Genomic DNA, 144,179 nt, shown 5'->3' on the forward strand with positions numbered 1-144,179 from the left:
CTGTCACACTGGGAGTGTTGACTTCAAATGGAGTCAACCCATTCAGGTAACCCCATTTGAATTTCACACTCCCTGCATGAAAGAATAAAGTCATGTCTTTCATAGGGGGTGTATGGATTTCAACTGGAATATCCAGTGAGGTAATAGCAAGTACTGAGATGTGAATGAAATTCGTATTTTGTTACTGTGTATTATTTTCAGGGAGGTAGAGCCTGCATTTTTTTTAAACAAGGCAACTATTTTTCTAATGGAGGTGGGAGGTGGTTCTCAATATGGATTTTTTTACTGTTGCGTATTGCATGTGCAATATCTGGAAACAAAACAAGAGCATTATATAGTATAAACAGAATTATTTCTTGAAATTTATTTGGGTTTAAAAAACAAAATTATAATGGAGGAAAAATATAACAAAAAAAAGTTTTTGGTAATAGGACACATGGAAGTGAACTGATAAACTGTTGATATAATGCTTTAGCTTGTGTGACAGATATTACTGTACATACTTGTCCAGCTGCAGAACATAGAACTACTACAATGTAGTGATTTTTTTTCAAATACTGATAACAGAAATGTCACTAATAAATTTGTCCCTGTGATGGGGACAGTACATATAGAAAAAAGTGTTGTGTTGATTTTGTGATTATTTGTAGTTTTTATTTTGTGACTCATCATATTAACACAAAATTTGTACAGATTTAATTTAAATTTCCCCTAGCAGAATACATTTTGAGATCATGGCAAAGAAAGTGTTAAAATTCTTTTGTTTTATATTGTTTTCACCGATTGATAAGTCATATCTACATGGGGTTTTCAGTTTCTGAAAGCTCTAAATGTCCCTTTAGAAACGCGTAAACTCATTTTCGACCAGGGTCGACATGTGACTAATTCCCCTTGATCATATTACATATAACAAACGGTCCTCGAAGTTATAAATCTAATGATATATACTTAAAGTGTATGTAGCTGGGATGAAAAGGCGAATTTTGACCTTTCATATTGAAGATTGGTGTTTTGGGGGAAAATCCATATCTTCAATACGAAAGGTCAAAATTTCAATTAATTGTTGGCTTTTCATCCCAGCTACATACACTTTAAGTACATTAGATATAAAATATCAATTTTTAATCATTTGCCATAAAAAGTGTATTATATTGGGAATTTCACAAATTAAACATATTTGATATCAGGACATTTGTCGTATTCAGAATGCAATTCGATGTCTGATGGGAGCTCATGTCCCACAATAAGTACTGTCCAAACGCTCATATGATACCCCACCCCTTAACAATTTTTTATATTTTAATTTCACTTCAGTGCATTTCTAAATAGGTAGTAGACAAATTAAACATTATTTTTACCCCTCGAATTCTGGAAAAATTTGCAGAGCTTCCAGGAGCTTCCTCCTGTACCCAACCATGTCAGTATATAAATTACAGATTCATGTAAATACCTTGTTTTGAGTACATTAGATTACTAGACCCGATAATTTTAATAAAATGTGTTTTGTCCAAATTAAACTTGTCGCAATTCCCATTTGGTACATGTACTTCATCCAAAATCATGGACATTTTAAAATAATTATTGAGTCGACCGCCCCCACAAAATCTGTGAATGTGACTTTACAAAAAGCAGACACAATAATACTCTTAAAACACATGGACATATTCATTCAGTATTACTTTATTTCTATCATCTACCATCAACCATTTAATTGCTATACCACACTCAACATTGCACCTATTTATTATTCATAACAATAACCAGGGGCGTAGCCAGAGAAGGGATGGGTGTTGAGCACCCCCTGCTAAAAAACATCGGGAAAATCAGAACACATGAAGATGAAACTTCGCATATAATAAGCCCTTCGAAATATTTAGCCAAATGATGTTCAAAAGTCAATGTTATCCTTATGTTTTACTCAAATTCCTCTTAGGTCAATTGAGCACCATATATGCCTCATAGGGCACACTGGCTATGACAAGCAGTAACCTAAATCTTTCCCTTGTCCGCTAAATCTTTACCACGACCGAATACGGAATATATCGCAAATTTTAGGGGATTAGATCGAGATTATGGTTATTGCCGAGGACAACTGCACATAAATGAGTGCATTTGTTTTCCCACTTCAGGCTAATCTGCCTGTCTGGCTACGCACCTGAAAATAAGCATGTGGACATATTCCATTCAAACCATTCCATATAATATATAAAATCTGTATATAAGATCATGATTCATAAATGTGCATGCAAAAAATCTACAAAATGTTCATTTTGTGTAACATGATTCTATCAAAATACACCTAGCAAAAATCATAAAACATCTCATATAATATCCCATGATAAAAAATATAATGTGGAATAACCTTTACAATATGTGCTCTGCTATTTATTGCCAATTTGTGTTTAAATTCTATAATAATATATTTTATAGGCACATGCAAATTAAGAATATGATTTGCATGGCATCACTATTTTCTCAAGGAATGTTGAAATCTTTTAATGGAATGCTGGGTTATTCCAGTTGAAATCCATACAGTTGAAATCCAATGGAAAGAAAAACTTCCACACAAGGAGTGTGAATTTCAAATGGTGTTACCTGAATGAGCAACTCCATTTGAATTCTACACCCCCTGTGTGGGAGATTAAAGTCATGTCTGCCATACAGGGTGTATGGATTTCAACTGGAATAGCCTAAATGTTTATAATCACACCCACTGCAAATTGGTAAGTGTTAGTTATTTACCATGACAATGTTTTTAAACTGCAGGAATTCAAAGTTTTATTTTTAAGGTTGACCATATGTCACATGCATATACATGTCAACTTTTACAATATATAAATGGAATGCTAGATGAAATCAGACTTGCTGCGTAATAATGCAAAATTTGTGAGACTTGTGTTAACTTTTCAAATTATATAGTTTAACACACACAGATTTAAACTACTAATTGCAAGGGCACAACTGTGACTTTTGTTAATAGCTGTTAATTGCAATGTTAATGAAAAATGTTTTCTGGAATGTGTGCAATTGTATGTGAGCTGTGCCATATATAATACATATATCCTCTCTATAAATCTATTATAAATCCCTATGCACAGCTGCATCATTTTATCATAATGAAAGACATTTAAGGTCATATATCATTTTTAATTCATGATCGTATGTTATATCATATTTGATAACATAATCATTATCACTCGTAGACAGTATAAGGCACACTGTGCATAAATGTTATATATTTTTCTATCTATTTCCTACAATTCTATACAGATATGTTTAAATTGTTGACAGAATGCAAAAAAATATTGAAAGTATTATTTCATTGTCACTCACAATGTTCTGTCATTCTCTTGAGTTTCAAAAAAAAAATCAAATTTCAAGTTACACTGTATTTGACCTTAACATTGTATTCATCTACATCTAATACTGTATACATCCTGTAAAGTGTGCTGAGGCTTGTGGATCAACACCAAGGCAATGTGATTGTGCATACTGCACTATAAATCACTGCACTATTACGTTATTATAGCTAACTCCTTGAAATATTACATCTACAGGTACAGTCATTTCTTGAAAAGGCTTATCAATAGTCAATCCTCCAGAACTATCAATGTTGGCATTCATAAATTCCATACTATACTTTCCCTATTATGTATAGCATGTCATTATTACCTACTCCAATTTCTAATTCAGAGATCATTTACTTTATGCAAGGATGTTACTGTATGGAATTTAAAATGGAACAACATTTCAAGTTAACCAATAAAGCACCTAGTTTAGTTTGAATAATGACACAAGCAATAATTCTGTTGAAAAACATAAAATATAAATATTCAATTTATCAATAAATTTCTATTCTTAGAAGGTAGATCATTACTTTTGAGGCACATTTTGATATAAATTATTCAATTTATCAATAAATTTCTATTCTTAGAAGGTTTTAGATAATTAGAATTTTATAACACATTAAAGTTGATAATGAAAGACAAGAATAATAAATGTGAATTACATTTTTTAAATGTGATATACATGAAGACCTGTCATAAAGTATTCCTATAGAAATCAATAATTGGCACAATTCAAATGAAATATAGAACATAATTTTCTAGATATTTCAATACATGTACATCCAAATGAGAATATCTTCAAAATAAAATAATGGCACATTTCCAAGACTGCATTGACAACAAGTAATAATCATAATTAATAATAATGCTTCAAAATATCTTAACAGAAATGGATCTTCTTTGACGATTATATATTTGTAAATTTGACAAAAGTTATACTAGATATATTTCAAACAAAGGCCGTGTGTATGCAAGGTAAATTATTGTGATAGTTATAGTGATTTCAATAAGGCACTAAGTGTGTAGTGGTGGAATTGTGGATTTATATTAAAATAAAATTTACACCCTCATACGCACAGAAGCCCAAAAGACAAATTTGGATCCAAAATTGAAATGTGCCTTTAGAGAACAAACCAAAAGATCAACAAAGTTCTATGAACGACTAGATTTGTCAGGGAGGGTGGAGGTTAAAAATGTGGATTATGTTTCTCCTATGCTCTTACAAAACATCAATGTTATGTTGTCATACTTTAGGTTTCATTACAGACATGGAGGGAGGGGTCAATTACATTTACAGAATCTTTTGGTTTGTCCCCTTATAGTTGGAAGAATCTATTTTCACACTCAAATTGAACTATAATATATAATACACAGACAACTATATAACTAACTATACACATGTTTAAAAACAAATGCTACTCCTACATGCCATGTGCTTCAATGTTATTATATCAGTCGTCTATATTAACATAATGTGCACCAGTGGTTAATTTTTTACAACCAGAACGGCAGGATTTTTATATTTTCCTATATTTAAACAATCTCTTGTTTTATTATACCTCTCCAGGCTCTCCTTTAAAAACATGTGCCATTTTCTTTTTACACAGTAAATGGTGGTCAATGTTGATACTTAGTTTGCAAGAGATATTCTGATTTAAATGAGCTATTAATTACCATCACTTTGAAGTGGTTAAAATGGCACCATTTGAAGGGGATCTAATGTAACAATTGAGCTCAAGTAATATTGTGTTTGTACTACATGTTGATTCCTCAAGTTGAAAAATAACTGATTGTCTCATGTCAAGAATGGTTTCATGTCAATGCAGACAATGATACTGTACAACCATATACATGAATTGTGAGAATTACATGTTGTATTCAACCTGATTAGCACGTCCCCAGGCATTTAAGTAAATCATAGTAAGGGGGAACTCATTATGACTAAGTCCTTTGTGCATCTTCTACTTTAAAGACAACACAAGCCCATTTAGTTTTTAATATTTTCTACAAACTTTTATGCTACAAATACAAAATCTAAAATGAGGTTTGTAAATGGGCTATTCCTTTTAAAATCCATACCACCAGTGTAGTATTAGAAATGACTATAATCAAGTTTCATTCAAGTTTATTGTTCATCATTCACACAGGAGTGTTACTTTCAAACGGTGTTACCTGAATTGGTGACTCTATTTGACATTCACACTCCCTGTGTGGAAGATTAAGGCAATGTCCTCCACAGGGTGTATGGATTTCAACTGGAATATCTCTTCACAGGGGTTGCCAAACACAAACTATGTCTTTATGATTCTCCTCTCGATCATCCAAACACATTTCTTTTTCTACATGTACATAAACATATTGGTATTGCTAAAGAATAGTGCTACAAACAGCTTTGATTGTTATCCTGCAAGTTATTGAATATACACTAAAAGTGAAGTATGACTTTAAAAGAGACCGGCTTTCTTTTTTAAGTTTCCTTGTTTCCACGCTGGTAATTTGGAGAATTCTGCCCAGTCCATACCAAATGCTTTTTGAAATTCTTCTGGAGACAAGTAAAACTGAAAAAGAAGAAGGAATAAAACCTCAATAATTATTCTGGTTAATTCTTTGTAGACACTAGTCCAGACAGTTTATTTTTCTACTGATCATGTTCGGTAAATGTCTCATTTAAGACAGACCGTCACAATATTCTAATTAGGGTCAAGGGTTACAGGGTTAGGGGTTAGTAGGGCGTACAAGGGAGATTTATCTGGTGCCTTCATCGGAGAAAAGGATTGCAGAAAAAATAGCAATACTTGAAATGGCACCGATCCAGGAAAGAAAGTTTTTAATTACTAAAACCTAACTTTTGAGATGGTTGTTTGTTTGATGGTGAACAAACTAACCATAGGGCACACCACTTTTTCAATAGGTTCTGGGAATAATTCTGGTATACCCTGTGCACAAGCATAACCTTACCCCCCCCCCCCCCTAATCTTAACCCGAACCCTAAAATAGGTTAAACCAGAATTGTATTTAAAACACAGGGTATGCAGGGTAAACCAGAATTGTACCAGGTTCTGAAATTTTAAAACAAATTATCTCTGAATTTGATTGACAGGTAACATCATTTAATTCTAACTTTCTAATCATAATGCATCAGAACCACTGTAACACTATTTTGAGTGACTTTACCTCTTTCTTGGCAGCATTGACATCTTCAGGCAATTTATCACCACTGGCTTGCAGCTGTTCCAAGGAGTATTTGGTGAAGGAGGAAGGATCGTCATCTTTCTCTTCACGTATATCATCCTGTAAGAACAAATATAATAAATTATTATATTATTATGTAATATTCAAATCAGGTATGCAACCAGGAACAGGTCTGTAGCTGCGCATCTATGTTCAGAAATCGAATGGCCATATTTGACTGTATCCATAAACAATGGAAATTTACCTAATGGGGCTACCTAACACATTTAACAACGGTTAATTTACAAAATGTTCTGACATTCTCAACTAAGATGTTACTAATCTAATCACGCCATTTGAAACTTTAGAACTCTTTGCAAAACATTCTTCAACTGCAAACTCGGTACAACACTTCACAGACAAATTTAAACAAGTGAAGAGTTCAGATGAAAAAAAATACCCATTTATTCCAATTTGAGATATAGGCAAATATAAGTAGTCAAATATAAAGAAAATAATAAACAAATATGAGCTACTGCTGGTCATATTTTCACATATTTACTTTGGAATTTTAACCAACACTGCCCATGGTTTTTGCTATCAGAAGGTGAAGAAAGAACCAAAAAGGAGAGAAGATGAACAAAGAAGTCACTTGGTACCCCCGAGAATTGACCTTGGGATCCCTTGTGTGTCATGATATGCACAAGAGCACTAACCAGTAGCCATGGGGGTTTTGCTGGCCCAGCCAGCGATTCTGTATGTATACATGACTTGCGTCATGGTATCACGTGGGACGCATGCTTGCCAAGTAGTTTTCCTTGTAAGATTTTTTGTGGTTTGGTTAAAGTAGGGTGTCAAATCAAAACCACCATGTTGGTGGCATTCACTGAATTGTTTTTTGTTTATTGCATTTGTCTGTTTTTCCATCTGAATCCTTTAAGTGTTGTATCAAAATATGTTTGATCCCCATTATATTATGTCTAGAAAAAGTAGCACAGCTACTTACCAAATTGATTGTACAACCAGCATTCTCTTGTTCACACATCTTCTGCAGATCTTCCAAGCTTAATGATGTCTGAAATATTCAATCATACATGGTATCAATCACATTAAAAACAGGCATCACCAAATAAGTAGAATTACAAGCCACTGGTTTATCTCCTCACTATTGAAAGCAGTTGTATAGTAGATAGAGTGTATATAAATGCAAGTTTTGTATGATTGACATTTATATTTTACAATTGCTCTAAAAAACCGGGCAATATTGAGAAAAAATAGAGATATACTATTCTGAGTTTGTAGGTCACATTTCAGCATGAAAGTTCATCAGTATTGGTAATCCATATATAGAAAGAAAGATTTTAACTCTTGATCTCAATACAAAAATATTTACCTCTGTAATATTCAGCTGTTGCTACTACAGCCTCCGTCAGCGTCAGTCTATGACCCGATTATAAAGTCCCACTTCAGGTCATTCCGCTGACAAAGGCTGTAGTAACAACAGCTGAATATTATGGAGGTAAATATCTTTTTATTGAGATCAAGAGTTAAAATCTTTCGATACAACTTCACATTCCCGAAACACTATTTCTCTTGAAACTATTTTTCACTGGTTAGTCTCTTCCAGCACATATCCAACAAGGGAAATAATAAGCAGGCTCTATTTGCCCACTGGTTACCATGAAAGATTCCCAATTTAGCCTCTTGTACAGCATGACCAAGAGCTATACTTTTAAGCTGAAATGGCTTCCTGGCAGAAAGTCTCAATATCTCATATCTACATGGCAGAAAGTAGCCCCAGCTCTTTTTGCCCTTGATACCCAAGATATCCAGGACTGGATTCAGGTTTCAACAAAATGAATGACATAGTTTCAAGACTTACATGATCCCAATCCCAAGCAGGGAAGTTTCCAGCAAAGTTGAGAGGTTCATTTGCTTGTTTGATCAAGATAACTTGAACATCGTCGGGGTCACGGCCGCTGGGATCAGTCTCCAAGTATTCCTATAAACAAACAACAAGTAGGTTGACAAATTCCTTAATAAAAATGAAATTGCATTTGTTAAATGTCATAATGTACAAGGTACAAAAAACGTACAAGGTACAAAGTCAATATGTATATCAAGATGATAGACTGCTTTATATGCTGTCACATTTATAAAGTTGCAAAACTCCATGTGTATCAACAATCATGTGTTAATGATCTTGTTAGCCTAGCTGCCTTCAGCCATCGCCTCATTTGACATCATCATCATGGTCATAAGCAACACAATTGACATCATCATCATAGTCATAATCAACACAATTGTTGTAGTTGTCATCATCATCATCATCATTGTCATGCACATTATTATACAGTGTGGAGATGGTGATGTCCTTGTTCACAACTTTTACACTCTAAATATGTCATCATCATTATGTCGTCGTCGTCGTCGTCGTCGTCGTCGTCGTCGTCGTCATCATCATCATCATCATCATCATCATCATCATCATCCAAGACATTCTCTAGCTAAATTGTATATATGTTACAAATCGTGAACACCTAATTTTGTTTATATGATACATTTTAAGGCATGCGCAATAGAAAGATTAAAATGTAAATATATTACATTTTAAGAAAAATCCGACTTCTGCACATTTCACTGAAGTGATGATGATGCTTATTTTGTATATTTAGCACGGCAGTAATTAGCGCCCTCTGTGTTACATTAATGGTGCTGTTGGCCAATTTTATACATTAAGGTTACTGTTGGTCAATGTTACATTAAGGTTAGGGTTAGGGATAGTGGATTAGGGTTAGGATTAGTGGGTTAGGGTTGGGGTTAGGGTTAGGGTTAGGGGTTAGGGGTTGGGGGTTAGGGGTTAGGGTTAGGGTTAGGGTTAGGGTTAGGTGGTTAGGGTTAGTGGGTCAGGGTTAGGGTTAGGATTAGGATTAGGGTTAGGATTAGGGATAGGGTAAGGGGATTAGGATTAGGGTTAGGGTTAGGATAACCTTAAGGGTGACGGGCTGTCTCTACTAGGTGACGGGCTGTCGATAGCGAAAATGAGATTCTGTTATACTTAGAGACAGTCCGTCACCCATTTCACACTTTCTACTTATTTTACATTTTACCCGTAATTTCCCTCATTCTTCAGGCCCTGCCCTCTATCGGTGGCTAATTTACAGTTTAAGCTTGTTTGCTATTGTATTGGGAGCAACATTGTTTCTTTATAGGCCTCGTGCGCTAACCTTGAACAATATTGTCCTTGAGCTAACGCCCCGTAGCCACCCCCAGCCAGCCCCATACCTCATTTCAGTTTTTAAATTAACAACATTCTGCTTTTTACATTTTATAGTGTTACTTATTAACTCAAATATTAATTAACTCTCTTAAAAAGTACTTACTAAAGTGAATTTTGATCAACAGAGAGCGCTATTTACTGCCGTATAATTTGATGATGATGATGATGATGATCCTTGACTACTGCGCATCCATTCTTGCGCATGGTCTAATTTGTATCATATATACATTTTAACTGCTTTGACCATTTGTATCATATGTACAAAATAAGATTGAGAATGGGTTGCATCATCATCATCATCATCATCATCATCATCATCATCATCATCATCATCGTTATGCATATTATCATACAATGTGGAGATGGGGATGTCCTCATTCACAAATTTTACACTCTAAATATATCATCATCATCATCGTTGTTGTCGTCATCATCATCATCATCGTCATGCACATTATTATCCAGTGTGGAGATGGTGATGTCCTCATGCACAACTTTTACACTCTAAATATGTCATCATCATCGACATCGTTGTCATCATCATTGTCATGCACATTATTATCCAGTGTGGAGATGGTGATGTCCTTGTTCACAACTTTTACACTCTAAATATATCATCATCATCATCATCGTTGCCCTCGTCGTCATCATCATCATTATCATCATCATGCACATTATTATCCAGTGTGGAGATGGGGATGTCCTTATTCACAACTTTTACACTCTAAATATATCATCATCATCATCATCATTGTCATCATCGTCATGCACATTATTATCCAGTGTGGAGATGGGGATGTCCTTATTCACAACTTTTACACTCTAAATATATCATCATCATCATCATCATCATCATCATCATCATCATCGTCATGCACATTATTATCCAGTGTAGAGATGGGGATGTCCTCATTCACAATTTTTACACTCTAAATATATCATCATCATCAACATCATCATTGTCATCATCGTCATGCACATTATTATCCAGTGTGGAGATGGGGATGTCCTCATTCACAATTTTTACACTCTAAATATATCATCATCATCAACATCATCATCATCATCATCGTCATGCACATTATTATCCAGTGTAGAGATGGGGATGTCCTCATTCACAATTTTTACACTCTAAATATATCATCATCATCGCCATCATCGTCATGCACATTATTATCCAGTGTAGAGATGGGGATGTCCTCATTCACAACTTTTACACTCCAAATATATCATCATCATCATCATCATCGTCATCATCGTCATGCACATTTATTATCCAGTGTGGAGATGGGGATGTCCATGTTCACAACTTTTACACTCTAATTAGATACAATTTATACTGGCACTCCTGTTTACATCCATGTGAAAATAATTTGTTCCAACAAAGTAGAATATATATTGCTTTTTCAAATACTTTTCTTTAGGTTACACTTCAGTTGTTGACATACCTTAGCAGTAACTCTAGCTTGTTTTCTTTCCTCCTGGTTTGCTCCCTTACCAACCCAAATAAACAGCTGAAATAGAATACATAATGTAGTGTCAAATCTGAATCACATAAAACTTGGTTTTACTGTGTAACTGTTCATTCATAAAATCATTTATTTATCTTTCATCAAACAGCTCTCACCAGTTTGTATTGTATGTTCCTAGCAAGGCACAAACAATATTTGTATGTCCCAAGATATAACTTGTTTTCCTACACATTGAATATGATCTTTCTTATGCATGTTTATGTATAATTCTTTTTGTGTCTCATCCGGGGTCTCATCTATGGAAGTATGACGTGGCTCATCTATGGAATACCTCATAATGAAGATGATGCCACTGTGTACTGGTGGCATTGTTTAATCTTGTATGTTTCTTAATGGTTGTCTATATGTGCCGTTTCTATGGCTTGGATCTGTTAAGGTCAGTTAATCTTTGTTTGCACATTTGTTTCTGCTTCCATGCTTGATGAATAATAGTAATAATTGAAAATAACATTTTTGATCCAACACATTTATAATCTCAGCTTTGGGCTCTACTCTCAATTGAGACCTACCTCATCATAGGTATCCAGAAGCATGACATCATCTTCAACCAGATCCTCCTGACAGAAATCTGGTATCTCCTCCACACTGAAGTAACCTTTAGCATTGGAACATTGGAACAAACGTGGTGGGTGGGTTGGAATTTCCTCCTGAAAAAGGTGAACCAATATGGATAAAAAATGATGAGTAATTCGTTTCCAATTTGTTTTTGTGATTAAAAATGAGAACTTGCATCTGCAATCTGTAGGACAAGCTTATTTGATCAACACAACAATATTTTGGTTCTTTATTATTGTTCTGTGAAACAAGTTACAGGGGCATGTTCAGAAACTGGGTCTGAGTGGCTAAAATGTGCTGAAAATAGGCTGATATTTCATGTTTTTGGCATAAATTCAATGGGCTCACGCCCTAATCCCCCACCCTTACAGCCAATCCACCCTACAGCAACACACCTGAGTTACATGCTAAATTGTATACAAAAAGGTTAGACAAGGATATCTGGATCATACTTGCATGGAGGGAGGGGAAAATAGTATACCTCTGCATTATTTCGCCATGTGCCTGTCAAACTTGTGCTTAATTGCAATAACAACTTTGAAATCTAGCAAGTAGATTGTTGTTTATACTTTCTTGGTTTACCCTAGAAACTGGTACTTTTCTACACATAATAAGCTGATAAGCTTCCTGCAGATAACACATGCATATAATTGAGAGAAGAGTCCAAATTACATGCAATATTTATATATATGAAAGCAGCTAGGAATTGAAGATGGGGGTACATGAGTGGGGTACATTTCAAGGTAAATTGAGGGTTCTATGGGATTAGACAGTACAGATTCTAATTCCATGCAGACTACACTTGGGGTTCCGATTATAAATCAACATTTCAAAGCCTGAAGTGATGATGTTTTAATCTTAACTTTCATTCAAATTGTACCAATATTTTCCTTAAAGCAATAATTGTAACACTTCCATAAAAATAGTTTTATTTTTTCCCATACTGTCAGATATGTCTCCTTTAATTTTGAGCCAAACAAATGAGGTAAAACAAAGAAAATTTCATTGCAGTGTCTGTATTGCAAATCTGTCAATTGTGAATCAGTTATGAACATTCTCTGGATTCACGCATGGATGTACAAATAAGGCGTATACCGTAAGAATGAATGTCCATTTATACATCAATGATTACAAGACATTTTAGGGATAAGCAAGATTGACATAACAATTGCATGGATTAAAAAAACGTATTCCATTGTTTTATTTAAAATCTATTATTTTGTCATAAATACAACACCTAAAGCCTTGATTTTTGCAGGAACTGGAATATAGATGGATGGGTAGCCACACGAAGCATGTAGGTTTTGAGAGTGAAGCTAAATTTATAATCCAGCGCTGAGCAATGATCGAGGTAACATGATTTTCCCAATGCAACAAAAGGTACTCCACTTCATTGGCTAAACACACAGTGACGTATATTCAGCTGAAGTCTCAACTGGTGTAGATAAGAACCATCCCTTACCGAAATGAAAGCCTTCATTAGACAGTTATTAGGCAGTCTGTTAAGCAGTTAATATAGGCAGTCACTTGAAGCTGTTGATATATGAAGCTCTATATAGACCTGAAAGCACATAGGCAGTACCTAGACATGTAAAATGGGCAAAATGAAGCACTATAGGCAGTTCTTAGACCTTCACCTTCAGCTCTAATTTAGGCAGTTCACCTCAAATGAAGCTCTAATTTAGGCAGTCGTCGACCTCAAAAGAAGCACTAATTTGGGCAGTTGACTGCCTAAAATGAAGCTCTAATTTAGGCAGTCGACAGTCTCTAATGAAGCTCTAATTTAGGCAGTCAAATGAAGCTCTAAATTAGGCAGTTGACTGCCTCAGATGAAGCTCTAATCCAAGCAGTTGCAGGGACATGCCTTTTGAGGAGAGTGAGAGCAATCACTCTAGCTGCTCTCCTTAAATCCGATATAGGAGAGTGATTTTTAGCTCTCCTTAGTTTACCATTTTCTCCTTTCATTTATTGTAAATGCACTATAAAACAGTTCTCCTTGAAGGCTCCATCAGACCTAAAACGTCCTCCTGCAATTCCAAAAAGACTGTCCTTGCATTCGTCAACTGCCTCAAATAAAATGGAAGCTTGTGATTTTACAGGAAGATCGCTTGCGTCTCCCGATTTGCTGTGGAAACTTGTTTTCATGAATATCGAAGTACTTTCTTTCCATTTTGGTTATTAATTATTGGGGAATGTTTGATTGCAGCATGCCCTCAGCTGACAATCAATCATGCCATAATTTCTTTCAATGAAGCCTCAAATCTCAGCAGGCAGCCAACAATTAAAGCAATTTGCAGTCTTTTCCTGGTCAACATGACATCTTTTCACCATATTTTGACAGTGTACACTTCAATCTGTGTTACTCAAAGTAATACATGTATAAGCATATACAATCATGTATTCATTATTTCAGATAGCAAGCTACATTTATATCTGAAAACAAAGATATGTAAAAATGAGATAAAACATATGCTGTATGCTCTACACATCAATTCCAACAACATCAAAAAAAATCATTCATACACCCAGATAAGATTGGAAACAATGTTTGGCTATTGCGGGGGCCGGCCCCAGCCCCCCCCCCCCTCCGGTTCCGGAGCCACTGCCCTTAACTTTCTACCTCAACTGGCAGCCAACAATTAAGCATATGAGCATCCTGTGGCATGCCTTTAGCTCAGTCAGGAGCAACAAATTATTTTGATGATGCGTGAGATTTTACTCATTTTCCAGCGTTTTGCGTGAGATTTACTACCTAGGAGTGAGATTATACTACCCTGGCGTGAGACCGTGAGAAAGTGACCCAATGCGTGAGACTCGCGGCCAATGCGTGTGTGCACCGCGTGCGAAACCAGGAGTTGAGTGCACGTTACAAACACAGGAATTTGAGGAGGTTAGACCCAAAAAGCAGTAATTCAAGGATCTTCTAAAAGTGGAGAACCCTAGGGGTTAGGGCGTCTTTTCCGCATAATTTCCTTCAATTCGAGGAGATCCATAATTGTATTTGTGCTAAGTTCTCCTCACATTCCTGTGAAAACTCCTCGTTTTGTATCAGTATGTAAAGTGTGCACAGTTTAATACACTTCACACACTATGCTTTTCTGTCTCCTCGTTTAGACTGCGCTACGAGTATAGGTGTGAGAGTTGACAGCCCTGTTCCATATGATTAAACACTAAATGAGTCCCAAGCATAAAATGTACACCATATAATGACATGATAACACAAAGTAAAATGCAAAACTATAAAATCCAAGGCCGGACAATTTTGTTTAACAATTAAAGTTTCAGATTCCTAGCCCGATTCCTAGGTGCCAACCCGGGCCCATCAGTACACCACATGCTATACTTTGCGGCATATTGTACCACTATACCTCCGATCCCCAACCTTTTAGATGTATCAGTTATTGCCAATGATATGAATCCAATTTGCAGTTGCTAGAAAGCAAGGTTATCACAGAAAACTAATTTTCGATACATGCAAGTGCATACTGCAAAATTCAGCAGCCTGTGCACACATTATCTGTACATGCAGTTGATAAGCTTACAACATTTATACTGCTTAATTGCAATGCAACCCTGCAAACCTTTAATTTACCTGTGCATCAACAGGTGTATAGTCATCTGTAGTATAAAATTCCCCATAAAGAATGAATGATTTGTGTGAAGAGACCATTAAAACACCACCATCTAAAGAACAGCTTGTTGAATCCAACAGCAAATTTGAAATGGCAGTTGGTGATCATGTGATCGGGTCATGACTTATGCAAATTAGCTTCTGACTGTCTATTAGGTCTGACTGCCTATTAGAGCTTCATTTAGAGCTTCATTTTGATGATGAAAAAATCATATTAGAGCTTCATTTTGATTAGATAAAAAATCCAAAGTATTAGAGCTTCATATAGTGACTGCCTATTATACACCTTCATATCTGTCAAGCTCTTTGACTGCCTAAGTCACAGGCCTTCAACTGCCTAATTTTCCAGCAACTTCTTGTTGATAGTTTGATTAGGCAGTCATTTGTCTTCAACTGCCTATGAACTGCCTATTAACTGTCTATTAGGCAGTTGTGTTTGGTAAGGGATGTCAAGGGCATTACTATGTACCAATGTGTCTGACTAGCAATGTCAGCAAGTAGGCTTCTTGAGTTCCAACAGCAACAATGAAAAGGATAATTTAGGTACACAGTAGTACTCACAAACAAAACACACACACACACCCCACTCTCACAAAACATACACACATGTGCACACAGCAAAATTAACGGAAAAGCATTGGAAGTTTATTGAAATATACGATTAGCAACTAGAAATCTTAATTGTCAATTCTGAAACACTAAGGTCAAAGGATTGTTGCGATAAAGTAAAGGTCCGAGGGGTTGACAGAGCTATGGGCGTGATGCTTGGGGTACGGACACAGCTGTTGACAATAGCACACATGAGCGTATGTCTAATGTCACTTTTATCTATCAAGTCTTTACTACATCACACAGTATTTGCTAAGAAAGAACGTGAGAACATGCTAAGAAAGAACATGAGAACAAACACATCATCATCCACTCTTCATGCCATTCAGTATGGTGCAGTAAGACACACACTCCACAATATCCACCTACAAATGATGACATGAAAAACCTGATTGAGTTTTTACTAGCAATCTGTTTACACACGTTTGAGTTGATTTTGCCTAACCGTGGACCCATTTCCCAACTGACCCATTTCTGGCAAATGCGGTCAGTAACAATAACATACTGTTGTCTAGAGTCTATCTATAAACACCATCTAGGAACCATGGACATCCATGGTTGCTGGATGTCTACTGTTACACAGATTTTTCATGTCTTTGTTGCTGGTGTTTACAAAAAATACACACACTCAGTGGGGTGTACATGTGGAATAGCTGTTGAAAGCATGATAAGTGTCATGTAGGGCTGCTAGCTATCATTGCAACAAATACTGTAAAACACTCTTTTTCAATTTCCCCGAAACTAACACAATTAAAATAAATGCTTGTTCTTCAACCATAAAAATGTGCTTTCAAATTTGAACTACTACTTAATTAGGTTTCTTACAGAAAAAAATAGATTAATTGTAAAATATCTTGAAATTTTGAAATATGATATTTGCTTCACAATCGTTTTTGTAATGTTGCAACAAGTCATACGGATGTTAACCCTATGGGCACTACTGCCTCTCTCACAAATCCCCTGATTGGTTAATTGCATGATATAATTACTTAAGTAACCAATCAAAATAGAGCTTCTTGATCTCCAAGAAATGTTAAGCTTAACATTTCATGTACATATCCTTAAAACTTTTGAATCCATGCTTTCTTCAAATGTTTTCAGCTTTGCCAGCCAGTTGCCATGGCAATTGCCATGAGCATGAAAGTTAGTCTTAAAAACACAGTGGTCAATCTGTCATCCTAACCAGCTGGACTTCACTTGGGTCGCCATAGTATATGCCCTCTGGCAATTCCAGCCATGAAACTCACTCCCCTGCCCAGCTGACCTCCAGAGCACCAGGAATGTGTTGACATGCAAAAGGTCAAACATCAGCAGGTGTCGAGGTATATAAGATCAAATTATGAAATCCAATATCAGAACATGAAACCAGTGAAACAAAATTAATTACCTCGCTTTTCTCTAATCGAGGGTAATTTTGCTTAAGTTCTTTAAGGACCCGTTGACGAAATGATCTCTATCAGCCCCACTGAATATTCTTACCATATCTCTGATTGCTTACATGATAGGAGCCACTTTGAATCAAAATAGTTTTCAGAGGCCGATAACTCGGTCAGTAGTGCCCGTGGAGTTACAAGTGATTTGAAAGCAAAGCATATGTAGATGTATCTTAAATTGCAACTATTTATTCCATCATTAATGCATTGATAGCAAGTAGCACTAATTAGACTCTTAAGTTGAAATCCATACACCCCCTATGGAAGACATACCTTTAATATCCCCACACATGGGGTGTAGATTTCAAATGGAGACTTCAGGTAATCTCATTTGAAATTCACAGTGCACTCCATGTGTGGAAGATTATGGTCATGTCTTCCACAGGAGGCATATGGATTTCAACTCAAATAGTCCAACACACACATACACACACACAAAATATACTTACTAGTCGAGGCTTCAAATATAAAGTGCATGGTGAAAAGACCAAAATGTTGGTAATTAAAACATCAGGCATAAACAAAATAATAAAATCAAAAGTGCTAACAAATGAAAATTATGGTGACCTTGTTTACCCAAAAATCCCCATGAACTATATATTTCACTTTGACATGTGAGAATTTCCATGAACTCCTATTCTATGGATTTCATTGCACGTAATATATACATGTTACATGTACTACAATATGTTCAGAGGTAGTTGGCAAGTTAAAGCATGAACTGCTCAAATGTTACAGGGACATTCAGAGATCTGAAACTACACTATTCCCAACACATCATTTTTGTATACTGTTAGAATATTTACAAACATAGTATAACCCCTACAATGAATAAGCTAAACACACAGTTTTTATGTCAAGAGAGACAAATTTCAATTCATAATGCACGGCCGTAAGGAATTTCTTTCAAATTCACAAAGGAATGCAATCTTAAAGACAGATGAAACCTTTCTGTTTTCTTCAAATTGTGCTGATATTATGAAAAGGAAAATACTTTCCCAATTTATCTACCATTTTTTAAAGTTATTTCACTCAATTTGTTGATACATATGTGAACATCCCTGTTAGTCTTTTATGCATTTTTTGATTGGGAACATTTGTCTTTTTTTCTATAATTTTACAATATTAGGAGATCCATGCATAAACAAGTCACACAACTTAAACTGAAATAACCATGCTCTTTTGACACAAAATGTCAAGTGAATAACAAAATAATAAAACAAAATTAACCTAACCCAACAATGGTTAACATGGAAAAAAATATGCATATATGTGAATATTGAAATGTTTTGCATGAAGACACAAAAACTACTTATGTTGTTTGGTTTCATTGCTCTTTGCTAGAGCTCTTCTCTTGTGCCATGAGTGCTTTGTTTCAGATTTGTGCGCATTAAAAATGTTCATTATCATTATTTATGGTAAAATAAAAACTACTGATGAAATGTTAAAAAAAAACATATTAGTAACACTACTTCTAAATATCTGTGAGTTTTTGATATGATACCTGATTGGATCAACTGAATGCCGAGTTATGTAATATCATGCAGTATGACGTCCGTTTGGCTTCTACTAAAAGGAGTTAAGGCATGTTCGGTTTTTTTCTTTTGACCATGAGTATAGAGAATAGATAGCTACTATATCAAGCATGTTAAGAAATATTCTAACTTGCTTCTCAAATTAAACCAGATAATGTTAAAATTTGCACTAAAGTGCTTTTCTGCCTTCTTTTTATCAAATATATGACATATATTCTTGAGGTGACGTATTGATGTTCATGTGTTAACAACTATTTCATCAATGAAACAAACAAACAAAATGAAATTTCTGTTGGTGTTTTAGAAATCAATCAAAGCTGCATGGGCATCAAATTTATGAGGTCAAAGGTCAAAATATGCAAAACCCTATACTGTTATATGAAAAGATAAAATTGTAAATACTAATTTTTCATAAAAATGACCTTTGACCCTATACAATTCAATATCCAATTCCAACTGACTTCTACAGAGCATGCCACAAAGCATTTTATAAACACAAAATGAAAGTATAAGACACTTACCTGGAAGCGCTTGTCTGAGGAATATGCACCTTTGCCTCCCAAGGCTTCCCAGAATTCTGCTGGTTCTTGACCTTCAGGGGTCATGGTATAGCTACCCCTGATTAAAAATAAAACATTAATTATCATGGTAAGAGAAGATATATTGAATACATAAGGCCATCTTAATTAAATCCTGTGTCTCAAAGCTTGTCAGAAATTGAAAACCTAATGCGGAATGCCGTGTTTTTACTGCATTTTTTTTTAAATTTTAAATTTTGTATGTGTCTGTACAGGATTTTGGACAAGCATATCTGTGCAAAAAATATCTAATGCAAATAGCAGACAAAAAAGTCACTGCTACAAACTATTATTCTTCTCTTTTATTATTTTCGTGTCCAAAGATTGCGACAAAATAGAAAACTTGAAATCAAATACGAATTTTGAGTTTTATTTTTGCCTTTTTGTTAAAAAAAAAAAAAAAAAGACATAAAAACAATGAATTTCTTGATTTTCAAAGAGGACTACGTGCACAATTTTACTAACGTGCGCGGCAGCTTTGAGACACAGAATTGAATTAAGATGGCCTAATCAGAATTGCCAAACCTTCGATTAGGTAGCTCAAATAGGCGACTATAGTCCCGCAACTCAAAAATGGCCATAACGATTTCTGGGCTACTTTTAAATTTGAGCTGAAAAACCATTAATTTTAGTCCATTTTCAATGAATTTTGCTACAAAAACAATGAATCATGAAGTAAATAACATTGTGTCTAAATGTGTCCTATTATGTATTATCATCTAATGCAGTTGGTAGCATTTTCTCTTAGGGCACAAACCAAAAGATAAATGAGTCCTGTAAATCAAAGTTTTTAGAGAGGAAGGGATTTAAAATGTTGATTACATTTTCAACAACTCTTCCTATACATTTATACAGGAGCCAAGTGTTATCTGTGATGAATCCACACTTTTACAGTAGTGTAAATGCGAACGCAAGGTTAACCGTATGTGTTACACGTGAGTGTGTAATATTCGTCATGCCTGGAACTTATGCGTAAACACTTTCTTAATATGTTTAATTAAAGTAGCAGCTAAACATTGCCACTTTATTCTTTAGTTTTATTGCAGATATCAACAGAGAAACCACTGATCTTCTTGTAAGGTTGAGTACCAATGACAAACGGACATTCTGAATGAAAGAATCACATGAATTATAGACCATCTTTAGCTTCTTTTCGTTGTTGAAAGGGATTCAATCATGTTTCGCCGTTATTCATCACTGATTAATAACTCGCGTCCAGCGCGTCTGTGTGGTTTACTTCGCTTGGGCAGTTAAAGCTGTCCTCGCGAAGTAAACCACGCAGACGACGCGGACGCATCGTTGTTAATCGGTGATGAACATCTGTGAAACATGATTGAATCCCTAATTCTCATATACTCTTAAGAACATCTGTGTAATGCTTCCTGATTTTTAAGTGACCAAATACTTACTTGGGTGAGACGGTTTCTGCGACTGCTTTAGCTAACTCTCTCTCATCTCCACTTCCACCCTACAAAAAATAACGAGGACAATTATTATAATTCATATACCAGGAGATCCGCAGATCACAAGTGTCGCCTGCTTTCATGTCCGCAATTTTGGCTATTATACTTGTTTCATGTAATTTTTCTGACAATGTTTTTGACCTAATAAAATTTATGAAGAACCCACAATATTGCTAACATGACACCAAATGCCCCCTGTGGGACCTTTGATCCCAAACTACTCTTCATTGGAATTATTCCACCACTATTAAACAACTTCACCAAAAAGATGCCTTATGGAATGTTCCAGTTGAAAACAATACACCCCATATAGAAGACATGGCCTTAATCTTCCACACAGCGAGTGTTAATTTCAAATGGGGTGACTCCATTTGAAATCTACACCCCCTGTGTGGGAGATAAGGTCATGTCTTCCATATAGGGAATCCATGTATGGATTTCAAATGGAATTGCCCAGTAGATAATTGCAAATTCACTTGAATTACCTACCTTTCCACACCACAAATATGTTGTCTGCTTCGTTGTCAACACAAAGATATCATTGGAGTTAAGTGATGCGCAAATGCATGTTACCTACAGGAGAAAAAAATGAGAATTTTTTTAGGAAGTTTTAAGTGACATGCAGAGATATTCTTCACAAAATTGATTTTGAGGATGGGTTACGAAAAGTTTGAGTTGTCCAGCTTACTTAAATTACTAGTACAAACTTAACAAATGCAAGCAAATTGCACCCAATTTGCCATGTTAATTTATAAAATAAGACACAGCTTAACCTAAAATTACTTTATCATGTTCACAAGGTGCTTAATGCTAAAATAACACATAGTACGAGAAAGTATTTTTAAAATCAGGTAGGCCTACAAGATGCAACTTTAGAAAACACAACCTATAGTCAGGGTTATTATATTTTTGTTGATGTTTATAATGCTAGGTTCGTGCTTTTCTTTTGTAAGGGTTTCGCTTCTAAGCCTTTTTCACAGCAGTACACCCACAGTGTACTGCTGCATTTCATGTACATATCCTTAAAACTTTTGAATCCATGCATTCTTCAAATGTTTTCAGCTTTGACAGCCAGTTGCCATGGCAATTGCCATGAGCATGAAAGTTAGTCTTAAAAACACAGTGGTCAATCTGTCATCCTAACCAGCTGGACTTCACTTGGGTCACCATACTATATGCCCTCTGGCAATTCCAGCCCTGAAACTCACTCCCTGCCCAGCTGACCTCCAGAGCACCAGGAATGTGTTGACAGACAAAAGGTCAAACATCAGCAGGTGTCGAGGTATATAAGATCAAATTATGAAATCCAATATCAGAAAATTACCCTCGCTTTTCTCTAATCGAGGGTAATTTTGCTAAAGTTCTTTAAGGACCCGTCGACGAAATGGGCCTAAATGCTACAACACTTGATCAATGATTAAAAAGTTCCTATATGGTCAGAAATCCTTCAATTCAGTTCAGTTATTTAAATTCAGCATTTAATTGAAGAATTTCTTCTCGCCCCCATACACTGCTTATCACGTGCAGATATAGGTAGTGTATGTGCTTCGTCCGTGCTTCGGAAGTCACGTAAAGCCGTTGGTCCCGTGTACAGGAAGAGTCAAACCCTGTGCACGTAAAGTGTCAGAGCTATTCGAAAAGAGAAGGGGGATCATCCCCGGTTCTGATATCTGCAATCAATCCTAGGTTCCAGGATCGTGCATAGGTAAAAAACTGTGCACGTTAAGCCTGTGCGACAATACTCAATTTGAGGTATGCACGTATATAGGAAGAAGAAGAAGAAATTCACTCCTTTAGATAGAACCTCAATCTGACAGCAATGTGAATGGAAAATGGAAACCAAATTATGTATGTGACATTATTTTTAACAATTCTTTTCATGCAGTTGCCAGGTCGAGGCTGGTCGACCATGTTTATGGCCAACGTGTGCAAGAGACGAATAGGCAAATTTTACCTCCCCTCATGTTCATTTTTTTGGTCCAAATATATTACTTACTTCATTGGCTCTTGTATTCAGTTGATTTGAACCTCTGACTTGGTAGAGACGGTTTGGAGTCAAGCTGGCTGTAGCATCCTTCACATTCTTGAAACCACTTGCTTTACCTCCCTGCATGGGTAGATTAATTTAATGATGTATGATATGATTTTATTATTAACAAAATGGCGGCCCGGAGGCCAAATTACGGAAATTGTGGAAATGAGACATAGCAAAATAAAATAATCATGAAAATAATTGCTGGTAAACATCACTCAGATTGTGTATTAGTCCAACAGATTTCAGTTCACATGCACTATTATCATGAAAAGCATGTTAAAGTTGTCATATTTAGCTAGGGAAAAGTATTTCTAGTGCTAATTAATATAAGCTATGGAGGCATTTCAACAGTACCAAAATTTCAGTGGAAAAAGGTCATTGAACTTTGCACAGAGGGTCAAGTTCAAATTTACTCGAGACCGATTCAAAATTCACACCATCGTAATCCTCTCGTAATAACAATTCAGTAAAAGTATACTTTGACCTATCTATGATGTATGGTTATGGAGTTATGGGCAAAAGAGTAACGTAGTGATGTCATAAGTCCAATTTTGCATCCACATGGCGTGAAAATGAATTTTTTTCTGCTCTGATTTTGATAACAATTATTTCAAATTATTTGTCTCATTGCAAGAGATCAGACAAAGAATAGCTTTATCTATCTAGGGTGCTTTCTTATCCAGGTAACAATTGTCAAGGGCAAATTGACTCAATAGAACTCAATGAGTATTGTCTGATTTTGAAAACATCCTACATAGTATACAAATATTGACTGCTATGAGGGGTATGGTTAAGATTATAGGCCCAAGGGGATCTCAAAACCACGCTATGACCCGAGGCACCGCGGGCCCATAATCTTAACCATGTCCCGAATATAAAGCAGTCAATATTTGTTTTATATACCGAATGGATATGTGGATGTTGCGATTGCGCAGTATGATCGAGACGCACATGACCGGTCTATAGTTCATTTTGATGACCAGTCCATAGTTCATTTTGTGGGCATAGTTAATTCAATGACTGCACTTTCAACCAATCAGATGACAGGAATCTATATATGAGGTATATAATGCAAAATATTAGTTTTCTAAAAGACAAATTATTTGAAACAATTTTCAACAAAATTGGGGCATTTTTTATTTTTGCTCCCTGTGAAACAAAAATTAGACATCTTTGCGCATAACTCCAAAAGCATACATCGTAGATAGGTCAAACTATACTTTTTCTGAATCCTTTTGACTAGACTAGAAACACATTTGCTTTTAAATAAGTCCGAGCAATTTTGAACTTTATTATATGTAAAAGTTCAACAATCTCTGCAAATAAAGGCGCTGTTGAAAATTCTCCATAGCCTATAATGATTAGCTCTATAAGTAATCTCTACCAGCCAAATACAGCAAATTTAACATGATTTGGACGATGGTTACAGGAAATTATTGGACTGTATGAGGAGTTACAAAGGGATTTAGTTAGATTAATTCAAAAGGTATCATTTTTGCACTGGTTGGGTGGTAAAAAGTGATACCAATACAATAATTGAAATTGAGAAGATTAAAATTTGTTCACAATAAGAATTATATCATTTGTTAGAGAAAAAGCATTGTCAATGAACTTGAGGCAAATTACTGTTACAAGAAATTAGACTAGAATTCTGCATAATAACATGAAAACGAGCAAGTGAAAGAAATCAACAATATGGATGTAAGAATGTATGTCGAGAAATATACTTGTTTAAAGAGATATTTAAAAAAAGTGAAATAAAATGACCAGTTATGATTCCAACATTAACTGGTCATTTCTCATAACAAAGAATTCAGGGGTATGATGGGATTTTTAAAAAAATCCTGAAACCACTTGGTTACTATCAAAACAATATGAAAAAATTGGGAGCATAGGGAGCAGAGCGAACCAAGCATGACAACTCATGGAGGGAGCTCCAGGGGTTCTAGGTTCCTGGGTTTTCGCCTATTTGAAGGCTCAAGGAGAGCTATTTGGGGCATGGATTTTATGAAATAAAATTCAAAGCATTAATACACATGGCATCAAAAACTCACATCACTGAAGCACAAAATTGCCATTAAAAAAAATCTGGGGGGAATTTAAAAATATGGAAATCCGGAAAAATCACATCCCTGAGAATTATATGCTTCAAGCATTCCCAAATTTTCACATTTTATGAATGGCAAGCTTGAAATTGCATAGCACTACAACTAATGACCCTAATCCATATAAAGTATAACATTTCTAAATGGAAATTGCATAAGGAATCCAAATATGCAGTTTTAAAAAGTGTGGGGTGTGAATTTGCAGAAACTGACAAATTTACTTTTTTTTTTTTTTTTTCTTTACCACTACCCTGATTTCTCATATTTGAACTCCCTATGAAATTTCCCTTCAGAAAATGTATACTTGTATAATGGGTAGGTTTTGAAAATGACCTCAAGTGATCTTTGACCTGTGACCCCAAGGAGGTTATATTACATGGAGAAGCAATAGATTCTGTAACACATTGTTCCTTTGATGACGATTTGATTTGCCGACAGACTATTCGTAAAAGTGGTGCCATTGTTTCAGACAAAAGGCTTCGGCTATAAATTGGTTACTGACCCGGCAGCATATTACCGCCATACGTAACAGGTGGCTGTCAATAAATGATGAATAGAAAAGTCATGTGCAAGAGCAAGTGCCCTATTTGAGAAAGTGGTACCATTGTTCTCACATATCCCAAAGGTGTGTTTGTGCAGGTCTCATTCACACATATATAGCATACTTTAGCTGCACTTCTTTGTCATCCACCTGACCTTAGGGACTTCATTTAAATAAATTGAATGCCCTTGCTGATTGATTACACATCAGAATGCATTCAGGCTAAGTCCATATGTCTGTATATTACAAGTACTGTATAGTGATAATTGGTATATCTATAATACATGTAACATGAAAGGCCTATAAAGTGTTTTCTTCAAGTTCATGAATTTCCATGAATTTCATTTTCATTTCAAGGAGATTGGCATATGATAGCAAGCAAGCCAGAAAGAATCAAACAATCAAGCCAGAAAGAAATTAGGCAGAGGTGAGGAGAGGGACAGAGGAAGGAAGGGGGTGAGAAGGGGCCTGGAGGAAGAGAAAAAGAAATGAAGTGAAAGAAATTAAGAGAAAGAAAAAGATAAAATGATGGGCAAGAGTGGGAGAGTGAGAGGGGACAAGAGAGGTAGAGAGAAATGAGAAAGAAAAAAAGAAGCACAGAGAAAGGAAACAGAGAATGTTAAAGAACAATGATTATATAAACCACAGACATTACAGCACAAGACAGCCATTCAATGAAGCCAAAGCCTTCATGTATTACGTGATTAAAATGCCCAGTTAGGTATATTTCACACCCACCTTAGATAAGTCACCCAATTTTGGAAACTGGACATTGACTGTACAATCTTATGAGCATTGATTTATGATTGAATATGTCAGCACTCAAATTGGACTCAATAGATGAATATAAGCTTCAGTCAGCTGTTTGACGCCACCTATGACCTAAAATATAACTTACCTAATACATCTCTACTCATGGACATTGGCCTTATACTTTAGAAGTGGGAGCAATTTTAAAAAGCAACTGCAATACCAGCTGAATGCAGTTGAACAATTGGGTTTGTATACAACCGCCACTGCCCCCTCCACACCACCCCCTCGGCTGTTCTGAATTCAATCAACCAGAACTCCACCATTTTAAATAATAAATAGTTCTTGTTGGTAGGCTTACTAATGTTATTATTTAGCGGTAAAATGATACCACAAGCATGACAATATCTTCTTGTTTGGAGGAGATATCACAAATTGAGCAGAACACAATTGGGAAATAGGCAATGTCACCACCTTTTTTGGGTGGTGAGTTCATAATGCATGGACTTTAGTGACTGGAAACCAAAAAACTTTTGAAGTACATGAAGTAATAACATAATATTAGGCCAAAGTAATAGAATAATTAGTATGAGGAATCCCAACTTTATGAGATTTGCACCGAAATAAATTATCATGTATATCGACAAGCCTATGTGACATTCTTAATACCGTTGTGTGAAAGCACAAAAGAAATGAATTTTTTGTCAAAAAATCAGAACTTAATGTCAATTCTCCATTAATGAGATAATAACAAAAGAAGATTAATCATATACCCAAAAACTACTTAATGAAAAAACAAACATAAAATGAAAACTGGATGCAATTAAAATATCATGTCCATAACTCGTACATAGTGAATATTGCAAAACAGAATGTGCAAGGCTTTTTCCATATCCCACAAATTGTGTTATATAACCAGATTTACTGACAGAGAGCTGCACATTTTTTCCTTTTACTCAGATTAGTAGGTGCACCTGCCACCATATAAATATTTGTATTATATAATATTAATAATAATTATTATTATTACTTACTTGCTATTAATTGAATAGGCCACAATTTGTGTTAAGTTGATGAACACAGAGAAAGTAATTTGAACATGACATTAAATATTACATGTAAGTTAGGAAGGGTTCACAGTTGATATTATTTAATTCAGGGTAGAAAGAGACAAAACATACAAAGACTGTTACAATTTGGAAGAATAAATCTAACAAAATTAATATTCAACACCAAGGATTTGTAAAAGCTAAATGCAGACATGGAATGTACAATGGCATTTAAAAAAAATCTACTTTCTAAGTAATAAATCAAATGCCCAACTGACTGATGTCCTGCTAGGACACAGCAGATAGGCCGCCATCTCTATTTATAACTAATTTACATTGGCTGTGAGACATTTACGAGAGAATAAAATCATTACGTCCCCATGTTCAATTCCCCGGCAGATCTGCCATGAGCTGTTGTGGCGTGTGGTGGTGAGCTGAACGACATGTAATCGTCAGTGCACGCTGGTTCGGATCTGAACGGTTCTTATTTTTTTCTCTCCTTTATTATAATGCCAGTTTGTCTGAGCTCCATTTCTTCATTTATAATTAAATGCCATTAGAAAGAAGTAGTTCTCAGCATACAGTGTCCTTTCTTTAACAAGATATTTTGCCATTTACATTGATGCACAGAAATAACATGACATGGGGAAACAAGTAAAACCAGGGGTACAAGAAACAACAAATGCAGGCACAGAAGTAGATCAAGTTCAATAGCCAAACCTATTTTTCTACAAGGGAAATATAATTTGAAATAATCCTGTAAGAAAATGTCAGGAATCACATCTTCAATTGGCAGTTTTGAACAGAAATGTATTATTAATAATTTGTAAAAGTTCATGCAAACAAATCTTAGCGAATATTTGGTCAAATGGTGTTAATTTTCATACATTAATGACGTCGTAGCACTTGAATGACCAATTCTCCTACTTCTCCTTGTCTGCTTCCTATTGGAACTTAATGTTGGAGCCACTTTTTTGGGTTTTAGGAGCTGGTCATTAATATGCTGCAGAAAGTGATTTTGGTCATTTAATTTGAGAAAGTGCTATGATGTTGCACAAAACGTCATTGAGTTATGTTTAATGTAATTCAACCTCATATTTTTTTTAATTTGTTTGAAAGAACTTTTGCAAATTCTACTGACAATCCTTATGAACTTATTTATAGAGAAATATATTACATTTGGATCAAAAGGAAAATTAATTTAATAACAGTGAAAAGGAAATGCAATTAATTTTGGGTGGGATGATTTTTTTATGTCCGCAAAGATGTCAGACTATAGCCTGGCCTTTTATACTTACAGCATGGTTGATGAGTTTTCCTTTGAAGAGCATAAGGAAGTGATTTGGCTCCTTATATTGTGTTACACGAACCTGGGGAAAATAGAGAGATGAAGAAAACCAAGAAATAACATTAATTCTGCTCTTGATGCAAATTGCATATATCTAACTGCTATATCATTTTTCATGTGGCAGTGACATCAGTGCACATTTCCTTGGGCGGCAATGGCTAGCATTCACTAAAAGCGCTGGCATACAGTCACACGCTTAAAGATGCCACTTATGCACAAGCTAATCAGCTGCCTCAGTTGACGTCACTACCACATCAAGGTGAAAAACGGTATAGAGAGAGTATAATACATGTACCATTATAACAAAACATATCTTATGATTCTCTTAATTAACTTCAGATTTCTAAGGTAATCTAGCTTATATCATGACATTAAACATGGAAGTGGATTAGTGTAGCATTTCTGTTCTTGGTTTAAACCACAGAGGTCTTGGGTTTGAGCCCTGGCTGTTTCCAGATAACTTTGTGCATTTGGTTTCCAGTCCAATACATACTCTCATAGGTTTTTTCCAAGTACTCCAGTTTCCACTGCATCTAAAACCAGGCTGGAGCCAATGTTGAAAAGAAGCCCAATTTTATTTTTACCATTGGTTTCTATGGGACAGGAAATTGTCATAAGTCATGGGGAAAATCTTCATAAGTCTCCCACTTGGGCTACCAAATTGCTGGGAAATAAACTATTCCAGAGCCCTGACACCTCACAATGATATTGTCACAGTTAAGAAACATAATTTAGCATTAGTAAACTCTGCAGAATTCTGCACATTTGATTGGTTACCATGATGGATGTGCACACAGTAAGTATTAATAAAACAGAATTTAGCATTAGTAAACTCTGCAGAATTCTGCACATTTGGTTGGTTACCATGATGGATGTGCACACAGTAAGTATTAATATATGACCTTACCTGGACTGGTTCTCCTCCCATTTCATCATCCATTTGTGTGGTGCATATGGCAGCAGCTCCTTGCTCATCTGTAGTTGACTTATTGCCCTAAAACAAAATGTAAAATGAACACAGATTTATCACAAACACACCCTTAAAAGCCAACACAGGTAAATAACAAATAAAAAAGGTACAATTAGGTCAAACACATAATTATAAATAACTTCTATAGTTGAAAATGTTCACAAGTCTGGAAGGGAACACCTGTCAACCAATGAAAGTGATTACTCCCCCCTTCCCAGAATGAAATAAATGCAGTAAATCCTAGCTGGTAGATAATATATGTGGGAAGCAAGGTGGCCTAATGGTTAGGGCGCCAGCTTCATAATCGAAAGGTTCCGGGTTTGAGCCCAACCACAGCCAGTATGTTGTGTCCATGGGCAAGACAACTTAATTCCCAATTGCTTCACTCCACCCAGGTGTAAGATGGGGAGTTGCTGGGGGTAATCACAATCTAAGTCAGCTGAGAATACCTGCACATCAGTTGCGGACTTATGGAAGTGGAAATGATTCTGATATATCCTAATGGCAGCAGAACAATTGTTGAAGTGTGCTGGTACATAGGTGTAGCGCACGTTAAATCACCGAAATTTATTTATTTACTTTTACATTCAACCATTTCAAATGTGCCATAATTACTACTATAAATACAAATGAGTATACATCCCAGGAACTTACCAGCCAGAAATAGATGATGTGTTTCTCCTTGCCCCTGACCTCATAGGTGTACAGGATAATATAGCTATCACCTCCAAAGAATTGCCCATACATACTCTTCTCTACTGGAACCTTGTCAAAGTCTTCAATACGCCAAATCTGGAAATTGAGTCAAGTGAGATTGAGATTATTTTGACCTATAACAATTTCTTTTACCCACACAAGCACAAATCTGTAACTTATAAGCCATCCAAGATGTTAAATGTGTGGCTAGATTGTAGTGTTCTCACATGGATTTTAGACATTTCATTCAACAAAAACATGTCCACTGCCATAAGAGCTAGTTAGAGCTAAAGAAATGCTTCCTCTCCTAAGGTGACACCACATATAGTGCCTTCAGTTTACCTCTTATCTCTCCATAGACTATGCCATAGTCGATTTTTGATAAATAAAAATGTTATTAATCATGATGAACGAATTCAGTTGAACTCGAAATTATACTGATATTTAGTACATCAAAATACTGGTATAAAATGGTTATGAAAAAGTTTAGGCTATATAATTATATTTGTGCAGTAAAAGTAAAGTATAGGCCCTACGTAGGCTTATATTATTGAATGCAACATATCATAATGGCATAATTATAATGACACTTCAATACTGAACAATTCTAATTTTAGAATCTGCCAGTGTATTATCCGAAAAACCGACTATGGACTTTCACTTTTAAGCAGAACTTTACCCCGGGACTCGCACACTGTCAATCATACTTGTTTATCAATAAAATCTAACCACAAGACTAAGCATGGTGGTACAATACGCGCTAGATGCATACGTTCATCCACCAGCACAAAAGCGCCGCATTCCCTAGATAGTTGTGTACCATGTATAGTTATAATGGTACCAGTACGCGTCGGGAGGATTTAAACAATAACGAGATCTGGGCGACCAATCACAAGCCAGATTCATTTTTAAAGATGCATTACATCATCACCAATTTTAGTTAGGCCAGAAATTGGCCTAACTCTCAAAACAAAGTCAGTAGTCCACTTGGGAAGCTAACAAACAGAGGCGTACGGTGACTGAAAAGATCAGTTGTGAAAATCTATCAATTGTGCACTCATTAATTAAATCAGAGTTTTAAGCTTAAATGTAATAGCCAGAGTAGTGCACAATTGGCAAGTGGACTACGGAGAAGTCTAATCTCTCCATGGTGGGAATATAGCTATAGTATACAACAGAACCTTGTCAATTTTGTATTGATTGCCTTGATTTTGTTGTTTGTTTGTGATTCTTTTTTAAAATTATATTAAGCCAAGTTTACCCTTGCCTAGGGTTTTAGCCAGGACCCAAAAACTACCTGCCTACCACAGATCTGATGGCCTTTCCAAGCTCCTATTCAAGCTACCAGAGATTATAACCATTTATTTTTCGCAACAACAATCTCAAAATGGTGACTGTTTATTCTGACTGTGATAATGCATCAGTAATTGATATTGTATAGACATTTAGAGGCATTTATTTGTTGATTTTAACCATCCATAAGACGGGTAGATGTTTTTCCCTTGGCCCTTGGGTAGCTATAGCTCCTTTCCTTCCCTGTCATTGCACTGTTACCCCTTTTTATTTCTGTCCTGCACTAACGTGTCAAATCTGATACTATATTCTTCAAATTTAAGTTGCCTTCATCTAAATTGTCTTTGGATGGTTTTAACTTTCTTCATAAAATTCTTAAATACATTTAAATCGAACTTAATTAAATTAAATTGAACTGTGTTAAGATGAATTGTGGTACAGACACCACCTTGCATCAATAAGCAAGCAAGATACACTCTGACCTCTGTTATATACCTACCTCTACTTTGCCTGAACCATCATCAGCTAGGCCTGTGCTGGCAGCAACCGATGGGTCATTCACTAGGTCAGTATTCTTAGCTTTGTGGAGACTTGCTGCATCAAATTTGGGCTTGGGTTTGGGTGCTTAAAATTAACAAAATAAATCCAAGAAACAGTTTGACTTGATTTTACTATTATTATCATAAATTTTCATATTTTTTACACAAATATCTAATTTTTTTGCTGTAAAAGTAACAAAAAGATTAAAATACATCACAGCAATTAACAGATACTGCACAGGAAATGCAGAAACTCCATAACCCCAAGGGCACTACTATCATTCTCACAGAACCTGATCTTTCGATCCGATGCTGAGTTGATCCTTATAATTTATGAAATCAATTAACTATTGTTAATTGTGATTATGAATCTTTGTCTGTATTGATATTGATCAATATGAATTTAGCATTAATTCAGATTAATTAGTTGTGTTGTCAGTTCATTTTAACAAGCATCGAAGCAGTATCGATGGTTGGTCCAAAAATTTGGTTCTGGTGCCTTAATTACATGATAAAATCCTCTTAGTACCCAATCATGGCTTTTGGATCTCTCAGCAATTTTAAGCATACAACACCGACTATTCTTACCATATTTCTGATTGGCTCAATAAAGTCCTCATTGTAACCAATCTAAATTGCTAAGAGGCCAATAAGTCAGTTGGTAGTGCCAGTGGGGTTAAGTAAGACATTACATGTATGAAAGGGGTCTCAAATTGTGTTCACAATTAACTTGAGAATTTTTAAAAATTGATAATAAAATATTTCTTTTCAAAATTAGAATTCAGATCAGGTGGATTATGCATGTGTCATTTATTTATTTCAACTAATTATCTATTTTCTTCTCACATATTATTACTATATCACACAATACATACATCACTAACCAACGGATTAATATCCTGATTTATAATTTGAAGAGAAAAAATGTCTGAATAACTGTCAAAGCATAACCACATAGCAGACAAACCCTATATTATATAGTAATAGCTATATTACTATACACAAACAATGCACGATTGGCCTTGAACCCGAATAGTTATATAGCTACTAACATTGAAATAGGTCGGTACAGATATGGTCAATAATTGCATTGACTATATACAAACAGCTGTTCTGGATGGTTGGTATGTAACAATATATGTGTAACACTTAAAGGGAAAATCAAATTGAAGCATGCATTACCATAATTTTACTTTCAAAATAAAATATTGAAAGGCTTGATTGTCAACAGATCGTGAAAACTTCGGTCAAAACTTGGTTAAAAGATATATGTATGGTCAGAACTTGCAATTGATTGTCAAAACTTGTTTTTGTGCAAGTCATAAATCTAAGTGTCCAAAAACCAGAGCAACAATACTGAATGTTGATCATTCTATCCAGAAATGTAACTGGATAACAGAAAAGATGCCCAAGTGCTTGTGTGCAGCATGAGTCCGGAAAATACGCTATTTGCAAGAATTAAGGGGTGAACAAAATTTTATATTGAATGCCTTTCTTTTTTTGAAACTAAAGTAATTTCCATTTCCAGAATTATTTCAATTATATCTGTGGCTGTATATATATATATATAGATATATATAGCCAACTTACCAGCAGTCTTGGAATAATTCTTCATAAGTGGTGTTGTGGTACTCTTATCCCTCCAATCTTTAAACAACAACTTGAAGGTCGATGGTTCGGCATTCTCGCTCACAGCAGTGATAGGCACATTATCACGATTCCCTTTGGCCTTGATAAATTCCTGATTACAGGAGGGCAAACAACTCAACAATTATTATTTCAGAATTGGAAACATTAAATAGCAATGATAAAACAACAATCTGGTTACAAAAATGATATATGGATTGTTTTAGCATGGCAAACATACTTGCCATTTTTCTTTGTTACTATTTTCAGGGAGCTACAGGTAAATTAAGTATTTCTTGGCCAAACTGGAACATGCGTGTTGTGTCCATGTAGCGTACTAAGCGTGTACGCGTTGTAAGGTGTATGTATACTTTCTTTTGTATAGAGCTATGTGCACATGTGTTTATCACAGAACCACTATTGTTCATAGTGTTTGATCTTGGCCAAGAATTACTTAATTTACCTGCAGAAATTGGAATTTTCAATGAATTTCTCTCATTTTAAAAAACAATCCATATATTTCAATAATTATGCTGATGAGGTTGACTTTCAACTCCTATGCCACGATGTGCCAACTGCAAGTCTAAATGACCTGTGACATGCAATTGTTTCTTTAATGAATAATAACTTTAATAAATAAAATAAAATAAAGTCAAGAAAATAATACTGAACAGAGTTGCTCCTCAATGCATCACATCTGGAGAAAAAAACATATGTGTGACCAAATGTTTTTCAAGACGCCTCTAAAAATGTCCCTGAAACAAGACAACAAAATTTTACAACATAAAAGCAAGTTTTTGGCCATAAATTACACCATTTTTGGACTTAATCTACAGAAATTTGTGTTTTTAGCCCTAAATGTATCACATATGAGTTACTTGACATTACAATTATGTTCAAAAGCAAATTATAATTTAAAATAGTTTTCATTGTTTACCAATCCTTTCAATACTTACCACTTCAGATCAGAAACCTGTCTGAATTGAGGAGAGACTGGATATAAATTCCTGATCAATGTACCTTCAATACCACTACCAATAATAAATACAGCTTATCAGCTAACTAGAAGCTCTCTCCCACTTGAAAGCCAATTTCATCCCAGTTAAAAATTGTACAATTTGAGTTAAACCCATTTAATCATTTCAATTCCTACAGGGCTCTATGGGTAATTTATGTTTAATCATTTAGTCATGAATCATTCCAATATATTTCTGTACACCAGGCACAAAAAGAAACTTGTCAGTTATATTCATCCTTGCTGTTCAATAACTAGATAATTTTGGATTATTCTGAAATATACATTTTGTTAATTGGACTTTGCTTTCTGATTTGACACCCTGTTAAGTGAAAAAGCGAACAAGAATTGACCAAGATATCGCCTCCAAAGCCTCAAACCCCAAAATCAAAAGTTGCATTTTCAACGATTTTCAATGGGAGCACATCGTTGTATTGCACACAAGCACCACGGGCTAATCAATAAAGCACACAGTGTAACAGGCACAATTGAATCGTTAAAATTGCAACTTTTCATTTTGGGGTTTGAGAGTTTGGAGGCGCATATCTTGCTCAATTCTTGCTCAATGTTCACGAACAGGGTGTCAAATGAGAAAGAAAAGTCCAATTAACAAAATGTATATTTCAGAATAATCCAAAATTATCAAGTTATTGAACAGCAAGGATGAATATAACTGATGAGTTTCTTTTTGTGCCTGGTGTATATATTTAGAGAATTCCTAAGTTTAGTACTTATGTATTTGCATAAAATAGACTTGAATTTTAAATATTTTCTGTATTTTACAATGCTCTTTGATGCAAATACATCTCTATAATCATGCCAAAAACATTGTTTGCTTGTCCTCATCCAACTTTTTTGTTGAAAAATCATTTGATAAGCTAAAAAAGTTTTTGTGTCAAAACCGAATCTTTTGAAATTTCAATTTTGTAAATCATGTATCCACTGTCCACTATGAACACATTATAAATTGAAAGTTTCTTCAAACAAAAAACCTGCTGCTTCTGCATTTATTTATGTGGATTAAACTGAATACCAGTAGCATAAACATTGTAAAAGAAAAAAATGTAGTTTGTGGAAAAGCAAACCATTGCATTCTTAATTTGTTTTTTGTTTGTTTTTTGCCTAATCACACCAAAATAACCTCATTCTACAGAAATCTTCATTGACAAGTCAAATCCTTTGTTGTGCATTCTGTTAATATGAATCATCCAACACAATTAGTTGTATTATTAGCTAGAAACCATGTTAGCATCATTAGCCCACTAAGTCACCAAATGAAAGAAATGTGTAAGATCAGTATGCATGACCTGCTGATAAAGTTACTTGCATTTTCACTTTTATGCTGAAAGTATGTTTTAGCGACTTCCCACAAAGATTGTTTTTGTTAATATAAATTAGCATGTAGATAATAATATTAATATTAAAAATATCAGCAATAACATAACTGTTTTAGATGAAAATGTATTCAGGTTTAAATATTACTTATTCATTGATTTGATAAAATAAATTATTCCACTGTTTCTACTGTATAATTCCTTAGTTAACGAGAGAAATAATTATGTAACACTCAGTGTTCAATCAGACTAGACCATTTGACCTTGTTATGCAATCTTAGTGAAGTGTCGATGGTCTCTTGATGTCTCATTTATTTTTATACACAGTAATTTTAGCAGTAAAAAGTTACAATTAAAACCAAAATTAACATCTCTGGGGAATTTTGTTCTTTGAAATTACAAGAAACTTTCAGTTTGACATCAAATAGCATTTTGTAAGTGTTTTTTAATGAATATTTATAATTATTTCTATGATTTTTTTTTGTTGTTGGCAACACTGTGAGACCTTAGTCCAGATGTCCTTTGATGTCTCGCTCCGTTCCTTCCTCATAAACCTATAATCACTATATTAATCAAAACTAAACCTGCAACATTTTCAACAAGAAATTTGCTTGTCCTCTCATGTTTTTTATTTCTTTTAAAAATCACTTGTCCTTAATAGGCAAATAACATCCATTTTGGTTTAGGTGAAAGAGTCCTAGCAAAGGCTTATACGTTTATGTACAACAACCTTATGAGTCCTACACCAAACAAAATCATACTCTAATGTAATGAATCAATGATAAAAACACCACATATATCTATGTTAATTTGTGCAAAAAAAAATCAACCAAATATTGCAGCACTCAACATCAAACCAATGAATAAACATAATAAAAATGCAACTCAGACAAAACAAAATCTGTGCTAATGTGTCCATACAATATCAACTGTTAGTATTACTACAACATACATGGACACAGTATAGAAGCCATGCCGCCAATTTAACGGTTTTGCAGGACAGATGTTTCAAATGGACCAATCATATATCAAATGTTCAGAGAGTCTGGAGACTCAATTTTCTGCCATGTGAGCAAATTTGTAACGTTCAATTCCGTTTCCATGGCAATGGTTACACAATTTAAGGATTTTTGTTTAAAACTAACTGGATTAGACACTTCATTTTTGGTGTGCAAAACACATGACACATGCATATTTAATATCTATGAACAAATTCACCACTTAATTCAATACATTTGATTTATGGATGAATATGCCATTTTTTGTGCCGTTTTTGTAGATAGCGAAAAGAATTTTTTTGAAAAATGACTTATGTGTTATGAAAAGTGTATCATAAAAGATGGATGTTTGGATCAAAAAAGTCAATCACAACATTTTATGTGACCTATGGTTTTTGATATATGACCTCTTGAAATTCAATAACTTGCATAAATAAAATTCAAAATGCATGTTTTTAGAGATTTTGGTCATTTTTATAAGTTATTTTGTCATTTAGGAGTGGGGGGGGGGGTAAATTATTTTTGGAATAGCCCAGTGTATTTAGACAAGACCTGTAAGTATCCAAACTAAAAATGATTGGTTAATCACAACAAAGCTAACCTGCGTGCGTAATAGAAACAAAACACAATGGCAAATTAAAAGTGTAAAACACACAAACAAAAAATCAAAATTGTTAGTTTACACAAACCTGTGAAAAGAGAGAACATAACTGAAACAAAACTTGAACAGAAAACAAAATCATTTGTGAAAATGATATGAAATTAACTTATTATGAGATGACTGATAGAAAACAGTGCCAAGGTCTGTGTCTGTCATGGAAATGTGTATGCATAGCATTCAGAGCATTATTAAGCGAAAACAAGCATGATGGAAAGTGTGCGACTAAAAAAACAACAAGATTGTTATGACATTGTTATTATGCTAGTTATCTGAGGCAATCAAATTTAACTACAAAAATAAATACTGATGGAATTTTGATTAAAACAATAACAAAATATAAAACAAAACCTTTGAAATGTACAAAAAATGAAACAATTTCCCCCAAAGCCCCGTCCAGATGTGGTATAATTTGTTAAATTTAATTTTTTTAGGCCTATACCCGATGTAATAATATTAAAAGATATAATTCAGAAAACTACATAAAATAAAAGATATATTAATAGAAATAAACTTTTATTCAAATTCAAACATGTTGTATTTTGTTATGGTTGATTTTGTGTGTCTCTAAGTGAGAAATTTATATTAGACTAGTGCGGTGTTCCATGTGCCTACACAATGAACAGAATAAAGTGCATGATAAATAAGCCATGACATTAAGCAGTGTAATACAAATAAGAAAAGGAAATTAATATATCAATTAATAATGATGGTAGAAACCAAAAGTGACAGACTGTCAATACTGAACAAATGCATTTTTATGTCAAGGCTGATCAAGGCAGTTGTCTCTGTGTATTGTATAGCCAAGATTGCTGGACTAAAGTGTTTCTAGTACAAATCAATTATATTAATTACTTAATTATAGTGTAGTACTTGTATGTTCTCATTACAATGATGTATTTCATTTTCAGCAATAAAAAAATAATCCTGATTTCGCTACAGGAACAGATAAGGGTTATTATGATTAAGTATAAATTTGAAATTATAATCTAATCTACTGAAGCTGAACTAATTTAGGATTAAGAATAAGATATAGGCCTATAGCATTAGGCTCACAATTGTAATAATATCACAAAAAATCATAACATGTTTTTACATGTGAAAATTTCAAAGAAAAAAATTGGGAAAATCTTGGGAAAAAACCTGTTGAATTTTTAGTAATAGATAAAATGACATCATAGAAGTATTGTAATTGTAACCATAATTTGTAGAAACATTAGGAATGAAATAAAATAGTCAATTCAAGAAAGAAATTAACTTTAAATTGATCAAAAATTGATCAAAAATGGTAACAAGTTAAAGTTGATTTAAATCAGTGATTTAGAAAAAAATCACTTTACATCAACTGATTTAAATTGTGCTAATGCCGGTTAAAATACTGCATGGTTTCTATATGATTGAGTGATCAAATAGCTTGGAATCATTTAGTGAAACCCTTTAGGCTAGTTGGCCTCAGGAATGATTAATGATTCTGTGCATTAGGCTATTCCACTTAAAATCCTTACACCCCTATGGAAGACACAACCTTAATCTCCCACACAGGGAGTGTAGATTTCAAATGGAGTCGCCCATTCAGGTATTGAAATTCACATTCCCTGTATGGGATATCATGTCATGTCTTCCATAGGGGGTGTAAGGGGTTTGACAGGAATGGCCCAATGACAGTGTGCATGTGAAAAATTAAGCTAGACATTTTTGTAATGTTCATAATTTCTATAAATGTGTGTCAAATATAAAATAGCCAAAATACCTTAGTTATAAGATAGTTATATGAAGAAAGGTAAATTGCATTTTATCTTGGTAAAAATTTGAACACAGCAATAAATCCGCTTTGATGATATTAAAAAGTCTTCAGTTGGAAGAGCATGAAAATTTACAAACAAAAATATCTACTTTATGTTAATGAGTATCACGAAAGCTATTAACTTATTAAGTGTGACGCACAGTGACATGCACATGATTAGTAGCAAAACAGAAACAAAGCTGCAAAAATGTAACATGCATGCATATTGTAAATAATACTAAAATAATGAAACCAACACCTTTTAAATAGCAAAAATCATAGATGAAGCAACCCATTTACCATTTTGAAAAAAAATCTATCACAACCTAACCTTATGCTACAAGTAAGAAAGGAAAAACTTTGAAAGATTTTAATAATTGTTATTAAATCAGATAATTAACATCTAAATGGTGGTAACTTCATGAATAAGTTTATAGATTGTCAGAGGTTCAACCTAATAACTTTAACCAAACTTGTGCTAAATTTATTTCCCAAAAACATGCAGAATTAGAGAGTAAACAAGTTCTAAAATAGTCTAAGTTTTACTTTAATCCCATAATATATGAACTGAAATGCAGGCTGACGTGAAATTTTGAAAAGAAGGGAAGAACTCCAGTCAAACTGAAATGAAAGTTTGCCCAGATGGGAGGAAATCGTCGTCAAGCTGATAGGCATGTCGATAATGGTATAGAAAGTACAGAGTGTTGAGGAATGTACATCCTGGTCTATAGGCAGGATGGGGAAAAAGCTTCCACAGATATGCTTGATATCACATGGGTGTGGTTTGCATTTTACAAACTTTCACTTTCATTTAAAAGAAAATTGTTTCACTTGAATTTCGCATAGTCTCCTTTGAGTAATAGTTTCACTTGAAGGAAATTTCACTTGAAAAATAGTTTCACTTAATACTTTCACTTAAAAGAATTTTGATTCTTTCAATTTTTGAGCTTTGTATTTTGAATTCTAAGAATTTCAAAAGAATTCTTCACAGAATTGAGGAAGTTAATTCCAAATCAATTTTAATTTGTACATAATTATAAATAATTGTCCTATCTAGTTTCATTTTCAATTCACTAATGTAAAATGAGTGAATTTGTATTGATATGAAGACTTACATTGCACTCACACACATGATTCATACACATCACAAAAATATATACAAACATAGTCACCCAACCACACACAAACAAACATATGAACTTGTACACATGTCAATCTCACAACTTCTCTGTTACACAAAAACTTTTTCAATTCCATCGCCCATTATTCGTGACAAGCATATCTGTTTCGGCCCAAAATAGTGCCGTGGAATGCCAAGGAGGGCTGGCAGGCCCTGGGTTGCTATAGAAACCAATTATGAATAATTCATGAATGGGATAATTAGCAATGTTAACCTGGGCATTCTTCATGGCACTCTTTTTCTCCTGCACGGTGGCACCTTTACCCTTCCAGACGTACACACCAAAGTTGCCCTGGTCAATGATGTAACAATCCTATAGTGAAGAAACATAGGGAAAATAGTGTTATTTACCCAGAAACATGAAATGTTTTTAAATACAATTTACTTTTGGTTTTGGTTTTGGTCACAATGTTCTAATACAAAAAATGTTGGGTCAAAACACAGGTAATTTTACACTAAATTAAATAGGGTTTTATATGTTATTATTTTAATCAAATAAAAGTTTCAATCATAGATGTAAGTGAAATGGACACCAGGTTGAACAACATTTGAAGCAGACCATTTTCAGGCACAGTAACATCACACCAGCTTAGATGTGTAGGTTGTTGTTGCATATTATGGTCACCTACCTTAGTGCTGAGCATGTCTTGGGTGAGAGGCCTATCACCGATTTCAGATACCACCAAAGAACCAGATTCATCAGATACACTGTCATGAAAATAAATGTAATCATTGATATAGAATTAAAGAGTATTTATACATGCCTCAACAGAAAGGTTGGAATCCAAAAGCTCCTTCAAGGGAACTTTTAGCATTTAAAGGGAAAGTTAATTGTTGTTTTTTAAGTAGAGAATATATGAAATTGTTGGATATATTGCTTCTTTTGTGGAAAGTTTGGCTTATTTTTTAGGGAAATAATTTTGTTTCCAGGCCCGAGTACTTCAGTTGAGGGATAACCTATAATCTAAAATTGGTGGTGCTGCAACTTCTGAAAATGTTACAAGACAGCTTATTCGCATCATTTAGCTATTTTGGCATTACTGATGGAACTTTTTTTTCTCTATTGGGAACTCTTGAAATTTGATCTTGTACCCACTTTGGCTACCATGTAAGTCAAAGGTAGAACAAAGTCTTAAAGAAGATAAAATGATGTGTTAAGGAAGTCCCAAAATATGCAATTAGCTAAATATCTAGATTGCTTTTTAGAAGCTTATTTAATATTTGTATCAGTTGATATTGATGGTGACCTCCATGTTAGCACTCATTTATCAATTAAAGTAATTATTGTCTGCATATTTCTGGGAGCCAAAATCTACCCATCTGTTAGCACTCATTTATCACTTCAAATAACATTGCTGTCTACATATTTCTGAGTGAGACAACAGGCATATGATAACATTCTATCTTGTACAATGTGCACAAATACAATGTTTATTTGCCAATAACATGTGTCAATCAGCTCATCCTTTCATATTTATTTCTTTATGTGAGGACATCAAATGCCCTTCTTAATACTAAAATATTGAACTGCAACAGAGTTTCTGAATTTACAATTTTTCAATTGATTTTTAATTCAACTTCAATTTGAGAAACATTTTAAATCACAACTCTAACAGAAATCAGTGTTATTACATATTTGGTAAAATATAAAAAAATAGTTTTGTTGCTGGTAGATAGATCCAACCGTATGCTGTAATGATAAATACAGGCATCATATAAATCACACGTGCAATATTAAAAACAGGTGTTAACACTTAGATTGCCAACAACATATCACAGTAGCTGTAAGCATATAATAATATTTATCTTTGCTTGAATATGAAGCAATGAGTTATTCCATTTGAAATCCATACATCCCCTATGGAGGACATTGCCTTAATCTTCCACACAGGGAGTTTCCTGACTCCAATTGAAATCTACACCTCTTGTGTGGGAGATTAAGGGGGTGTATGGATTTCAACTGGAATCCCCTAATTCAAAGGTATGAATAGCATTGCTTTTTATAAAGAAATGCACATTTACTTTACACGTTTAATGGATATCCATTTTAGTACTACATACTCATAATAGATGCCAACATTCAGGAAATAAAAATAGTAAAAACCCTAGCCAATAGGCTGGAGGATCAGGGCAGCACCCTGGTCAGGGTTCCACTGGGGGTTTAGGTGACTTCATCCCAGAAGCTCCTGGGTTTTAAAATTTCATGAACTCAAAGAAAGCCTTTTCAGAAAAGCTCTGTTATTAAAATCAAGGTAACATATAACACTTTTAAATCACTGTTCACTCGCTTTTTTATATATATTTTTAGTTTTAGTAACTCTACCCATTTTTGAAATAGAAATAATAAGAATTGTCCCTTCCAAGATGGAGGAGGCTATTTGCCAGCACACCCTTACTATACTACCCTTCTCAAACGCCTAATAAGGAAAATCGGTCCAATGTTTCTACAAAACCCCTCTACTAGATTAAAACATTACTTACTGGTAGAGCTTGGTGTTGGCCACATTCTTGCGAACAAAGGTATCATCATCCTCTGCTGGTGGTGGGAAACTACCAGGTGGGTTTCCAAGGGCCTTCAAGATGGCGGCATCGGCCCGCGCAGATTGCTCTTCTTCCATTGTCTGCACATGTGCACGACCTGCACGCTCGTTATCTCTAATGTCACGGGCAACCTCAAGGCCCTGGTGAGTAAGAGCGAATGAAAATGTATATTCATCTTAAAAGCTACTGAATATCACGTATATTCAAAAAATTTATATCTTCAATACGAAAGGTCAAAATTTTCAAATGATAGACTGTTTTTCCTCCCAGTTACATACACATGATACACTTTTTAAAGTAAAAGTACTTATAAAGTTTACTTTGAGGACTATTAAATATCAAAAATATTAATTTTTAATAATTTGCCATAAAATTTGTATTATATAGTGAATTTCAAAAAATTATTTGATAACAGAGGGACATTCCTAGTATTCAGAATGCAATTTGGTATGTCTGATGTGCTCTCAGGTCCCACAAAAAATACTGTGCAAACGTTGCTATATTATTCCTTAATGAAATGGTTGCAAGATCGCCTTGAAATTAAAATGAACTACTGCAACCAGGTTTCCATCATTATTTCAAGCTTACCTTGATACGTTCTTGTCGGTTGGCTTCGGAGCCATTCCATACATGAATGAGTTTGCCCAAATCAATGATGAACACATCACCTCGGTTGAAAGAACTCCAGCTGAAATCAACCTAGCAACACATAAATTGTAAACACCAATTAGGAAAAACACAAACTTTTAATATTGAAATTTTCAATCAAATGAGGTGGGAGGATTGCTATGACTTTGTCTATACTTTGTTCAGCTTAAAAAATGAGACTCATAACATAGTGTATTGAAACTATTGATAAAGAACGGCATACATGTACATACACAGTTGGGTGCAGTACTTACGTAGTTTCACATTGCGTAATGTGTGACTTGCATGCCCTTATGTGAATTTACTCGAGCATAACTTGGAACAAAGTAAAACTCAAGTGTCTCATTTCTCCATTTTGCCATTACCCATAGTGCATCTTGATTTTAACCTCTAAGTACATCACACAATAGCAGACAAGAAATGTCACTATAATTGACCTTTTTGTAAAATCCCATAATTCCTTATGGTTATAGACCCGAGATGACGTCATTTGAGGTCATGCCAATGCGCACATTGTTTAGCAAACATCATTACTGCGCATAGCAAGTCGGCATGATGTCAAATGACGACATATTGGGTTTAACTGCAAGAAATTATGGGATTTACCAAAAAGGTCAATTTGTATCTTTATGAGGGAAAACACAGCTCAGTGGTTCTCTGCAGAAATATTATTATATATCCTAACATATATTGAACAAATTATACCTCAGCTATCTGATGCTGAACAATATGACAGTAATGGAAAGAAAAGTGCAAATGTTTTAATTTTCAGCACAAAGATTTTGGCAAAATTGAATCTCTTCCACAAGACATACAATACCATGTGTATTGTTTATAAACCTTCCTCGAGTCGGTAATGTGAAATCAAATTTTGTGATTTTCTCAACACCGGTTATTTTTTGCAGGACTCCGTTATGCTTATTGGATTCTTGGCATCATTTCCTTTCTGAAAACACAGCTCAGTGGTTCTCTGCAGAAATATTATTATATATCCTAACATATATTGAACAAATTATACCTCAGCTATCTGATGCTGAACAATATGACAGTAATGGAAAGAAAAGTGCAAATGTTTTAATTTTCAGCACAAAGATTTTGGCAAAATTGAATCTCTTCCACAAGACATACAATACCATGTGTATTGTTTATAAACCTTCCTCGAGTCGGTAATGTGAAATCAAATTTTGTGATTTTCTCAAAACCGGTTATTTTTTGCAGGACTCCGTTATGCTTATTGGATTCTTGGCATCATTTCCTTTCTGAAAATGTATACTTTTATATACTTCTCATCATTACATTTAGAGATACAATAAAAAACAGTATCTAAATTATTGACTCGAGGAAGGTAGGCCTATATAGACTATAGTGATATGTGTGACATATTCAGAAGTAAATGTAGAATATTTTTACACCTGCCTGTAGGCTCTTCAAGATGAAGGATATATTTATTTGTATTTAGAGTAAATAGCAACACCTCCCCATCTGAGCCTCTCATCTACAGTTCACATCCACACATGAATTAAATGTCAGGTTTCTAGCTGTGTGCTTGTTTGATTTTATGACAGGTATTACTGGGTCTAAAATGTGATCTCACATGCTTATTTACAGATTCATTTATCTATTTTCCTTTGGTCATAGTGGTAAATATCGATCGAGAGAGGGAGGATTTGTATTCATGCTTATGCATGAACTTTCAAAACAGACCCTAACAAGTATCCATAATACCATAAACTTAAATTTGGCCATGTCTACTACCCTTAAACAACTGAAAACAGCATATTTTTTTTGCATGTTTGAGGTCTTTTCAATCATATACTTATTTCTGCTTTTTTTAATGATTTGAAACCCTAAATGTGTACTTTTGATGTTTCAGGTTCGAGGTCCTATCAAAAAACCCTTTTTTTCACAATTTTTGATGTTTTTGACACCCTAAATAATATATGCACATACATCGCTTACCCGCGAAAAACTAATCCTTTACTTGTTTTTGCACGAGCATGAAATGAGGAAGAAATAAAAAAGCAAACCTCTTTATAATTTTAATTCTATGCCTACTATAATATCAAAAGCATGTAAAGTTGAACTTTATCAGTCCTTACCATCTACAAGTACTCAACTAATTTGCTTTAATTATCTTTTAACTTTAACCTGTATATAAATACAGTGTATCAAGCAAATTTGAGGATGTACGATAAGATTATATATAGAACTGAAACTTCCACTGAACATATTATACAATATATTAAAAAGTAAGCACAGATAGCATATTTCAAATTCACAAGTAAATTGGTAATAATTTCTATTGTTTATCCTAAAAGAAATTTGTTTTTTGCATGCCACATTTTTTTCTTCATTTTTTGTGAGTAATTTTACTACATTTTGTTCTTTTAGTTTGAGAAATCCTGAAAAATTATATCTTCTAGCAAAAATTTATAACAAATTATTTCAAGATTTTTCTCATACATTCTGTTTACAAGCAATATGAAATCACTAAATAATTATACTATGAAAATAAAATATAATTTTGCTACAACTATCAATTTTCATATCTAATCTACTCTGCACTGATTTGACAACAAATAATAAGCAATTTGAGGCATATGTTACCATACATCCCGACTCTAAAAAGAAAAAAAATGTGTTTTGCATTTAGGTTTTCAGGTGACCTAAAGCAATCAAACTTGTTTTTCTTTTGGTGTCAGGCTAAAAAAAATAAACAATCCTTTGTCTTGGAGCTTTTCTGATGCTGAAAATTTGATGTAGTATGCAGTATTTTGGTGTCTTTTTATACCATTGGACTTCCATTGCAGGCACTTCAACACATATCTAAATGCTAATATCCAATGACAGTTTGATACTGCAAGCTAGCGATAGTGTTTTTATACATCAGGCATAGAAACAGACTACATTATGGCATTATTGAGAATGCACAGTGTAAGTAAGGTTTATGCAATGAATGATAATGAGATACGTGACTGTCTGTTGACTGAACTTTGGAGCATAATGGTCAGTTTCATCAGGAATGTAAAAATATGAGTTCAGATTGTTTTAAGGCAGGACATTTTAAAGAATGCACAGAGAGAATTTTGGGACAAGTGTATTTTTTTGTCTTATTCATTGTCACACACAAATCGATAAACTTGCAAATTTATACTTTTTATATAAAGGAAAATCAAAAACTTCATAATCAATTCTTTTTTTATACATGGATTACATGTACATATTTTATATTTCTCAGACAACTATCACATCTACAATAGGTTCTCTACCGGAAGTCAGTTAGACCAAAATTCCTTCCCACATTAAAATATGTGTGGTGCTAACCTGCAAATATGGCAGCGGCAAATCACGCTATGTGTAAATATGGTAGAGAAGATATCTTACCCTTCCCAGAATCCTTTGCAACATGTTACACCACCTCACATAATCAAGTGACACTCTTATTCTTTTGCACAGACTCCCTGTAACTTTTTTCATATTGTGAATAGACTGGCTAAACAGGGGTTAGTAGTCAATCATCAAGTATTATAATTGTCAAAATTAGAATCTGCTCTGTTCATTAAGGTACCTTTTGTTACCGAGACCCATGTCGAAATGCATAGCCCAAAGCACAGAAAACTGAAAAAAAATGCATTGTGGGATGTCTTCTCTGGGTATGGAGTTATGTATACAAAACACTCACCTCTTGGATCCTGACAGTCCTGCGCCCCTTGAGCTTGAGGAGTCTGTTCTCATACTTGTCTCTGTCAACATGTCTGAAACCAGACTTGACACCGCCCTTCTTGTACCTGACAAACAAACAAACAAAAAATTAACTTTTGAGTATTTTTTTCAATATTGTCTCCTTCAGATATTTTTCAATCAAACTTGACACATCCCCCATACCCCAGGCTACGGCTTTGTGCACATGCTTCCTATTAATATTTATTTAAAATTCATACAGTGCAGGCTATGCATCTAACTATATCATATTGAGATTTTCCTACCAATATTAAATGAAATATAATGCTTTTACAATATTCATTGGTTTTATGATAGTTGTACTAAAATTATATGAATTGGTAGAAAATGCCTATAATCAAACACACATACGTATTATGTATGCATCTGCATCATTGTGAAATTTGCTTGATGTGTTACATAATTGCATAAGCACGGCTAAAGCTATTATAAACACACCAGAGGGAGTATGGGTCTCAAATACAAGTATAATAGAAAATTAGGTAACTTGCATTGGAAATACTCACTCCAGTTGTACAAGATATATGTAAAGCCAAATACAGTTGGAGTATGGGGGCCCTACTATAGGGCCTTTTAAACAAACTATATCCGAGAACCGCTAAAACCCACTAACTGCTCCACCTAAATGATCTGGGGAATTAACAGTATAGGTTTCATTTGAAAAACATTCCATTTCAAAAACACACTCCCTCTGCGGAAGACTTTCTTCAATCTTCCACAGTGGTATAGCAGATTTCAAATGGAATGGTTCATTCTCAGTAACCGGTCTTTTCTCAGACCACCATGGCTGGCTACCAAACCGCATATTCAGGGATCTGCAGTTCTAAACAACCATCATTTATATCACCATATATGTGCTCAAAATCAATGCTATCCAAATATTACATTAAACCACTAAAAACATGATAATATTTGTCTGCAAAAACTTTCATACTCTGATACATTCTCATCTCAAATGACAAAGTTCAACAGCTCCTATTTCCCAATGAAATCCTAGAATGTAACATTTTGTTGAGCAGCATGAGCTACGTACGTATCCAAACATACATCATCATTATAGACTGTGTGTATCGGCATTGGGGATTAAAGAACTGATCCTGCCAGGATCCCAACATTGAGAACTTGGTGTCATATGTAAGTCTAGTTAGTTATTATGCATTAGCTGTTGAACAATAAACCAAATACGTCCAGTGAACTTGCTCAACTCATTGGTAGCCATGGCAACTCGGTAAGTGACACCCTGGTAGTGATATTGTAGACAGCAATGATCAGTCTCCAATCTCAATGCATATCCAATTTGCCTTTTAACACCAAGGGTTTTGCTAAGTAATACTGACAAAATTAGACAGCAATGATCAGTTTCAATGCCTATCCAATCGCTCTTATTTGTCATTATATTTTCACACCAAGGGTTTTGATAAATAATACTGACAAAATGTTAACTTTTCTAACTTTCACTTTCCTTTTTAGAATTTTTTTTTTATTTATTCATTTTAAAGATTTGCAATTTATATATTTTTTATTTGCAGAGTTTTTCATCAAAATACATTCCGCACTTTAAAATTTTCAACCAATCAGCAACTCATCACTGCAATATTCATGTTTATTAACACAATTGATTCATAATTTATTATTATTATTTTTATGCTATATTGAAAATTTAACAATGATACTAGCAAAATACCAGTATGTCTGTGAAATGTATTATGTCATAATTTCTTTTAACTGAGTGATTTTTAAAAACTATGAATTCATATTCCAGCTGCTCTAAATGATGAAAGAAAAGGATAAAAAGCTAATAAATAAGATCAGTCTGGTAATTCTTACGGATGTAATTATGCAATATTATATCATCCTGAAACTCGGTTTTGATCTGGCTTTAGTGCGAAGGGAATTGAGTCGTATTAATTTCATTTCAATGAACTGAACACAGCAGTACAAATGTGTGCCAGGCAAAAAGACATTATCGGAATAACAACCAATCCAGAGTGAGTTGGATTTACTTACGCGGTGTTCGTCATGCAGTGTACGCGGATGTTTATCATCAGCCCTCGAATTAACCCACGGCACCCATGGCATTTTGCCGTGTGTGCCCATCCCCACTGCCGTAATGCCCTCAAAATATGTCATTTACCCAAGGCAGTCACTTGCCGTGCCCTCTAATGAAGTTGCCGTCATACTGCATTCATTCAAATGAAATTCTTACTATTTAGTCACATATCATTCCAGATTCAACTATTTTCATATCCATGAAAAGCAGAAAGATGTAGAAGATTTTGGGAATTCCAAACAAAATTTTCTTATTTCAGACAATATTGTGTAAAAATCAATTGGGTTTAATAAATTTGAACAATTTTTCATCTTGATTTAACAAAAAACTGTCAAACAATTCCAGTTGGATTGAATACCATGGTGACACTGGAATCAGATGGTAGTATGTGGCAGGGATGTGTGGTTTTTAAATGAGATAGTCCATTGCATGCCTTACTTTAGCCATGGAAGAAAGAGATAAGAAGGAACCACAACGAACGCATTCACTTTGTCCACTCCCTTTACCGACATTTAGTTGACATTGTTATTCATGAGGATTTACTTTGATCAATACCCAGCGTTAAATAGGTGATTGGTATTGTATTCCATGTATTTGCATGTCTTCTGGAGCGTGTGTGAAGGATGATTTGAACTAATGACCTTCCGTGCAAGCACCCTATAGGATTTTCTCTGGTGACGTGATCATCGGTCATTGATGGCCTACATCTTTTTCTTCCATTTTGCCCAATTTTTCCGAACTTTGATGACTTTTTTCTCAGAGTTGGCAGTCTTTGGCACTGAAACGAGTTAGCTAGTTACGATTATACACATATAAACTATTAAATTAAACAGGTTTTATGTACCGGACTCAACCGAACATTGTGCATTATTTAAAACATTTTACATCTATTTTTCATCGAAAAAGTCACCAAAATCTTACCTTATTTGCTAAAGATGAAAATAAAAAAAAAAACGGCCGATTTTGATTACCTTTTCGATGTTTTATAGGACATTTTCTACACAACACGATCAAGAAAACAGTTTGACTGTAGATCCCAAAACAAAGCTACTATACATGTTCAGAGCATCAGTGAAATTCCATAATCTTACTTCTGGGTAGCGTTTGTTTGTTCGTGGATGGGTTTGTTATACATTTTTCCAGTAATGATTTTGCCAAGCATCGATCGCGGTAAATGGATTATACATGAAAGTAAGTACCATTGATAGCTTTTCTTTTCATGCGTCAATAGAAAAGCGGATTACAACTTGGCCGATCGAAGTCGTTGTGGTTCCTTCTCATCTCTTTCTTCCATGCTTTAGCATATAGCCTAAAAGGCAGGTGTGAAAACTTTTATTGGCAGGTATTTACCCCACAGGTACCAGAAATAGGATTTAGGGAACCAATTTGCTAAAAAATATGAGCTTTGGAATTTAAGGTGTATGCCGAGAGCTACAATACATCAAAATCGGTGTCAATAACAATGAAAAATAAAATAAAACAAATGTAACAGAACTGTAAAATTTAGATATAGAAATCAGAGTAAGTTAAAATAACAGGTCTGAAGAGTAGCTGGAGATTCTGCAAAGGGGAGGGTGTTATCAAAGTGGCACATAGCCTAGGCAGGTAGTTTTGATTACCTCCATGGCCGAGGTATGTGAATGCCTCCTAGGTGTGAAAGTCAACTTTGTATATTCATTCCCAATTACATCCTTTGACAATTTGGAAGATGTTGCTCTATACTTAAACCTGAGACGATTCGTCTCAGCTCAAACACCAAATTAAATGGTCCAACAGGTAGGTAATGTGATTGATGCGACTATCCAATCACTGTGCGCACGGGCTTGATAAAAAATTCTGTCTTTGAGTATAATTGAGATGAAATCAATGTAGTACATTGAAGCCAAGAAGCTTGAAAAAAAAAGTTATCACACCTCTCAACATCGGAACACCCCTACTACACCAACATAATCAAGCAAATGATTCTGGTGGGTTTTTTGTATTTTACCTGATGCCTTTCTTGAAGTAGGAGAGGAATTGTTTGCTTTCACTGTTTTGTACTTCTCTGTGTTGTATGGGTCCTCCTCCAAGATACTCATCCAATTCAACAGTCTTGTATGCTGCAACACCTGCTTCGTCCTGCAACAAAGGAAAGGGGAACAACAGAATTATAAATAAATTTACATATATGATATCAGGAGACATTTTTGCTCATACTTAATAACCACATTGTCACAAAACAATGAAGGAAGTATAAGAGCTAAGCCAATGCTAATTAAAGTACAACAAAGTGTTTGTCAAGGTATAGATTAAAAAATTTGAACAATAATGTGAATTTGGGACGCTTTTCACTTATAAAATACGAATGCCTTAATCAATTTTAGCAAATGAGGTGTCATAAAGCTTGCAAGATGCTTTCAAAAAAGAAATACTAAACTCAAAAGTGACTTCACCTGCAAAGTTCACCCTTTTGATGTGTTGTGTCATATATATCAAAACAACATAGCAGATCTAGTGTCTCTGGTATTGAAAATATATGGCAGTAATCACAATAATCTTTATAGTTCTATATTATTAATGAAATTTCCTGCATATGTATTAACTGAATTATTGCTATTCAATTACAATCTAATAGTCTTGATAACAATTAATAATAATAAAAATTATAATTGCACAAAAGTGGACTTTGTAATATATGGCATGCACATGTTTAACATTAACCACACATGAATAAGTACACATGCGATAGCCCTAAACCTTACTAATTACTGAATTATCAGTATCATAGATATGAAAAGGACATCCCTTGCGCTTCGCACATTCTAATTATAGTATTGGTTAAAACCAGATGATTATATTAATCAATGTATGAATCTCACAAGCTATTCCAATTGAAATCCATACACCCCATATGGAAGACATGACCTTAATCTCCCACACAGGGGATGTAGATTTCAAATGGAGTCACCCATTCAGGCAACCCCATTTGAAATTCACACTCCCTATTTGGATGATAAAGGTCTTGTCTTGTATGTATGGGGTGTTTGGATTTCATCTGGAATAGCCTGATGTCCTTGAACAACTCACTGGTTCATTCATACGGTTGCTAACTCAGGTTGCTAACAAGTGTTGCTAATATTAAAGGGTGTAAAATACATTTGCACACTGTAAATTGCAACAAAAAAATAGAAAAAGAAATGTTCATGCATATGACAATTCAGGAGGGTGTATACAAATGACCATACAGAGATGTCCCGCAAACATGGGTCTCATTTTCGGCCATTTGGAATAACAATGACCTATTTTTCTATCTTTTTTTTTCTTCAAAAATTGGCCCAATATTTTCTTACTATTAGTCCAATTTTTCCTAACTGTAGCCAAAATTTGTGGCAATTTGAAATATTAATTTGGCCAAAAAATTGGAAAATTTGGCCAAAATTTCTTGAAAAAATGGTTTCAGGACAGGTCCACTTTCAAATCTCAGCAGCTCACCCCCACCCAAAGCAAACACAATGAAAATTCTGCCAATTTTGAGAGTAACATGGATTTGCAAAATGTTCATAAGTTCACTAATATGTGACCATCCACCACGAAGTGGTAGTAAAGTCGGCCCTAGATCATTTTCTGTTTATTGCAAATTTTGAAAGAATGCACTTTCAGCTTTACAATGACACCTCAACCAGCTTCATTGGACATCTAGATTATGGTTCACCAAATGTCAAATTCCTATATATTTTACATAGAAAAATCCAATACTGTTTTTGATTGTATCTCAAAATGGAAAATGCCGACTTTACGACCAGTTAGTGGTGGATAGGCACATATTTCATTTTCTATTTTGTGGCATGCAATTTGAGCAAAATTGACATATTTTCGAAAAAGAAAATGCCAGCTCTTGTAGTTCAACACACCGTAATGCATAATGTAAGTTTACCTGTGATGTTTCTGATCCAAGCCAGAAGTGAATGTTCATCTCTTTACCGGTACTAGATTTCTTCACCTGTGAAATGAGAATAAGAATAGTCAAATATTTTAATTCAGTGTTGAAGTAACAGAGGAAGCGATTGTGTACTGCAATAGTTCAATGGTAGAGTATTGGTTGTGTAGTGGTGTGTATTCGCCAGCGAAGTGGTTTCGTATTAACTCCTTGGTAACTGGATCACACACCTTTTAGAATTGATAGTACATGCCATGAACTTTGTGTTGCGATCATTTTGATCGTGGCGTAGAACTCAAAAGCATGATCCAGTTAACATGGTGATAATCGGATTACACGTAACACTTCGCTGGTGAATTACATGTCATCTTGTACCTGCAATGCATGGTTGCATGTTTATGTATGACATAATGGGGGTGGTTGTGTGTATGTTTGTGAGTTCTGACTACACGCTATCCAAACAAGCCAAATGAGAACAACAATGTCACAAAAGTTCTTTCTGGGTTGAACCCTTTGATTCCAGAAAAATACACCACCACTTTTGGGAAATTAAAGAAATATTATTTTCTTTTGCCAAAATTTATTTGAACTTTCTTTACCCAGGGTAGCTCCTTTTAAATCCTAATCCATTATTTAGTTCAGAGTTAGTTCTAACTGCATGGCAATAAAAGTCACATTTTAATCTTTTTGCAATTTGAGGGTAAATGAGCACAAATCTAACCATTCATTTTATAGGCTAAGAGTTAGCTCATTCATTTTGATATTTTATGTTATTTTTAATAACTGGCTATGAAAAAGATTAAAATTAGAACGCATCACTTGAAATAAGTCCTGATATTTTATGTTATTTTTAATAACTGGCTATGAAAAAGATTAAAATTAGAATGCATAACTTGAAATAAGTCTTTGGGCTTGGTTGTCACAGCGTTTGAAAAAACACCCTATAAATGCATGTTTGTTGCCCTAATTTATGAAATTTGGCTAAATATGAACTTTCAACTTGTATTGACAGTTAGAACTAACTAAAGGATTAGGATTGGGTTTCATTTTCAAAAGCAGGATAACATTTTTTTATTATTTTTTTTTAAATTAGTGCTGTATTTTTCTAGAATGGGGAATAAGCTCGCACAGTAGAAGAATTTTCTCAGGGAATATTTCCCTTCAAGATGACAGAATATGATTTAAATTTGTTGTACTTTAATATAGTACCCTTTTTAATCACAATACCTAAAAAGTGGTATACAATTCTGTACAATATTAATTTGCATGCAAAATGTGCACTCACCAAGATTCAAAATTATTGCTTCGATTACCAAAACAAAATAATGTATATTTCAAAATGCATTTATATGAACCAAAACCTTGATGAAAGTTTGATGAAAACATAAACAAAACTTGCAGATATATCTCTGTATAAATCAAAATTATGACACAGCAAAATAGAAAATGAAGAATAATATTTGGTGCATACAAAAAAATAATCAGCACAATTAATATAATAAGTGGTAATTGTTATGCGATTAAGAAGATAATACTTTACTTGTGCTTAACCATGATCGATAAATAAAAAATATGTTATTTATTCACATTTGTACATTAAGTACAACAACATAACACTTCAAGTGAAGAGAAACTTAGTCCAAGTACCAACCAGCGGTGTAGCCATGGGAAAGGACATTTTGCCACTCCCCCTTTGTGGGATGCTGATTGTAATATTATATAATTTTGGACCTTTATTTTAGACCATATTTGACCAATGCTTGAAAACTTCAAAGTCACCTCCCCTCTCATGGCTCTGGAAAAACTTGGCTACACCACTGGTACCAACATAATACATACAGAGCCAATATGAAATCACAAATATCTATTGAGAGTAGAAAAGATAAATAAATAAACATAAGTCAACTGAAAATTCCCTGGTGATTAGTGAAAAAACCATGAAATCAAACCAACAACAGCAAATATATGATGTAATCAAATTGATGTACGGTACATAGAACACATAATCATAGGGAATAATTAATGCAAACTACAAATGCCCCAAGGCATGCAGCTAAAAGTTGGTGATTTTGATATAACCCATGTATAATGCAAGTTGCATTATGTATCATACGTGATATTTAACATGAAACCCAACTTTAATAATCTTTGATGACCAAGTTCAAGTGTCCAATAAGGAAACATCCAGAAGAATACGGAAGTTTTGACTTCCGCTGTGGCTTCCTCCAGGGCAATTGGATCCCGGAGATAGATAGTTATCTAGCATGTAGTACTTCAATGCAATGACCTACTTGTTCTTATACATACATGTACTACATGTACATGTAGGATTGTAGGTGTAGTAGTAGTAGCTTCTGGGTCCTAATTGCAAACCCAACATTTCTGTTTTTAGTGTTTCAAAAACATTACATTAAATGCCTCCCAGAATAGCAGTGCTTTACACTGAAGGAGCTACCTTGTATAAAGAAAGCTTAAATAAATAAATGAATAAATAAACAAATACTGTAAATTTTATACAGCATGTACTCTAGTAACTAGTTTTGTGTTGAAATGCATCATGAATATTCAACAGTGAGTTTATATAAATCATGTAAATTATCATTGTCACACTCAGAAACATTTTATAATGTAATTTATAATGTAATTTATGATTTTCAGAAAGATCCCTAAACAATGAAACCAAATCTGGTCTCACTCCTAAGTCCATGACATCCAGCTTGAAGATCTTGTAGAAAGTTTGAGCAATTATAATTTGATCCAAACACGCGTACGTTCTATTATATTCTTATCTCACAATTTTCAGATGGCAACTTTTCAGAAGTTTTTTGACAGAAATCCTAACATTTATAAAAAAAAAAGCATTATGTTGTCAAAGATTTATGTCAAAAAACAAGTTTGATTGATTTGCATACTCATATAAATTTATGCAAAAACGTTCAATTGGTTTGCATGCCAATTGTTAGGTCATTCTGTCATGTTAGTACAAAAACATGCATCAGCTGAGATATATGCCAAAACACAATAGCTGCCGAGTGTGTTCCATTGTAACTTATAATCAGTACCGCTACCCTAGATGTAGGGCGGGTTGGGAGGGGTGCCCCAACTTTCATTTGGGGGTGGTAAAAGTAGGATATTTTTATACAAGTTCTTAATCTATACTAATTTGGAAATTAAAAAAAGTCTTAGGTAAGCTAATTTGGAAATTCGAAGTGAACATTACTTTCAGGAGGCATTTAGAATGGATTTCTACAGTCTAGGGAACTATGATTTAAACAATAATCATAATAACTGCTAAGGTGGGTTGGGAGGGGTGCCCTAACTATTTCATTTGGGGGTGGTAAAAGTAGGATATTTTTATACAAGTTCTTAATCTATACAATTTGGAAATTAAAAAAGGTCTTAGGTAAGCCGATTTGGAAATTCAAAGTGAACATTACTTTCAGGAGGCATTTAGAATGGATTTCTACAGTCTAACTGCTAAGGTGTCATTTGGAATGAACATATAAAATGTATGTAGAATTTTGTAGAAGAAACAGTTCGTTCAGAGAAAGTGAGCCTGTTGGACTACAGGTGTTGAAGAACTACATAAGATGCAAACTGAATATTGGGCTATCCAGTTGAAAGGAGTGTAGATATCAAATGGAGTCACCCATTCAGGTAACCCAAATTCACACTCCCTGTGTGGAAGATTAAGGTCATGACTTCCATAGGGGGTATATGGATTCCATATAGAATAGCCCATTTTATCAATAAGTGAATCCATTAGCTTATTGATCATCTGAGAGTTATTTTGTATTTCATCACAAGGCAGCTATGTTACTGTATGCATCATTCCTCAGTGCAACAATTAGTTGAGTTGTCAATTATTCACCATGCTGTCATGTCTCATATCCGTCTAAGTAATTAAACGCATGAAACATTGTGACAAAGTGTGAAAAAGACACACAACAAAACCAGCTAAATTAAACAAACAAGATATTTCACTGAAAATCAGTGAAATTACCTTTGTTTACAATTTTATAACTTATATGTGCAATTAAATTCTAGCACATGTGCAAACCTTAACCTTATCTCTTAATGAACAATAGCACCCCTGGTTTGATACTTAAAAAGTACTTGGTATTCCGGGTCCCGTCACATAAAAAGGAATTGAAAACTTCACCTTTTTGCATTTTGTGTGCAAACCAAAACCTTTTTTAGCACAAAACTGCACATTTGTTGGTCTTAAACATACCCCCTTTTTGCATGAAATCACAATTTATATTATTTTAATGTATACTCTCTGTTTTTAAACAAAACAAAAAGTACAATAACTAGAATCTGTAAGCGTTAAAGAAAATAAATCAGAAATACAAAGTTAAGAACTGGCTTTTAATTGCTATGCATGCTTGCCCATACTTAACTTGACAAAAATACCCTTTTTCACTCAGTATTTGTAGAATTTTATCAACTAAAAAAGTACCCTTTTTCTGAATTTTGTGTTAATAATAGGGATTTGTGAAATCTCTTATTTTAATCACTTTTTTCCACAAAGTTTTCCACATACCGTATTTCGCCAAATAGTCGCCCCCCTCAAATAAACGCCCCCACCACTTTTTTTCCAACCAAGATGTTTCAAAAATGCTGATATTTCCATGCTATCTTGTGTAGTAAGCTTACCAAGTTGTGCACATGTCAATAATAGCGTCAATATAATTGGCGAAAATCTGGATCAGAAACCCGGAAGTGAACCAAAAGTCAATGTCAAAAGCTCATAGTTCATCATTTTAGCGTGACTTTTAAGCTTACCAAATGATTTTAACGGGAATTGTCGTGCTAAAAATGACCTCTAATAAACGCCCCCCCCTGGGAAAATGTAACGCCCCCGGGGGCGTTTATTTGACGAAATACGGTATCCTTTAGTTTTCTTCAGAATGAAGGGACTGGGTCTGTTTTAAAATACAGACATTTGTCATCTTATACTGTCAGTCAGTATAGAAATTATGTGACAATTAATTGGGACCTGGGGATTGCTAAATATTCCAGGGACCATATTGTACATCTCACTTTCAATGTGTCACAACTTTGACATTTCTCAGGAAGGGGTGTCTTAATTATTATGTATTTAAAATGATACTATTCATTTATTCAGTACAAATGATCAATGCTGCAAACATGGATCACATTTTCGGCATTTTGGTATATCAATGAGCTCTTTTTCTAGGCCAATTTTGGTATATGGATGGGTCATTATGAGTCAAAATTTACTAAAAATTTGGGGAAAAGTTGTAAAAAATCTTTCCGAAAAATGTGCTTTGATGTAACTGGATGGGTCCAAATTACTTGTTAAATTTGTATAGTGATGGGTCCATGCACTTTCAATATTCAATGGCAACTCTCTATAATTGAAGACCGAATTAAAAAGACTATAGTTTGCGTCTGACATCAGGGCAAAGGCGCTGCGTGATTAGTTGCTGATGACCTGCTCAGTATGCCGTATTTGGTCTGTTTGTCAGGACGTCATACGCAAACTAGTCTTTTTAATTCTGTCTTCACTCTTCAATTATACCCCCACTTCTTCTCCTGTCCGGTTTTGAACCACAGCCCCATTTGAACCACAGCCCCATTGGCTTATGAAGACAAGATCAGGGATAGCAAGCCACAAGGGTTGACCGGGCCTAGTCACCGATTCCATGCCGATGTGTTCTCGGATCATTGTGCAATTGGTTCATGTGGAATGCTTGGGTCGTCAGTCGCTTTGTGCACCAAACTTTTTTGATGTTTGGTAGTTACCGTACTCGCCCCGAGTATATTTCAAATGTTTGCAATATAACAAACAAAATCGCTAAGAATGTTTTTGCAGATGTAAAAGATTTTCTAAAATGTATATTGATGAAAGTAAAATAATGAATCTTGAATGAATAAACAAATAATGAATAATAAAATAATAATTATATTTAACATAGATTCCCTTCCAAACAATGAAACGCTATAACCTTGACTGGATTATTTTTTCGTGTTTTAATATATGAACTTCATTCCTACCTCCACTTGCATGTTCTACCCTAGTTAAGGAGTGGCTAGGGTTTAAAGGACTGAAAGGGAATTGGTTCTTTACTATAAAAGTGGAAATTTTTGTATAATTAATTTTTCACACTTTTAATTAATTTGAAATATTTCACTTGTTTTTAAATTTGCAATTCTAAGAAAAATATTCCTGTGTTATTAATATCACAGTCGCTGCTTGGAACGAGAACAGCGTGAAAATAAACATATCACGAACCTGTGAGGTAAAAAATTGGTTCAGTATTTTAATTATTGGGCATGCTGAGATACATTTTTCATGCTTCATTTCACAAATAGGAAAGGAGTTTCTCAACCTGTTGTATGGGTCAAAGCACTCAAAGAATTTTGCTGAGTGAAGTCAGATCTTTATAAATATAAAAGCAAAAAGTATGTCTGCCAATAATTTTGAAGAGGTGCGGCCGCATTCCCCCAAATTTGCAAAAGTATTAAAAAAATCCCCCTTATGCTTTTATGGTCTAAAAAGGTTAAAATTTTGTGAAGGTCCACTTTTCACAAAATGCCCTCTCCTGGAAATAAGGTCCCCTTTTCAAAATCCACGCCCCACCTAAAAAAATCCTGCGTACGGGGCTGAATAATTTTGTACTAAAATTGTAATTGAAAAAATGGTTGTACATCATTTTGCCATAAGAAGCTACATGAATATGCTTACTACATGTAATGCCTTACATGAAAAAAAAATCGCAAATACGACTTCCGGTTTGTAACACAAAATGGCAAATACTATGAAATTAGATCTGTATAAGTGCATTTTTATGCAAGAATGTGATTTATTTAGTTAAATTTATGAACATTCTATTTTAATGCGGTGATGAATTGGATAAAAATGTGCAATTTTGCGATGCTAAAATGCAAATTTGTTGGGGGGGCGTTTATTTGCGGAAACTTTTTATCACAAAAACCATAGTGGGCATTCATTTCAGATGGTGTTAATTAGAGAATATATGGTATGTTAAATTTAATCTAATAACAATATGTAAATAATAAACTTTCTAACAGACTTATAATTACTATGTTGATGTTACTAGCTAATGCCATATACGTAAAATGTATGTGAATGGAGCCAAATTTGGGATTGTCCACTGATTGATGCTACTTCGATGCATGTTATAATGAACTATCAACAAATTAATCAGAATTAATGGTTATTTTTTATTGGTCAATCCATACTGCATGCATATCAACACCCTGCTATGATAATTGCCCAAGTCATTTTTTGTAATTTTGAAAAGTACAAAAAATGGTTCAAGCATGCAATTAAACAAATTTATTCACCTATCTTTGCACAAGAACAAATGTTAATAAGACAAAATAATGATCTGAAATGAATAGGGTGATTATGTAAATGATGCATTCTTAAACCATATATTTATATAAATTACTTTTTAGGCAATTATCGTTGCACGGTGACGATATGCAGCTTTATGATATCACAATTTAAAACAATAGTCAATTAATTGATATTTATAAATAATAATGACCGACCAAGAATCAAGGGTCGATCAAAAGATTGAACAAATTTGGCTCCATTTCCTAATCAAGATTAAACATTAACAAACTACATGCAACAAAAGTATGCATACGTTGATCAATATTCACATTGTAGGACCTGTCCCATAATCTTAACCCATTTTGACACAAATCACATTCCTCTATTACATTTGTAGCATCAAAGATCCTAAAATTTTATTTTAGGAACTCTTGTAGCATAGAGCATGCATTCTCATGAAGCATAATGCCTGGGCATGATGTTCAAATTGAGAGAGATATTTGGTACCCACTGTACGAAATGTACCAGAACTTACAAGCCCCACATACCAACATACAACAAAAATTGATCAAATGTGCCTCAAATTGCCCATTTTGATTAAATATGTATACAATTTCATTTTATAAAATGATCAAAAATACTTCCAACTTCAAAATGATTTCCAAAAAGGTTCACGTTTTGGGAATTTGAATAATGTTTACAATTTCATTGTGTAAAATGATCAAAAATACTTCAACTTCATACAGTGAAAAAATTATTTTCAAAAAAGGTTCAAGTTTCGGAAATCTCACTGCCCCTCCCCCTTGAAGAAATATCTAAATGTAGCTAGTACCAGCTTGTCTGTTTGTTTAAATGGTCGCTCCGTGTGGAGACACGCTTAAAACATATGGGTTTTTTTCTCAACAAACAAACTTAACCAATCGGCACAATGACAAACAACAATTCTGGGGCTTGATTTTGAGTTTGGATTGGATAGATGGGATTCCAAAAACATACAAAATATGAAGAAAACAAAAGAATATGAAGAATAGAAAACCAAAAAATATACTAATATTCTATTATTTCTGTTGAAAATGACAAATTTTGCTAAAATTCAGTGAAATATTTGCACTTTTTCCAGATTTTGGAGAACATTTTGGAAATGCCCCACCTCTATACCAGTTTTTTTTAAATTGCGACCAGTAGCTATACCAAAGAGCCTGAAAATACACATCAAATCTGCCGCACATCCCCTATCCACCTTTTCACTATAAGAACTCCCCAGACAAAAAGGCTGTAGAGAATTAAGAGATGTTTCACTACTTTTGTATGCTCAGATAGTGTGAACTGTGTCATATGGGTCATAATGGAACTTCATCAAGGATGCCATAATTACCGCTGCTCCTGCACCAGGCTTCTCCTGACTATGATCTATAACCTGAGGATTATAAACAAATTCAATCAGAAATGTTCACAATAATTCAAGATTTAAAAATAATGTTCTTGAAAGATCAAAAAAAAATAATTACAAAAAGTAAATCTTATGTATATACACATAGCTTCAGTCAATATGCTTCTTTCAATTCAATAATAAAAATTGTCAAGGACAAAGCCAAACATGGATATTGCTGGTCAAAATATAAACCACAATGAAGAGATACCAAAAGGAAAAGGAAACAGATAAATGGAGAGATAAGGCCTCTAAAAAGGCCACAAAATCCTGGGATCAAAATATCCTTGCATTACATGCAATTCTAATCCTTTCAGTAAGTTCCAGACCTCCAGTGAAACAAGGATTAGTTCTGCCCTGGGTTTTCCACTAAAGCATATCAGGTATAACTATACACATATTAAAATGAATATTTACTTTACTTCCTACTTGGTACACATATACTCGTACCTACATCTGACCTACATAAAAAGTATCACAAAATGAATTCAACATGACACATACTTTCAACAATGTGTTTTATTAAAATATTTGCCACCTTTTCATGACACATGCAACAACAGCTCCAGTAATAAAACTGGAATCAATTATTGTATCCACAAAAAGATTAATGTTTTGAAGTTTGCAAAGATGTATGGTTTGTTCTAGAACTAGCTAGCCCCGTTCACAAACCACGACGCCTCTCGAATATAGAGCGAAGCGAGCACCGAGCGTGGACAATTATTAAATTGGTGGAATATCTTAAGTATCAGCTGAGTACAGCACAGAGCCTATGCTAGGTTTGTTCATGATGCACTAAGGGTGGTTCTACTATCGAGATATGGTTCTACTGTATAATTTATAGTCCCAAAAGATTTGCGTGTACATACTATTTTAGGATACCAGATGAAAATTTTTTGATTACACCCCTCCCCTTTGTACTAAATCATGATGTTTAATTTTCAGTCAAAACTAAATTTTAATATTTTTAACAGGAGAATTAAAGCAACAAAACATCTAAATGAAGGTAAAATTACAGTGTATGGAACATATAGGGCCAGTTTCTTGAAGCATGGCTATAGGATTCAAAAGCCATCAAGCTTAAGCCCAATTAGTCCTTCATACCAGTGCTTACAGTTATTGCACATCATACATCACCTAGAATGATAAATCAATAAAATGGATCACCTTGGTAGGGCTAGTCTGGTGGCTTAAGGAAGCTTGACCACTAGCCAAGCTTCAAGAAATCGGACCATAGAATCCACAGAATCCCACTATAAAACATTGCTGTGCAAAGATATGCATAATATTTATTTGCTTTCTTTATTCTGTGGTTGTAGATTCAGGTCGTAATCATCTATAAAGATGACTTAGCTTAGGTTTAAACTCTACCAATATGACTTCAATTAAGATAGTCTACTTCATAGCTCCTTTTCAAATTAACACTTCAATATAAACTCATCTCACAAATTCCAAATTCAGAATGAGAACCGGTCACTCCCATCCCGGCTCACATCCGAAAACTGTGAGGCCATCTTAAGGGATCTAAAATGAGCGTTTATTGCGTTTCGACAGTATTTTTGTGGGACATGAGAGCACCTCAGACCTATCGAATTGCATTCTGAATCTGAAGCATGTCTTTCTGATATCAAATAATTTTCATTTTTGAAAATCACAATATAATACAAATTTTATGACAAATTATAAAAATTTGATATTTTTCAAATTTTTGATATATAACAGTCCTCGAAGTAAATTATATAAATCTAATGTTATATTCTTAAAGTGTATGTAGCAGGAGGAAAAGCCGACGGTCAATTGAAAATTTTGACCTTTCATATTGAAGATATGGATTTTTTTCCCAAAAGACCTAATTTTTCTGGTGTTTTGGGAAAAAATCCATATCTTCAATACTAAAGGTCAAAATTTTCAATTGATCGTCGGCTTTTCATCCCACCTACATACACTTTAAGTATAAATCATCAGATTTCTAACGTTTACTTCAAGTACTGTTAAATATCAAAAATATCAATTTTTAATGCTTTGCAATAAGATGTGTATTAAATTGCTAATTTCAAAAATCAAAATTATTTGATATCAGAATGACATTCTTCGTATTCAGAATGCAATTCGATATGTCTGATGTGCTCTGATGTCCCAAAATAAATACTGTCCAAAAATTCATACCCCAGCCCTTAATGAGCATTAAGAATCATAATCAGATTTTATTGACATTCATCTTACAATAAGATATGGTCAAATAACGGATACAAATAAGTATATAAAGTACAGGAACAATAAAATTTACACTACATTGTACATACATATAAAGAATATAATATAGATTAACTAGGCATGGGCCTATTATTTAAATTCTGTTTTTCAAACGCAGTATATATAAAATAGTTTCTCAAATTTAGCCCTTCCCAAGTGAAAAACCAAATGCAGAATGCATTTTTTTCTTATCTGTTGGACATCTCGAGCTTTTTTGACATAGACCACCTCATGAAGAATATTATTGAGATTTACGATTTAGGCTATTTTGACGGCTGGCGATGTCAGATGTGAGATTTTTGTGCGGTGGATTTGAAAAAAAATTACCTATTGAAAAACTGAAATTTACTAAATCCAGCTGAAATAACATGTGGGGACTTTGAGACAAACTATTAAATTAGGCCTATAGTATAAAGATGGCCCAATGTGGGCAAATCTGTCAGTCTGGTGATGTGTTGTGTTTTTATGGAAGGGCATATCTGGGGTGATTTGCAGTCGATGATTACAGTGGCTTATAATATTAATCCCTGAGACAAGAATACCAAAAGGTATTCTTGTCTCGGATTAATCCAGTATATTCAATTTAATAAAAAGAAATTATTTTTGAAAATCAAATCAAAATATTATCCAATTGTGATCACACAGATTTATTTCAAGACCTACAACACACAACACATGTAGCTTACTCACTTGTAAATGTATGCATTTGTAGAAGTGATTTTACCAAACTTGTGGGAGTATTAGGGTGTGGATGATTACCAATTAGTGCATTGAGCCCATGCAGTATACACATGGCCTCAGCATACATTTTTAATGAACTGGGAACATATAATTTTATTTTTTTAATCCAAGCTCAACTTTCCACACAAGATAAAATTGTGTAACAGAAACCAAATCGCAGACCAAACAACATGAATTAAAATTGGGATTGGAGCCAGGAGTTTTAATACTATTATGTTCCTACATGAAATTCCTAGTGTAGTACATGACTCCTACATCATGTACATTGTGTGAACCTGAGACTATTATACCTCAGGTATAATAGTCTCAGGTGTGAACATAATAATTCACATGACTCATACATTGCGTGAACACATTTCATAGCTCACTGCACTATATAAAAAAATAATATATTGAACATTTATTTCAAGATACAATGTATGTTAATAAAAAGCTAGCAAGGTATTCAGTTTAAAAAATTTTCCAAAAAATTAGACCAAACTATGCCTATCTGTAGCCAAAATGTGCAAAATGGACCAAAAATTGGGCAAAAAGTTGTAAAACTTTGACAATTTGCATTAAATTTCAGTTGACTGTTGATATAGCAATGGGTTCAAATTTTTTGCAAAATTCCAGAGGGGGCCTCTGCAATTACACCCCACTTTTAAAAGTACTATATTATTGAATTCATACTTATGCACAGAAAGTAAATTTAATTATTTATTTATAACATTTGGCTGAAGCCAGGCAAAGGGGGAAGAGGTCCGATTTTAGAAGCAGAATATGTTTCATCTGGTAAAACAGGATAATAAAAATTAGTGTTGTATTTTTTCTGGAATTGTGAGTAATGACTAAGCACCCCATGCTCATGAATGCTAAATGGAGAACAAAACTTTCAATGATGGATGCCCATCATTCTGTACACACCATTAACTGTGCTACAGTTGCTCATACATTTAAAAAAAAAACTGTACACACCATCATCTGTGCTACAGTTGATCATACATTTGAAAAAAAAAAATCAGATCAAAGAGTTAATATTTGGGAATTGGTGATATGCTTTTAAAATAATGGAATTATTAAAGTAAAATAAAAATGATGGTACATTGTACATTTAGTAGAAAACACATTAATGTTGCACTGTTTAGAAACAAAATAGAAAATAATGATGAATTGTGAGAATCAGGTCCGGAGGTTCGGATTTGTGGTGGAACACAAAAGCCTGAAGATTCCACTGCCATCAGTCTACATTTCACCGTGCTTGTGCATGGTTTTGGTGCAATTGTGGTGCCAAATATACAATGTGTATTGGCAATATCTTTTACCTTTCTGAATCTGTTTTGCTTTCCCTGACCATTGAAGGTTGAATGGGATCCATTGAGTTGAGTGGCTTCATTTTCAAGACATGGGTCTCCACTTTTCACTGTGCTTGTGCATGGTTTTGATGCAACCATGGTGCCAAAAATATTGGCCGTATCTTTTACCTTTCCATGTCCATTTTGCTTGCCCTCCTGCCCATTGAGGGTGGAATAGGAACCATTGGGTTGATTTGATTCATTTTCATGAAATTTATCTCCAACCTGAAAGTCAGCCGCCAATGGTTTGTAACATCATAAATAAAACACAACAGATGGAATGGGAAACAAAGTAATCATGTGACCAGTATAGAAACCATTGCATTATTTGCTCCACTCCTTCATTGACAAACACAAACCGTGAAGCTGGACCTTTGGGGGTTAGGGACTTGAACTGGCTTTCTTGATTCGTAAAAAGAAATGCCCCTTTAGTTATAAAAGAAAATGCAACAAAAAATGTAACAAATATTGCCATTAAAAATAAATACAAACTTGAGGAATGCTCCTTTAATTTTAAAAATAATTAAAAACTAAAAGAGAAGCTTTTTTAGAGTTTTGCATAAGTTGTATACTGGACCAGGACAATGGCGTAGGCAGCGGGAAGGGGGAAGCTTCCCCCTGTGAATTTAGTCTTTCACACCTGTAGAATGCTGGTCACCCTGTTATTTAAAAGAAAAGATTTTTAAGCCTTTGTAACCCATATTTGTCTCAGTTTGCCCCTTTGAAGTTTCCCTTCCCCCTTTGCACCCCCTTGAAAATTCTTGGCTAGATGCCACTGGCCCTGGATACAGCAATTTGAAATAAACGCCGAAATATGAGGTGAAATTTGAGGCAAAATTTGAGGAAGCAACATGCAACATTGTTGCAAGAAATCATCACATATACATTTGAACCACTTTCACGTTTTTATATTATCCCTATGCAAGTCCTTGGTCTATATGAAACTAATTTACTCAAGATTTTTTTCACCAAAACATTAAATGAATTTGTCATCTACAGGAAGCTAGCATGAATCATATGGATAGCAAACATGTCAATTGAAGCTTGGCCTGAATTTTACTGGCATTTGTAAATTGTATGATGAAGGGTTGTGGCCACAACCTCATATCTCCAGTCTCCACTTTATCCTTTAGATAAAAATGGAAATTTTGGCATAAGAAAAAAGCCTAAAAAATAGCTCATATTTTTCTCATATCATAATCCCAGTGAAATTTTTATGCTTGAAATATGTTCTGTATAATATTGTGAAGGGAACAATGATAGCCTCATCCCCATGGTGACATTATTGGATTTACGTGGCGTAGCAGAGCAAAATGCTCCCCATTTTGGACAACCTGCTACACAAATGTCAGGTTTGGCAATTTTTTACAATGTAAATATTATGCTATCATATTAACATCACATAAATAATGTTTTCCTAAAAGTTGTTTAAGTGCAAATTTTTCAAAGTATATCCAATAATGCATACACTGGCGTGTCCAGGATCTTTTCCTAAGCCCCTGCACAGATTTATGCGGGGGGGGGGCTTAATGGCTAAAATTGCCAAAAAACGGCTGATTGTACATGATTTTTAATAAAGTGCAGGGGGCTCCAGCACCCAAAGCCCCCCTCCAGATATGCCACTGGCATACTAATTACCACCCATACTGGTAATGTTCATGCGTTGTTATGAAACACATTGTTTGCTTCTAAGTTCCAATTCAAAACTTGCTAGTGCAATTTACAATTTAACTCAAAAATTTAGAATTAAATTTTGGAACATTAAAAATGAATATTCTATTACCCTAAGACAGAGAAATTGAAAAACACTCGGACGCAAAATTTGCATGCATGTTGGCAATACAAAACCAACAGTGAATAAATCACCACCTAATCACGCTTGAAACCGCTGAAGGCGGTAAATCCCATTGGTTCCCGGTCGAGCCAAACAATACAAATTTATCTGCATGACAATGATTGACATCTGACCCGGTAAACAATAACATGGATTGGCCCATTTCTCAGCAAGGGTAAATTGAGTTTAACTTTTATAATTATCATTTAGGCTGGAGACCCAGTGGCAGCGCCAGGAATTTTTTTTTGGGGGGCATTAGAGGGGGCAAAGGGAATTTCAGGGGGGGGGCAAAATCAACCAATGTTGCACAAAATTGCTGTAAAAAGTGGAAATATTCGTAATTTTGGGTTTTTATTGGGGGAAACAGGGGGGCAAGAGTTCTGACTGGGGGAACCCCCCTGTGGCACCGCCACTGCTGAGACCCCCTCAAAAAGTTATAATATCAGTACATAATGGCATTAATGCACAATCCGCAAAACATGCACCCAAATATCATGGCTCTTGTCTGCAAAAGAAAAAAAACATGGAAGAAAAAGATTTACATTCCTGTAAACCTGCCAACCAAACAGTAATCACGGTAATCCTCTTGAATCAGTAATCATGCTAATAATGTAATAAAGTAATAATAATAATAATTTAATATGCCTGTTCAGGAAAGTCATTCAAGGGAACATATCGTTCACAACTGATACAGACTACATTGTAGAACTGTCCAGTTTACAATAAAAATAGTACCTCTTTCTTGTGCTATGAAGAAGATACTTATCATTAAAAACTGTATCATAATATAAACTGCATTGTTAATAATAATAATAATAATACATACATACATACAATGTCACACACTCTTATCACCATACATTGTATCAACAATTAATTTCATTTTTAATGTAATGCAAACATTTTGAAAATTGAAGGATAAAATTCAAATATAGATGATTCCAAGGATTTCCTAGGGTAATTTTAGAATAAATTAAAAGTTCACTATAATAAAATTGAATGAATAAACAATCAACATTTCCCAAATGACTGAGTATACACAGGATCATTGGTGTCACTGAAAACCAAAACTTTTAACAAATAAATAGCTGCAAATGTTTCAATATATGCAATGGAGGTCAACAACTCCATCATCATACTGAATTACTGATGTATCATACCATACAAAATCATAACACTAACAGGAAAAAGCTATAGAAGTTTGAGAATGTAGATAATTAATAATTTATTAAAACTATAATGTATAATTATAAATGACTTAAAGGAGTATTTCATGATCCTAGCATCCTCTATTTATGTCATTTTTCATTAGATATCCATTTAAAAAAACCTATTCCCAAAATTTCAGTTGATTCCGATTTTATGTTCATGAAGTTATGCATGATTATGTGTATTACACTGCTCCATAGACAATGTGTTGTAATTTCGTTCTGGTGCACCAGAACGAAATTCAAATTTCACGATATCTTTGCTAAACGAATTAATCTGCAAGAAATACTTTGTACATAATCATTATGTAGCCAGAGGTTTCCAGTGATGTAAAAATCTAAACTTTTTTTGAGAAAAGTGGGGGGATGAGGCTGTGGATCACAAAATGCCCTTTTAAAAGAAACATAAGAAAGCATGGTAATTGATTAAATTACTTACATTATAAGGGGTCAGTCATTTTCCTTGTAAGGGGGTTCAAATACCGTAAAAACTCGATAGTTAGCATGCTGCTTACTATCGAGTGCTTTTGAAAACATGAAATTGTACCAAAGTTTGGTGTTTTACCAACTGAGCTAATGGGGTTGGTCGAGAGACACATCTGCAGGTTTACTTGTTCGTATGTGTATCAATGATTTCCTCAAATCCCTTTATACACTTTTGTGGATGGGGCTCTTCATGTTTGCATTTTTTTAAAGCGCTCAATAGTGAGCACATATGCAAACTATCGAGTTGTTACTGTAAACATGTACATGTATGCTCCTTTTGCTCACAACTTGGGGGTCATACTTTTTTCCACTCAAGATAGGGGTCACAAAAAATTGACTCTGGTCGGCATATTTGGGACCCTAATTCCTTTCCGAAGTAAATAACTGGACTTGACCATCAAGGTACCGGTAATAAACATCTTGCTTGCACCTTGTTCCATCATGACCCAAGCGTATCTCTGCTTAGAGCAATCTTTATAAACGAACACATTTTGGCTACTTACATGGAGACATATGTAGGAATCTCCTTCAAAGAAATGGCCATAATCTTGTTCAGGAATAGCTTTGACTTCCATGCTTTCAATCCTCCATATCTTCATGCCCATCACACCATCAGTGTTACGGAAGGCTGGATCCACAGCCATGGTTATAGCTTTGCTGGGTGTACACACAAACTACTGTAAAGCAACAACAATTATAGTAGAAATTGAGAAGATTTCAACATCACTCATATCACCTGTAGACTCATCTCTTGTCAATTTGGGTCATATTTTAGAGATGTGTTTAGGGACCGTTCACAAACACTTGTTAGGGGGGCCTGATGCAAAAAGAGGGGGCCTGAAAAAAATGCCCACAAATTTTCCTGGGAAAATTGAGTTTATATGCTTTTCTATTGACCCATAATTTCATGTCAAAAAGGGGGGGCCTGAAATTTTTGAAGTCTGTAAAGGGGGGGGGGGCCGAAAAAATTTTGCGATGAAATTTTTTTGCATCAGGCCCCCCCCCTAACAAGTGTTTGTGAACTGTCCCTTAGTTTAGGGAGTGTGTGGGAGTCCAGGGAGTGCATACTGATTGAACTGCACTTTGTACTTTTAGCTACTTTTCATGGCCAGCCCAGTGATATATACTCCAGTAGCCCAGTGACAGTAGCAGCAACCACATGACCTTTGAATCAATTAAACCACGACACCTTCCTCCCAGATAACGAGCATGTAATTATGGTCTGCTAATCATCATGATATATTACATTGATTGCCTTCATATTTCATGCCTTTTTCTCATGATCAAAAATATGGATATGTAATGTGTAAACAATCCTACAAATATTTGTGTAAACATTATGTGATGCATACAAATTACTACAAGCAGGGTTCCCGCACCTTGAAGCCTTTAAAATTCAAGGACTTTTCAAGGACTTTCAAGGTCCAAAAGCATGATTTTCACAGATTTACCACAACACAAAAATCATGATGCTGCTCTCCATGCGGCACATATTAATTTTGTCAAAATTGAATACCTGAGTGGAAGAAGGGCCCAACTCCAATTTTTTACAAAAATGAGTTAGACCCAGCATTTTATTGGCAGCAGACTGTTCTTCCTTGTGTGTGAAAGATGAGCCAAAATTCACTCTCTAAATAGTCTTTCACGTACACTTAATCATGGTTTTCATGGAAGAAAGGCCCAACTCCATGGAGTTGGGCCCTTCTTCCACAAATATTGGATTAAAGAGGAATTTTGTACATCCATGAAATCTGCTTTTTACTACAATAAACTTTCTTGCTAACATATTACATGCTTCTACTTGTGCAATTAATGGGTAAGTACCTAATTTCTGTAGCTATTTATAACACATCTGCTTACGGAACTGGCACTTGCAGTATATTAGTGGAAGAAGGGCCCAACTCCAGCTCAGTATTAAGACCTGTACCGTTGCCATGGAAACATCATATATAATTTCGAATGTATGTAATATTGTATGTTCATGTATTAAAGGTCCCCTGAAGATGAAAACATTCTGAATATAAAACTTTTCCAAATATTAAGTTATTTCTTAATATCTCAAAAACAGTTTTGATGGAGTTGGGCCCTTCTTCCACTCAGGTATTCAATTATATTTGATATGTACAAGAAAGAGTTGTCTATTTTTATGTATAAGTATACCCAAGGTATGTTACCAAAATCATTTGATGCTATGTTTAAGAGTCTTAAGGATATTCACAGTTATAATACTAGAAATAAGCATAATTACCAACTGCACAAAACAAGTACTGTTGTCTCAAATGGTCCAAAATTTGGAATCAAATACCTTATGAGATTAGACAGGCTACCAACATTTCTCTCTTTAAGAGAGGAGTACATGCCTTCCTGAATGACAAGTAGATCCAAGTATGTTTTGCTTCATTATTATAGTGTAATATTTCTGTTAATCATTCTGTTAAATCATTGCCTCCACTTAATATGTCATCTCAAAGTTGTTTATCATTGCTTTTATGCTTTATATCAGCGTTTGTAATTTGCTATATGTAAATGTTAAATACTCATGATTATAGTACAATATTATATTTAAATTGATTGATTCATTATATTTGTCTTTAAATTGTTTGGCTACAGATCCTCGTTTTGTTTTTGTTCTGTTTTAATTTGTGTAATTTAATTATACAGGGGTGCAGCATTTACAGGCTTCGCTTATCGTTGTACCTCCTCCATCGTGTTGTACTTTTTATAATTATTGTATTTTGTTGTAATTTTTGATGGAAATAAAATAAATCTGATTGATTGATAAAAAAAGGTCAAATTCCAATTTTCAAGGACTTTCAAGGCCTTGAAAATGTGTTTTCAAATTCAAGGACTTTCAAGGACCATGGGAACCATGTACAAGAACCTGTAGTATCAGCAAGCATGTTTCACAGGGGAGGGCATACTATAAATTTCAATTTATACATCAACCAAGTACATACGTACAAAACAAAAAAGGAAAAAAAAAAATATAAAAAAATAAAGTGGGGGCTCCAGCACCCAAAGCCCATGCATATATTTTTTGGGGCTTTAGGCGCCAGCCCGGGTCAAAGTAGGGCGGCAAAAAATGAAGGCGGCGGAAGAAGAAGGCGGCAAAAACAGGGCGGCAAAGACAAATGGGGCGGCAAAAGGATTTAGCAAATAAAAAAGGGCGCAAAAAATTGAAAAAGCATAAATAATTGTGAAAAAAGGTTGCTTTTAGGGCGCTAGCGCCTAAAATCCCAAGACATTTGTGACACGATCAAGGGAAATGAGTCGGATGTCGCTAATATTGATTTTGAGATATTGGCAAAGAAAGTGATAAAATTCTTTTGTTTTATATTGTTTTCAGCGATTGATAAATGGATGTAACTTTGCCAAGAAATGTCGTATCAACATGGGGTTTTCAGTTTTAGAAAGCTCTATTATGTCCTCTTTAGAAACATTGTAAAACTCATTTTTGACCAGGGTTGACATGTGACTCATTCACATTTTGACATTTTGGTATAATCCAAAAACCAAACAATTATTTCTCAGTTTCAAAGTTCTAGACCATTTGAAACTCTGGGTAGGGTACAAGGATGGCATAATTTTAATAGGCAGTCAGTTACATGTGCAGCTCAATCATTAAGGCGCTCGCTAGACTTGGGTGCATGGCAGGATAGATGCGTTCAAGCCCACAGTGTCAAATTTCTATTTCTGTGGACAAATTGAGCAAAGAATTTACTGCAAATAGTCTCGGTCTACCCATACCAAACTCAGAAGTTGATCATGGTTGTGATGGTTATTACACATGAATGCTGACTAGGGTTCTGTGCCTGTAGAGAGTTAATGCATCCCTGCATGATGCTATTGCTAAATAGTTCATAAAAAAGGTGTCTTGGGCCAAAGTAGTCAACGGCTTTCTGTAAAGCGCAAAATTTTATATCCCGATATATGGATTTTAATTAATAAAAAAAACTAAATACAAGTGGTTCCTACAGGATACATAGGCCTATGAGTTGAGTAGTGAACATGCCAGGTCTGCAAGGAGTGTCAATCGGGTTATCATGATCTCTTGAAGTGCCATTCCTTGTTGCCTGGATTTGGTCTGCTTTGTCAAAATTACCTAATCATTCACAATCTGTACAGCGAACCCACACAAAAGCCTCAACCCCAAGTAGTGGCTGCGTGGCTCAATATGCCCAAAATAGGCTGATTTTTTAATGTTTTTGACATCAAACCTCACTTCATCACTTCATAGGCCTACTATCTATGAAAGACTAAAAAATACATTGATTTTGTACGCATTTTAAAATATTTATGAAGTGAACACAAATTACAACTTTGGCCTTTCTGGGTGCCCATGCCTATCGGGACGGATAGAGCATGAGACCTGAATTTATCGGTCCCTGTAGCTCAATATCAGCCATTTTAAACAGTGGAATATAGCAAAAACCATGATAAACTCAGTTTTCTACAAACACCCCTTTGAAAAAATGGACTAACCCTGGCTAATATCACATGTTTGTGTCACCGTAGTCATGTGGTACGGAGTGATAAACAAAATATTGCAGTTTTGAATTGAAGTCATTTCCATATGCAGTTCCTAAAATTAAGAACTAAGGCATTTTGAACATGGAGACTGGATATTAAAAAAACAACATTTTTAAGTCTTTCGTTGCTTATTGTTATAACAATATGTGTCAAGTTTGACCAAGTTAATGCAACTCTCCTAATTAGCATCATATTGTAGAGATATGAGCATTTAGCATACCGTGCAGCTATTATCTGCTCAATATCAGCCATTTTACACAGTGGAATATAGCAAAAACCATGACACCCCAGTTTTCTACAAACACCCCTTTGAAATAATGGACTAACCCTGGCTAATATCACATGTTTGTGTCACCGTAGTCATGTGGCATAGAGAGATAAACAAAATGTTGCAGTTTTGAATTGAAGTCATCACTATATGCAGTGATAAGGAAGTAGAAGTGTAAGTAACAAAAATGCCTCATTTGACTAATTGTTAAAAGTGCCCTGAATTGGTGGATATGTAAGTAAAATAATAAAGAAGTCTCCATGATTTAGAATGCATTTTTGTAAACATCAAGAGTGGGGTAATTTATGACAAAAAAATAAAAAATAAAAAAAGATATGAAGGTTTTTATTTTTCCCTCAAAGATTGGGGAAAATTAGGCATTTTCAACATTTTAAAAATACAAGAATATAGTCTCACCCCTCATGCTGAAAATGGAACATTCCAAACATGTTTAAAGCTTGCTGTGCATTTTTATAATGTAAAAATATGTAATATTACATGACAGAAAAAGTAAAGTAATAAACCATTGTGTTATATTCAAACATGTCATCTGAAATGTGTGCAAAATTCAATATTTTCAAATTTGTCAGGGGTTAGCAGAAGCCAATTTTAGGGCGGTTTTAGGGGTGGTCTGGTATCTTGCTCGGGGGGGATATGAGAATTTTTCATCACCATTTTCATGAATACTTTAGGGAACCTAATGAAACTTCAAAATATGAGTAAAAAATGCTGACCCCTCTTTTCCTAGATTTTGCTATATTGTACTGTTTTCTGAGATATGTAGTGTTAATATGCAAATTTTCCAGCTTGCTGCGCTCGCAACATATATTCAAGTTTGCAAATTTGGATCGAAAAAAATTGGCATGTGTAAAGGGGGGGCAAAGATTTTTTGGCGGGCTGAGAAGGGGGCCAAGTGATTTTTGGCAGGCCGAGAGGGGGGGCTCATAATTATTGCACAGCCCCTAATAATGAAGTTGATCGGTTATTGCGTTGGAGCCACACAGTGTATTAATAATGAATTTGCTTCCATCCAGACACCCAAACAAATAAAGAAAGAAACAACCTGGCCACCATTTGAATGATAACATTTCCAAAAACAAGATACATGGGCATGGAATCCCAAAATTTGACATTTAAAAAACAACATCACATATAGGGATGTTTCATGTACATGTATGCCATGGATCACTAGCCCTGGAGGCATAACAATGATATTGGAGCACATGAAAATGAAATATCACCTACACCTACAGAGTGCTAGTATTCCTTAGGGGCTGTGCAATAACCAAACGGCTCGCCAAAAATTGTTTGCCCCCCCCCCCTCGGCCTGCCAAAAAATCTTTGCCCCCCCCTTTGCACATGCCAAATATTAGGGATCCCAATTTGCAAACCTTAAATGGTCTAGATACATGTTGCAAGTGCAGCGAGCAGGAAAATTTGCATATTTTAAGCGTTTCCATGTTTTCCTAAGCCTTTTTAGAGTGTTTTATTTAAAAGGTGCCCCACGAATGTTTGCTAAAATCACTTGCCCCCCCCCCCCTCTCGGCTTGCCAAAAATTGCTTGCCCCCCCTATCGGCTCGCTAAAAATGTCTTGCCCCCTCCCCCATTTTACCCTCCCCAGGGCTCATAATTATTGCAGCCCCTTACAAAGCATGAGTTTGAATGACACGCCAAAGATTCACAGAGAATGATAATAGTTTGTTTGTCCTCCACCGCACTTTGACTGACTCTCAATGCAGGTCATTTTTATCAACCTTTTCGTGCAAGTGCCCTATACATGTGCACAACGTCAAGCGTATGCACAGGAATTTGTGGAAATAAAATGCGCTGGATTTAAAATGCGCTAATTTAAAAAAATGGCTTAGCCATTGACTTCATCATGAAGAGGGCTGTTGATGAAAACAACAGAGGATTAATCCTATTGCCAAGGAGGAGTTCAAGATATCCAGAAGAAAAGTTAGCTGATCTGGATTATGCTGATGATATAGCTCTCCTTGAAGAGACTGATGTCAAGATGGCAGAGACAACAGAAGCCATCCGTGTTACTGCCGGTAAACTAGGACTCCAGATGAGCTATAAGAAGACAGAGATCATGACCATTAGCCGATCCAATGTTACAAAACCAGCTGTTCACCTAGGCAATGAAGGTCTCATCAAAGTAGTTGACCATTTCAAGTACCTTGGTGCCTACTGCAGTGCTGACGGGTCCAATGTCAAAGAATTGAATAACAGAATCGGTAAAGCCACAGGAGCCTTCAGAGAGCTGGACAAGGTGTGGAAGGATCGTAACATCAACATGGAGACCAAGCTGAAGTTCTACAATGCTTGTGTAATCTCCACACTCCTTTATGCCGCTGAGTGCTGGACTCTCACAGAGAGGGACGAGGCTAGACTTGATGCCTTTGACATGCGCTGCCAACGCAAAATTCTTCGAGTGATATGGTCACAACATATATCAAATAGCTGTATTCGATCCAAGACCAAACAGCCCCAACTCACATCAGTTATCAGAAAGCGCCGCCTACAGTGGTTTGGCCATCTGCAACGAATGGATGGAGACCGCACCCCAAGAGGCTCTATCATTGGAAGCCAACCCATGGGAAACATAAACCTGGTCGCCCTAAGACATCATGGAGAGCGTCATCCACAGAGACATCTCAAGGCTGGACCTAGGGTGGACTGTAAAGGAGGCTGAGGTTGCAGCTTTGGACCGTAGGATTTGGAAGCATCTCTTGAGCCAGGCAGCATGTGCAGAAATGCATGAAGCTGACTGGTAGGTAGTAGTAATTTAAAAAAAACGAGCAAAACAGACACATCATTTATCAGTATGACATTTTCGTATTGGTGCTGCCCTATTTTTTTTTGTGCAGAGCTACAACGGTATGGGCAGCATTGGAAATAGCTGGTATCGCGTAGCAAAATGCTACACAATTTTATCGATTTGCTACATAATTATGGAGTTGAGTAGCATATTGTTATGCCATAGACTTACACATTGTAGTATTTGAGTATAGGCCTACCAAGAGAAAAATAATGAAAGCATGATTTTGCTACGCATATAAAAATGCCTAATTCCAACACTGGGTATGGGTTCCCTGTACTAGTAGTACGCTTATAGAAGGAATTCTGCAAAAAATTATCGCAGTTTAGCATAATCTTTATAAAGGGCCTCATCATTTTCCCGGCAGATGCTGAAAGATGCTATCATGCTAGCAATGTCAATTTTCTGTGAAAACTACTGTAAAGTGTAATTGGTCAATTTAGTCACCACCAGGCCCCGAAAAAATTTCCCGGGAAGCAAGTTAAATTTCCTACAATTTATAGCATGTTTTTATATACAAAAAAGACACAATTTCCCACCAAATAAATACCAGAATTTCCCTCCCGAAACACCAACATTTCCTAGGAATGAGCTTCCCAAAGTCCACTTTTTCGAGCCATGGTCACCCCCCAAAAAAAAACCCACCAATACCTCCCTCCTCACTTTTCCAAAGGACGTGAAACAAATTTGTAATTTTTATGTGGCCTATTATTAAAGTTACTAACAATAACATTATCATGATTATAATTTTAAACAAACAGGTGGTTTTTTTTAATCAAAACTGGTACACAAAAATGGCTGGGTCTACAAATGTATACATAATACAGTATAATGTTAATATATACAGTCAACAGTAATGTATATCATGAATGTTGCAAATTATGCAGGTGCAGTGTTACGTGCATCAGGTAGGCGATTGGTTACAAAGGTGCTACTCATCTAGACTGGTCAGCGAGTAGGCCTACTGCACAGTGCACACTCATACAGTATCTTCCTGCATACATGAACCAGGGAACTTCCGTGTTCGAAAATGAATTTTAGTGCTAATTTCAAAGGCGTCAAGCGACTGAAGAGAGTAATGGCATCTTGATTTATTAACTGTTCCAAACTCACAAAATATTTCCCTTTCCAAATATGTAATGAAATTCTTAAATTGAGACTATCTTACCTGAAATGGAGTAAATTTCCAAGGGAAGTGAAATGATTGAACCGATCTGCCTGAGCACAGGAAACAGCAGCAAACCACGGAAGGAAGTGTTTCTATAAGAAAAACCAATTTTTTCTAAAACAACAAGGAAACCAAGATAATGTTTGATTTTCTTCTTTTTTTCTCTCTCTTAAATACTGATACGGTTGTACCAGACATACCTTTACACGAAAATTAATTTTTATTATCTGATTGTAAGAAGTTGTGAAATTGATTTAGGGAAATTGTTTTTATGATTTCATTTTTCGACACGCCCACCTGTTGCAGTAAAATAAGTGTGACATTCCTATGTACCGTTATACTGCACTCAACCAAGTGATGATTTTCACGGGGATTTTCAGCAGGTTGCTTATTTATATTAAGGGAGGGGTTATTGATTATCTAATTAATCAATAGATAATAATGGGAATGAATACAATATTAAATGTGAGTCACAAGCCCAAACTCACCCTTGTCCGAGGTTGCTCAGACAGGCCAGTACCGGGGCGGGGCCCGTACGCAGGATTTTTTTGGGGGTGGAGGGGGAAGACTGATTTTGCAAAAGTGGACCTTTTTCAAAATTTGGACCTTTTTGGACTGGGCGGATTTGGACATTTTTGGACCAAAAAGACATAAAAAAACCTCTAGTTTTTCGATCGCTACGCTCGCAAATGGGACTTTTTTGGGTAAAAATAAAGGGACTTTTTGGGCCTTTATGGCATTTGGGGGGGGGGTGCATTGCACCCCCTGGCTACGGGCCTGGGGTGGTGATTTTGAAAAAGTTGACCTTTTTTCCAAGGGGGTGGACTTTCTTCCAAAAATTTTGGATCCCTTTTGACCCAAAAAGTGTAGGAAATCCGATTTTTTGGCTCGCGACGCTCGCAAATTGTGATTTTTTGGGTACTTTTTTTATAATTTTGCAACTGAACAACTATATGGGGTGAGGGAGGGGTGCGGAGATAGGCCTATTGGGACATCGATTCGTATGACGTGGAGCCTGGCTTACTCAGCTAAATTCACCTTAGAAAATCACACTTTCAGACCATCAGGTTATCTCGAGATAATCAAATTATCTACGAGATAAATTTAAAAAAAATACATGTCACTTCCCGGGCTCTGTAGTTGTGTGTATCTATTCTCATCTTCTCTGATTTATCTTCGAGTTTCGAATCTCGAGTCAAATTTTCAAGTTTCGAGTTTCTAGTCTCATATTTCGAGTTTCGAGTGTAATATATCGAGTCTCATAATAAATATATCAAGTTTCGAGTCTCAAATTTCGAGTTTCGAGTATCAAGTGGCAAATTTTGAGTTTCGAGTATCGAGTGGCAAATTTTGAGTTTCGAGTCTCAAATTTCGAGTTTTGAGTCTCAAATTTCGAGTTTCGAGTATTGAGAGTCAAATTTCGAGTTTTGAGTTTATAATATCGAGTTTCGAGTCTCTATTTTAGAGTTTCGAGTCTCAAATTTCGAGGTTCGAGTATCGAGTTTCGAGTTCAAGTGGAGTTTATAATAATATTGAGTTTCGAGTGATACAAAAAAGAAGTAGGCCTAGCCTATATTTAAAAAAACTACCAAGCAATCATAAAACATATTCATATTAACACGCAAGAATTTTCCTAATAAATAGAGTGGCTTTTGAATGTTATTTGTCCATTAGAAAAGGTCCGTTTTCTTTAAAATGACGAGACTCGAAATTAGGTCTAAATTTCGAGGCTCGATTAGGCTATATCCGGGTAAAATTTGTCCATTAGAAAAGGTTCGTTTTCTTTCAAATTACGAGACTCGAAATTGGGTGTAAATTTCGAGTCTCGATTATAACTCTCTAGGTAGGGATCAAATTTATTTAGATTTTTTTAGTATAATTGATATGATATGAGTGGTTTTGGGATACGGTATTGCGCAGACTGATTAGGACATTGGGACATCGATTCGTATGAAGTGGAGATGGCTCAGAAACTCAATTAAAACCAGTGGCGGTGCCACAGGGGGGGGCATGGGGACAATACCCCAGTCCGAAATCTCCCCCACCCTTCTGTTGCCCCCCCCCAGTAAAAAACCCCAAAATTACGAACTTAAACAACACTTTTTGCGGCAATTTTGCACAAAATTTCCCCCAAAATATTTGAACCTTAGGCGAAAATCGGGCTTTTTTATTATTTTTTTTTTAATTTAGCATTTTTTGACCATTTTTGGTGCAAATTTCTCGGAGTTGGTCGAAATTCAAAAAATGAAAAAACAGCTCTTAGATATTTTTATCTAGTTTTTAAAAATTAATTTAAAAAAATTTTTGCCCCAAGAATTTTTTTTTTTGTTACGTTGCACGAAAAAGAAGTGGGCCAAAAACCGTTATTTTTGGGATTTTGGGCCAAAATGGCATTTTGGCCCAAATTTGACCTCACAGATGAACTTATCAAGTCTTTGCCATTCTAAATATGTATACTTTTATATACTTATACACCAACAATTTAGCAGTTATGAGGCCCGAAAGTTTCCATAATTCCAGGGTTCAGACCAACCTTAATGTGGTATTATCAGGGCTGTGACACTTGTATTCAATCCCTGTATAAAAAGCATTAAATTCATCTCGACCTTTGCAGGACTTAAACCCCATTAAAAGCTATTAAACCAAGATAACACTCATTGAAACAGCTGAACTGATTAAATCGGATCTTCTCTGTGGTTGTGCACATGTGTCTGTTTTCATGTGCGATATCGCAATAAAGCTGGTATTATAGCTTCAGTTGGGTAACCGATTATAAAGGAAACGAAAGGAAACAATGGTATGTGTACCTTTGTTCACGAAATGAGACAATGGCCTGCTTTTGTAAACCAGCATTCTTGAAAATGAGCAACATAATGATTGTTGACTTAACACGGTTTGGAAATAATTTCTTCATATTTTTGGTGTTATCTGTCGTTTACATATCCTTCCTAAAACACAAAAGTGCGACCCTCTCCAAACACCTAAATTAGCTAAAATTTAGCATTCAGTTGAACTCGAAATTATACTGATATTAATTACATCAAAATACTAGTATAAAATTGTTATATAATTATATTAGTGACAGTAAAAGTAAAGTGTACGTAGGCTTATATTATTGAATGCAACATATCATAATGTCATAATTGTATTGGCACTTCAATACTGAACAATTCTGACTTTAGAATCTGCCAGTTTATTAATCGCGAAATTCCAGGTGAAAATAGACTATGGACTTTCAATTTTAAACGGGATTTTGAACGGGCAAAGTCCCTATAACACTCACACTGTCAATCATACTTGTTTATCAATCAAATTTAACCGCAAGCAAATATAAGACGCGTTCATGCACTTATGACGCGTTCATGCAATTACACAACACAAAGGCGGGGTAGACCACATACTTGTGTACCATGTAGTTATTAATGTTAATGACAGGTACCCGTATAGGATTTAAATTATAACGAGATCTGGGCGACCAATCACAAGCCAGATCCATTTAAAGATGCATTACATATGGAAACCTTTTTAGTGAAAAGGGCCCTATCAAAATTGGCCTGAACGCACAGGTCACGCATAGTGAACACAGATCGATACTGTCAAAGAAGCACTGAAACCTATGATACTATCGGCCGAATTTTTTATCATTTGACATACGACTCGTTTATCGCTATTTTAACCACTTTATATTGTGTTTTATTGCAAACAAATACACACCTTTATTCTGTATTACTTATTTTACAATACTGTGGTTACAGAATAATAAAAAAATTAAAAATTCAATTACAATTTGGCCACAAATACAATAGAATCTACACAAACTTTGCGAAGAAGCTTGTCCACGTTATGCACAATAGCTCACTTAACCTCTTCAGCAGGTTGTTTGTTTACTTTCTGATCGATTGGCTTTGCGCATTCAGTGTGTCGAAATGTTTAGGTCTGTGCAAAAGACTAGGATATGACGGCCTGATGACTAGATTTCAGTCGGACTTCGAATTCACGATGTTTTCTTTCTTGAACACACGCGAGTCTTAATCTGAAGCCACCAAAATGAATGTTACATCAATGGAAAGCGGTCACTTTGAAGAAATTTTACTCAAGAGATCCAAGTGATTAGATGGCGCTGTTTATTTTTGTGGTGAATAGAAGCTGACTAGAAGCTCCCGGTTTTTCAAGAAACGAGAAATATACACTGAAATTTTCGCGATTTTTGACTAAAAATAAAAAGTTTACCCCTAGATACGCGATTCTAAACAAGTTTCGTGCATGTTTATTTTGAAAAAATCAAAAGATCACAGTATTAGCTCCATGTAACTAGCAGATCCCGGTTATATCACTACAAATTATGTTTCGGTGGCAAGAGATGTAAAAAAAACCCCGATTTTAGCCCGTGTTTCTATAGGAGTTCAAGCGTGGAATAGCTCGGAAAATCTTAGTTCCCCAAAGGTTTCAATATGCATCATGGCCAATTTTAGTAGGCCAGATTTCCGACAATCTCATCCGTAGAAGCTCATAGACAGCCGTGTTAAGCATCTCTGACCGCAATCCAAAGTCAGTAGTCCACTTGGGAAGCTAACAAACAGAGGGAGTAGGGTGACTGAAAAGAACAGATGTGAAAATCTATCAATTGTGCACACATTAATTAAATCAGAGTTTTAAGCTTAAATACAATATCCAGAGTATGCACAATGGGCAAGTGGACTACAGGGTAGTCTATAATCTTCAGGGAGCACATCACTATTACGCTGCCCAACGTGCAAAAAAGCCTCTCGGAAATCTCTTCTAATTATTTCCCTGCAATACATAGAGCAATGAAATTGAACATGGTTATGGGATGATCCTTAAGCTGTAATATATTTTCTTTTGCACATAGATCGCCAATGTCGGTTTTTTTTGTTTTTGTTTTTTTGTTTTCTGCTCATAATTTCATTAAAACCATCCCAGGTTTAATATTGCATCAAAGAAAGGTATCTCAGACTCATATTGGGTGAAAAATTCAACAAATAAGCTAAATTTCTACGTTTTACAGGGACTATTTACGGGCTGCACTTTTTCACCGCGGAATCTTATGGTGGTGTGCCCCCTTCAGAAGATAGCATAGGCCTACCAGTAAAATGATTCTATAAAATATCGCTTTATCTCGTTCAGCAGACAAAAACGACAACCAACGGGCATTTAAATTTGAGCTATCTGCAGTTGATAGCAAAACCACACGAAAGCAACAAACACCAAATGACATGAAACAGATAAAGAAATGCAAAAGCTTTATTTCAAAGTTTGTTTCAGCGTCATACGGTATTCGGTTCTTGAGATATTTCAATTTTGATATTACCCATGTAAATCAATGCAGGAGCTCTATAGACACCGGCACCAGAATCGAGCAAATTACGGCATGTCTCGCCACATTTTCATTTAGTTGAAAGTTATGGTAAATTCGTGTTTTTATTATTACAACTATTACAACTGACGATAGCTTAAATTAAATTGATGGTGTAATTTGGGTCTCCAGTAGGCCTAGTGCTATCTACTGAAGATTAAGTTAAAATATTCAAGCAGTTAGGTCTGCAGAGTGTTGTGACCCCAGACAATGGTTGTGACATTATTTTTGAAACGGAGTACGAGAACGCCATAAGCGTAACGGATGCGCGCATAACGCGTGCAGTATCAAATTATTGCGTTTTTTACGCAATCCCGCGCGACATTCGATCTGTCAAATCATCTTCAGCAGAATAGCAAAACCATGGATGAATAATACGTGCGTTGAAACAACTTAATACTGAAAAACCTTTATTCACAAACTGACTTTTTCACAGTCATAGTATTACTAATCAAAAGTTGCGTTAGACGGTATTTTGTTTATTTCAATCAAAATATTTCTGCTCATTAAATACGTGTTTTAAAATGAGTTTTTCCCGATATAATGAATTTATGCGCATTCGCTATCTACCGAAGATAGCTTAAATTGAATGCATTTTGTTACTCTTATCTCTGGAACGAAATAGATTGATGTTTTTAGAATTGTGATAGTGGCGCTATCTATTCAAGATCAAAGCAAAATTTCTAAGTGTTGCGATATTTTCTTTTCTAGGCATAATAATTATGTTGAATTCACGAGTTTTCCTATCTACTGAAGACTACTCAAACTAAATGCATGTTGTCATTTTGTCTCAAAGAGATAGCTTATTATTGTAGAACCATGTTAGTGGTGCTATCTACTGAAGACAAAGAAATTTCCAGTATGGTGGTCAAAAATAAACATTTTAAAAGCAAGCACTAAATAAACATGTTTAAAGCAAGTATTCACTGCTTTAAGTTTTATTTGGATCTTCAGTAGATATTTATAGCACCAGTAGGCCTAATTCTAACATATCACTCCAACTCGTTCAGGAGACAAAAATTACAACGTAGGCCTGCATTTTATTTTAACTATCTTTAGTAGATAAAAAAGAAAACAAATGAATTTAAAATTAAACCAAAACAAAATGTCACAACACTTGGAATTTTAATTTGATTCTCAGTAGATATAGCACCAGTAAACCTAATTCGATTCGAAAATATCACTCTATCTCGCGCAGGGCGAAAATGACAACATAGGCCTGCATTTTATTTCAGATATATACCTATTCAGTATAGATAGAACAAAAAAGCACATGAATTAAAAATTATAAACCAAAACAAAATATCGCAACGTTTGAAATTTTAATTTGATCTTCAGGGGGCACATCACCATTACGCTGCCCAACGTGCAAAAAAGCCTCTCGGAAATTTCTTCTAATTATTTCCCTGCAATACATAGAGCAATGAAATTGAACATGGTTATGGGATGATCCTTAAGCTGTAATATATTTTCTTTTACACATAGATCGCCAATGTCGGTTTTTTTGTTTTTGTTTTTGCAAATTTGACATTTTTACCCCATCCTGTGATTTCTAAGCGGATGAAAACTCCTGGAATTTTACATCGATACATGATTTGCGCGATTAGTCCGCCAGGACAGATTTAAAATCATTTTTTCTGCTCATAATTTCATTAAAACCATCCCAGGTTCAATATTGCATCAAAGAAAGGTATCTCAGACTCATATTGGGTGAAAAATTCAACAAATAAGCTAAATTTCTACGTTTTACAGGGACTATTTACGGGTTGCACTTTTTCACCGCGGAATCTTATGGTGGTGTGCCCCCTTCAGAAGATAGCATACCAGTAAAATGATTCTATACAATATCGCTTTATCTCGTTCAGCAGACAAAAACGACAACCAACGGGCATTTAAATTTGAGCTATCTGCAGTTAGTTGATAGCAAAACCACACGAAAGCAACAAACACCAAATGACATGAAACAGATAAAGAAATGCAAAAGCTTTATTTCAAAGTTTGTTTCAGCGTCATACGGTATTCGGTTCTTGAGATATTTCAATTTTGATATTACCCATGTAAATCAATGCAGGAGCTCTATAGACACCGGCACCAGAATCGAGCAAATTACGGCATGTCTCGCCACATTTTCATTTAGTTGAAAGTTATGGTAAATTCGTGTTTTTATAATTACAACTATTACAACTGACGATAGCTTAAATTAAATTGATGGTGTAATTTGGGTCTCCAGTAGGGGGAAGTGGGGCAAATTGGTCCACCTAATGTCCCATTTTGCCCCACCAGATTTTTCTCGGCTATAATACTAATACCTGACAACTTGCGACAAGTGACCATTACAAAACAAAATGTACATCACCAAGAGTCTAGTAGACTAACGTTTCACAAAAAATGGTGCCCGTCGGCCTCCGGCTTCATTATTTTATTAAGGAGTCTTTAAGGCGTCCCATTTTACCCCCACTGCGAAATTGTTGCTGTAAAGAGGCTGGGGTAAAATGGGACAGCTGGGGTAAAATGGGACGCCATTGATTTACTAAGGGATTTCTTTTGTTGGGGCAAAATGGGACAGTGCGAGTTAGCACACAGTAAATCAATGGCGTCCCATTTTACCCCAATTTGGCACATTTCTAAAAGAAATCTTTTCTTATAATTTTCGAAGAAAAGAGTAACAATTTTTGTCTTATTTAATTGAAAAAGGTGGCTTAGAAGTTATTTTTTAATTTGAGAAACACTAATTCGGGCCATCGATTCAGATATTTAGCCTCAAGTCGTGACCTCTGCTTAGCCAAAAAAAAAAATGGAATACTTATTTTGATGTGTTAAGCTTACGGCCCTCAGAAGTTCCTGTTTAATGAAGAATGGTACTTTTAAATGGTGAAAAATATAAATAGACATTATTGTCAAAGTTAAAAAAAAAAAAAAATGGGTAAAATGTGACCATTTTAAGGTATAACAGTATTTCTGAAATCACTGTCCCAAATTACTCTGTGTCCCAATTTGCCCCAAGTTACCCTAGGCCTAGTGCTATCTACTGAAGATTAAGTTAAAATATTCAAGCAGTTAGGTCTGCAGAGTGTTGTGACCCCAGACAATGGTTGTGATATTATTTTTGAACGTCATAAGCGTAACGGATGCGCGCATAACGCGTACAGTATCAAATTATTGCGTTTTTTACGCAATCCCGCGCGACATTCGATCTGTCAATCATCTTCAGTAGAATATCAAAACCATGGATGAATAATACGTGCGTTGTCGAAGTGCATGAGAAACAACTTAATACTGAAAAACCTTTATTCACAAACTGACTTTTTCCCAGTCATAGTATTACTAATCAAAAGTTGCGTTAGACGGTATTTTGTTTATTTCAATCAAAATATTTCTTCTCATTAAATACGTGTTTTAAAATGAGTTTTTCCCGATATAATGAATTTATGCGCATTCGCTATCTACCGAAGATAGCTTAAATTGAATGCACTTTGTTACTCTTATCTCTGGAACGAAATAGATTGATGTTTTTAGAATTGTGATAGTGGCGCTATCTATTCAAGATCAAAGCAAAATTTCTAAGTGTTGCGATATTTTCTTTTTCTAGGCATAATAATTATGTTGAATTCACGAGTTTTTCCTATCTACTGAAGACTACTCAAACTAAATGCATGTTGTCATTTTGTCTCAAAGAGATAGCTTATTTTTGTAGAACCATGTTAGTGGTGCTATCTACTGAAGACAAAGAAATTTCCAGTATGGTGGTCAAAAATAAACATTTTAAAAGCAAGCACTAAATAAACATGTTCAAAGCAAGTCTTCACTGCTTTAAGTTTTATTTGGATCTTCAGTAGATATTTATAGCACCAGTAGGCCTAATTCTAACATATCACTCCAACTCGTTCAGGAGACAAAAATTACAACGTAGGCCTGCATTTTATTTTAACTATCTTTAGTAGATAAAAAAGAAAACAAATGAATTTAAAATTAAACCAAAACAAAATGTCACAACACTTGGAATTTTAATTTGATTCTCAGTAGATATAGCACCAGTAAACCTAATTCGATTCGAAAATATCACTCTATCTCGCGCAGGGAGAAAATGACAACATAGGCCTGCATTTTATTTCAGCTATATACCTATTCAGTATAGATAGAACAAAAAAGCACATGAATTAAAAATTATAAACCAAAACAAAATATCGCAACGTTTGAAATATTAATTTGATCTTCAGGGGGCACATCACCATTACGCTGCCCAACGTGCAAAAAAGCCTCTCGGAAATCTCTTCTAATTATTTCCCTGCAATACATAGAGCAATGAAATTGGACATGGTTATGGGATGATCCTTAAGCTGTAATATATTTTCTTTTGCACATAGATCGCCAATGTGTGTTTTTTTTTTTGTTTGTTTTTTTGCAAATTTGATATTTTTACCCCATCCTGTGATTTCTAAGCGGATGAAAACTCCTGGGATTTTTACATCGATACATGATTTGCGCGATTAGTCCGCCAGGACAGATTTAAAATCATTTTTCTGCTCATAATTTCATTAAAACCATCCCAGGTTTAATATTGCATCAAAGAAAGGTATCTCAGACTCATATTGGGTGAAAAATTCAACAAATAAGCTAAATTTCTACGTTTTACAGGGACTATTTACGGGTTGCACTTTTTCACCGCGGAATCTTATGGTGGTGTGCCCCCTTCAGAAGATAGCATACCAGTAAAATGATTCTATACAATATCGCTTTATCTCGTTCAGCAGACAAAAACGACAACCAACGGGCATTTAAATTTGAGCTATCTGCAGTTAGTTGATAGCAAAACCACACGAAAGCAACAAACACCAAATGACATGAAACAGATAAAGAAATGCAAAAGCTTTATTTCAAAGTTTGTTTCAGCGTCATACGGTATTCGGTTCTTGAGATATTTCAATTTTGATATTACCCATGTAAATCAATGCAGGAGCTCTATAGACACCGGCACCAGAATCGAGCAAATTACGGCATGTCTCGCCACATTTTCATTTAGTTGAAAGTTATGGTAAATTCGTGTTTTTATAATTACAACTATTACAACTGACGATAGCTTAAATTAAATTGATGGTGTAATTTGGGTCTCCAGTAGGGGGAAGTGGGGCAAATTGGTCCACCTAATGTCCCATTTTGCCCCACCAGATTTTTCTCGGCTATAATACTAATACCTGACAACTTGCGACAAGTGACCATTAGAAAACAAAATGTACATCACCAAGAGTCTAGTAGACTAACGTTTCACAAAAAATGGTGCCCGTCGGCCTCCGGCTTCATTATTTTATTAAGGAGTCTTTAAGGCGTCCCATTTTACCCCCACTGCGAAATTGTTGCTGTAAAGAGGCTGGGGTAAAATGGGACAGCTGGGGTAAAATGGGACAGCTGGGGTAAAATTTGACGCCATTGATTTACTAAGGGATTTCTTTTGTTGGGGCAAAATGGGACAGTGCGAGTTAGCACACAGTAAATCAATGGCGTCCCATTTTACCCCAATTTGGCACATTTCTAAAAGAAATCTTTTCTTATAATTTTCGAAGAAAAGAGTAACAATTTTTGTCTTATTTAATTGAAAAAGGTGGCTTAGAAGTTATTTTTTAATTTGAGAAACACTAATTCGGGCCATCGATTCAGATATTTAGCCTCAAGTCGTGACCTCTGCTTAGCCATGGCAAAAAAATGGAATACTTATTTGGACGTGTTAAGCTTACGGCCCTCAGAAGTTCCTGTTTAATGAAGAATGGTACTTTTAAATGGTGGGAAATATAAATAGACATTATTGTCAAAGTTCTTTTGTTGCAAAAATGGGTAAAATGTGACCATTTTAAGGTATAACAGTATTTCTGAAATCACTGTCCCAAATTACTCTGTGTCCCAATTTGCCCCAAGTTACCCTAGGCCTAGTGCTATCTACTGAAGATTAAGTTAAAATATTCAAGCAGTTAGGTCTGCAGAGTGTTGTGACAACAGACAATGGTTGTGACATTATTTTTGAAACGGAGTACGAGAACGTCATAAGCGTAACGGATGCGCGCATAACGCGTGCAGTATCAAATTATTGCGTTTTTTACGCAATCCCGCGCGACATTCGATCTGTCAATTGACGCGATTCCAAATACAGCGCGCCACCTACGATCACGCCTGGCTGATCTACTTCGCGCAGAGCATCATGGGTAAAAGTCGACATCCATGAGTCGTCGACGATGAACCATCGACCCTGGAAACGGAAACTTGTGTTGCTATCACAGAATTGGTTTTAATTCTGTGGTTGCTATCGATTACTCAAATTTGTTTATTTACGTTAATGATGATCAGCTGTTGATTCAACCCTCCGACGATTTTTTTTTCATTTCTGCCTCCTTTTTAATCCCACACAAAATAATTAAACCCTTATTTTCAAACTTTTCCGAACTTTCCGCGGCGCTTGGGAAAATACTTTAGGCTCTCGTTTACAAGAAAAGAAAACACTTTCAGGTCTTTAAGCTTGTTGTAAGTAGGCCTATAATAGACTTGATTAAAAAAATATGATTGGGGATAGGCCTACTTAGACCCTCATGAATATATCCTTAAAAAAACCCAATTTTTAAACCTTGTTTGTTGTAAGTAAAGTAGGCCTAATTCTCAATATTTAGAATAACGAAATATTCAATACATATTTTAACAGCATGGACAGCGTAAAGCATTTATTTTTTTTTAATACGATTAGGCTAAAACGTTTTCGAATTTCAAATGTACTCTATTCCTATTCAACCATAGGGTCTATACGGTTAAAACTCGATGTCAATTAGGCCAATAAACCCGATGTCAAAATGTCAATTTGAGTTTGGGTAGGCCTATAATAGCAAATGCTTTTGATGCAAGACAATTTCAAACAGGAAATTTAATCTAAAACGCAAATTCGTGCCTTTTTTATTTCTTGTTTGGATAACTTTTCCCATAATTAGGCCTATTACCATGCGTGATACATGATTAAGATAAATGTTTTGAACGCTTGTCTAATTGTTTTTATTTTTATAATTTTTTTCCTAACCTTATAGGCCTATAGATATTTTACATTTATAACCTTTTTACAAACTTGAATAGATATGAATTAATTGTTTTAAAGCATTTTTCGTGTGACGTTTTGAAACGCTCTTTGTAGCATGATGTAGGCCTACTGTATGATCACCAAAGGTCTAGCATATACATGGTTCTAAAGTTATGCAGTTTTTTCATGCATATTTTCTTGATATGCCTTAAAATAATGATCTTTTAAAATTCATGTAGGCCTACTCTTTTGCAGTTTGAAACTTTCTTCATCTTTATTATAATGCTAGAACTCTATGAGGTATTGTTGAACTTATGCATTAAAGTCTCAAATTGAAATATTAACAAAAAATAAATGTTATTTTTATGCGGTAGGCTATGCCTACAAAGTGTTTTTATTGCGATCGTAATTTTTTTAAATATTTGATAGTAGGCCCTAATATAATTAAAAATACAAATTTAGGCTAAAAATAAAATAAGGACAAATCAAACTATTACATTATAATAACAAAAACGGCAAACCAATGTGATGCATGTTTATAAGTAGGCCTAATGAGTATTAAGAATCTTTTTAAAATTTACTTGAATTTCTTTGCTGTAGGCCTATCCCGCGCGGCGGGCCGCTATAAGCGCCTTCGTGCAAAAAAACCCCAACATTTTTAGAAAATGTAGGCCGATTACAAAAACGCAACACCTATGGATGTTCTTAAGTATGCTGGTGTTATATTATTATCGTATTGAACAAACAATAAATTCAAAAAGAATTAAAACAATTAATTCTAATAACCAAAATAAAACCTATGCGTTTTCCAAAAAAAAAAAGGACATGCCTAGGCCTACTTCGCATTGACTAGGCTCGCGCGTATCGGGCTGAAAAAAGCATCGTAAAGTTTAAAAACAAAAAAGGGCGGTTTTAGAAAATGGGATAACAAAAAGTTAACACCTAGGCCTAGTATCAACATCAAGTTTGCGGGTTTTAGGGAGCGATCGTTATTTATGGCAGGGGGGAATGGGTAAATTTAGGGGGAACACAAAATTTTTTGTGGTCTTGAGGGGGAACCTGAAATTTTAGTTGAACCAGGAGGGGGATTGTTAAATTTTAAATGGAGAAAATTGGGAAAACAAGGGGAACGCGAAAATTTTGAGCGGACGCGAGGGGGAACGCGAAATGTTTTGTCGATATTTTTGCCAAAACACCCATTCCCCCCCCTGCCGTAAATAACGATCGGTCCCTTAGAACAGGACATCTGTGAATATCAAACTGCAATATTTCACTTCAACACAGAAAATCTCAAAAATTTCAAAAAGTACTACAAAACATTGTGTTTTTAGAGTAATAATCACAAACATGGTTGATGAAAAAGGATGTCGACCCCAGACACGGGAAATGCCAATTTTCACTGCCGTCGTTGGTGGCGCGCTGTATTTGGAATCGCGAGAATTATCTTCAGTAGAATAGCAAAACCATGGATGAATAATACGTGCGTTGTCGAAGTGCATGAGAAACAACTTAATACTGAAAAACCTTTATTCACAAACTGACTTTTTCCCAGTCATAGTATTACTAATCAAAAGTTGCGTTAGACGGTATTTTGTTTATTTCAATCAAAATATTTCTTCTCATTAAATACGTGTTTTAAAATGAGTTTTTCCCGATATAATGAATTCATGGGCATTCGGTATCTACCGAAGATAGCTTAAATTGAATGCACTTTGTTACTCTTATCTCTGGAACGAAATAGATTGATGTTTTTAGAATTGTGATAGTGGCGCTATCTATTCAAGATCAAAGCAAAATTTCTAAGTGTTGCGATATTTTCTTTTTCTAGGCATAATAATTATGTTGAATTCACGAGTTTTTCCTATCTACTGAAGACTACTCAAACTAAATGCATGTTGTCATTTTCTCTCAAAGAGATAGCTTATTTTTGTAGAACCATGTTAGTGGTGCTATCTACTGAAGACAAAGAAATTTCCAGTATGGTGGTCAAAAATAAACATTTTAAAAGCAAGCACTAAATAAACATGTTTAAAGCAAGTCTTCACTGCTTTAAGTTTTATTTGGATCTTCAGTAGATATTTATAGCACCAGTAGGCCTAATTCTAACATATCACTCCAACTCGTTCAGGAGACAAAAATTACAACGTAGGCCTGCATTTTATTTTAACTATCTTTAGTAGATAAAAAGAAAACAAATGAATTTAAAATTAAACCAAAACAAAATGTCACAACACTTGGAATTTTAATTTGATTCTCAGTAGATATAGCACCAGTAAACCTAATTCGATTCGAAAATATCACTCTATCTCGCGCAGGGAGAAATGACAACATAGGCCTGCATTTTATTTCAGCTATATACCTATTCAGTATAGATAGAACAAAAAAGCACATGAATTAAAAATTATAAACCAAAACAAAATATCGCAACGTTTGAAATTTTAATTTGATCTTCAGGGGGCACATCACCATTACGCTGCCCAACGTGCAAAAAAGCCTCTCGGAAATTTCTTCTAATTATTTCCCTGCAATACATAGAGCAATGAAATTGAACATGGTTATGGGATGATCCTTAAGCTGTAATATATTTTCTTTTGCACATAGATCGCCAATGTCGGTTTTTTTGTTTTTGTTTTTGCAAATTTGACATTTTTACCCCATCCTGTGATTTCTAAGCGGATGAAAACTCCTGGAATTTTACATCGATACATGATTTGCGCGATTAGTCCGCCAGGACAGATTTAAAATCATTTTTTCTGCTCATAATTTCATTAAAACCATCCCAGGTTTAATATTGCATCAAAGAAAGGTATCTCAGACTCATATTGGGTGAAAAGTTCAACAAATAAGCTAAATTTCTACGTTTTACAGGGACTATTTACGGGTTGCACTTTTTCACCGCGGAATCTTATGGTGGTGTGCCCCCTTCAGAAGATAGCATACCAGTAAAATGATTCTATAAAATATCGCTTTATCTCGTTCTGCAGACAGAAACGACAACCAACGGGCATTTAAATTTGAGCTATCTGCAGTTGATAGCAAAACCACCCGAAAGCAACAAACACCAAATGACATGAAACAGATAAAGAAATGCAAAAGCTTTATTTCAAAGTTTGTTTCAGCGTCATACGGTATTCGGTTCTTGAGATATTTCAATTTTGATATTACCCATGTAAATCAATGCAGGAACTCTATAGACACCGGCACCAGAATCGAGCAAATTACGGCATGTCTCGCCACATTTTCATTTAGTTGAAAGTTATGGTAAATTCGTGTTTTTATTATTACAACTATTACAACTGACGATAGCTTAAATTAAATTGATGGTGTAATTTGGGTCTCCAGTAGGCCTAGTGCTATCTACTGAAGATTAAGTTAAAATATTCAAGCAGCTAGGTCTGCAGAGTGTTGTGACCATAGACATACCACCTAGACCTGTAACTGCCCATCCCTAACCATGGCAGTAGGTGAAGCCACGTATCCAAGGTGATTTTGGTCGGGTGGTCGGACGCGGTGAAATAAGCGTATATGTCTGGAACGAAAAACGCGATCGTTTGCGTGATTGCTGCGCCGTTATCGCCCGCGTCAAACGCAACATGTTCTGTAGACGCGAACATGTCTGCTTGTTTGCGTCCTGGTTGCGTCCTTGTCAAAATCGTTGCTAAGCAGTGTTGACTTCACTACGCAAACCAAAGTCATAGGTCTAGGTACTTGTTTGTCTGGGGTTGTGACCCCAGACAATGGTTGTGACATTATTTTTGAAACGGAGTACGAGAACGTCATAAGCGTAACGGATGCGCGCATAACGCGTGCAGTATCAAATTATTGCGTTTTTTACGCAATCCCGCGCGACATTCGATCTGTCAATCATCTTCAGTAGAATAGCAAAACCATGGATGAATAATACGTGCGTTGTCGAAGTGCATGAGAAACAACTTAATACTGAAAACCTTTATTCACAAACTGACTTTTTCCCAGCCATAGTATTACTAATCAAAAGTTGCGTTAGACGGTATTTTGTTTATTTCAATCAAAATATTTCTTCTCATTAAATACGTGTTTTAAAATGAGTTTTTCCCGATATAATGAATTTATGCGCATTCGCTATCTACCGAAGATAGCTTAAATTGAATGCACTTTGTTACTCTTATCTCTGGAACGAAATAGATTGATGTTTTTAGAATTGTGATAGTGGCGCTATCTATTCAAGATCAAAGCAAAATTTCTAAGTGTTGCGATATTTTCTTTTTCTAGGCATAATAATTATGTTGAATTCACGAGTTTTTCCTATCTACTGAAGACTACTCAAACTAAATGCATGTTGTCATTTTGTCTCAAAGAGATAGCTTATTTTTGTAGAACCATGTTAGTGGTGCTATCTACTGAAGACAAAGAAATTTCCAGTATGGTGGTCAAAAATAAACATTTTAAAAGCAAGCACTAAATAAACATGTTTAAAGCAAGTCTTCACTGCTTTAAGTTTTATTTGGATCTTCAGTAGATATTTATAGCACCAGTAGGCCTAATTCTAACATATCACTCCAACTCGTTCAGGAGACAAAAATTACAACGTAGGCCTGCATTTTATTTTAACTATCTTTAGTAGATAAAAGAAAACAAATGAATTTAAAATTAAACCAAAACAAAATGTCACAACACTTGGAATTTTAATTTGATTCTCAGTAGATATAGCACCAGTAAACCTAATTCGATTCGAAAATATCACTCTATCTCGCGCAGGGAGAAAATGACAACATAGGCCTGCATTTTATTTCAGCTATATACCTATTCAGCTACACCCCTGAGTGTGCATAAAGAAGTTACCCTTTTCGCTTATGTTTAAAGCAATAATTTACACAATAATAGTGAAAACTTGTCGACAAAAAACTTCAATTGGACCGTCATTTCACAAATTTACAGCTTTTTCAAATTAAAATTTTACACAATAATAGTGCCAAAATGCAATGGTCTACCTAATGGCTTCGATTAGGTCTTTATTTTGCACAAGTTTCTCACTTCTGAGGGGGGCACATCCCCCTCAGACACCCCCCTGCTCGGATTATTCTAAGTTTGTGCCCCCCTCCCTTGTCAAAACTCCTGGATCCGCCACTGGATGCTCTCCCCACTCGCTCGCTCGCTCGCTCCCCACTCATTCGCTCGCTCCCCCACTCACTCACATCATGTAAAAAAATATGGGGTCATTGGGTGAGAACATGACGTTTTTTTTTAATGGAATCTTTGGGTGAGAGCCAAAACAGGGCCACAGAAACCTCGAAAATCGAATTTCTAGTTCTAAAATGGCTTCAAATTTCTTTGTTTTTTCAAAATAAGTAACAAAATCAGTGATAAATGAAAGTTGCTGTTCAAATTGAACTTGTGTCTTTGGGTGACAGATCAAATGGAAAAATAAGGGTATTCGGGTGACAGAGCATGTGTTCGTAAAAAATATGGGGTCTTTGGGTGACAGCGGTGCTGAAAAAGGGGGTCTTAACAGCCCTACATCTACATACGCGTCACCTTCAAAGTTGGAGTGCCCCCCGGACTCACTCTCTCACTCACTCACTCACTCACCCCTACAGCGTGGGGGAGGCTACAATCCTCTCACTGACCTATGAATTTATCACCCGATATATATATCAATAAATCATATCTATTAATCAATCAATCGACACATCAATCAAACATATCGAACATAGGCCTAGGCCTATGGATCAAAAAAATCAATCAACGTATCAATCAATCAACATATCAATCAATCAATCAATCAACATAAGGGACACACCATTAGACTTCAAGGGGGACTAGGAAGTTTTGAAAAAAAACTTTCCCCACTACATGAGCAAAAAAAAAACTTTCCCCACAAACAGTAAAAAAAAAAAACTTTCTCTACCTATAAACTGTGTATAATTGCATGAAATTAAAAAAAAAACTTGTCACCTTCTGCGGCGAAAAACAATTCCCCGACCCCAACTTCCTAACCCCCCCCCCCCTTGATGTCTAATGGTGCGTCCCTAACCATCGCTGTGCAGTGTCAACCCACGCCCACTGTTAATACGAGCTGTACCTGCAAAACATGCTGATTGGATGACGGTCTGCAGTTAGCCACAGATCAATCGTGTAGCTGTATGTAGGCCAGGTAAGCTTAAAACAAAACACACTTAATTTCCGTTTTTCATTTTGGTTAACGTACCAAGGTCAAATGTTCAATTCGTAGGCATGTCTAAAGAAATCACACATAACTTATTGAGCAGCCATGACCCCGCTACATGTATTGCTTAAGGTTAGCCGAGAGTTTTTCATGCGCTTGATTTCAGAGGGGCGTAAGTTCATAACAGAAACAGCCATGCAGAAAATGAACAAGCGGACTGGGACGTAGGCCTACTTACAATAGAATATTGATCCACGGTCAAGACATGAAACTGCCTTAGCTCGTGCCCGGAGCTCCGTGAGTCGGGGCGGGCGGGGGTGTCATGAGGCGGCATGCCGGGTCGGATGCCGAGGAGGGAACAAGCCGTTTTCGGCAATTTTCATAAGGATTTTATAAATTTTAAATATAACATCAACAACAGTATCAAAAAGCAATTATTTGCAAATCGAATTTGGGAAGAATATTCAAAAAGACAGACTTAGCAGGCTTACAAATTTCTGAATTATATAAAGTGAAAAACAATCAATCACGATTCACTGCTGTCAGCGAATCAATCAAATAAAACTAAAAAGAAAGGAGCAAGAAAGAATAAAGAAATAGTGAAAAAGAGAAAGAAAGAGAGAGAGAGAAAGAAAAAGAACGACAAAGAAAGGAAGAAAGAGAGAAAGAAATAAAAAAATGAAAAAGAAAAGTGAAAGAAAAGAGGAAAGAAAGAAAGTAAAAATGAGAAAAGAGAAAAAAAGGAAAGAAAATTCAGCCACACGGGGACTCGAACCCACAAAAATTGTTCATAACAGATTCCCAGTCCAACGCCCTATCCACTCGACCATACATCAGCTTACGAAATTTCTTGTTCTCGAAGCGGATATGTAACTATTGATGCAATTACTTAATGATTACAATCACGTCCGCACAATGGCTCTTAGAATAAACACGCATGTCGGCGCTGAAATTTTGAGCGAAGTGATGGAGGAAAAACCTCGTTTTTTTGCAATACTAGCTTCAATTTGGAGTGAAAATCAAATGGGATAGCAATTGGCAGAATGTTGAGAAATAATGTAGGTATTCAGATGTCTAAATTAACGCCCGTTATCAAGATATCGATAATTTCACAAAACAGTTTTTTCTCAGACAAGATTCTCGAAAATGTTCCCCAAAAACGGGCTTTTTAAATTTAATCGGTACTGTATTTGGTTCTTCCCCATGGCAACATTATTTCTTTAATCGATTTGTAGAAAAAAAAAAAAAAGGAGAAAACAATCACTCGGCGTGGTTTTATCACGGAGCGAACATTTGAAAAAACTGCATGGAGCGTGTTTTTGATCTTGTGAACATGGTGCGTAAAAATGATTTAAACGAAGGATTTTCAAAGCGGATTCTAAATTTTTTATAAACACACAAAAATAATGTAAAGATACATCCATGCACCAACATTTGACTCACTGCGATATTTGATTGCTGAGAAAACGCGGTTTTAGAGAACAACTTTATACGTCTTTTATACGTTTTTTATACGTTTCTTCGTGTAACCTTAAGGACCCCAATGCCCGCCCCAATCATGCCAATGGAAATATAAAAGCTTTTCTTTGGGCTATCCTTGACCTTGGTGCTCTGCTGTTTTATAATGTTTATCATCTTAAAGCAATAATGTGTGATTTGCATAAAGAATAGATTCTTATTTTAATGTTTGTTTTGACTGATCACATTATACCCTTTTAATATCGAGCCAAACAAATGAGGTATAACGAATAACGAATGTGTTCGTAAAAAAATATGGGGTCTTTGGGTGACAGCGACGCTGAAAAAGGGGGTCTTAAACAGCCCTACATACGCGTCACCTTCAAAGTTGGAGTGCCCCCGGACTCACTCTCTCACTCTCACTCTCATTATTCCAACGCCTACAATGCGTGTACTACGCTCGCCGATCGTATTATATATAACTGCATGGAGCACCACGCTCGACGTGTGTACATACAAGCTGCCATCCACGGTGCATATTGGCAAGTACTTGATCGTTGAACTCTGAATAAACCGGGTCGACCCGGTTTTAATACAAAGAGTTAAATTTTACTGTTATTAAAGCACTTCAGGCTTAGTCTTTTACGTGGTATTTTAGTATACCACTGGGCATTATAATTTATGCAAAAAGTAGAAATCCGAGTAAAATTGAGGGCGTCGCTGTGAAGCAAATCGCAATATGTCTTTAATGTGTTGTTTTTAAGATGTGTACCATATTCATTCCATTAAGGGGGTACTACACCCTTGCCAAAATTTGTGCCTATTTTTGCATTTTTCTCACAAATTATAGCGCATTGGTGACAAGTTAGATATGTATATTATAGGGGCAAGGACTACAACTATTGCACTGGAAATTTTGTTTCAGTGCAGACAACAGTTTTGGAGTTACAGTCAATAAAAATTCCTTTAAAAAGGAACAGGGCGAATCAAGAGGAAGTGCCATGATAAAGGTGTAGTTATTTTATTCGAATTGTTTTTATAATTATTCATAATAATCACTTGGTGTTTGTCAAATGACAAGTAGGGCATGTAGTAAAAATACACTGGATAGTTCTTGATAGGCAATTGTTGGCTAAAGGTTGGTTAAAAGAAACACAAATAATTACTACAGACACATGCAATGTAGTTTTGTAATTTTAATAATACTGGAAATAGAATCTTATAAAGATCGAGATAACATAAAAGCATTATCATAACACAGTAGTTATTACGTTGACATTATTATGTAAATAAGTTTATGTGCATCAGTCATATCCATAACAAAATATGAATGTCATTAGAAGGTTAGTGGTGGTTGGCATATGAATTGTTTTCATGTGTTTGTTAACGCGGCTGTGTACTCTAGCCATTGTTTCTTTCTCAAAATTGAGTTTTTATGATATGTTTGTACCTTGTTATGTTTTTTATAAATACAAGGAATGAAAATCCAGATTTGTAAACTCCAACTGCAATATTTTAAGGATTTTATTTCACTATTCCACTCGTGTTTGAAATTGAAAAGGAAAGAAAATCTTTGTTGTACCAGCAAGGTACACGCGCGCAACAACTCATCGCGTATGCGTATCGCGCAATTTGTTAACTTTACAAATCACGCTGGCATAAGCGCGGCGCTTATCTGCATGCGTGGCGCATCTTATGGAAACACCACGGAAGCACTGATTTCACAAAAACCTAGTGGTCAAATGGCTCCGTTTTAGCTGATAAAATGTGGGGTTTTCAAGTTCTTTCCCCGATTTAAATATCAAGTTATGAATGGATTTCGCTCAAACTTCTCAAGGGGCTGTGGATTTACCCGATGTTCACGTAATATAAGTTACAAAAGCGAAAACTGTCGCATTCTCCTGTGAGATTCGATGAAAGTGCAAAATGTGACCACTTTAAACTTCAACGGCCATTATTTCAATGTTCATTTTCTCGGTAAAATGAGCGATTTAGGTACACGATAACTCAATAAATACAGCATCTATAGGTAAGCAAATATGATCATCGTAAAAAGCATGATCGACTCAAGAAGCAGTTTTCTCATTTTTTATACTTTGGTCTATTTCCGATTTTGGGCATCATTTTGTGCAAATAGGCGTTTTGAATTTTTAAAAGTTCATTTTGATGCCTTATATGGTCAATATCTCAAAAAATAAGGCCAATATCAAAAAATAAAAAAAACGTTTTGGAATGGAGCCTCAAGATTGAGCTAAAAACAAAATAAAATATTTTTATGTTATGATGTACCTAACAAATATTGCCAAAAACTCACTTTTTGTGATTTTCTTCAAAATTGTTGTTTTTACCCCAAATCTGTATTTATATTAAGATTTATTGATGTCTTGCCTTCATAAAAATGTATACTTTTATATGTTTTTGTGAATAATTACAAAGTTATTGCACTTTTACTACACGCATGTCTGAGAGTACACAGCCACCTTAAGTCACTTATAATGGAGATGAAAGACTTAAAAGTGAAAGTTTGGCATTATATTGAGTTTTGTTCGTGCAAAAATATATAGTAATTTTAATAATGTACATATTTACATTTGTAACTGGCAGGCTTTTGAAGTTACTGATATATTGTACAAGGAGGAGCATAGTGTTGAAGCTTACGTTTGAAAGTTACAACATTACATACAGTAGTATTAAGTGATGGTACATAAATTGCTTAGAATTGTTGATATAAATTTTAGACAAGGTGACATTTGTGAACATGGTAGAGAGCTGTTTAAAAAAGGAAAGAAATAAGTATTTTGCTGACAAATATGTATTAAGAGTAGAAGTTGTAAAGGTTACACTAATACACATTATGTGATGGCATCAAGCAGAAGTTGGAACTTTGAAATGTTAAATTTGCTATAGGACATTTGTTAAGTTGCCTATAGGATAGTAAGCAGCACTTACAACCCTGCATTTTTCAGAGACTTCATTGAATTTGAATAAGTAGTCCTAAAGATATGAGCAAGTACAGTGTTTCCAAAAGAGGAATGAAAAGGAAATATTGCTTTGGATCATTTTTCCAATGAAATATGTTTGTTTTTGTTGATGGCATCACATAGTTATTAAGTCGTTAGCTGGATAAAAAAGTATAAAAATATATGTTGATATGTAAATAGTAACTATAGTTATGAGCATACAAGGTTTACTCAATAAGAATGTTATTATTGTGCATGAACGTAATGTCTTTGATACATTGCATATTAATACAATGAAAGTTTAGATAAATACTAACAGCTGATGATATCAAAAAGGATTATTAGCATGAGAAAATTTATAAAAGGATGTTCAATTGTTGGCAAATTATAGATATGTTTTTATGGGCCTGGTTTTTATTGTGTTATACATGTATTTCTTAATATATACTGGATTGAAAAGATTGTACACGTTGATGAAATTCATAAGCATTGAATAATACTTAGTGCAACAGTCAATGAACGTGAATTGTTAGCATAATAAGCAGTTTAGGTATTGTGTTTATTTAAAGAAATGTGGTTACAAATGAATAACTTTTGTTATATATACATCACTTCCTAATACACTGAAAATCTAATAGAAATGAAGAATAAAGAACTATTACAGAACACATATTGTTCATTAAAGTACATTTTGCAGGGGTAGCGCTAGGTTTTCAAACACGGGGTCCAAAATTTTAAATGTTGTGAAATTGTGGATCTAAAACAATAGAAATAAAAGGTCCAAATGACCCTTTAGTAACCTCTACATTGAAGTTTTGTGCGTAAAAGCTAAAAGAATGCGTTCAGATTCCAAGCGCAGGTTAGTGCTACCCCTGAGCTATTGGTATACAATATTTACATGATAAGAGCGTTGGTGTTTACATGAAGTAAATGTCTTTGATACATAGCTAGATACTGGTAGTGTACAGTGTTGTCATTAATGATAATTATCATGATAATTTAATATTATTATAAGTGAATGGTCATATTTGTCACATAAACATACTAAAATTATTAGTACAAGCGCAGTTTGAAGTTATAATCAAAGAATGCTGTATTGGTTTTAAATGTGGTATACCATATTTGAGACTATATATTGGCAGTAATAATGACTTTTTCTCATGTATACTTGAACATTAAGTTCAATATGTTAATGAGAAAAATCTGAGCTTTCACTGGATTCTAAAACCACCTTTGATGATTAGTAGGGGGATGACGCGTTCAACCAAGATACTTCCTTCAATCAGAGATGATATTTTGGAGTTGTAATTACTTTTTGCAAAACTAGCAACGTATTAAAGGTACACTCAAACAATATCTGTAAGCTATCAAAATTGACTTTCTAAATGATTGGTCAGAAGTCTATTCAGGCGACAGTCTTTTGGAGCTGACAGATTTGAAGCTATACGTCAGATTCAACAAATTATTTACATACGGTGTGCACTTGTATAAGCACATCTGTTTTGTACTTGTGTATTTCAATACAATAGAAACAATACACAGCTTGTTTCGTGAGTAGTAGACAATGAAATAAAGTATGCAGGAAACTACGCAGTTCATGTGTGCTGAATAGGAAGTAACATGTCATAGCTTACTAAGTATTTCATACTAGACAATTTGTACTTACTTATAAGAAACATTTAAGTCAAGAAATGATCGAAAACTGGTAGTTTCTTAACTTTGGTTACAGACAAGGTTTGCATAAATACAAAATCTAACAGAAATGAAAGATAAAAAACAATTACAGTATACTTATTGTTCATTAAAGTAGTTATGCGTACATACAATGTTAACAGGATAAGAGCGGGAATGTTTTGTACAAGTAAACATTTTTGATACATAGCAAGATATTGGTAGTGTACATGGTGTCACGAATGATAATTATCATGATGATGTAGGTAAGTTTTGGAAGGCAAATCTTAATATGTTAGTTCTAAAAATCTGAGCTTCCATTGGATACCAAAATGAGCATTTTGATGTATAGTAGAGTGAGAAAGTAGTATGCGAACAAATTATTGCCGTATTTATTGAAAAAAATTTCTGACAAATCGATGTTTAGGTCCTTAACGTCTCGAGTCCAGGCACAAAATTGAGAAGATTCAACAAAGTCTTTGTCACGATATTGACAAGGCACGCCCGATCGATACCGATGCTACTTCAAGTTTATCACCAAAAGTATCCAATGAATACAATTGTAAGTATTGCACATCAACAACAATTGACCAATGAAAACACAGGTAAGAGGAAGTCAAGTGGAAGAAGTGCGTGATCACATCATGTAATTTACCTGATATCATGATGACTATGATGATGGCTTGCGTGTATTGTGAGATAGAAGTGCATCAATCTTCTAACAATTCAATGCTATTTTATCTCCGTGTTCTAACAATAAATTTCATCCGCAGAATAACATTTTCACATGTAATTTTTGCCTTTAGCCTTAAATGTTTGATAAATATAAATGACGTTCTTTGTAAGTTAACTTCCACATTTACCCAGATATTATTACCAGTTTCATATCTCTCAATCTAGTATATACAGATTTACGAGTCATCTTACCCCCCCCTTCAGAAAGTAAAAATTGGCACGGTACATGTACAATAATTTACTTCCGAATGGTACCTTGCGCCTTTTAGCTCCACTTATTCATTTACACCGATTAAAGGATTCTCCGTAAACCAGCAAGCCTGAGTGAGGGCGTTACGGTGTTACATCAGCAGAGCCTGAGCAGAGCCAAGTGAAGGCGTATAGTATCATTAACACATTCTATACGCTACAATAAAGCAACAAGCACATGCAAGCAAGTATTTCGACAGTATCAATAAAACTAAATGAGGCTAAATGTAGCCCAACTGTACGCATACAATCTGGCAATACCGCTCAGTCTGAAAGAAATGAAAAATATCTGTTGCAATTTTCTGATTTGCATAAAAGTAATGCTAGTTCATGGAAGTTGTAAAACAATTATTTCTTTTAATACAAACACATTTCTTGGTACGACAACTTTATAGCACTGTTTGAATATCAACATGAAGTAGTAATGACAAATTTTAATGGATACTAACGCCTCTGTAGTTTCGTGATTACATAGACAGCACGAATATTTCGTTTTTATTCTGAAACGCCGTGAAGAAATAAGTAGAACAAAACCCAGCGCAATATGGGTCGAAAATCACTTCGTGATTTTCGCCCAAAAATGAGGGAAAACCAATATTTGATCAATAAATCAATAACTACTTGCCTTGAGTTGCTGAATTTTCAATGCAGTAGTTGTAGTCCTTGCCCCTATAATATACATATCTTACTTGTCCCCAATGCGCTATCATTTTAAAGAAAAATGCAAAAATAGGCACAAATTTGGGCAGGGGTGTAGTACCCCCTTAACCGCCCATGTCCCAATATAAGCGCCCACCCAGCAACTTTACTACACATGATCATGATGATCCTCATTTACTCGAGAACTCAGGCTTCGAATTTGCCAACGATAGTTACGCATTCGATGCTAGAGTACTTTGCTACATGGTTTTTCGGTCGGACATCGGTGCAATTTTTTGCACCGGAGGTTATTTATTCTGATAATGTTGAAATTTGGATGAAAGTCAAGTCGATGAGTCAACTGTATCTTTTAAGCAAGATGTGCCTATTTTGGACAGTGTAAAATTTTGCTGAAGTGTAATTTTAGCAACAATTTTGATGCAATCGCCTGTCGTGGTCGGCTGTGTTTACTTCTGAACTTCCATTGCTCTACACGGTGTCATGCTTCAGCGAATCCGACTAGATTTTGAATGCAATGGTCTCTAGCCTAGAATGTGAAGCTATCGGTGAGCAAATTCTTGGCTACACTTCTCGAGCAATCCATCATGTACAGGATCCAACTACACATTATGTACTGTACATGTATCAAACATGGAACCATCTGCATGATAAAATCCATATTTTGGGTCATTTTTTACCTGTGCAATTATGTAAACAATATAAAAAATAAGCGCCCACCCAAAATGACTTTGTTAAGGGGTCGTCTATAATTTTCGCCATTTTCACTTGTACGTACAAAGCGTACGTAAGGCCCTTCACAATTGATTCTTAGTTTCCTGTTTCATGGTTGAAAACAAGGGATTAATTATTAATTATTTTCTTTATTTTAAAACAAGTGGTCGCAACCTTCCATCAACCCGTTTTGACAAGGAACATGCAATTAATTATTTTACAACTATGTTTGATTTTATACATCTATATAATAATACGCTATTCTCTGTCTCTCTGTCTGTCTGTAGATCTGTCTGTCTGTCTGTGACTGCTAATGTGAGGCCACCGTAGGTCATCTGGGGCTCAAACTTGGTGGTGGGTGCAGCTTGGCATGAGGAAAACGAGTTTATATTTTTAAGGTCAAAGGTCAAGGACGGGGTCAAGTTCAATTGAAGTCTAATTTCAAATACTTTAAATGGCAAATCTAGCCATGCCATTGTGTTGACCTTGGACTATCAAACAAAAGTTTCCACGGTGACCTTTTCGTCAGACCAACGGTTAAGAGGTCAAAGGTCAAGAAAGGTAAAAATTCAAATTGCTCACTATGGAGCTCAAACTTGGTGGGTGGGTGGACCTTGGACTAACATGCAAAAGTTTCCACAGTGACCTTTTTCGTCATACCCACGGTTAAGAGGTCATAGGTCAAGAAAGGTAACAATTTCAAATTGCTCCCATTGAGCTCAAACTTGGTGGGTGGGTGGACCTTGGACCAACAAACAAAAGTTTCCACGGTGATCTTTTCGTCCGACCTACGGTTAAGAGGTCATAGGTCAAGAAATGTCAAAATGTTCAATTGTCCCTATGGATCTCAAACTTGGTAGGTGGGTGGACCTTGGACTAACAAACAAAAGTTTCCACAGTGACCTTTTCGTCAGACCTACGGTTAAGAGGTCATAGGTCAAGAAAGGTCAAAATTTCAAATTGCCCCGCTAGAACTCAAACTTGGTGGGTATGTGGAAATTGGACTAACAAAAAAAAGTTCCATTGTGACCTTTTTGTCAGACCTACGGGTGAGAGGTCATAGGTCAAAAAACAAAGATTTCAAATTGCTCATGGAGCTCAAACTTGGTCGGTGGGTGTAACTTTGGCCAAGGAAGCCCAGGTTTGAGATCTGCAAAAGCCAATAACTATGACAGCCGAGAACCGCGAAATACGGGTAACCGCCTAGTGTATAAGTAATGGTACAGTTATGTTTATGTTTATTCATCATTATAGTTGATATGATCAAAGTCAGAAAGTAGCAAATGGGAGTCATTAAAAGTTATTTTAAAAGAGAAAATCCAAAATATAAATAAAATAATTAAATATTTTGCAGTTCTCTACTTTGGACGCGGGCGGGAAACAGGAAACTAAGAATCAATTGTAAAGGGCCTAAGAGAGAGGGAGGGGGTAAACATCCTGGGCATGTGTACGTAAGAAAAATGGTGATTTGTTTGAGCAATAAAAAAAATGAAAGTGAAAAATTATGGTATTTTTCAATATTTTATTCATAAGATATAACCAATTGACCTAAATCTGTTCAATTCGTTTTAACAATTTCTATAACATGCCATGAAAACAATGATTTTCTTTTTAGTTTTGAGTCTAATATGCACAGTGGTCCTATTTTACACTAATATGCTTAATTTACTTCATACAAAAATACTTAGAATTTAGAAAAGGTGTTTTCTATCTGCGCTGGATCAATGAGGCTCTAGTGTGGATTGTCACTGTTGCGACAAAAGACATGAAAGCCATAGTTTAATTGCAAGAACATACACTAAACATGCCAAAGGGATGTCCCCTGGTCCCCCCTATATATGATGTGATCCCGGGGGTTCTCAGTGAGTGGAAAAGAGAGTATAGGATGTTCGGCGATTTTAGAGTGCATTGGTCATTTACACCCATCATATGTGTGAGTTACAGCTTTTGACAATTGGACAAGATGGTTTATATACTGGCTCCATACATTCGATGTATGTATTGGTCATTTTGGTTTAGATTCGGGCTGCATTTTAAGCTATACATGTATGTTAATTTATTGATGGCTTTTGTTTTCATGAAAATATGGTTTAAAAAGGAAGTATTTTTCAGCATTTCTCAACTTATCTGTATTACAGGGGTGTCTATTCTTTCGTTAATCGCCCCCAAAGGGGAGGGAATAATGTTACCCCTTGGGGGAAGAATTGTGCATTTTGTAAAAAAAAAAAAAGAGGGAAAAACAGAAGAAAGTCAACAGGATTCAAGGAAGATTAAAAATAAAATTAACTAATTTGGGGGAAAATGTATAACTGGAACATGTATTATTATGTTTTATGGCTATTTTTGGAATGAAATATAGATGGTCACTGGCTAGTCCTTTGATGATTGGTCTCATCAAGCATCGTCTCTCTCTGTCTTCATTCACAGTCATTTACAGCATGCTATCCGCTAGCTGCTCATGTTGTCAATATGCGATTATAAAATTTCTGTGATCTAAAAATGGCGGCCAATTTTGAATTTGACCCGACTAGGTCAAGGTGTTTTTTAAAGGGTAACACACACTAAAAAATGGCAATGAAAAACACAGCACAAACCACATTTAGATCACGAAATGAGTCGATTTCAAGTGAAGCAAGAATTAAAGCCATATTATAACATTTGCTGAGGAAGACGCCCTCACTGAATTTTTAAAATTCCTTTTCTTACACGATTAAATTGTACTTTATTAAACCAATATACCCTGCAAAAATCAAGACTCTAGGTGCTGTAGTTTTGTCAAAATCCAAGATTTTGAATAAAACGCCGGAACCGGCGCTTTATTATTACGATGGAATTATTAATTAGTCGAACGCATACACGATGTTCATAACACACATACGCACGCTGGGCGTATGCGGGACGGTGATATACACAACAAAGGGTCGTACCACAACATGACCGAAGGAGTGGTATGTATTGGCGACATGTGCGCTGGTAGTAAATTCAATTTTCTTTGCTTTGCCGTAGTTGTTCGCTCAAAAATAAAAGGGATATATCTGACAGTAAAAGCTAACATTTTATGGCAAAGAAATGCTAATCTATTTTGTTTGAAAATGTTATAATATGGCTTTAATTTTGAAACGTCGCAAGCTGAACACAACATTTTAGCCACAAACTGACCAGCTACTTAGCGCTTACACTTTGATTTGAAATTAATGGGAGTTTAAAGGAGAGACACATCCCGTCAAATCACATAAGACAAATTTTGCCTGATTTTATCCATATGTGCAAATACCATAAAATTTGTAATACTTGATTCAGAGTTTTTTTCTGATGGAAACAACACCGGAAACAACACAATACATTCTGTGCATTGACAGTGTTGACCATTCTCTCACAACGTTCGTATCATGACGTCACTGTAGTTTCAAGGAAAATCTGTCTTGTTGAAGAAACTCGCTCGCTTACAGTTGGTTTTTGCGGAATATCAATTTTAAACAACTTATTTTCTCAAAACAGCATTTTCATTGTCCTCATATTATTAGTTTTTAAGATATGATGTTGTCTGAGCAATGTCCTTTTATAAGCTTGTTTCTTCACCTTCCAACTCTCAATATATTTTTACTTGTCTGATTTTTATATGTTGCAGTCAGTGTTGTGAAACACTTGTGAGAAGCAATGTGAGTTAGCAGACGACATCATCATGGCTTGCAGAGCTTGTCTGCTGCTTCAGAAACTAGGCTCACCATCAAGCCTCAACAGAAATATACAGTTGCTGTGGCAACCAAGACTTAGAACAAGGACAACTAGGTGTTTATCTTCCTCTTGTGATGGTCAAGATGGGCGGAGACTTAATGACACAGGACTATGGAAAGGAGACGGCCTGACAACTTCACAGGAAGTGCGACAGACTTTTATAGACTATTATGCAAATGTGCATGGCCATTTATATGTTCCATCATCATCAGTTGTGCCTCACAATGATAACACATTGAATTTTACAAATGCAGGAATGAACCAGGTAAAGTTGAATCTTGCACAGCGTCATCATCCCTATATCTTCCGTGTCAAAAATTGCTGTGATGGTACGGCGAATCCTCTCATTTTTCAACAGCTACGCATGGCGATTTTGTTCGAGATAGGCCGAGCGACTCAGGCTAAGCATACCATTTACACGATATGAGATACCACAGAGTTTCTATTCTACACATTTTTACAATTTGCGCATGCTCAGTACCCTATATGATGTTGCCATTACAAAAAATTTTGTTTTGTTGTCAGGTAAAACCCAGGTTTTGTTTTCAATACACTAACTGGAAATTCAATACACTAATCAGCGGCGATTGCTGTTTGCTGTGGATATATTTACTGCATTTATAGTGTAACGATTTTTAAATCATACGTTAAAAATGTGATATATTCAACTGTTTGAGAATTACAATCATATAAAGAACATGTGTAGCCCATTCAGCTCAGATCCAGGTGCTGTATAGAATATTAAATCACAAGTCTATAATACAATGCACATATCGAGACACTATGCAACTTTCTTTATCTGCGTCAATAATAGAATATTGATTTCAATTAGAAACGAATACATCCCTACATTTTGAGTTTGTACTTCACCACTGAGTGATCTAGCAATTGATTTGATTTCTAGCTAATCAGATAGGACTCCTTTTCTTCACCGCCACTCACCAACGGAGTATTAAGTTGCAGGGAAAAATATTTATAATACATGGTGTCAACACTGTGTCTTGGATTAGTTGCAGGGCTGTCAACTCTCACGCATTGCCCGCGAGTCTCACGCATTGGGTCAGTTTCTCACGGTCTCACTCCTAGGTGGTAAATCTCACGCAAAATGCTGGAAAATTAGTAAAATCTCACGCATCGTCAAAATGAACATTGTAGTTGACAAATCCCAGTACGGCTCTGTCTCACGCCAAGCAATTCCAAAAAGTTGACAGCCCTGATTAGTTGTTGTGTATAGGAATTACTGTTATCATGTGTATCCTCTGTGCACTGTTTTATTAGAGAATAAACAATAGAAATTTTTGTTTTTACTATCCTCTACCCTGTAATAGACAACAGGCAGGTCCAATATATTGAGTAGTTGATGCTGGTGCACACTACGATAAAATATTTGATCTGCCTGTCGTCTATCACACGGTAGAGGATAGTAAAAACAAAAATTTGTAGCATTTATTCTCATTCTTACAGTAGTCAGTTAAAAATGTTCTTTTAATTACTAGACACTGTTTTATTTAGCAAAAATTATAAGCCAAGCACACAGTAAACAGTGGAAATTTTTGTGCGATCAATTTTGCACGCTTTGCCAATTGTGAACTGTTCCCCTTGTTTTTAAATTTGTGATTCTATGTTTTCTTAAATTGACCTACATGTATACACAGAAGCGATGATAATCATTTTCATGGTAGCAGCTTGGAGCGCGAAAAGGAAAATGTTGACAAGATATTATTTTCTACTTACCTTGACAGTTCAAAGACATTTTTCAAGGAAGAGTAGATCCAGGTTCAGCTGCAGCTCAATACCAGCGAGTGGTGAATAGTCAGAAGTGCATTCGTACTGGTGGAAAACACAATGATCTAGACGATGTTGGCAAGGACCTCTACCATCATACATTCTTTGAAATGCTTGGTAATTGGTCATTTGGGGACTACTTTAAGGTTAGTAGCACTGTCTTTTGTAAGAAAGTTTTATGACCACCCCACTTTTTGAGAAATTTGTTATGTATCTCTTTGTGGTTTTATTCCAATTTTGGCGTATGTATTTTGGCCACTGCAGATTTTGATAGCCACCCCACATTTTTCAAACTTGCTACGGTCCTGGTAGTTTTAGCAGTGTAATAACATGAAAAGTAATGATGGTTTCTTGTGCAGATGGTACACAAGTTTGAAGGGGGATGATTGGGACATAACCAACTGACCATTCCTGGTTGGTTGTGTTTTTAACTCTGTAGAAAATGTAAAATTGATCTCATTTGAAAATTCTAACTGCCATTTCATGCAAACATGTACTGAAGGTGGGAGCCCTTATAATGGTGATGTCAAAGGTCACATCGTGTTCAAAGGATATACTACTTACTACGCAGGAGGAGGGAAGGTGTATTTATATGCTGGTCACCCCACTATGGTTAGATGCACATACCTCAGGGGTCATTGCAGAAGTGTCCACGTAGTGGTCACTGGCAGATTTTTTTTTATCTAGATACAATTCTGCAATCCAGTACAATTGCACGTTGTACATAATATGCAAGAAGAATAAGAAAGGTCATGGGGGGTCCCAGCTGCTATCATTGGCCCATAGATTGTCAAACATGTTTGATGATCTCTTCTTTGGCATCACCAGAAAGGATTGTATCACATAAATTTAAGAAGATATGTTACAGTAACATGTAACAGTGTAGCATAAAATGATAGAAAATTCAACTTGAAGCCTGAAAATGATGAGCAATTGTTTTAGACTGCACTGGATTGTATTACTATTTTGAATTTGTTTTCTATTTTACATCCCAGGAGGAAGCTTGTACAATGGCATGGGATTTACTGACAAGAATATATGGCTTACCCAAAGAGAGATTGTATGTCACATATTTTGGAGGCAACAAGGGCTTGAACCTGGCACCTGATATAGAATGTAGAGAATTATGGAAACAAATTGGGTATGATATTTAAAATCTTGATGTTGTTAATAATTTATCATTTTTTTAATTTTTTTTTTATTACTGCATGTTATTTCATATTATGTTTCATATGGTAATACATGTAGTTTAGCTAAACTGTAAATGCACTGTGAAATGCATGTAGTCAAATGTTTCCAGCCATCTTATTGAAAAGGTTAAATTATCACCAGCCAGTTGGACCTATTATTTTGACCAGCCTGAGAGCAAAGTTACCAGCCATTGGTTGTAAGTCTTTAAAGTACATGTATATTCATAAACGGTGTAAATATTCATGAGGGAATGAACCAATAGGAGCGGATCTTTAATAAGTGTGCATTTCATGCAGTTATTTTTGTCGATGCAAATTTGCCATCATATTACGCAATCAATATGGAGATTTTGACATCAGAACAAAGCTCATAATCATAACCTCATCTTATTTTAGGCCTGAATTATGTTCTGTTTAGATGTTATGTAGTATTGTTGTACTTCCCATTTTGACTAATCAAATCTAACATCCTCTTGTTATAGTATGTTTCGGGAGATATCCATGAAAAAAAAAGGGTATTCCCCAAATTTCTGTTCATTCTGATTTTATGTTTGCGAGCTGTGCATAATTATATGTATTACATAGGCCAATGTGATGTAATGTTGTAATAACAAAACAAATACAAATTTGACAATATTTTCGCCAAGCAAATGAATCTGCAAGGATTGTTTTGCATACAAACATTTTGTAGCCAGATGTATCCGATGGTGTAAAAATCTCAACTTTTGTTTAAATCATCTACTTTTACAGAGTACCTTCTGACAGAATCCTGCCATTTGGAATGAAAGATAACTTCTGGGAGATGGGTAATATTGGCCCATGTGGTCCGTGTAGTGAGATACATTATGATCGTCATGGCGACCGGGATGCTGCGCCATTCATCAATCAAAACAACCCTGATGTGATAGAAATATGGAATCTAGTGTTTATGCAATATGAAAGGTGAGATCATGTGACCAAAGAAGTAGAAGAATGAAATTAATATTAGATTTTGGGATCAGTAGAGGGAAAGAAATGTACCTTTTTGGTTGTGTTTAGTTTACATTGGTTGTTGCTGATATTTTCATAGTTGCTATTGCTATTGTTGTTGTTATTGTTGTTGTTGTTTTTCATACCCCTGCAGTTTTAACTTCCAACTGATGTTACTTTTGCAAACCTTTTTTATGTACAGAGAATCAGATGGCAGTTTGAAAAAGCTTCCTAAAAGGCATGTAGACACAGGACTTGGCCTGGAAAGATTGGTGTCGGTCCTCCAAGGAGTCAGGTCCAACTATGACACAGACTTATTCCAACCACTTATACAAGCTATACAAGAAGTAGGTACAATAAGCAAGATAGGACAGTTAAAGAGTTTGTTTACAAAATTTTGATGAAAATCTCCTTGTTTGTGTTTGTAAATGACCGTATTGTAGTTTGTAGATTCCCATCTCATATTTTGGGGGATTACAGATTCAACATGTAGAAACTTAGAAATCAATTTGTTTTAATGTTGACAATTCTGTTATCTTTGTATACTTTTTCCAATCTGGATAGCAGTATCCCTTATCCATTTTGAATGAATGACATAGAATGTGTTTGATGGAATGTGTCAATGCATACATAAGCATATATGCACAAATTCTCTTTGCATAATGATTTTTAATAATTTCATAAATGTACAATTTTGAGCATTCCATGATATTGTCACTGAGGTATAAGTGCACCTTTGGTCATAGACCAGATGGGGAAGTCCTCTTTTGGTCTATGCACTAGTGTGTTTGTCTTTTAATCGTGACATTGGCAAATCAATATGAAATGCCTGACATAGCAATGTAAAGATTGGCTTACCTGTAACCATGAATTGGGAGATTCCATATGAAATCCACTCTCTCCTTGTAGGAGATTTAGCTAGAGTCTTCCACAGAGGGAGTATGGTTTACAATAGAATAGACAAATGGCTAACTTTCATTTGAAATACTCACACCAGTTGTAGAAGTTATAGGTAAAGCTATACACAGGGGGAGTATGGGTTACAAAATAATTAACCCATGACCAATTTGGATTCCATTTGAAAAACATACTCCCTCTGTGGAAGACCTCTTTTAAATCTTCAACAGGGGTATGGCAGAATGGAATAGCCCATTGCTTTTATTTTGTGATTGCAGAGTTCTGGGGCCAGACCATACTCTGGGTTAGTTGGCAGAGAGGATGTTGATTATATTGATACAGCATACAGAGTAGTAGCTGATCATGCTAGAATGCTAACAATAGCCATATCAGATGGGGAAAGGCCATATGAAAGTGAAAGAGGGTAAGCATAATGCTATGATGGATGGGTAAAAGTAGTTCAGATATCTAAGGAAATTTGTGGACAGACATGCTCTAATGCCACCTTTGTGTGTCTAGCCTAGAGTCTGAAGTTTACCGTTTTCTAAAATCCATTTTCCGTGTTGTAATCCGTGTTGTAAAATTTGTAAATCTGTGTAAAAACTTCGGACTCTAGTATAGCCTGAACCTCTTTTTCAATGTCATGGCTTTCCTTTTCCTTACCAACCCATTTGCAGGATTTCCTAAATGTGGATTAGATCTTTTCTCCCAAATAATGCTTGCATGCCCAAAGTGGACTTCAATCCCCCCCTTCCTAAAAGAAAGTTATGGTTTTGCATGAAAAAGTGGTCCTTGTTAATTTTTCTAAAAAAGGAGCTACAGTTAGACTACAAAACATGGAGAAAAAAAATGTACCCTGAAAAGTGGATTTGTTAGGCATTTATTTTTGAGGGGGTGGCTGCACCAACCTGCATAGAGACCTGGTTGCAACATAAGGTATATTGCTGATCGAGATCGATGGGCAAACGTGATGCATGCTGGGAATGAAAAAGGCTCAAAAGCTATTAAGCATTTGTCCCCAAGATCGCGAATTTGAGCCCATTTCCTTCCCAGCCTGGATCACTTTTGCCTGTTGATCGCTATCAGCAATATACCTTATTGATCATGAGAAGGGAAGGAGGGTAAAGTATCTCACCACTACTTTTGTCCAAGATTATATGTTCAATAAGTTGTGAGTGCTATATAATATCCCCCTCTTATGTTTTTTAAATTTGTTAAAATATGATATTTCACTGGAGGCAAAACAATAATATTTTTCATTTACGTAAATGTTGCCTAATCCTTTCCATTTAATATTGATATTGTATAGGTCTGTTGTGAAGCGTGTCATCAGACGGGCTGTGAGATATTCAGCAGAGAAACTTGCTGCTCCCCCTGGCTTGCTGGCCAGTCTGGTTCCAGTAGTTATACAAAGTTTGGTAAGTGTAGAAACTTGTACAGTCTACATCTGCTAGTTCTAAGGTGCACTTGTCCTATGATTTGCTAGTCTTAAGATGCACTAGTCTAAAAAGTTTTCTAATACTCTAACCCTAACCCTTGGCCTCTAACCCTAACACTAAACCTTAACCCTAACCTTAAACATTACCCTTACATAAATCTTACCCTAACCCTAACTTTCGGACTAGCGAACCCTTTTTATGTTTCAGATTAAAGTGGGTTTTTTTTCCGGACTAGCCAACCTTATATTGGACTAGCAAACCTTAGGACTAGTGAACCTTAGGACTAGTGAACCTTAGGACTAGTGAACCTTATATTAGGACTAGTGAACTTTAGGACTAGTGAATTAGGACTAATGCCTGCACTTGTACACCACATGACAGCAGAACACCTATCATGTTCATCGCAAGTGTTTGCCATAGATGAAAAAATAATATACAGATCACCAACAGGCAAAGTACATGTGCTTTGTATGCTGAAAGTTCTTGCATATTCATGAGGGCCTATGATTAAATTGTGTGGATCTAACAAATGACTGCAGCGTTGCATGCCTTCATGTTATGCAATGGAGTGTTGTGTGTCTTTGTGTTTAGCAAAAGACCATAGAAATAAGCGGTATGTGTGCAGCAGTTTTGTCTCTTGCATTTCATGGAATGATTGGCCCTCATTAATGGATGATGCTGGGCTTTGCCTGTTACTGATTGGTTGGTATCTCTTTAGTTATGGTGTATGCACATACATACAAAAGCACCCCTTTGCATCATGCTCACAGTTCATGGATATCAGAATAATTATAGCAGAATGATTTTCTTTTTTAATTTATGCACATCTACCACCATCTTCTAGACTGAAGTGAGAGTATCATTAGATATTGTTAATACATCCCAATTTATTTCTGTATTTCTAGGGTACAGCATTTCCGGATCTGGACACAAATCCTCAGCGCATCATTGATATCATCAATGAGGAGGAAGATAGATTTATGAGGACACTCAAACAAGGCAATAGATATCTGAGGAAGCAAATAGCCAAGACAAACACAAGCCAAGTCATTTCAGGTGGGTTGTCCATTACAAGAAAAAGTGTATCAAAAATTTGGTACAATTACCGAATAGGGTGTAACTTACTAGACTTGAGTCCAGTCCTCGTTTACAGAGTGTAGGGTTAGAGTTTAGGGTTGGGATAGGGCAGTCTTGTAATAAGACTAGTAGTGTTGCACCCTATTCGGCAATCGCTCCAAAAAATTGTATCAGTATAGTGTGTCCATTCTATCTATACAGAAGTGAGCAAAAACCAGTAATTGCGGACTAACTAATAATTGCCATTATTATGTTTTCAGGGTTATTAGGAGTTAAGAAAACCTAATAATGATAATATTGGATGGCTTATTTCGCATGATACCATAACATATCGGATTCGTCATACAAATATCGAACTCGCCGTTGGCTCGTCCGATATATTTATGACTCATCCGATATGTTATGGTATCATGCTCAGCCATCCAATATTATATCAATATCAGTAATTGTCATCATGTTAATGGTCAAGTAAGACTTTGAAATATCCACCTTGACCTTGCAATATTTCATTGTTTATGTGTCTTTTCCCATGTAGGTGATGTAGTGTTCAAGTTGTATCATCATTATGGCTTTCCGCTAGACTTGACCACGATCATTGCTGAAGAGAAGGGACTCACTGTGGATAAAGAGGGATTTGACAAATTGCGCAAAGAAGCTCTACAAGTAAGATAGACCAGAGAAGACTTACTCCCAGAAGTTTTTCCATATTGTTATTACATGTATATACCATAAGAGAAAATAGGATTGTTTGCATCAGTATTCATCAAACTGTTTCATAACTGAAAGAATCCCCTACTCCCCTTATGCACATACACTACAAGATTCCTACTGTGGCCGCCTGCACAGGTACACCGTTGCCAAGGTGCCTGACTGGTACACACAGATTAGCTACATAGTACCAATGCTGCTACTGCACAGGACTCACCAGCAGTGGTATTGTACAGGTACTATATATTGGTATTCCTCTGGTACTGCACAGTACCAGCGATGGTACTTGGCGATGATGTACCTGTGCAGGTAGCCTAAAAGGAATCTGGTAGTGTAGGTTTTTCCTGTGCAGCAACATTACTATTGTGTTTTATAAGATTTTAGAGGGATCATAAATTATGATTATTTATATTTTGCTTTTATTCTGTGAAGGAAATGATTCGTGGTAAAGAGGATGGTGAACAGAGTGTTCTTACTCTGACAACAAATGACCTGGACAAATTACATCAAGACAACATACCGGAGACTGATGATACAAATAAATACATAAGCTTTACTCAGAAGGGAGATGGTAGGTATTGATGCTGTTTAATTCATTTCGGTCAATTTTAATTTCACTGTGATCAGTTGGAAAAAACCTTATGATAATTTGATTTAATTTGATGGTTTTGCCTTTAAGCATGTCAACAAACCACCATTGTATGCATATATACGCTCTGCATGATTAGGTTAGCATGTGAAATTTGAGGCAAGGTGAAAGAAAGTGTAATACATGTACATACAACATCTTATCCCTTGTACGTTTTGCTAGTTTCCAAGCCTCTAGATGCCAGGATCCTTGCCTTGAAGATAGAGTCTGGTTTTGTTGATGAAGTGAAGACAGGAGACAGATGTTTAGTTCTTGTGAACCAAACCAATTTCTATGCAGAGCAAGGAGGACAAGAATGGGATGAAGGACATATAAGTATCGGAGATGATGAGGTCAGTCAAATTTAGAAACAAAACATAATTAAATTTATCCTCAGATTAATAACTTTGGGCTCCATCAGTGGATATTTCATTATGCATAATGACAGTGTGGTTTACAGTAAAAGAAACATACTGGTTTTTTTTTCATTACACTACTGCTCGCATTAAGCTTCAGCAATTCTTTCTTTTTGTCAGCTTTGTTTCCCAAAGTTATGCTGGTTTTTTACTTTCTGCTGCTTGCAAAAATCAGAGCAAAATCTTCAGCTGAGTTAGGCAGTTAATTCACTATTTGTCACCTGTAAAAATTGCCTAACTCACCAAAAAATCTCATTTATGATTGGTCAATGGGATTATTACAGCAGGTGCCCATGCTAGAGATATGATTTAGGCAAAAAAACTCAATTCGCTGAAGTGTGATTATTAAAATTATCGTAGCAGGGTGACAATATATGGTTGCAAAGTTGGTCTTTCTTAAAGGCTCCCAACATTTGGGATTAATTTGCCAGCTCAAAATGTAGGAATGGGATCACATAGGTAGAAAACCCTATTGTTCATGTTAACTTTATTGTCTAAGCATACCGTGTAGTCCCATTGTAGAAAATGAGCCGGTGCATCATAGAGTCATGGTTAAGTTTAGGGTTAGGTTTAGTGTTAGGATTAGAGCTCAGAGTATAGGTTAGAGCTAGGGTGACATTTAGGGTTAGGGTATATGATTAGGGTTTATAATACATTTATTGGGATTTCTGACTAATGACCCTGTGGGCTATCGACCTATAACTGATGTATTTAATAAAAAACTTTGTATTGTTTTTTCTTTCTACATTTGATTAGGTAATGCATATAAGCAATGTCCAGATGATTGGCAGATATGTAGCTCATCATGGGGTGGCCTTGGAACCCTTCAGAGTGCAATCACAAGTCAAGTTATACATAGACAAGGTAGGTTAATGCTCTGCGTGCTGGCCATTGCCTTCCACATAAAAAGTCCAAGTTTTGAGATATTTTCTCAAAATATCAAGAGCTATCTCAAGAACCACTGAACCAATACTAGGCTTGCTTGTACTCATTTCAATGCATTTTTCATGCTGATTCCAAATATGGTCATGAAAATTTACAGTTCTGAAATTTTTTATCTGTTTTAAACTTGTCGTCTGAAGTCGACTCAACACCTTGACTCGACACCTGCGTGGAGAGGGTTAATGATGGATTTAAATTGTCTGACACTTTCTCTCTCTGTTATAGAATAATATATCAGAATTTTATCAAATTGACATTTCATTCCAAAAAATAACTTAAATAACATTATTTTTCCTGTGGTGATGTTTATTTTATGCAAAATTTAGATTATAGTGTACTTGCGTTTTAGTGATACTTTACTGCTACACAGTGGCATCGCCCCGATATCTTCATGGCAGAAATCGCCATGGTAGGATGAATCCACCGCCAGGCATAGCCATTTTATATCGACCTGTTTAATTGTTTTGTGTCGCATAAGAGCCGAAGGACATCTGACTAAGGCTACTGACAATAGCCCCGTTAGCCCGGTTACTGTCCTCGCTGTGTGTTAGTCAAGCATGGTCACAGAGGTCGGTATACACAAGAGTCGCATTAGTTTACATGTTCACGTAACCTCCTTCAACTCATTTGCATAGAATTGGATACCAGGATCGTATTATGATTCGTCGTGCCTTCTAACCTGTTCTAATTAGCATACGTTTGGATACCTCCATATTTAGTATTACCTAATTAATTATTTATACCTCTATGTTGTTTACATAGTGACGTCATTAGAGCTGGTCACTCAGTCAAAAATCCGACGAACTAACGTTTGCAGTTTTTTTTATTACTGTTATATCGTGAAATACCATATAGCTGACGTGTTAGCCTAATATGATAGGAAAATATTATAACCGATGACCCCATGTTCACATTTGCTAAATAAGCTGTATTTTCGCTGGAAAAGGGCGGGACTTGTCGGCCATTTTGTTTACAAAAGGCATGTTCTTCTCCTGCGTTACCTGGAAGTGGCAGCACCAGAACAAATGACGTCATTTTTGGATTTCAGCCGGAACGGTTACGTTCACTGCCGTGCATCGGTATAGGCATCAGCGTATCTAGGTTTTACTAAAGTAAAACATCTTTGAGCATGGTACACCATAGGTCATATGGTTTTAGACTACCTTCACGATTGGCCTATACACTGCGCTATATAATTCGGCACATATAAATCAAAATTATTGCCAGTTTTTGACTCAAGACGCAAGCTAGTATCTCAAAGCGCAAGCCAGCGACTATCATATCTGTTAAAACTATATATTCAAGTGCAATCTCAAGTGCTATCTCAAGAACCACTGAACCAATACTAGGCTTGCTTGTACTCATTTCAATGCATTTTTCATGCTGATTCCAAATATGGTCATGAAAATTTACAGTTCTGAAATCTTTTTATCTGTTTTTAAACTTGTCGTCTGAAGTCGACTCAACACCTTGACTTGACACCTGCGTGGAGAGGGTTAATGATGGATTTAAATTGTCTGACACTTTCTCTCTCTGTTATAGAATAATATATCAGAATTTTATCAAATTGACATTTCATTCCAAAAAATAACTTAAATAACATTATTTTTCCTGTGGTGATGTTTATTTTATGCAAAATTTAGATTAGTGATACTTTACTGCTACACAGTGGCATCGCCCCGATATCTTCATGGCAGAAATCGCCATGGTAGGATGAATCCACCGCCAGGCATAGCCATTTTATATCGACCTGTTTAATTGTTTTGTGTCGCATAAGAGCCGAAGGACATCTGACTAAGGCTACTGACAATAGCCCCGATTAGCCCGGTTACTGTCCTCGCTGTGTGTTAGTCAAGCATGGTCACAGAGGTCGGTATACACAAGAGTCGCATTAGTTTACATGTTCACGTAACCTCCTTCAACTCATTTGCATAGAATTGGATACCAGGATCGTATTCTGATTCGTCGTGCCTTCTAACCTGTTCTAATTAGCATACGTTTGGATACCTCCATATTTAGTATTACCTAATTAATTATTTATACCTCTATGTTGTTTACATAGTGACGTCATTAGAGCTGGTCACTTCGTCTAACATCCGACGAACGAACGTTTGCAGTTTTCTTTTTATTACTGTTATATCGTGAAATACCATATAGCTGACGTGTTAGCCCAATATGATAGGAAAATATTATAACCGATGACCCCATGTTCACATTCGCTAAATAAGCTGTATTTTCGCTGGAAAAGGGCCGGGACTTGTCGGCCATTTTGTTTGCAAAAGGCATGTTCTTCTCCTGCGTTACCTGGAAGTGGCAGCACCAGAACAAATGACGTCATTTTTGGATTTCAGCCGGAACGGTTACGTTCACTGCCGTGCATCGGTATAGGCATCAGCGTATCTAGGTTTTACTAAAGTAAATCATCTTTGAGCATGGTACACCATAGGTCATATGGTTTTAGACTACCTTCACGATTGGCCTATACACTGCGCTATATAATTCGGCACATATAAATCAAAATTATTGCCAGTTTTTGACTCAAGACGCAAGCTAGTATCTCAAAGCGCAAGCCAGCGACTATCATATCTGTTAAAACTATATATTCAAGTGCAAGGAACCACATCTGGTTTCTTTATACAAAATCATTTACGGGAGATATTCATCATTTTCAAACCCGGTATCTAAAGATTTATCGTCTGAATATCAATCGTGCATAGCACATCTACGTGTATCGATCCCGTGTATTCATTTCAGTGTCTCTTGCTGTAGTAGTGTAATTATTAACCGGGCGATGTCGGTGTGTGCTAGGCTAGTGGCTTCTTCATATTGGCCATCATAACCTTCTGCTTTATTTTATATGCAATTGTGGTCTGATGAAGTGATCAAAGATTGTTTTCATGGTAGACAGGCTGTGTAAAATAGAAAACAGAGCATGAAATGATTGGACCACACCCCTTAAAGGTCATACAATAGTCTATAATTATCCTTTGTGTATTGTAGGAAAGAAGAGAGAAGTTGATGAGAAATCACACAGCAACACACCTATTGAACTTTGCTCTGAGGGAAGTGCTTGGAGAAGGTACAGAACAAAAGGGTTCACTAGTAGCAGCAGATAGATTAAGATTTGACTTCTCTGCAGAGGTAAGATATATTATTAGTCAAGTTTTCACAATTAGGCAAGTAAAATGCTTGTGAATATGTGAGTCTTTCACTGCTTGTTATAATTTTTGGTTTCTTTAAAAACTATTTTGTGAAAATGCTCTTGTGACATGTATGTAAATACCAGAAAGCAATTTCTTTGTCGCTCACTTTGCTGCTTTTTGCTGAACACTTTGAAAATGTTGAATATATACAGTCCATATTGGAACAACTGAAAATGAGCTATTATAGTTGAAATCCATACACCTATGAAAGACACGACCTTAATCTTCCACACAAAGGGTGAAACTTTCAAACATAGTCGCCCATTCGGGTAACTACGTTTGAAATTCACATCCCCTGTGTGGAAGATCAAGGTCGTAATCTTTCAACTGGAATAGCACAATATGATCTGTAATACCAAAAGATACTATTTATTTAGTATTTATGCTGTAAACATTGATACAGACAACAGAAAAAAAGTCTCAAATGATGTTAAATATGGAACTATCAATCCAATATTCAGCTGAATAACAGAGATATATAGCCTATGTAAAAGAGGTCTGTAAAAAAAACGGTTGAATTGTGTGTGCTACATGACATATTTACTTGCATGGGAGCAAATCTGATTCTGACTTGATTTCTTCAATTTCAATGACTTGGATTTACTGTTCTTTTAGCTCTAACATATATAGTATTAATATTATACAAATTTTGTTATGTAAGAAGAAATTTTAAGAAATGGATGTTTTATAATTCATTAATATAGAACTCTAGTTGGTGTACATACTTAATTAAAATGATGGCAACTAGAAATAAAAGTTAATTGCTTTGTTTTATTACATTTCTATTTCATGGCAGAAATCTGTAACCAACACACAATTACAGCGTATTAGTGCAATAACTAACAAATTCATCGCCGACAGACATGCAGTACACAAAACAGAGACATCGTACGATACAGCTGTGTCAGTCAAAGGAGTAAGAGCTTTATTTGAGGAAGCTTACCAGGAAAAAGAAGCAGTAAATGTTGTGTCAATAGGAGAGACAGTAGAAGCACTGAACAAAGATGCAGATCCTGGATTGAAAACATCAGTGGAGCTATGTGGTGGAACGTAAGTCAGTATTATAAATCCAGGAGTTATAAGTTGAATTTACACTTGATTTCATAGTGATCTTGATGCTTTGCTTTGGACAAATTGCTGGGGAAAAGTTTTGCATCACTCATTGCTTTTGCATTTGTGACCAGATCTGGTCCAATCAGGCTAAAGTCGGCAATAATGAAATTGAGATATAAGCAAAAATGAAAGAAAGTGAAAAAAACAAACAATAAAAACATAAGAAAATGGAGATACAAAAGGATCATAAATTTGCAACCAAGTATTATAGAGACTTGGGAGTTCAGCATCAGTAATTGTAGGTACTGAGCAAATTAGTAATGGTAGTATTTCAATTTTCGAAATCTCCGACTTTAGCTTGAGTGGATCAGATTGGGTCACATTTATACTAATTATTGTGGCGATTTAACTCCATGTTGTTGCACTGGCAGATGATATATTTTTAAAATTTTTACTAAAATATTTTGAAATAGTAGTAGTGGTCAAAACAAAAAAAATCCAATCGCTTACATTTTAAATAAATTTCTGTAAGACTATGAAAAATTGATTAGCCGTATTCCTGTTGTTTATTGAAGTTTTTATTTATTTTTCAGTCATGTGGAAAATACCAACGATATCAAGAAATTGGTCATCATCTCGCAATCTCAGAAAACTGGTGGCGTACGTCGACTGGTAGCTATCACAGGAGATGAGGCTGTAGCTACTGAATCTATAGCAAACATGTTTGATAGTGACATGGCAAAGCTGAGAGAAGAGGTATGTGCACAGGGTGTGTACCTTGTTTTACCTCAAATTTAGTAGTGACGGCATGTGCTTTTACAGGGTTGTTCTGTGAGCGTTCTGACAAACTGCCTTTGTACACATGTATACATTCTGCTGGATTAGGCTAGCTTGCACGATTTGATTCCACAACTTGTGAAATACACACGTAGGTCACTACCTAACTTGATGTAAAACCAAGTTTGGGCTATTCCAGTTCAAATGTGTACACCCCTATGGAAGACATGACCTTAATCTCCCATACATGGGGGCTCAGATATACTCTAAAGTCACCCATTCAAGTAACCCCATATGATATTCACAATCCATGTGTAGAAGATTAAGGTCATGCCTTCCATAGGGGGGTGTATGGAACTGGAATAGCCTTTAGGTGACATTACAAATCTTATGTCAGAGTTGTTTTAAGTTTATGATTGTATTATTAATGTCATGAACTTGGTCAAAATCAGTTGGAACACCATTTATTTTTGGTTCTTAGTTTGACCAAGCCAGGCTCCTTGCACAAATGACAGGTCAAGCTTCATTTAGCTACTATTTGACTTGTGTGGACTTCCCAAATCATTTTTGTAAGTATTTATTGTTTTGGGCCACTTTTCATCCATTTGATAGTTCTGTCTGACACTGAACTCTCTGATAAAAACAACAACAACATCAAAAAATAGCAAAATAAATGATTAGCTGTTGAAAGCTTGATATTATACGTTGTCCTGAATCTGCTTTTCTCCACCAGTCATAGTAGATTAATTGTGGGATAGGCTTTTACGACGGGAGTTCATAACAATCAGTAAGTTTTTAGCGGGTTTGCCGGCGGACAAGTTTAGAGACAGTTCTAAACTTGTCCAATGGGGAACCTGCTAAAACTTACCATAGTAGATTAGTTGGGAAGGACGAGGTGGTTCAGTGGTTGATGAACTCACCTCTCATCACTGCAGCTTAAGTTCCTTGTTACAGTGTGTGTGGTTGTTGATTCTCACCCATCCTTACAAATTCTGCATTTTTCGTTCTATATTCTAAAATTGCATTTTAAAATTGTAGTGCTGCATAATCCTTCCTGCAAATGAATTGTGCTTTGTGACTGAATTAGCAAAATGTTTCCCAAATTTTATGATAGTTTACCCTAGCTCCAACACTAGTTCTGGTATCAATTATTGTTTTTAAGGAAGTGTACCCCCAGTTCCAGGCTCTTATCATTGAAAAAAGGGCAGCAATCTATAGTACACTGCACACAGAGATAAACACATAAGCCTCAGTACAGGAATTTGATGACCAGTGTGTACCAAGACACATCATATCGTCGGGTGCATTATATAGTGACGGATCTGCACTTTACGGTAAAATCCATAGTGACGGATGTTGAGTTCTCAAAAAAATTGCGCAAGACATAGTGACGGATAACTTTGGCAATCTATTACATATATAAGATGTACGATTTTACTACATTTTAATGTATTGAAAATATCTTTCAAGGGTCTACTTTTAATAGACACATGAATTGCCGAACATTAATGGCAAGTTTATAATCTATGCTCAATACAATGTACATACTCAACGTTTTCTCGATGCCCATTTTTTTATAAATTTGCGATCAACTTCCATCACTATGTTATAAACCATGGGTATCCGTCAGTATGTAATGCAGCCGACGATATAAACCATTTAGCAACAATTGGTGATTTGCAGCTAAGAACCTGACACCCTATACATACCACAATATACATACCACAATAAACCATCGCACCCACTCAAGTTCTTGTACAAAAAAAAACAAGCATTAAGTTCATAATTTTAAGTTAGTTCAATTATTCACAATAACAAACAGAGACTGTGACGGGGCTCAAACTTGCATCGTCAAACACCAATGTGCCAAAATCTAACACATTGCTGATTGAGCTTACATGACTACTTACATTACCCATATTACATTACAGGTTCATCACTACCTGCAAACAGACAGAACCTCACAGAGGTCTGTATTGTTGAAAAACAAACTTGATGCACTGGAAGAGAGCCTCAAAGCTGCTACATTTGAGCTCTGGAAGAAAGACAATCTGAGACGAGAGATCCTAGCACTGAAAGAAAAATTAAAACGTCTCAATACTGCAATGATGAATAAGCAGTTGAAACAAGTAAGTTATGGACTGTTCTTTCCATAAATTGTGGAATAGGCTTTTACGACAGGAGATAATAACAATTAGTAAGTTTCTGATGTAAGCCTATGGCACAAAACAAAGATATTATGTTTTAGGAGATTTGAATTCTCAGGCATATAGCTCTGAGATACACCCACAGATGTCAGCTGTTCTAAAAACCCATTGGTTTTGTTAAAAAACTCTTTCCTATCTCCTCTTGAACAAGTACATAGTTAGAAATATTTTCAACCACCTGAATTACCAAAAATTCTTACATTTGCTTTTCAGATAGCTCGAAATTTGTATGCTGAGTTTACAGCTGAAGAAGGTTCAGTGGGTGAAGGCATTGTGAAATATGTTCATGAAAGTCTTGGGCCAAAGGTAAATAAAGCACATCTATAGAGAAAGGCTCACGATCATGTAATCACATTCTGCATGTTTCTACTGGGGAACGGTTGGCGGGTAATGTGGTTTAGTTTAGAGTATTACTGGTTAATGTGCTCAGTAGAAACAGATCGGTTCGGAGTGATGCGGTGTGGACATGAGGTAGACCATGTGGTGTGACACCCGGTGTTTCTGTCAGTGGGAACACAACGGTTAACGGTTGCTGGGTGTTGAACTTCTTTTATGTACATTTTATGTATCACATTGTGACCTTAAAAGCAGCTTGGGGTCAAGAAAATATTTTCAGTACTTCCGGTACACACCACAACCCTTACTTTAAGCATCAGTAGAAACGTGCTGGTTGTTGCCTGAATCGGATTGTGGGTTACCGGGTAATACCGGGTAAAAATACAGAGTGCTCAGTGTAAACACGCAGATTGTTTGTAACATCTTGTTTGGACTATTGAAATCAATTCTGTTTATGGCTTGAAACGCTATCACATTTCCACATATCATACAGAGATTCACAAGATTCAGAGATGAAACATCAATATAATACTGAAAATTGCAATAAGGCCTAAAAAACTTGTTTGATTGGCATAACCCAACCGACACTAGTTACACATTGCCGACCCTGAATATTTTTTATTTTTGAAAAAAATTGAATTAAAAAAGAATAATAAAAATTTTATAAATTTAAGAAGTTTTAGAAATCACCCAGAAGTGAAGGAGCTATGTTGATGAAATTTTGTCAGTGTAATCTTTTATGTGAGGAATAACTTTGGCTAAATTGAATTTAATATATATGTTAATAGCGCCCTTAATTTGCACACAAATATACAGTTTATAGAAAAAAATTACCACATAAAAGCATAAAAAGATGAATAAGTCGATAAAGAAATGAAAATCTATGTTAAAAATAGCTAAAAATGTATGTATATATTAGTGTGATAGCTGTTGGTATTGTCCAGGTCTAGAATTAAATATTATTATAATGTTTTGCTAGAAAATTAATAATTAGTTAATAAATGACCATAGCAAACAACTGTGGTTTATAGATTGGGCAAGTTTGAGATAAACCTCAAAGATTTTTTTTATGTTATGCCAATCAAACAATTTTCTTTTAGGCCTAAGCTCTGTAATAGTTTTCTCTTACATATAATCAATGATTTTGATTGCAGGAATTGAAGAGAGTTAGCAATCTGCTTAAGGCTCATCTTGGAGATAAAATTCCTGTCATGCTTCTTAGTTCAGTTGAAGACCATATCTACTGTGTGTGTTCTGTTCCAGAGGTGAGGAAATATATACCAGTATACCACATAGATTTAATTCTTATTGCCAGCATTGTTAAACACATTGTGCATCAACTACTAATAGGCGGGACTCGGAACATCGTGGAATGATAACAGAATGGCATACACCCAGCTGGGTGCAGCACCTACATGAATTGCGGTTTGCTTATTGCGTGACTAACGCACTTTTGCACTTTATTGACTCGTGCATTTACAAAAACCAAATAATACTCCCTATTACAAGCTGATCATAGTATAGTTTTACTCAAACCAGATTTAGCACAGTATTCTGATTAGACTGTCAAATTGTAACATTACCATAAAAATAGATTCATATTTCTTTAGTGTTTGTCAGGTAAAGCGAAGAAAATCACAATTTAATTCCAGCACTGATGTCGCTATTGCTTGTCACTCCGTCGATTGTGACAGGTTAGTCCTGTTGTGTTAAGACCAACCTGTATGACATGTATGTACAGATTTATCATCATCTCTTGAATTTAACTAATATATTTACTGTATAACTTAAGCGACAGGACACATCGTTTTATAAAAAAATATTGGGTTTGTCACAAATACCGCACCTAAAGACATGATTTTTGTAGGGTGTGTTAGTTCATTACTGTACATTACAATTTGTTTAATTTTTTTTATTTAAGTATCGCACCGCTATCTTAATTTTCACATGCTCAAAGCGGTCCTTCTTGCAGTTGGGAACAGAAACTTTTGTCATATTAATTTGCTACAATTATTTGTTAGAGAGTTGTGTGCCTTCGCGTATATATGCGATAGAGCTTTACATGTTTTCGCGTTTACGCATTTGCGCGAAAGACCTTAAAAATATGCGGTACATTGTGTACATGCGTAGCAGTTTTGCATGTCGCATTGCATGGAACGATCGGCCATCATTATCAGGTGATGTGAGACTTTGACTGTTTGGAGTTGGTCTGTTATCTATTTCGTCCATGGATCTGTTACTACCAATCTACACCATTTCATGTGCCATTAGTTGGGTGCTTTGAGAACATTTATTAATGTAGCAACTAACCACTACAAGGAATAAGCTAGACACTGCATGTTAGAGAGACCTATCTGAATTCTTTATGCCTGGGCTTTTAAGGAATTCCATACAAATCCAGTGGGGGATGTGATCTTATATTTTGTTTATCCACCATTTGTAGTGACTTCAGAAAATGTTGGAAGATTTTTCTTAAATCTTGCACACGGGTATGGCACTAATAGCAGATTTCAAGGGGTAACATGGGTTTGATCCTTTGAAAAGTAAGTTTATTTTGCATGATTTAAAAAAAGGAGAGAGAAGCTAATTTGTGGTATTTGTTGTTGTTTCAGGAATTAGTGAAGGCTCATGGCCTAGATGCTAACCAATGGATGGATGAAGTTATAAGAGAAATCAATAATAAGAACAAAAATGAAGAAACATCTTCACGAGCAGTTACTTATGGACGAAGAACAGATGCTGTGCAAGCTGTTACCATTGGACAGAAATTTATTTCCAAAAAAGGGAAACATTGATAGCTATAGAGTACCAAGTGTGACGTCATAAAATTTTTTTTGCATTTCAGCATTTTCATGACAATACTTCAATAGAACATGATGAAAAACATCCACAGTCAAATTTGGTGGGAATCGGATCATGAGGGCCGAGATATGGCGCATGAATACCTAATTAGCCCATTGAAATTAGTGTAAATTGGCCTGGTTCATAACTGTTTGGAACCAGGCCAATTTACACTGATTTCAATGGGGCTAATTAGGTATTCATGCGCCATATCTCAGGCCCTCATGATACGATTCCCACCAAATTTGGACTGGATGTTTTTCATCATGCTCCACCGATACATGGTATTCAAAACGCTGAAATGCAAATAACGTTTTTTGTGACGTCATCACTTCGGTACTCTATTGATAATGAAGGAATTCTGGACAAAATTGTAATGCAGTATCCTTCACACCTAACTGTCCAAGACAGTAAAAATAATGGATGAGGCGTAGACAAATCCATTAGTGATAGTTATTGATAATGAAGCAACTCTAGATGAAATTGTATTTTTATATAAAGTATAAAAGGACAATGCACTATCCTTCACACCTAACTAATTTGTTCAAGGCAGTAAAAATAATGAACCCATTATTTCAATATAACCCATTATTTCAATATTTTTACTGCCAAGGAAATGCAATATCCTTTATTTCTATTCTATTACAGCAAAAATACTATGATTAAAAGAAAAAATATCACTTTTTTGACCAAATATCTAAAGATGTTAACATCAAGATAGAGCTCTTATGCATGTATCACACCATATTTTACTCATGAAATGTGGACACTAGGAAAAATGTGTGGGAAGCCCTGACATGCACTTAGTGCAAAAATTAACTACTTTGTTAAGCCACCATTGTTCAACAGTCATTTAATAAAACAAAATTCAAAAATGTACATTTTGTTATGGAAGATGTCTTCTTTAATTTGACACCTCATTTATGACATTTGAGCAAAAAACGATGGAGATTTACACCAGAAAGTTTGTCATTCAAATAAAAAATTGATGAGTAATATTTTGAGTTTTTGAATGTTAGGGCTCTGGTATGAATGTGTTGACAGTATTTTGTGGGACCTGAGAGCACATCAGACATCGAATTCAATTCTGAATAATACAAGAAAATGTCCTTCTGATATCAAATAATTTAAAAATTTGCGATATAATACAAATTTTATGACAAATTATTAGAATTTTTAATATTTTTTTAATTTTTGATATAACAGTCCTTGAAGTAAACTTTCTAAATAAACAACATTTTTTCCATGTAAACTTTCTAAATCTAATGATGTGTACTTAAAGTGTATGTAGCTGGGATGCAGTGCCGATGATCAATTAAAAATTATGACCTTTCAAATTGAAATTTTCCCCCAAAACGCCCCCCAAAAATGGGCGCTTATTAGAAACAATACAGTAGGTCTTTTGGTACATATCATTAGATTTATGAAGTTTACTCTGAGGACTGTTAAATATCAAAAATATCAATTTTTAATCATTTGCCATAAAATGTGTATTATATCGTGAATTTTAAAAAAAATCAAAATTATTTGATTTGATTTGATTTGATTTTATTCGGTATCTCCATATTGCACATACAACAATACAAGGTAAATAGATGTAAAATGCATTAAAGGGGCATTTCGTGATCCACAGCCTCATCCCCCACTTTTCTCAAAAAAGTTGAGATTTTTATATCACTGGAAACCTCTGGCTACATAATGTTTATGTACAAAATATTTCTTGCAGATTAATTCGTTTAGCTAGGATATCGTGAAATTTGAATTTCGTTCTGGTGCACCAGAATGAAATTACAACGTATTGTCTATGGAGCAGTGTAATACACATAATCATGCATAACTCGCAAACGCAATATCGGAATCAACTGACATTTTGGGAATATGCTTTTTTCGTGGATATGTACTGAAAATGTCATAAAAAGAGGATGCTAGGATCACGAAATACTCCTTTAAGATAAATAACATATAATACACATAAAACACAAAGCAAGGAGATATCACAGGATAGCCCTTTAAGCCCAAAGGCTTATTTCCGGAGGGGTCCTTTATACATAGAAGGGCAAAAGGCATAAATAAAAACAAAAACATACAAATAAATAAATATATACAAGTGAATATTAAAAGTAAAAAAGTATTTGTAAAACATGATTAAAATCATTAGAAACTAAATTTGGTTAAAAAGATGAGTTTTTACAGACTTTTTGAAACTTGGTTTATCAGAAATTAATATGATTGCACTTGGTAAGTTGGCCCAATCCTGAATGGCATTATAATAAAAAGAGCCAGAAGTGATGGTAGTGGATTTTGGAACACGGAAATTTTGAGCACTGTTTCTGCACGTTTGAAACTCTGGTAAAATTAGAACTAAGATAGTCTGGGCCAACTTCATTAAAAATATCAAAAACATGGTTCAACCTGAGTTGTTTTTCCCTATTTTGTATTATTAGGAAATTAAGATCTTTAAAATCATCTTCTGTAATATGATACATGCAATTCTTAATTAAAATGAATCTGATAACTTTGTATTGAGCAATTTGAAGGCTTTTACTCATCTGCTTATGTGTGCCAGCATACCAAGAAGAAATAGAATAATCAAACAAACAAAGTACAAGAGCAGAGCATAACATTTTCTTGATATTTTGATCAAGAAACTTTGCCTGTCTGTAAAGAAATTTGAGTCTAGAATTTACTTTTTTATGACACCAAGACCCATTTCTTCACCATTCAAGCACTGGTCAATAGTAAGACCTAAGTATTTAACTGAGGGAGTAGCATGAATTGTTTGCCCTTCACACGCAATGGTATAATTTTGCCAATTCTTCAATTTACGTTTTGTTCCAAAAGGAATGAGTTCTGTTTTACCCATGTGGAGAGACAGTTTATTATCAATGAGCCATTTGTTACAGCTTTCCAGATTTTTGCTAAGCTGCTGCCCAATTTTTAATGGATCTTTATCAGAAACCAAAAGAGCGCTATCGTCTGCATACTGAAGGAGCATACAATCAACACAGCTGGGCATGTCGTTCACGTAACAAAGGAACAAAATGGGACCCAAGATACTCCCCTGTGGAACTCCACATGTTAAAGCCATCGAGTTGGAGTCTGAGCCATTAACATTAGAGATCTGCAATTCAGATATGACTCAAACCATTTAGTGGAGTTCATTCCCAGGGCAGTAAGCTTTTGACATAAAATAGAGTGATTAACACTGTCGAATGCTTTCTGGATATCAAGAAGCACCATTCCAGTAAACAGACCAGCACTGATTTGGTTTCTGATATGATCTTGAAGATAGATAAGACATGTGTCTGTGGAATATTTACCTCTAAATCCTGACTGAAATTTAAATAAGATGTTATTTTTCGTGAGATACCTGTTTATTTGTACAAACACTGCTTTCTCCAAAATTTTCGAGGCCACAGACAAAATACTAACAGGTCTGTAGTTGCCTACTTCCAACCTGCTCTTCTTTTTATATAATGGTTTGACCATGGCAATTTTCATTTCACTTGGAAACACTTCAGTCCTGATAGAGAGATTAATAATAGATGTGATTGGAGTTGTAATGACCTCTGCAGCATCTTTCAGAAAACGAGCCGGCAAGCCATCTAAGCCAGTGCTTTTATCGATGTTAAGATTGGTTAGCTCATCATAGACAAAGGCCTCACTGACCTCATGGAGATCAAAGGATCCATTCCTTATATGACTGTAATAGTTTTGGAACCTGTTGGAGTTAACATCATAAAGACCACTTGGCTCAGGTAGCTCACCAACAAGTTTGGCAGCAACCCCAGTAAAGAATTTGTTGAAATAATTAGCAACTTCTTTGTTCTCAAAACACTTTTTACCATCAATATCTAAAACCGTATTGGTAGAGTCTTGTTTTGTTTTGGTACCCAAGCTCTTTGAGATTTTTCCAGAGCTTTTTAGAATCATTTTTATTTGCTTCAATCTTATGCAACATGTACTGTTGTTTAGCAGATCTTTTCTCTCTTTGGACTTTATTGCGTAACTTACAGTACTCTTTATAATACTCAGATATATGTTTGTTTTTATTAAATTTTGCAAGCAAACAGTCTCTTTCTCTGATGTCATCAATAATCTCACTTGTCATCCATGGTTCAGAGCGTTGTTTAATCCAAACTTCCCTTAGAGGAGCAACAGAGTCAAGAGTGTTCAAGAATATGTTACAAAACATGGACCAAGCTCTATCAACATTGTTACATAACAATATTTCAGACCAGTCAGTTTCAGACAACTTATCAATGAAAGATTCCTTGCTGTAATTCTTATAAAGATCTTACTTTAACTCTTTTATGCTTTGGGTGACTTCCTTGTACAGTACGTGAAAAAGTGATTACTTAACCCAGTTGTTACCACACCATATTGACTGATCACATTATCATAATTACATATAATGTGATCAAGAGCAGACTTTGTGGTAGGGGTGATTCTAGTTGGGGTATGAATAAGTTGTTTATGTCCAAACAAGTGGAGCATGTTAGCATATTTGGTGTATACTCGGTCTTTACGTAAAGCACACATGTTCATATCACCCAAAATAGTCACTTCCGAATCAGCAGGCAATTTTGAAAGGACATTCTCAAGATTGTTGATAAACTGTGAATGCTTTTCAGGCCTGTAACAGGAACCAACAATAAAAGGTTTGCATCGTTCGGTTCTAAAAGTTCACTGGAATACATAATGAGGTCAGTCGTCACACCCTGGTTCACATGGCCGTGTGATGAAGTAAAACTTTAGAGAAAAAATTGTAAAACATTACTTCTAGAGTAGAAAGATGTGATGAATCGGGATGATATTCTAAATACTATCTTCAATAGATAGCGAAAAAAATCCTAAAATGCGCCCGGCTGATCTGCTCGCATTAATTTTTTTTTTAAATCGGCATTCGGTCTAATGCCGTGCTATTAAAAAAAGAAAGGGGTAAAAACAGAGAAATATGTAGATGCGGAAAGTGATGAGTCTGTAATATCACTTTAATTTTCTGATCGGGCCTGATGTACTAGAAAGGAAAAATTAGCCAATACGTGATGAAGTAAAAATTAAGAGAAAATAATGTAAAACATTACTTCTAGAGTAGAAAGATGTGATGAATCGGGATGAGATTTTAAATGCTATCTTCAGTTGACAGCGAAAAAATCCTAAAACGCGCCCGGCTGCTCTGCGCGCATTAAAAACGCCGTGAGCTACATTACCCCAGGATCTAGGAAAGTTCTTTCTCAACTTTCCTGGTTACCACCTTTTTAACACACGTTATTGGAAAGAAGTAAAACAGAAGTATCAATATAGTTTTTTTAGCGGTTTTTGAAAGGAAACACTTATTTTTTTAAATCAAAGTAAAAAAGCTTGATGCTGTAGCATTTTTGGCATAGAAATGTTTTAAACATTGAAATTTTGCAAGAGTTTGTGTTGTGACTTGTTTTAGGGGAAACCCATTTGGTTACAGTTTGTAAGTATAAAAGGCAAAAGCAATAAGTTTGCTCTTTACAGAATATGAAAAGAGTTTGTATGCTTTCTATATGTGTTGGTCGTCGTATTTCAAAAGCGGTACATTTGAACCAGTTTGCATAGCCAATAATGTGCTATTTTAATACAGCGACGAAGGAAATTTTAGGCAAACGAAGGTGCTCCTCCTCCCCCAAGGGATTAAGATTCTTCTGTCGACTTGCTTGAGTCTGGTTTATAAAACTACACATCTGTCAGTAAAGTGGATCAGTGCAGAAAGAAGACTGTTTCCTGAAGAAAGTGAGTGATTGGTGAAAGAAGCATCATAGCTGGAGAAAGTATCATCTGTGCGAGGATTTGAGTTTTTAGAGAAATCAGCACTATTTCTGTGCGAGGATTTTAAACGTAAAGGATATACACCAGGCACAAAAAGAAACTCGTCAGTTATATGCATCCTTGCTGTTCAATAACTTGGTAATTTTGGATTATTCTGAAATATACATTTTGTTAATTGGACTTTTCTTTCTCATTTGACACCCTGTTCGTGAACATTGAGCAAGAATTGACCAAGATATGCGCCTCTCAAACCCCAAAATGAAAAGTTGCAATTTTAACGATTCAATTGTGCCTGCTACACTGTGTGCTTTATCATGTTTATTGATTGGCCCGTAGTGCTTGTGTGCAATACAACGATGCGTTCCCATTGAAAATGGTTGAAAATGCAACTTCTGATTTTGGGATTTGAGGCTTTGGAGGCGCATATCTTGGTCAATTCTTGTTCGTTTTTCACAAACAGGGTGTCAAATGAGAAAGCAAAGTCCAATTAACAAAATGTATATTTCAGAATAATCCAAAACTATCAAGTTATTGAACAGCAAGGATGAATATAACTGACGAGTTTCTTTTTGTGCCTGGTGTATATGCAAGTGTAAAATGGACTTAGCTGAACAGTGATTTTCGCATGATAAGCGAACAAGGATATATACATCAACCAGCCAGAACATTGAATCAGAACATTATAATCTACAGCTTGTTAAGTACTGATTAGTTAAAATCGTGATTGTGTGATTATCTTGTACGTGCATTTATTATTCATGTATCAATAATATTTTACTTTTAATTAAAGACTTGGATTTTTTCATCAAACAGTGTATTGTTGTTGTGCATTCGTGTGAATTTTGGTAAAAGGTGATTTTGGCCTTGAGTCATTGCTCGTAACAATAGAGGTTATTCACGTTACTCATGTGTGACTTCTAACAAAAGGCGCTGATTCCCGTAGTATTCCTCATTCAAACCAATTCAATGCACGACCTCGGAGTTACTAGTACCTGCATGACTTTGGCGGGCTATTTTCAAACAGTCATGGTTGCACATGTAGGTATTTCTTTTGAAAGTCCTAAACAATTGCTCGATTAACCTTTCTTTGTACTCAGCCTCGGGATGAAAATGAATTTAATTGCCCTTCTCTGGACCCCCTCAACTTGGATGTTGCGCTTTGAGGTACCTCTCCAGAGGGGACTGCAATATTCCAAATCACTACGATACATTATGAGGGGCATTGTTCAAGCCAATGGTGCGTTTAATCATACCAAGGTTTTTGTTACACTTTTCAACAACCCTGTTATTAATGTGATCATCCCAAGTGAAAGATGAGGAAAGATCAAGATCTTTGATGGAACTAACACGGTCTAGAACGGCACCATTCATTTTATAATCATGATGAATTGCATTCCTACGTCTGTTGATTGATATGATCTGGCATTTAGAGGGGTGAAAATGGAGATCCCAAGTTTTGCTCCAATTAAATAATGCATTAATATCACTTTGGAGCATGTGACAATCAGAGACATCAGAGATGTTTTGATAACATTTAGAGTTATCTGCAAACAAAGCTAAAGGAGAATTCTGGGCAACACTGGGCATGTCATTAATGTATAAAAGAAAAAGCATAGGCCCCCATATTGAATCTTTAATTGCGGGAAACACTTGATCAAAAATAGCTCTCATCATCACTTTTTACAGATATACACAATAATGACACAGGTCTATATATAATTTTCAGCACGTTGCCTGTCAGATTTTTAAAAAAACAGGAACAACATTGGCTTTTAACCAGGCCTCAGGCATAATACCAGAACTCAAAGATAAGTTAAAAATGTGGCACAAAGGAAAAACAATTTCATGAGCGCATTCTTTCAAGACCCTGGGAGATATCCCATCAGGGCCAATAGCTTTGGAAACAAATTGCGCAAGATCTTGAGGACATCATATTCGTTGATTTGAATATTACCCAGTGAAGGATGTTGAAACCAATTTTGTTAAACGATTACGTAACTTCCAAAAATTGGCCCAGAGGCTAGAGAGATTTGATTTTTTAGCACGCCTCCACGCAGTTTCCTTTTTGTTTTGGAGATGCCTAACTTCTGCTTCAATCCACGCTGGGGCCGAAGAGTCTTTGATCTTAATATTTTGTATGTAATCGTCTAAAACTTTGGTGAATATTTCAGAGAATAAATTCCATGATGAATTAAAATCTATTGCACAATATACTTCACAGAGAATAAATTCCATGATGAATTAAAATCTATTGCACAATATACTTCATTAAAATCGGTATTTTGCAGCTCACAACATATGTCATTAAAATTAGCTGCTTTAAAATTGTATACAAATCGAGGTCTTTGTTTGAGACGCTCAACTCTTGTACTCACAGTAAATTTAAGCAGCTTGTGATCTGTTAAGAATGTTTCATGTGATATGGTAACACCATTGTGCCTGTTAGGGACAGTTGTGAAAATAAGATCTAGAATATTATCACAATATTTTCTAGATGGGATATCATTCATTTGCTTCAGGAAAAAAGAATCCACAGAATCACAAAAAGCTTGTTCAAAATCTGTAACATTGTGAAATATAGTACTGTCAAGACAACCGTTTACATCAGGAAGATTACAATCACCAATTACATGACAAATGCAAATGTTTCGACGTTGCCATCAGTAGCATAACACAAGAGCCATTTTTCACTTTTATTTGGTTTTATTTCATACTGTACCATTATCTCGTCAACATCAGAACGACGTAGTAAGAAGATAGAGCTTAGTAGTAAAGTAGAGGCTGTAAGAGTGTAGATCTCGATAGGCGCTAGATCTCGATAGACGTATATATCTTTATATCTTTATAAGCGGGAGCGATTTATAAGCGATCATGAATTTAAAACGCGCCAAGTTTAAAGGTTTTTAGAATCGTAGAAAGCATTGACGGAGTGAATGTTGAATTCAAGGTAGACTAACTACCGTTGATAAAATTCAAGCTCGGGGAAAAACAAATTATCCACGCGCGTCTGAATTACGTAAATAAATGTTATCCGGTGCCCAATTCATCCCTAACATGCAGGAAATAGGTCGTGTATTAAGTTTATACATAAACATTTAGAATCAAATTTGATAATTTGAAAAAAATTGACCGAAATGAAAATTTCAGACGTGTCTTTTCCGTAGATTATATTTACTTTATAGACGTTCTTTCTATGTAGATTATTTTAATAACGATATAAAAGGCCTACGACTATCCGAGGTAAGTAATATTAACCCTGCACTCAAACAAATTGAATAAAGAGTAAAAGAACGAACAAACATTGCGTCCGTAGAACCGATGGATTTTGAAGACGAATTTGAATTCGTTGATCGCGGGGAATTGAAAAAATTTTTACGATCCTTGTACGGAAAATTAATCAAGGAAAATTTCGAAAAAAGGTTGGAAGAGTTACACCACGGGAGGCGTTGTTTGAAGGGATTTTCGGCCTTTGCTCAGCAGAAATGTTGCTGCTACGACAAGAGTAGTTATCCTTATTATCATTTCATGGTGGAAGCAGAAAACGCCTTGGACCATCAATTTTTGTACAGTCTTTACACCGAGGTATCCATTTGTTTAGGCCTCGATCCAAATATGATAGATGCGTACGCCGCTATCGACGAATTCAGACAATATAACCGATTGACGGAATATCGTGAAATCGATACGTTTATCAAACAATCCGAAGACTCGAAAATGGCCGAACGGTACGCTAGATTTAAGATTCATCGTCGGAATGCCCAGGATAAGAGATATTACGAACCGATGGAAACATCCTGAAATTCATGAACGATATAATTCCGGTTAGACGCTCGGGCTGATTCAATCATCCGGGGACTGTTTCACGTACCTTTACCATATAAACGACAATAGACAAAGTTGATTTCAAACATCCGGGGCCTCTGTAATGGAGATAATTCCGAGGGTCTAATAAACAAACGGGGTGAAAATTTATAAACGCATCTTGCCCATAGTCTATGTTTTCTTTTTAGGTTATTTTAATAACGATATAAAAGGGGGGATACAACGACCCGAGATAGGTATTAACAACAAACGTAACGTGGCAGTACAATCATCATCATCATAGAGGAATTACAGATAAGACGTTTAAGCGATTAATCGAGATGTCGGTTTGAGCGTACGAACGGTAAGATGAAGTTTGTGAAAGATGAAAAAGATTGCGATTGTCCTTACTGCGATCCATTTTTCGGTTGTTGCGGTGCCGGCAGTTTAATCGATCAACTTGGACTAGATGATCATTACTTCAGCGCAGACAACGATATCAAGAAGTACCTTTTCAGCTGCGAACGAAAAGAGAATATCCCGGAATTTCCATATCAAATTGGAACGGTTATTAACGACGACGTTTTCTCGAAAATTCACGATTGGGAAACGGAATCTAGAGCTCTATGCACGATTCATCCTGACGTGTTTTTGCTAATCGCGTTGATAAAAATGCACCCTGACTTTTGTATAAAAAAAGAAAAGGAATAATTCAACGAGAGTTACGTATCAGCGGAGGGTTACTTTGGACAGATAATTGTGATCTTGTTGACACGACGGAGGAGAGACTCGAGAGCAAACTAAAGAAGGAGAGACTATAATAATAATCGTATATTTTAAAGGGAACATTTACTTCGCGCAGTCGTAAATAAAAGCGGGAACCAGTAGTGGTGTAGGTGCCCGTTCATCATCATTTTCGCGTGGTGCCTGTGGTGTCTGTATGACGTCACCACACTCAAGGCTATTTTGAACTTGGAATTTCCCAGATTACACAATATCCAACCTTATGCGTCAGTGTTATTTTTAGAATCACGATCTTTAGGCCTAAAACATGTAGCGCATTTATATACCTCCATGCCACGGGATGAGTAATGTATTTTATTGTCCATAGAACCCGCCCTTGAGACTCGGCACGCATGAAACAAAGTACTAATACGACTATACGAATGTATTTTTCGGTATATTTTATTCAGTATTATCAAGTAACTTGTTTAAACACTTTATTTACATATTGTCAAAGATATGCATGAAAAACGCAGCTTTTTTGTTTAATATATTATCAAGTCTCTTTGTCTTAGAATTATTCATCGCTATCTTCGCTCGTGGGATCTTCCATGTTTTCCTCCTCCTTATGATCATCATCATCGTACTGGAACAGACCATCGAATTTTGCTCGATATTTAGCCATCACTCTTTTGATAGTTTTGTTAATATCCACGCCTTTTTCCATTTTATCGTCAAGCTCAGCCGTGATTTCTTGATACAGCTCATCATCTTTCACATGTGCAAAACTCCATAGAAAAGTTGTAAAATGGTTGAAAAAGATACGTTTAACAGCCCACAAGGTCTTGGTGTAGGCCTTTTCCTTAGCCTGCTCTTGGTCCAATCCCTCGGCAATGTATTTTTCATATTTTTCAACTCTCATTTCTTCAGTGGTTTCCATGGCTTGTGCGTACCATTCTCGATAGGTAGCGTTGTCTTCCAGTTCATCGCTTGTCTCTTCATCCGATGACTCCTCCTCAGATTCAGAATCATCTACTTCAGAATCTTCGGATTCGGGGTTGTCATTTACTCGTGAATCATCCGAGTCCATATCATCTACTTCTGAATCACCTTCCTCCTGTTCAGAATCTTCTTCAGGATGTACATTTTTCTCATGTCGTTTTAGATCATAATTGCGAGTAAACCCTCTATCACATAGGGAACACCAATTAGGTTTAGCAGCAAGAACATTCATGTTGACCCGTTGAAGGATTGTGTACATATGACGAGAAAATTGACTAACATTAGTATAAATTAACCCATGATTCAAGCGAGGCTAAAACGCATTTTGGACGCACTATTGACGCTGCGCACAACGCTTTTGGACGCACTATCGACGCTGCGCAACGCTTTTAGACGCACTCTTAACGCTGGACAACGCTTTTGAATGTGGTATTAAGTGCGCAACGCTCTTTGACGCACTATCGACGCTGCGTAACGCATGTTAGACGCATTGGGTACGCGGCGTAACGCATTTGAGATGCAAACGACGCATTTAACAAATCTTCAAGGCATTATCGGTGCTGTGAAACGCATTTTACGCAACAAAGAATGCGACGTAATTACACATTGTTGAATCAGTCCAAGACGTGTTTTCTATCTCTTTATTTAATAATTTATTAATTAGGTTTAATTTACTACAAAGAAGAGTATTTCTTACTTATTACCTCGATAACACAAGTAAACTATTAATTAAATCATTATTATCTTCCAGTTCACAACTATTTTTTTTTGTCATCGTTCAGTGAACACATCTTTAGAAATTTACTGTATTTGGTGACCTCCAAAGCCCATGCTTGTCTGGACATGTTTTGGTAAAGCTTGCATAATAATAGTGAGCAACTTATTTTTAGCCTATTATGCTGATATCATGATATGCTTACTTGGGAAATCCCGATTCTGATTCAACTGACCAAAGGTCACTCTATTGTTAATTTGTGCATTGGTTGGTTGAACATGTACACTTCTTTACACAAAAGATTTGGTTGTGTAACTTGCCACTAGTGACCTCCAAAATAGTACATGCTACTTTTATCAGGACATGTCTAAACATGTTTGGCAGATATTGCGTAAGGGACGCACCATTAGATACTCAGGGGGGGTAGGAAGTTGGGGTCGGGGGAAGAAATTTTTTTTTCGCCGCCGAAGGCGGCGAAGTTTTTTTTTTTTTGCCGCTGACGGCGGCAAGTTTTTTTTTTTAATTTCATGCATTTATACAGTTAGGTGGGGAAGGTTTTTTGTTTTTTTTAGAGTTGGTGGGGAAAGTTTTTTTTTTGCTCATGTAGTGGGGGAAGTTTTTTTTGTTGAAAAACTTCCTACTCCCCCCCTGAGTATCAAATGGTGCGTCCCTAAGAGTTATTTTTAGCATTGTGGGGAATCCCGATTTCTGTTTAATCTATAAAAGCTGAACAAACCAATTGAAAGTTCATTAGAAGAAGCACCACACTCCTGGAAAGTTCTCTCTACTAACTGTCTGTAGTTTTTGCAATATCTCAGTATAACATAGGCATCCGATTCACCATGGCTAAAACCTACCAATGTCAAACATGTCAACGAGAATTCAACCGTGTGTCATCTCTTAGAAGACACGAAAGATGCGTTCATGGACTGAATCAACACCTGCATATTTGCACAGAGTGTGGGCAGAATTTAAAAAGACCAGACAGTCTACAACGACATCAAAAACTTCACCGGGTTGAGCGAAATGAAAAGACGAAATCTATCCAGTCTGAGCCTGTGGAAACAAGTACCAAGCGCCAACATGAAGAATGTAATGACACCTCTTCTGTTCCAAAGAGAAGAATGTCGTCCTTGATTCCTGTATGGTTTTCCATTTTACTTCCCCCACCAACACTAAAAAAAAAAAAAAACCTTCCCCACCTAACTGTATAAATGCATGAAATTAAAAAAAAAACTTGCCGCCGTCAGCGGCAAAAAAAAAATTTCTTCCCCGACCCCAACTTCCTACCCCCTGAGTATCTAATGGTGCGTCCTTACGCAATATCTGCCAAACATGTTTAGACATGTCCTGATAAAAGTAGCATGTACTATTTTGGAGGTCACTAGTGGCAAGTTACACAACCAAATCTTTTGTGTAAAGAAGTGTACATGTTCAACCAACCAATGCACAAATTAACAATAGAGTGACCTTTGGTCAGTTGAATCAGAATCGGATTTCCCAAGTAAGCATATCATGATATCAGCATAATAGGCTAAAAATAAGTTGCTCACTATTATTATGCAAGCTTTA

At 35.4% G+C, this 144,179-nt stretch overlaps 2 protein-coding genes across 2 annotated transcripts; one reads left to right on the plus strand and one right to left on the minus strand.

The window, feature by feature from the left end:
- Window positions 1–5,633: 5,633 nt before the first annotated feature.
- LOC140155761 (advillin-like) lies at window positions 5,634–79,455 on the minus strand. The gene is made up of 24 exons (XM_072178720.1): window positions 79,357–79,455; window positions 71,072–71,245; window positions 53,948–54,013; window positions 52,022–52,152; window positions 47,926–48,031; window positions 44,184–44,294; window positions 43,536–43,735; window positions 41,684–41,762; window positions 41,269–41,367; window positions 34,051–34,201; window positions 32,421–32,545; window positions 30,587–30,724; window positions 29,870–29,956; window positions 28,913–28,984; window positions 23,131–23,241; window positions 21,624–21,707; window positions 21,081–21,139; window positions 19,615–19,711; window positions 11,840–11,977; window positions 11,247–11,312; window positions 8,401–8,520; window positions 7,525–7,593; window positions 6,522–6,638; window positions 5,634–5,905 (listed from the first exon to the last, which is right to left on the minus strand). The coding sequence occupies exons 2-24, from the start codon at window positions 71,210–71,212 to the stop codon at window positions 5,792–5,794; spliced, it is 2,481 nt and encodes an 826-aa protein (XP_072034821.1). The 5' UTR covers window positions 71,213–71,245; window positions 79,357–79,455; the 3' UTR covers window positions 5,634–5,791.
- A 30,535-nt stretch (window positions 79,456–109,990) lies between these two features.
- Window positions 109,991–131,446, plus strand: LOC140155762 (alanine--tRNA ligase, cytoplasmic-like). The gene is made up of 20 exons (XM_072178721.1): window positions 109,991–110,364; window positions 111,842–112,030; window positions 112,880–113,025; window positions 113,825–114,016; window positions 114,246–114,390; window positions 115,219–115,364; window positions 116,250–116,358; window positions 117,285–117,435; window positions 117,992–118,119; window positions 118,597–118,735; window positions 118,976–119,145; window positions 119,965–120,072; window positions 123,151–123,291; window positions 124,150–124,403; window positions 125,000–125,162; window positions 127,115–127,312; window positions 127,604–127,696; window positions 128,881–128,991; window positions 130,339–130,524; window positions 130,909–131,446. The coding sequence occupies exons 1-19, from the start codon at window positions 110,047–110,049 to the stop codon at window positions 130,519–130,521; spliced, it is 3,084 nt and encodes a 1,027-aa protein (XP_072034822.1). The 5' UTR covers window positions 109,991–110,046; the 3' UTR covers window positions 130,522–130,524; window positions 130,909–131,446.
- The last annotated feature ends 12,733 nt before the right edge of the window (window positions 131,447–144,179 follow it).

The sequence above is a fragment of the Amphiura filiformis genome, chromosome 6 (assembly GCF_039555335.1).
Source record: "Amphiura filiformis chromosome 6, Afil_fr2py, whole genome shotgun sequence".
NCBI lineage: Eukaryota > Metazoa > Echinodermata > Ophiuroidea > Amphilepidida > Amphiuridae > Amphiura > Amphiura filiformis.

Bases quoted from the DNA above. Each gene is read 5' to 3' on its own strand.
- LOC140155761 (XM_072178720.1), bottom strand. From the start codon at position 71,212: ATGGCTGTGGATCCAGCCTTCCGTAACACTGATGGTGTGATGGGCATG. The intron at 43,736-44,183 runs GTAAGCTTGAAA...CTTACTCACCAG, and splicing joins ACCGACAAGAACGTATCAAG to GGCCTTGAGGTTGCCCGTGA. The intron at 8,521-11,246 runs GTATGTCAACAA...GTTTGTTTATAG, and splicing joins AAGCTAGAGTTACTGCTAAG to GAATACTTGGAGACTGATCC.
- LOC140155762 (XM_072178721.1), top strand. From the start codon at position 110,047: ATGGCTTGCAGAGCTTGTCTGCTGCTTCAGAAACTAGGCTCACCATCA. The intron at 110,365-111,841 runs GTAAAGTTGAAT...TTACCTTGACAG, and splicing joins CAAATGCAGGAATGAACCAG to TTCAAAGACATTTTTCAAGG. The intron at 112,031-112,879 runs GTTAGTAGCACT...TTTACATCCCAG, and splicing joins CATTTGGGGACTACTTTAAG to GAGGAAGCTTGTACAATGGC.